This window comes from Aquarana catesbeiana, linkage group LG05 (genome assembly GCF_042186555.1).
Source record: "Aquarana catesbeiana isolate 2022-GZ linkage group LG05, ASM4218655v1, whole genome shotgun sequence".
Taxonomy (NCBI): domain Eukaryota; kingdom Metazoa; phylum Chordata; class Amphibia; order Anura; family Ranidae; genus Aquarana; species Aquarana catesbeiana.
This window is the reverse complement of record NC_133328.1, coordinates 32,664,852-32,797,245: the sequence shown is the minus strand read 5'-3', so window position 1 is coordinate 32,797,245 and position 132,394 is coordinate 32,664,852. Positions and strand designations below refer to the sequence as shown.

The 132,394-nt window shown below is 44.0% G+C and overlaps 2 protein-coding genes across 2 annotated transcripts; one reads left to right on the top strand and one right to left on the bottom strand.

The window, feature by feature from the left end:
- Nucleotides 1-13,480: 13,480 nt before the first annotated feature.
- On the bottom strand, nucleotides 13,481-60,876 carry LOC141144161 (serum paraoxonase/arylesterase 2-like). The gene is made up of 9 exons (XM_073629577.1): nucleotides 60,725-60,876; nucleotides 44,686-44,756; nucleotides 39,394-39,449; nucleotides 36,778-36,946; nucleotides 35,121-35,250; nucleotides 29,710-29,910; nucleotides 26,131-26,212; nucleotides 23,053-23,181; nucleotides 13,481-15,949 (listed from the first exon to the last, which is right to left on the bottom strand). The coding sequence occupies exons 1-9, from the start codon at nucleotides 60,796-60,798 to the stop codon at nucleotides 15,788-15,790; spliced, it is 1,074 nt and encodes a 357-aa protein (XP_073485678.1). The 5' UTR covers nucleotides 60,799-60,876; the 3' UTR covers nucleotides 13,481-15,787.
- Nucleotides 60,877-69,292: 8,416 nt separating this feature from the next.
- On the top strand, nucleotides 69,293-115,479 carry ASB4 (ankyrin repeat and SOCS box containing 4). The gene is made up of 5 exons (XM_073632654.1): nucleotides 69,293-69,535; nucleotides 77,810-78,109; nucleotides 94,234-94,724; nucleotides 100,373-100,486; nucleotides 114,359-115,479. Exons 1-5 carry the CDS (start codon nucleotides 69,346-69,348, stop codon nucleotides 114,545-114,547), a joined length of 1,284 nt encoding a protein of 427 aa, XP_073488755.1. The 5' UTR covers nucleotides 69,293-69,345; the 3' UTR covers nucleotides 114,548-115,479.
- Nucleotides 115,480-132,394: the final 16,915 nt, after the last annotated feature.

Genomic DNA, 132,394 nt, shown 5'->3' with positions numbered 1-132,394 from the left:
CAAAAAGACCCCCTGTTTTTAATGTGAATTATTCGAAAGGGTAAATTTGTTTCTTTTGCAGGCTAGCTGGTAAGTGTGCTGGGAAATCTGAGCGATCTCTCTGCTCTGCATCACCGCCAATACAGCCAGCCACAACAAGCCAGAGCCCGACCGCATAAGTACCACCCACTGAACGACCCACATGTAGAGTATGATAGGGATAGGGACAGAGGGATCTGATAACTGTCCGACCGCCCCTCCAAAAAATGGAGCACCAGCTGCCACTGGCCTTAAGTTTCAACTGGGACAGAAGTGGTTTGGTAATCGATGAATTTGTATACTTTGGGACTCACTATGGATTATTTTTAAGATGCATAGCCCCCTTCTTTCTTTATAGGTCTCTGAGGGCTGGGTACTTTTTAACCTTGTTTTAACACAGACTAGATCATGATGTTTGCTCTCTGAAGGACTATGCCATCCTTACTCCACCTTTAGAGGCTTTACTAGTATACCTTTATATGGGGACATTTTTATCTCGGACATGTGTATATAACATACAATATAAGTATTTATTTTACACACTTAGATGGTCTCAGATCACTTTCTTCCTCTTCCTGTATGCTCCATATAGTGGTGGGTTGTCCCCATGGGCCAGTAGGCGTGACCCTCGTCTGGAAACTTTGTTCTTTTTTTTTTTTTTTGTTGGTTTGTTGTTTTTTTTTTTTTGTTAGTGCATAGCTCGGCCACATATCATCATTAAAGGTATGATTTATGCTACATACTTCATTATTGTTATAACTTCTTCCCAAGGACAGTAACATTTAGATTTATGTATGGTACAATTGCTCATTCATTGTTGATGTGTATGTACTTTGAATATATGTTTGAATTATTATTTTTGTCATATGTATATATTTTTCTATTTTCAATTAAGAACTATATACTGTATATGTTGGTGTGGTCCTGAGGAAGCAGGGGCTCCTGCGAAACGCGTTGACCAATTCATCATCGAACATATATACAAACTTTCATGTTCCTACGAAATGTACCATGATGATTTGCACTGTATGGTATAAACCTTCACGTTTTTATGCTGATAGGCGGTCTTTTAAACAATATGTAAATCGAATAAAAATATTTTTCATTTTAAAACATTTTGTGTGCTGTGTTCTCAGAGGCATATTTAAAGTCCTGCCCCCTTTTTGTTTTTTCCTTTCTATATACTGTTGGCATGATGCCAATGAGAACATGATTTAAATTTTGTAAGGTATCCCACTCCCAACTTATACATACACAATATAATGTCTATCTTTCTATCCATTAGAATGCATGTGCTTCTCCTATGGAGGCTCTTATAAATTTACAAGAGTTATGACTGCAGATAATATTGGGGTCCCTTGGAGCAGCTCTGCAGCTTACACATGTATTTGCAAATGTTTGCAAACTAAACCCCTGTTTTTAACGCATACTGTTAGACTGGATAATTCAGTTGGTTGCAGACTGGCTGGTGAGTTAAGCTGGGAATTTTCTTTTGTTATGTTTTGCATGCATTGCTCTTGCATGTGCTCCTTGCTGTAAAGGCAATTATAGGTAGGGGCAGTGGTCATTTGTTTGTTACTGATGAAATATTAGAGCTGTATGAATAAATCAAGGACATTTCTTTGGGTCAATTAATTCCCTTATATTACCCCCTATTTATACCAGTTGAAATTTGGCATAACTTTATTGCAATTAGCTAATTGCCACAGTATAGGCCAGTGTTCACCTTAACCAGTACATCATCGTTAAACATGTTCAGTTGTCGGTTTACTGATTCATACATTGTCTAACTTGCCATGCCATAACATGCCTAATTAAGTTCCTGCTAAGTTGCTTCTGGCCTATTTTCTGTGTATTATTATAGAGTGGTGGCATACTAATGTTAAGTTGCACAGGTGTGTCAGAGAGGACCGAGCACCTAAAAAAAAATCTTGGCAGAACAGAGAACCCATCCTTTCCACGGACTCCTGCAGGATAGAGCTACGTTTGGGGGCTCGTCCGGGATGCCTCTGTTCTGTAAGCAAGCAAGGAAGACAACGAGCTGGAGCGCATCATCATGGACACAGAAGTGGTTGGCACAACCTCTGCATCACCCTTGGGATTCCTGCCTGTCTCCTTTTTCACAGAAGGATAAATTCCTATTAACCATGTGTACAGAACATTGTGATTCTTCTCTGGGAAGATCCCAATACCCTTGAAAGGAAGATAACTCATGAAATTATTCTATTACCAAGTTTCTTGTCGCATATTTTCTGTTACATACTATGCAGATGTGGTAGCATACTAATGTTTAGGTTGTACAGGTGTCAGTGGCTGGCCGAGCAGCTTAAAGAGTCATGGCAGAACAGACAACACATCATATCAAGTGGCTCCTGTAAAGGTAGAGAGATATCTTTTGCCTTAGAAGACAGTGAAGTGTACAGTGATGCACGATGCCACATACTGAAAAATAGATCTTGGGCTTACAAACACTTTATCTGTGGTGTGATCCACCTGGCTGTGCTGTGTGGCAGAATTGTGAAAATCTCAGAACTGGATGGACAGAAATAAAAATCCTTTGGCGGATCAAACATGGGAACTGAACCAGGCAGAAAATTTTCAAAGCTGTCATAAGATGGTAGAAATATCTGCAGGTAATATTCAAAATGGCATAAAAGAGTAGCAAATAATTTGTGTTCTAAAATATTTTGTAGTTGTAATAACGCATATGGAAAGCCTATGGAATTGTACAGTACAGCTACCTAAGATGTAATTCTTTTGGAATTCATTCCTTCTACACAAACCTGCTAAACAAGTTTTTTTTTCCCAACTTAAATAGGAGTGGATCAGCAGGGCCCCTAGCACAAAGGAACTTCATGCAAGGTAAGGGCCTTAAAAGAAATGAGATATTAGGTTTTCATTTTACTTAAGGTAAACAACTCCCCTCGCTCTCACCCCTTACCCCAGCTATGGTTACAGTCCGCCCTGTGTATTGGTACAATTGAAGGCACTGAAATAAATTAGACCTGTATTATGAATGGGAGCTCAACTCCTAGCGGACCATTATATACACCATTGAAATATGTGCCATATATGGGAGCCGATTTACCAGACAACAGTAATTTCTACCCAGCCAGTTTTGAAATGCACAGAGCCCTACCAGAAAGCATAGCCAGGTCAGTGACCTGACTTTCCTCTGTTGCATTTAAAGCAATGCTGTAAGTCACCTCCCCACCCTCAGCCTGTGATTGGACAGAGAAAGAACAGTAGAACTAATAAGCTCCTATGTACGATCTTTCCTCCTATCAGCTTGTTTCTTTTTAGCCCAAAGGAGGCTGATACCAAGATAAATGAAGGTCCTTACACCAGATGCATTTAATCCTTTATGTATTTGAATACAAATAAAATATTAATTGTTATTTTGAACATGACCAGAACTTAGTTTTAATCTATGCAGCATTATGATCTTAGATATTCTATAACACCTTACAGGTTAAAGGAGAACTAAAGGCCAAACTTTCTTGTGTTTTTGGATAAGAGTAACGGAAGGTTATAACTCCAGTCACATTTTTTGCCTTCTGTGTCCTCAGTGGGTAGATTTACCTTCACTGGATCAAGTTATTGTTATTCTGTAGAGTGCGGACCTCTAGTGGCGGTTTTGGGCCACTACAGCTTCTTTACTACATGATTTGGTATGTCCCTCTGTCCTCCCCTCCTTCAGTTCAGTCCAAGCTAGACTCACTGTGTTAACTATGCTACAGTTTATGAGTGAACAGGAGCCTCTGTCTCCTGTTCATCCACCTGCAGTGCAGCTGAGGCTGCAGAGAAAGGAATTGAAGAATATGTGTCCTCAATTCCTTTCTCTGCAAAAAAAAGTTGAGATGTCAAGGGTCTGTTTAGACCCCAGATATTTCACCTAAGCCCCCCCCCCCCCCCCCCACAGCGCTGTCAATTTTTCTTTGTAAAAAATAATTTAAAAAAATAAATTTAAGAAAATTAAGGGCTCGCACGGGTTCTCTGGCCTATACAGTGTGAATGAGCAGTTTGTGCTACTGGAGCCACCTGTCCCTCTATGAGAATGCAGTGGCTGTATGAACACAGCCGCAGGTCCTAATTGGATAGGTGTGGAGGTGTGGTCCCGAATACACACTGTCTGTGTTTGAGGCCGTACAGTTGCACCAACATACAATATCTGTCAAATTAGGACCTGCAGCTTTGGTCGTACAGCTGCTGCAACCCCATAGAGTAATGAAGGGAGTCTGCTACATTAGGAAAATTAAATAAAAAATAGCCACATAAAAAAAACAAAACACTGATTTATACAATACAGGCCACAGAATCTATGCAAATAAGCCCCAAGACCTCATTTACACACAGATCTTTATTTATTAACTCAATACAGTTTTATCTTTTAGATTTAGCAGGAATTTTTGTAAGTTTGCGACCACTGATTATATATTATATATAATGAAGGAAGCTACCTCTGATCAGAGCGGCTGTGCTTCCTTTAGCACCTCCTGTCCCATCGACAAGTGATAGCAGAATTGGGATATGCTCCGCGCTCAGGATAGTGTCAGGTTGCAGCCTCCCCTAATCAGTACCCAAGAGGGAACTAACAAAGAATAGATAATAGGCAAGTTGGGGTGAGTGACGCTACCTTACTGGCTGTCAAGTGAGGGTAAAACAAACAAAAATATATGTAACCAAATATATCTGCCTATATGGGAAAGAAGCTTGCCCCAATAGTGCAGACAGCGTACAATCATAACAGTGTGTATGATGTGAGAAACAAAACGTGATAAAAATATATATATACCCAGTGAGCGCATATATATATATATATATATATTATATATGTGAAATATAAATCAAAATAAGGTATGATCGTGAAGAATGATTAAATAGATATGGCCTAAAGTCACCAGTAAATTAACTCAAACCAAGACATATATCACAAAGAAAATTCGTATCAAGTTATAAAAAGCATAAAAAACATAAAAAGCACAAGTGCCACAAAGTCCATATTATATATATATATATATATATATATATTTTTTTTTATTTTGGACTTTGTTGCACTTGTGCTTTTTATAACTTGATACGAATTTTCTTTGTGTATACCTGTATATACACACCCAAAAATACTGGTGGAAACAATAAAAAAACAAAATAAAAAAGTAAAAAAACGGTGAAGCTCCAAAATGGCCAAGTGTCCAAAGTAATCAGGTGACTCTTGTGTTCAGCAAATCAAGTGACTTGTGTGCTCCCCCTGATGGGTCCCCACTCACCAGCTCCTTGTACCCCTACAGGGGTAATGGGCATGTATGGATAGCCTCGGATGGTGTCCCTTGGTGGCTCTGCTCGCGGTCCATCTGTAGTCTATAGGGATGTCAGCTTATCAGGGATGGATCCTGTATAACACAGTTAAGTTAAGCTTAACTCTGTTATACTTATACAGGATCCATCCCTGATAAGCTGACAAATTAATCTTTGGGAAAAGTGACTGGCGAGACCCCCCCTGGATACCCTAACCGTGTGGAGCAAGCTGCAGAGGCCCTATAGACTACAGACGGACCACGAGCAGAGCCACCAAGGGACACTATCCGAGGCTATCCATACATGCGCATTACCCCTGTAGGGGTACAAGGAGCTGGTGAGTGGGGACCCATCAGGGGGAGCACACAAGTCACTTGATTGGTGAACACAAGAGTCACTTGATTACTTTGGACACTTGGGCATTTTGGAGCTTCACCGTTTTTTTTACTTTTTTATTTTGTTTTTTTATTGTTTCCACCAGTATTTTTGGGTGTAATAATATATATATATATATATATATATATACACACACACACACACACACACACACACACACACACACACACACACACACACATAATTTTTTTTTTTTTTTTTTTGGACTTTGTTGCACTTGTGCTTTTTATGTTTTTTTTATGCTTCGTAACTTAGTGCGAATTTTCTTTGTGATATATGGCTAATTAATTTACTGGTAACTTTCTGATGACTTTAGGCCATATCTATTTGATCCTACTTCACTATCATACCTTATTTTGATTTATATTTCACACATATATACTTCACATTAACATATATATAGGTTCACTGGGTATATATATTTTTTTTATCACGTTTTGTTTCTCACATCATACACACTGTTATGATTGTATGCTGTCTGCACTATTGGGGCAAGCTTCTTTCCCATATAGGCAGATATATTTGGTTACATATATTTTTGTGTGTTTTACCCTCACTTGGCAGCAAGGTAGCGCCACTCACCCCAACTTGCCTATTGTCTACAAGTGATAGCAGAGCCCTGTGATTTCACTCATCGAGTTCTCCTGCTGGATCCTGGTGGCTACATTCACTAAACAAAGAGAGATCCCCCCCCCTCAGGCTCAGCCACACCCCCTCCCTATGTGTGTGAGAGAATGCCAGGGGTCTGCACTGAAGTGCAGCAGGCCATTTTCCTGTTCTGTAATGGAGATGTGTAATGGGAAGGGGGAGGTGGGGTGGCTGCATGGAATGGCTGGGGGGGGGGGGGGGGGGTCTGTAATGCTGTGGGGTCTGCATGGGGGCAAAACTTTGTGGCATTCTTGCAGCGATACACTTCCCCCTTCTGCATGCAGACTCCATAGTGCTTCAGCCTCCTACCCCCATCATTGTAGTCAGCTTGGGAATGGAAGACTGCAGGGAGAAGAGGATCTGACACCAACAGTGTGCGATTCTGGTGCGATGCAGGAACCGGCACTGAATTGCAGGGTTTCCCACATCGCACCAGTGTGAACCGGGACTTAGGCCCCTTTCACACTGGGGCGGTGGGGGCGTCGGCGGTACAACAGCGCTATTTTTAGCGCTGCTGTACCGTCGTTCTTGCAGCGGTATTCGGCCGCTAACGGGGCGGTTTTAACCCCCGCTGGCGGCCGAAAAAGGGTTAAAATCCCTCGTACAGCGCGGCTATAGCCGCGGTATAGCCGCGCTGTCCCATTGATTTCAATGGGCAGGAGCGGTGAATACACCGCTCCAAAAAAGCGGTTTGCAGGACTTTTTTCACCGCCCTGCCTGCGCACCGCTTCAGTGTGAAAGCCCTCGGGCTTTCACACTGAACAAACAGCGGAGGCTGTTTAGGGGCGGTTTTCAGGCGGTATTTTTAGCGCAATACCGCCTGAAAACCGCTCCAGTGTGAAAGGGGCCTTAATGTCACGTTGTGTTGGGTTTGGCTTGAAGAAGAGGTGGCAACCCTATTCTCCAGCATCCTATCCTACAGCCAGCCCACTGGCTGCTGCTCTCCCAGGTACAGTGCTGAGGATCTGGTGGCCAGCTACAGAGTGATGAGCCAACAGGCACAGTATGCCGCAAGAAGCGGATAAACTGTGCCAATGGATGTGCGGTGCCACTCCCCTCTGCCCTCCGGAGGCACACTGCTCAGGTTATCAGAGTAGGGAGTGGGCTAGGTGAAGGACAGCTGAGGGCTGCCTCATGAGAAGGTGCATTGCATCCCATATGCTGGTAATCATCCTTACCGGTACCGGCCTTCTTCCCCACCCTTCCCATAAAGAATATTTCTCCCAGGCTCCCCTCACCCTCCACTGACAACCCTCTTTGTCTATCAGGGAGGAAGCAAGATGAACATCCTGGCCACTTTTTCACCCTACTGACAGCACATTGCTCTCTGCATACCTCCCAAACATCCCAGAATGGGCAGGATGCCGGGATTTCATTGAAAATCCCGGCATCCCTCAGATCCAGGCTAAATCCAAGAGCCCAGTGCCGGAAAGAGTTCTGGCACTGGGCTCCATTAACACCCCCCCCCCCCCCCCCGCTTGGATCTGACCCCTCTGCAGTGCAGCTGGCTCTCCTCTTCTGCTTGGCACGGGCAATCTACAGTGTCTGACACCCAGACCCACCACTCCACCCCCCTGCGTGCCTCCCTCACCACTCCAAACCCCCTGTGTGCCCCTCCTCCTCTCCCTCCTGGCAACTGCAGCGGAGCACAGGAGGATTGGGTTCAGGATGAAGAGCAGAGGGGCAATTAAATGTGTCATATTTCCCTGCCCTTTCCTGAATGAATGAATACATTAAGTGACTGGTACAGATCACTCCTGTGTTAATTCATAACTGAAGCATACCCTCTTTCCCCGAAAATAAGACCTAGCATGATTGTCGGTGATGGCTGCAATATAAGCCCTACCCCCCAAATAAGCCCTAGTTAAAGTCCTTGTAGGTCTTATTTTCAGGGTAGGGCTTATTTTCGGGGAAACAGGGTAGGACTTATTTGGGGGGTAGGGCTTATATTGCAGCCATCACGGACAATCACGCTAGGTCTTATTTTCGGGGAAACAGGGTAGTAAACTGTGATTACTATGCTTCAGTGTGTGAATGAACAAAAGCCTCTGTACAGAGCCTTCTGTTCATTAACGGACCAGTGCAACTGAGGCTGCAGAGAAAGGGACTAAGGAATCTCTGTCCTCAGTCCCTTTGTCTCAAAAATTAGACTGTTTAGACCCCTGATATTGCACCAAAGCCCAACATTAGTACTGTTAAATATGTAAAAAAAAAATTAAAAAAAAAAAAAAAAAAATAATAAAAATTCTAAAAACTGTAAAACAAAAAAATTAGATAATTAAGGGTTGGTTTACAGTTTAGTCTCTGAAGAGTGATCTGCATTTGAATTGCTCTTCAGAGAGCATTTGACAGGTGATAAAGAGGTGTTGTATCGCCACTTCACTACCTGCTTTAACCACTTCAGCCCCGCACTAGCATGCTGCTACCGTGTGCATTGCACACAGGTGTGGGGCACTTGCAGAGCAGCACCATTCACTTGAATGGGTCACGTTCAGCCGAGGGTGAAGCTGTGAAGCAAAGCATTGTGGACACAGTATGCTTACACCCGCCAGGTGCTGCCTCTGTAGCTACAGGGGGTAGTGGTAGGGACACACAGGGGATGCCAGATTGCCCCCTCTTGGCCATCATAAATTGACCACGCCCACTTTTAAAACACACCCACTTTTTGCCACGGCACGCTACGCTCGCCACAGGTCAATCTCCCCTCTAAGGCCCGATTCACACCTATGCATTTTTAGTGCATTTTACAGATTTGCACTACAGTCCATATAACATGGTTTCCTGTGGAACACGTTCTGTAGTGCAAATCTGCAAAATGCGCTAAAAATGTATAGGTGTGAATCAGTCCCAAAATGTCCCTCATTCTCAATTTCAAAAGTTGGGAGGTATGGGTGAGATATGTTACCATACACGAAAGTCAGAACAAAACAATATCTGATTGTTGCCCTGGCCAGGCTGAAAATGCATCTGGAAATGCAGCATGCTGCAAAAGATAAAGGTCAACACATTGTTTATGACAGATCCTTCTGATAATACATTTTCACTTGGCTATATTTATATTGCTGCAATGTTACCACTGACCACTAGAGGGGGGATTTGCACAAGAAAGCTGATGGTAATATTTCCAATACATACTCATTGCACACTGCAAGTAGATTCTCTTGTCCTTCCCTGAGCCTGTCTGCAAATTCCCTCCAAGGACTTTCCACTTTGCAAAAGAAGTTCTGTATCACAAAGAAGAACATTTTCCAAAATGTGTTTTATTTATGTTGGCTGGTTTGTTCAGGTCCCAGAAAGCTCTGTGGATAACCATATTCAAACCTGCTACTATAGTCGAAGTTGCTAAACTCCTTTCCAACGCCCACCTAACCACCTGTCCCCTGGACCCTATTCCCTCTCAAATACTACGGTCACCCTCTGACTCTATCCTACACTCTCTAACCCACATCTTCAACCTATCCCTCTCTTTCGGCATCTTCCCCAACGCTCTAAAACATGCACTGTTCTTCCCTATACTTAAAAAGCCGTCCTTGGACCCTGCCAATCCCAACAATCTACACCCTATCTCCTTGCTCCCCTTTTCCTCTAAACTCCTTGAATGCCTGGTCTACAACCAACTGAGTGGCCACCTCATAAAGAATAACCTTCTTCATCCCCTTCAGTCTGGATTTCGCCCTCAACACTCCACAGAAACTGCTCTTCTAAAACTCACAATCAACTTATTAACTGTAAAAACCAATGAACACTATTCTGTACTCCTACTTCTGGACCTGCCTTTGATCCCCCTCCTCCTCAAAAAAACAGTCTCCGTGACTGCGCTCTTCAGTGGCTCTCATCCTACCTATCCCAATGCACCTTCAGTGCCACTTACAATTCTACTTCCTCATCTCATCTTCCCTTCTCTGTCGGGGTCCCCCAAGGTTCTGTTCTTGGACCTCTCTTATTTTCAATCTACATCTGAAGTCAGCCGATTGCCTCACACGGCTTTCAATATCATTTCTACGCTGACGACACACAAATCTATCTCTCCACCCCTCAACTCACTCCATTAGTCTCCTGGGGCATCACTAACTTACTAACAGACATATCTGTATGGATGTCACACCACTTCCTCAAACTCAACTTGTCCAAAACCGAGCTTATAATATTTCCTCCCCCACGTTCCTCTTCCCCCGACTTCTCTGTCAAGAGCAATGGCAAAACCATCCACCCGTCCCCACATGTCAGGGTGCTAGGTGTTATCCTGGATTCTGAACTCTCCTTTCAGCCCCACATCCAATCACTTTCCAAAGCTTGCCGCCTCAACCTCCGCAACATCTCCAAACTACGTCCCTTCCTAACCAATGAAATCACAAAGCTCCTGGTTATCTCTTGCCTCGACTACTGCAACTCTCTCCTCATTGGCTTACCATTAAATAGACTATCCCCCCTTCAGTCCATCATGAATGCTGCTGCCAGACTCATCCACCTTACAAACCGCTCAGCGTCAGCTACTCCTCTCTGCCAATCCCTCCATTGGCTGCCACTCACCCAACTAATTAAATTCAAAATACTAACAATAACTTACAAAGCCATCCACAACTCTGCCCCAGTTACATCTCTAGTCTAGTCTCAAAATACCAACCTAATCGCCCTCTTCGTTCCTCCCAAAACCTCCTGCTCTCTAGCTCCCTCATCACCTCCTCCCATATCCGCCTCCAGGACTTCTCCTGAGCCTCTCACATTCTCTGGCATACCCTACCCCAATCTGTCAGACTATCTCCAAATTTATCTACTTTTAGGCGATCCCTGAAAACTTTTCTCTTCGGAGAAACCTACCCTGCCTCCACCTAACAACTGTTCTTTTATTTTCTTCATCAGCTCATCCCCCACAGTTTATTACCCTTTCGTATCACTTGACCCTCCCTCATAGACTGTAAGCTCTAACGAGCAGGGCCCTCTGATTCCTCCTGTATTGAATTGTATTGTAATTTTACTGTGTGCCCTCGTGATGTAAAGTGCTGCGCAAACTGATAATAATAATTATTAATAATACATTTTCAGATGTAGTACCCATGTGCAATGGGTTTTTAAGACAGTTCCTGCTCTACAGTTTAATTTTAATTTATGGACGGATCTGGAACCTCAGCAACCATCCAGCTGGTTTAGGGCCGCCATTAGAAATCATGGGGTTCCCGCACAGCCTATCTGAAAGGTCCTGAAATGCTAGGGGAATTGGACAGTGCCCCCTACTAAACGGACTTATCCTGGTTCCCAGCTGAACCCTGGCCCCCTTACTGACCCAGTGAGTCCCAGGCCTGGTATGGAAGGGCTGGCTGTCTCCCCCCATCAGCGGTCATGCTTTGGTTCATCACTTTTTTTTTTAGATCTTTTATACATCAGGCCCTCGGGCCATGGGGGGAAACACTTAATCTGCCCCTAGATGGATCAAAATTTGTCTGGTACTGGTCAAATTTCAATTCTGTACAACTGCCATGCTGGAAAATTCCCTCTCGATCAGTGCTGAAGGCTATAACCTATTGTCCTGATCAGTGTATTCTGACAGCATGGAAGTCCCCCCGTTGTCAGAATACAAAGACATCTCCACCAGTCCCATCCAACAGTGCCAAGAAGGACTGGTCATGCACATGTTGGTGGTCCCCCAACACCAGTGCCGTGAAGAGCCAATCACGTACAGTGCGCCTCAACACTGTTGCTAGGAAGGATAGATCACGCAACTAGAACCAATCCCCCTGCAGTGCAGCCGGAGGGAGAAAGAGCAGGAGGAGAAGCTGGCACCGCTGCGGGGGGGGGCAGAAGAGGATCAGTGTCTGCAATACGACAGTACAGCTGGCCCTTCCACTCAGTAGGTGCCTGGGCCCCCCTTTTGAGCTGATGGGGCCCAGCCCCAGTACAGGAGGGCTGGCTGTACTGCCTTATCAGCGGCCTTTGGGTCATGACAAGAGTGGTCATCACAGATGGTGGCCTTGAGATGTATGCACAGCAATTTTTTATAAATAAATTCCTAAAGAGATTCAGACAATCATTTCATAAGTCCAGCCAACTCTCAAGCTTATTTAGTAAAGCATTTTAAAAAAACAGAGAAGAGTGTTGTCCCCCTGAAGCAACCAATCAGATGCTGCTGTGGATTGGTAAATAAAAACATGAATTCTGCTAGGGGCTCCTGCCTTTGGCCTCTTTCACACTGATGTTCCGTTTTTCAGGCGGACCCAATTGTAACCTCCATTCTCCTCTATGGAGCGGCAGGTGTGAACGGACATGTGTCCATTTACACCCGTCTACATCCAATCCGATCCTCTAAAATGAGACTGATGGGGATCCTTTCCTCCAACCAGGGGCGTAGCTAGGTCTACAAAAGATCTGGGGCTAGAGCCCATAGCAGCGTAGTAAAGAAAGTCATACGCTTGGGTGGGCATACACAGTAATATACGTGTGTGTATGTATATCCCCAGAGAGCCCCCCACTTACATCAGGGTCCCCAGAGAGCCCCCCCTTACATCATGGTCCACAGAGAGCCTCACCCTTTACATCAGGGTCCCACGGAGCCCCCCCCCCCCACTTACATCAGGGTTCCCAGAGAGCCCCTTACATTAGGGTCCCTAGAGAGCCTCCCCCTTAAATCAGGGTCCCCAGAGAGCCTCCTCCTTGTATCAGGGTCCCCATAGAGCCCCCCACTTACATCAGGGTCCCCAGAGAGCCTCCCTGCCCCTTGGGGACCCCTGCAGAGACTCAGGGCTATGGGCCCCAGATTCGGGGCTATAGCCCCAAAAGCCACCCCCTAGCAACGCCACTGCCTCCAACGTATCTGATTGGATGGCAGCCGGGTGTAAACAGACAGACAGACAGACAGTCAGTTTACATCCAGCCACCCATAGAGGAGAGCGGTCTGTGTCTGCTCTGCATGAGCGGAGCGGACATGGACCTGTCATCCGCCTGCTCAGCGGGGATCAGCAGAGAGATCCCCTGATGAGCAAGCGGATCGCAGCCGCAGTCCGCCCCGTGTCAAAGGGGCCTTTTGCATATTGATCTTCGTCTTATTGATTTACTGTGTAGTTCAATAAATTGTCATCTGTCAGCACATAACAAAACAATCATTAGTTCAATGAATGAATGAAGCAGCCAATTTGTAGTCAAGGCCGACCAACAGGGCTCTTTAATTCAGTTCACATTTTATAGAAACAAAAAAAAAAAAAAAAAAAAATCGCAAGATATAAAATATCACCAAGTTTACAAAAATAACACCAACATCATTCAATGATTCAGAGGCCAGCCCTGCCAAAAGCAGATATTTGCACAGTCTCTGGAGAATAAACTTGCACCCCAGCTCCTCCATCTTCCTCCTACAAGGTCAAAGGATGGTGCAACCCTCTCCCAAGGAAGCCAAAAACAGTCTTAGTCCACACTGCAGCAATTTTTCAGTGGACACAGATAACACAGAGCTGCATTCTACCTTGTATACACGGGTGGCCCAGGGGTGGTAAAAAAAAAAAAAAAAAAAAGGGAGCGGTTGTGCAATGGTTTTGCCACCCTCCAATTGCTGAGCTGCAAGTTAACATGGCCAACAGGCAAGTTAGACCACATCACCACGGTTGAGGTGCAGTGAAAATTATGCAACCTGCAGTATTTGGTAGCGGTCCCATTCAAGTGAAAGGGTCCACACTGGAGCTATACTTACCTTCACTTCAGCAATGCGGCATCCTGAGCTCCCAGCTGGCCTCTGACATTTTTGGGTGGCCGGCTTCCAGGTACAAACTCACCAGCTATTAACATTGGCTGCGCCGAGATGATGTCACTCCCACCGATGCGCGGAAGTTCATTCATCTCGGCATTGCCAAACTTGCACAGAGATCTGCGAATGCAGCAACATACCACGTCCTAGATGTCTATTGAACGCCTCCAAAAAGCGATCTTCCATAGATTGCTTTTCAAAAAGGGCGGTGAAGGCCTCTGCACATGTAAACAAGGCCCTCTGAAATGAACTGCAGCAACAAGTTAGTTTGTGTAAATGTGTGTATATAAAGCCTCATTCTCACCAGCGTACTACAGAGTAGGCGTGCCGTGCATCCCTGTGCAGGCAAACCCATTCATATCAATTGTGGTTGTGGCACAGTGGAGAAGGCTTTTGTGGTTGTGGCACAGTGGAGAAGGCTTTTGTGGTTGTGGCACAGTGGAGAAGGCTTTTGTGGTTGTGGCACAGTGGAGAAGGCTTTTGTGGTTGTGGCACACTGGTGCGGGCTTTTGTGGTTGTGGCACACTGGTGCGGGCTTTTGTGGTTGTGGCACACTGGTGCGGGCTTTTGTGGGTGTGGCACAGTGGTGCGGGCTTTTGTGGCACAGTGGTGCAGGCTTTTGTGGCACAGTGGTGCGGGCTTTTGTGGGTGTGGCACAGTGGTGCGGGCTTTTGTGGCACAGTGGTGCGGGCTTTTGTGGCACAGTGGTGCGGGCTTTTGTGGCACAGTGGTGCGGGCTTTTGTGGCACAGTGGCACAGTGGTGCGGGCTTTTGTGGTTGTGGCACAGTGGTGCGGGCTTTTGTGGTTGTGGCACAGTGGTGCGGGCTTTTGTGGTTGTGGCACAGTGGTGCGGGCTTTTGTGGTTGTGGCACAGTGGAGCGGGCTTTTGTGGTTGTGGCACAGTGGTGCGGGCTTTTGTGGTTGTGGCACAGTGGAGCGGGCTTTTGTGGTTGTGGCACAGTGGAGCGGGCTTTTGTGGTTGTGGCACAGTGGAGCGGGCTTTTGAGGCTTTAACTTCTTCATGCCAGCCGTACGCATATATAGGGCCTCACGGCGGGTGGGCCCCTATGCAAAGCAGCCGCATATATGTGGCCCTGTGTAAACCACTTAACGTGCTGTAAGTGCACTCCCAACATGGTAGCTGGTGGGAAATCTGTGAGCTCCCATTGCATACTTGTGATTGGGAGCTTTCCGATCACGACAGCCAATCACAGCAGTCACATGACCCGATTTTCAAAATCTTAAAGGGACTGGAGGCAGTCGGCGTGAAAAAGGGTTAAACAGGAGGTGAAGAGGTGACACGTCGTCTGTCAACCACCCTCTAAAAAAAGCAATCCACTGTGAATCGCTTCTCAGGGGGGGCGAAAAGGGCTGCCTTATGTGTAAATAAGCCCCTATATAGTTTGGTCACATAAATGTTGCACAGCGTGGTTAATAGTTGGCTGTTGTCCCAGAAAGGATTTTCCCACACTGAAGTATTTCCAGGTGAACTCAAAAAGGAGCCTCTTTTTTTTTTTTTTTTTTTTAAACAAAACGAACACCGACTTTCAACTTAATGCAGCTTGCGGTGGTGCTGGGCTTTCTTTGGTTACTCAAGAGAGTCGGAACTCCTATAGCCACCTGCAGGGATTGCCCAGTTAAAAAAAAAAAAAAAAAAAGAGAAGTGCATTTCACAGTTCTTTTGACGCGTTTTGGTGCGATTACTCCAATTTGCAGTGGAGAGCTTTGTGGAATATTGTGCCCACCAGTAGATTCTTCTCCCAGACGGCGGCACAGGTCGAGGCCTGGAGCACTGAGCCATCGTTGGCGTATACGGTGGTCACGACTGGGTTGTCAGAATGAATGTTCTGGACACGGATCACCTACAAATGACAAAAACAGATGGAACGATGTCAATGGGCGCACAAATGTGAGCAAGCAGCCACGCAATACTTGTGATTGGCGAGTCAAGCGTAAGGTTACAACACATTGCACATACTAGAGGCATTGCATATGCTTGTATCGTATACCATGCTACATCCTAAAGATGGCCACACACCATTAGCATTTCAGTCATACGTTCTTAAAGTGGAATTTTAGTCAGGAAATTAAGTCCTGGTAGGTGACTTCAGGCCGGCCCCTTTTGCAGGTATAGTGTTGTAAAACATTAAAAATAAAGTGTCTATACTGTTTAAAATCCAGCAATACACGGTCTCGCCCCGCTCTGCACATACTCAGTTGCTCTCCATTTTTAGGCACTGCCCAATTTGTAGAGTGTGCAGTGATAGAACACCCATGCGGACATCTTACTACACCCAGCTACATCTGGAATTTCAGAGTAATTTTAGCAATAAAGGGAGTGTATATAAATAAATATAGTATATTGACATCTGTGATGCGGTTTGTATGTTTAACCACTTAAGCCCCGAGCCTCTTTTTGAGATTTGTTGCTTACAAGTTAAAAATATTTTTTTTTTGCTAGAAACTTACTTTAGAACTCCCAAACATTATATCTATTTCTTTCAAACACCCTAGAGAATAAAATTGCGGTCATTGCAATACTTTATATCACACCGTATTTGCACAGCAGTCTTACAAGTGCACTTTTGGAAAAAATAAACTTTGACTTAAAAAATAAGAGAACAGTAAAGTTAGCCCAATTTTTTTTTTTTTTATACTGTGAAAGATAATGTTACGCCCAGTAAATTGATACCCAACATGTCAACGCTTCAAAATTGCGCCCACTCGTGGAATGGAGACATACCTTTAAAAAAATCTCCATAGGTCAGGGCTTGACAAATTTACTTGGAATCTAGGAGCCAGCTAAAAAAGTTAGGAGCAAACGACCGACAGCTTTATTTTCAATATAAAAATTAACCAATCTTAAATTTACACAGAGACGACTAGAACGAATGTGACCGCTTTTATTTCCTGCCATGCAGGGACACAAGACCACCATATTCCCGCTAAGGATCCAATCAGGTCCGCCTGAAAAACTGACAGGGGAACCTGATCAGACAGCCCGTGTGAAAGGGGCCAAGCAGGGAGATGACAAATAAATTCATTTTAAATAACCACTTCCTTCCCGCAGGACGACTATATACATCCTGTCTTTGAAGAGAAATACTGTTGTTATGGTAGCAGCTAGCTACCATAACCCCGGTATCTTCTTCAAGAGCCTGCGGTTCTCTTTCAGATAAAAATGGTCTCTGCAGCAGATTCGCAGCGAGATCACTTTTATCGGTGGCAGAAGAGGGGCCCCCCCTACCGCCGCGCTCCGGTGCCCTTCACCGCTTACCGTGGCCGTCGGTAACGGCGGAGGCGATCCGGATCTGTCCCTGGCCTGACATGGAGACGAGTGAGAGGAAGATGGCCCCCCCGCCCATCTCCAAGTCATTGCAGGGCGGAAGCGACGTCAAATCGTCACTTCCACCCATAGCTCTTAGCTCTATTATTTTTTTTTTTTCAAATGACAATTTTTTTATTTTATTTTTTTTTTTATGCATTTTACTGTAAATATGAGATCTGAGGTCTTTTGACTCCAGATCTCATATTTAAAGTGGGGTTCCACCCAAAAAAAACAAACATACCTGAAAAATTAAAAAAAAAAAAAAAAAAAAAAACATTTGGATATTTTTTTTTTCCACTTACCTCTAAATGCCTGTTGCTAGGGGGTCCCTCGTAGTCTGCCTGTTCCTTTGGCTGGGCCGGTGACATCACTTCCCCCTCGGCACAGGAAGGGCTCGGCTCTGCTCCCTCCCTCCTGTCAATCATCTGGGACCTATTGCAGGTCCCAGGTGATTGAGCGCCCAATCACGGTGCGCGGCGCCGCTCGCGCATGCGCAGTGGGTGCCAGGCTGTCAATCATCTGGGACCTATTACAGGTCCCAGGTGATTGAGCGCCCAATCACGGTGCGCGGCGCCGCTCGCGCATGCGCAGTGGGTGCCAGGCTGTGAAGCCACAGCCCGGCGCCCACAGTTGCAATGCCGGCGCCGACGAGCGGAGGGGGGGGGGGACGAGCGGGGCTTCGATCCCCCGCATCGCTGGACCCAGGGACAGGTAAGTGTCCAATTAAAAGTCAGCAGCCGCAGTATTTGTAGCTGCTGACTTTTATTTATTTATTTTTTTTTAATGGAGCCCCTGGGTGGAACTCCTCTTTAAGAGGTCCTGTCATGCTTTTTTTCTATTACAAGGGATTTTTACATTCCTTGTAATAGGAATAAAAGTGACTTTTTTTTTTTTTTTTAAAGAACAGTGAAAAAATAAAACTTAAAATAAATAAGAAGTTTTTTTTTTTTTTAAATGTGCCCCATCCCTTGTAACAGAAATAAAAGTGACAATTTTTTTTTTTTTTAAACAGTGTAAAAATAAAAAATAAAAAGAAATATATAAGAAAAAAAAATAATTTTTTTTAAACGCGCCCCGTCCCGCCGAGCTCACTTGCAGAAGCGAACGCATATGTGAGTAGCGCCCGCATATGAAAGCGGTGTTCAAACCACATGTGAGGTATCGCCACGATCGTTAAAGCGAGAGCAATAATTCTAGCCATAGACCTCCTCTGTAACTCAAAACATGCAACCTGTAGAATTTTTTAAACGTCGCCTATGGAGATTTTAAAGTGTAAAAGTTTGTCGCCATTCCACGAGCGGATGAAATTTTGAAGCGTGACATGTTGGGAATCAATTTACTCGGCGTAACATTATCTTTCACAATATAAAAGAAATTGGGCTAACTTTACTGTTTTCTTATTTTTTAATTAAAAAAAGTATTTTTTCCCAAAAAAGTGTGCTTGTAAGTCCGCTGCGCAAATACGGTGTGACAGAAAGTATTGCAATGACCGCCATTTTATTCTCTAGGGTGTTAGAATAAAAAATATATATAATGTTTGGGGGTTCTAAGTAAAGGGAAGGAGATGAGCGGGCAGTGAAAACAGGTAGGGAAAGCTCCATTAGCATTGGTGGATGTGTTATACCAACGGCCACCACCAGAGGGCGCCCGATTGCAGAAGGAACCATAGGACTGCAGTAGGCCGCAAAGCCGCGGCCTCAATTACCGGTGCGGCCCATCGCGATCGCGCCGGGAGGGGGGGGTGTCGAACTAACACAGGATACCCCAGCTGTGCCGCCCCAGGCGCCAGGTCGCTAATTCTAGTCGCAAATGCGACCTGGCGCCCGGGGTTTGTCGAACCCTGCCATAGGTGATGTTTAAAAATGTCTACAAGTTACAGGTTTAGAGTTACAGAGGAGGTCTAGGGCTAGAATTATTGCTCTCACTTTAACGATCGCGGCAATACCTCACAGGTGTGGTTTGAACACCGTTTTCATATGCGGGCGCGACTTACGTATGAGTTCGCTTTTGCGCGTGAGCTCGCTTGGACGTGGCACTTAAAAAAATGTTTCCCTTATTCTAAGGGAAGAAGAATGAAATGTCATTTAAAAAAAAAAAAAAAAAAATTCCCCTTTAACCACTTCAATACAGGGCACTTAGACACCTTCCTGCCCAGACCAATTTTCAGCTTTCAGTGCTGTCGCAGTTTGAATGACAATTACGCGGTTATGCTACACTGTGCCCAAACTAAATTTTTATCATTTTGTTCCCACAAATAGAGCTTTCTTTTGTTGGTATTTGATCACCTCTGCGGTTTTTATTTTTTGCTAAACAAATAAAAAAAGACCGAAAATTTTGAAAAAAATTAAAGTTTTGCTTTTGTTTCTGTTAAAAAAAAAATTGTAAATAAGTAAGTTTTCTCTTTCACTGATGGGCACTGATAAGGCGGCACTGACTGGCACTGATACGGCGGGACTGATGAGGTTGCACCAATGAGCGGGCACTGACTGGGACTGACGATGGGCACTGATATGCGGCACTGATGGGCACTGGTAGGCGGCACTGATGGGTGCCACTGATATGCAGCACTGATGGGCATTGATAGGCGGCACTGATGGGTGGCACTGGATGGCACTGGTTGGCACTGATGGGCGACACTGATGAGCAATGAAAGGCGGCACTGCTGGGCACTGCTAGGGTGGCACTGAGGCGGCACTGCTGGGCACTAATAGGTGGCACTGCTGGGCACTGATACGCGGCACTGATGGGCATCCTTGGTGGCACTGGCAGTGGTAGGCATTGAAGTGGGCACTGACTGGCAGCTGCCTGGGCACAGAGTGGCATTTCCCTGGGGGTCTAGGGGCATACCTGGTGGTCCAGTGTGGATCGCTTCCCTGGTGGTCCTGGGTAGGATCCGAGGGGGGGGCTGTGCTGATAAACAATCAGCACAGACCCCCCCTGTCAGGAGAGCAGCCGATCGGCTCTCCTCTACACGCCTCTGTCAGACGCGAGTGAGGAAAAGCCGATCACCGGCTCTTTCTATTTACATCGTGATCAGCCGTGATTGGACACGGCTGATCACATGGTAAAGAGTCTCCGTGGGAGACTCTTAACCTAGATCGGTGTTGCAGGGTGTCAGACTGACACCCCGCAACAACGATCGCCGCGATGCCCGCCCCCGGGGGCGCGCAGCGGCTCGATATTCCTGATCACGTGATATGACGTCCGATCAGGAATATCAAACCACTTTGCCGCCGTCATTCTGTAATAGGGCGGGCGGCAAGTGGTTAAAAGGGGACATTTGACGTCACTTCCGCCCTCCAATGCTATGGAGCCGAGCGGGGGCCATCATTCCCTCACTCAGCATCGCAGCAGTGAGGGGAGAGAAACCGATCAGCTCCGGTAAGTGGCAGAGAAGACCGAAGCGTGGCGGAGGGGGCCCCTCTCCCGCCACCGATTAAAATGATCCACCGGCGAATCCGCCACTGAGACCACTTTTATCAGAAAGAGGACCGCAGGCCATTTTTAAAAATACCTGGGTTATGGCAGCTAGCTGCTGCCATAACAACAATACTTAACGTCAAAGTAGTGATGTACAACGACGGCGGCTGGTCCTTAAGTGGTTAAATTTGAAAGGCTAAAAAGGTTTGGCGCTAACCAGTGAAGGGTGTAGCAACATGGCCCCCGCCACCTTCCTACTGCTGGCATCCAGCTTCTTTCAAAAATGTATCAAAACAGCATTACAGCAATTAATATACTATATACCGGTATATATTTGTATACGCTCACTTTATTGCTAAAATGACTCTGAAATTCCAGACGTAGCTGGGTGTAGTAAGATGTCCGCATTGGTGTTCTATCAGATTACCACTACCCATCAGATCATGAAGTGTTTGGAATGCATTACACCGTGAAATGCATCTTGGAACGCATAGCGCATGTGCAGTAAGTATTTTTGGGTCGGAACGTCACTTACCTTACATTCCTGGAATGCCTGTGTTCTATTAGATTACCGCTGCCCATCAGATTGTGTAACTGTTTTATGAAAACTGTTAAAAATCGATGGGTTTAGCTGTGCTTTATGATTTACTGCTGTTCAGAGGCTCTGGGCTTCAGCAAAATGGCAGCCTCCAGCAAGAATACAAGCAACGCTGGAGGCAATTTACAGCACACACTGATTTTGGTAGCATAATTAATAATGTGGAATGTATGTTCCTTGCTAAAGAACATCATTTTTTAAATAAATTGTTATATGTAAAGTTCTGCTTTAAGGAAATTCAGAAAAATCAACTGTCAGAGCTTTTGATCTTTCCTTCATGGAGTCAACTAACTTGGAAATGGACCTTTGCCTTAATGCACAAGTCATGTTGCCCCACCGCTTGCCTTTTCTTCTCTTATAGCTGGACATACAGTGGAACCTCGGTTTAAGAGTAACTTGTTTAGAAAGCGTTTTGATTTGTGAGCAACTTCTTTTAAAAAATTCTGACTCGGTTTGCGAGTGTTGTCTCGCAAGACGAGCAGAACTCAACCTAATAGGGCCTGCAGTACCGCATTTGGCTTGACGTGCGAGGGGCACCGGAGCAGAGCTGCCGTTCGGCAATACACGGAAATACTCAGTTTCCGAGCCTTTCCGACGTTTGCCGAGGTCAGTCGACGTGTCCCTCGGGCCTTTCCAGCCGTTTCCGAGGCTCTCTGGCGCCCCCCCCCCCCACCTCTGGCCGCATGCGGTATTGCATCCCATTGAAGTCAATGCGGAACAAATTATTTTCGCTTCCATTGACTTCAATGGGAAAACTCGCTTTGATATGCGAGTACTTTGGATTAACAGCATACTCCAGGAACGGATTATGCTCGTAATCTGAGGTTCAACTGTATTTATTAAATTTCGTGACATTTGCGATGCACTTCCTCATTTCTTACCTTAGGCGAGAATTACAGTTCCCCTACCCCCCCACACCCCACCGCCCCGCCCCAGGATGTAGGCAGATGTGCCTCAAGGTGTCAGGTTCTGAGCGAGCTCTGCGGTACATCTGCGCACACTTGGGTTTCCCTGGCCGTTTGCATTCACATAGGTGACTTTCTGCGCATGTGCAAAGATGGCGGTTAGGGAAATCACCAAACATAACCGTCTTTGCGCATGCGTGGGAAATCACCTGCATGTGCACAGATGTGCCGAAGGGCTCTGACCCGACCCAAAGGCCAGGAAAAGCCATGCAGAACATCTGCGCACGCGCTATAATGGCAGCCCTGGGAGAGGGCAATGCTAGTACACAGGAGGTCTGACGGTCCACTTTAACATTTCATACAGACCTGCTGGTTGAATGGAATTCCAGATGTATTAAAACAGGTTTCCTTTGTGTCTAGAACATGTGCATTACAATATGAATAACTTTTCCCAAACAAAAACTACATACACTGTTTAAAATTAGTTTGTTTGAGAAAAAAAATAATTCCATTCTGCTCCTTTGAATTTTCTTGTCACTGCGGTCAAAAACTATCCTTGGTTTGACCCCAGTTACCATTAGATAATAGAGCAGACGCTCTGAAAACAATCATTTTTACTACTCCACCTTGTCATAAATCAGCAGTACATTTAGCAAACCAATTCTTTAGACCTCAAGAATAACGTTCCCTCCTATTATAACATTCCACACTCACCTCTGAGCCTGGTGGATCTTCTGCACTGTACTTAAATAATTTAAGTCCATTCGGATGGGCCCCTAACCAAATATCACCAGTGACCGGGTCCACTGACAGATTATCCACCAATGATCCCAATTGGAACACCTAACATGGAAGTCAAACAAAACATAGAAAAAAATATTATATATGCAAACATACATACATACATACATACATACATACATACATACATACATCACACACAAAAGTTTTGGGACGCCTGACTTTATACACACATGAACTTTAATGTCATCCCAGTCTTAGTCCGTAGGGTTCAATATTGAGTTGGCCCACCCTTTGCAGCTATAACAGCTTCAACTCTTCTGGGAAGGCTGTCCACAAGGTTTAGGAGTGTGTCTATGCAAAGGGTGGGCCAACACAGTATTGAACCGTACAGACTAAGACTGGAATGCCACTAAAGTTCATGTGCATGTAAAGGCAGGCGTCCCTATATTTTTTGGCAATATAGTAAAATAAATAAATACATACATACATACATACATACATACATACATACATACATACATACATACATAGAGAGAGAGAGAGAGAGAGAGATAATATTATATACATACACACACTATGAGAAGTGCAAATGATACAATGAAAATGACAACAGGCAGATCAACAAAACTCATCTCGTAGTTTTTCCAATATAAAAACAGAAAAAATTCCCTCCTAACACCTTGTTTAATAAAGACGTATATACTTGCCTATGTTCAGCCCGCTCCTGTCACATGATCCCGTATCAGCCAGTGGTGGCTGCAGGGGAGAGGAGAGAGCACTCCAACAATGGCTAGTAAATCCTGGAAAGGTGAAGTCCCCCATAGGCTTCTATGGCCCATCCGTTGTTGGCACTCCCTCCTCCTCCCCTCCGTAGCCAAATCACATGACTGGACCACAGCCATATAAGTATACACATCTTTCTTACATAGGTTTGTAAGAATAGGCATTAGGAATGGGGAGGGGGGAGCATTTTTAAGGCTAATTAGGGTGTAAGCTGGAATTCTACTTTAAAGGGGTTGTAAATCCTCAAAGTCTTTCACTGTAATGCATTCTAGGCATTAAGGTGAAAAACCTCCTGTGATGCAGCAGCCCCCCCCCCCCCTTTTACCTACCTGAACCCGATCTTTCCAGCGATGGGGAGGAGCACACCAGCTCCAGCTGCTGTCTCGGGTCCTCACTGGATAGATTGATAAGCAGCGCAGCCATTGGCTCCCGCTGCTGTCAACCAAATCCAATGACGTGGGCGCTAGGGGGCGGGGCCAAATTTGTGTCAATGGATACAGCAGGACACAGGAGCGCGCCCGCACGAGTGGGCATGAGCGGTCCTCAAACGGGGCACCCGAGGAGTAGCCAGGAGCGCCGCTGAGGGACCCCAGAAGAGGAGGATTGGGGCCACTCTGTGCAAAACCAACTGAGGAGGCAAGTATGAGATAGCTAAGATAGCTTAGATAGATTTTTTTTAAACAAACCTTTACATATCCTGTAATTTATGGGGTGAGCTAGTATGAAGATTCAATGGAGGATTACTGTTAGGGTTATGGGGAGGGGTAGCATGAGGTTTACAGGTAGGGTTACAGGGAGGACAAGTGTGGGGTTCATAGGGTTATGTGGAGGGGTAGTGTTAGAATTACAGATAGGGATAGTGTTAGAGTTAAAAGGAAGGTTCATGTTGGGGTTACAGGGAGGGTTAGTGTTACAGAAAGGGGTAATGTTATGCCCCGTACACACGGTCGGATTTTCCGATGGAAAATGTGTGATAGGACCTTGTTGTCGGAAATTCCGACCGTGTGTAGGCTCCATCACACATTTTCCATCGGAATTTCCGACACACAAAGTTTGAGAGCAGGCTATAAAATTTTCCGACAACAAAATCCGTTGTCGGAAATTCCGATCGTGTGTACACAAATCCGACGTACAAAGTGCCACGCATGCTCGGAATAAATAAAGAGATGAAATCTATTGGCTACTGCCCCGTTTAGACCCCTTTCACACTGGGGCGGTTTGCAGGCGGTATTGCGCTAAAAATACCGCCTGCAAACCGCCCCTAAACAGCCTCCGCTGTTTGTTCAGTGTGAAAGCCCGAGGGCTTTCACACTGAAGCGGTGCGCAGGCAGGGCGGTGAAAAGGGCGTATTCACCGCTCCTTCACCGCTCCTGCCCATTGAAATCAATGGGACAGCGCAGCTATACCGCGGCAATACCGCGGCTATAGCCGCACTGTACGAGGGATTTTAACCCTTTTTCAGCCGCTGCAAGAACGACGGTACAGCAGCGCTAAAAATAGCGCTTTTGTACCGCCGATGCCCCCACCGCCCCAGTGTGAAAGGGGCCTTATAGTCCCGACGTACGTGTTTTACGTCACCGCGTTCAGAATGATCGGATTTTCCGACAACTTTGTGTGACCGTGTGTATGCAAGACAAGTTTGAGCCAACATCCGTCGGAAAAAATCCTAGGATTTTGTTGTTGGAATGTCCGATCAATGTCCGACCGTGTGTACGGGGCATTAGGGTTACAGAGAGGGTATTATGGTTAGAGATGGCTAGAGTGAGGATTGGGCTTTGTTTAGGCTTGCGGGGGGGGGGGGGGCTGGGAATGCACAGTTGAGACACGTTTTTGCTGCCCGCCAACCAGCCCCACTTAATAGGCAGCGGATGGGGATGATTACATGCTGTGGACGCGATGCTTGACGCCCGCAAATTCGTTCACACGGCATGTAGTGACAATGTAGTGCTTGCCGCCTACCAAATGCAACACGTTCATTCATGGAGAATTGCTGCAAACACCCTGCAAAAGCAGCACGTCTGACATAAAAGAAAAAAAAAAAAAATGGAGTCAAAACAGGCGGTAAAAAGGCGTTGCATCGCTTCCTCATCGCCTTTCCGTAGCCTCTGGAGTGATAGCTAAACATGGATCGGGCTTAAGAGTCAAGGGAGATTTGGACGCATGTCTACATCTACCCTAACAGGGAGGATTAGTGTTAGGGTAACAGGTAGGGTTAGCGTGAGTGTTGCAGGAAGGGTCACTGTTAGGGTTACTAATAGTTATTACCTTTACTGGTGATAGAGACCAATTTGCATGTTTCTCCAACACGTTAATCGCTTTCCCAGAGACGTCAGCAACATATATGAACCTGCAGAGATACAAGTGAAGGATAAAATAATGATGAAAGTTTGGACTGAAAAAGTTTATTTAAAACATGGTGTACTCTAACCTCCATGGAAGCTGCTGGATTATGATGGGCGCTCCTGGTGCTACATAGTGTCCTATACCCCTACTTCTCCAATTGTCCATTATTCCTGCACATCAAAGGCAACAATTGTCTTAGGAATGACACCCCTGGCAGGTGAGGCTGGCTCTCCCAAGATGCAGTTTTAATGGCAACTTACAGTAAATCACTTGGTTCTTGCTCTTCACCAGAGCAACTTGCAAAGAATGATGGGCCGGAGACCCTATTTGCCCTCGGGTTGCTTTGCTGCTAGCCGTCACCATGTTGTGGCCCTCAGGGACTGCCCCACCAAGGGGGACACAGGAGCAGGGTGGCTACAACGTGGAGACAAGGTGCGAAATATCTGGGAGGAGGTCAGAGTACATGCTGAGGTCAGGGCAGGCAGCATATAAGAGCGTAGTCTATGTCCAGGAAAAAGGTTAAGGCAGGCAGCAGGCAAAGGTTGTAGGTATCCAGGCCGAGATCAGGAGGCAGACAAGAGAATATCAGGCAGAGCTGTTCACAGGGGTACATGAAATGAGCAAGGTCAGGCAATTCAGGTCAGCCATAGGCAAATCAAGAACTATAGCAGGCTAGCATACGGGGTAGCTGGCAAGAAGGCACAGCACTGGCCACCACAAGCAAAGGAGCTCACATACACGTCAAGTCGCTGAGCACACCCAGTGGCAGTAATATACGTGAATATACACACACATTTGGCTGGTGTGAGTTAGTTGGCATCAGCATCCTAAGGCTACTGTAACATTTGGACTTCCGTTACATAGTGTATTTGCCAAGTAAACTTAGGGAGAGAGTTGGGGGTACAGAATAGCCCAAAACAGCAACATTTTCCAGACTTTTTTTTTATGGCAAACAAAAATGGATGACATCCCTACCGGGAGAACACCGATTATTGCAGTGATCGCATTCTAGAAATCGCATGCTAGAAAGCTGACATATTGGCTGTACCCAAGTCGATCCATCGATTGACTTGGGTACAATCAGCCTGCCCACCGATGGATGGAATCTCAGGTGGTCCCTGCTGAACCATCTATGGCTGGCTTAATAGGTCATGTTTGGTGGGGTATTGCCTCCTGCCAAACTGCAGCTCACCCGTCTGCTTTTACAGGCCTCCCATATGGCCTGACAGCAATTATACAGTCTATACAGTATTTACAGCGCTTCACTTTTTCCACATTTTATGTTACTGCCTTATTTCAAAATGGATTAAATTTATTTATTACCACAAAATTCTTCAAATACCCCATTATGACACGGTGAAAGAAGTTTGTTTGAAATCTATGCAAATTTATTAAAAATATAAATCCCATGTACATAAGTATTCATAGCCTTTGCTCAATACTTTGTTGAATCCCCTTTGGCACCAATTACAGCCTCAAGTCTTTTTGAGTATGATGCTACAAGTTTGGCACACCTATTTTTGGGCAGTTTCTCCCATTCTTCTTTGCAGGACCTCTCAAGCTCCATCAGGTTGGATGGGGAGCGTTGGTGCACAGCCATTTTCAGATCTCTCCAGAGATGTTCAATTGGGTTCAAGTCTGGGCTCTGGCTGGACCACTCAAGGACATGCAGAGTTGTCCCATAGCCACTTCTTGATTATCTTGACTGTGTGCTTAGGGTCGTTGTCCTGTTGGAATATGAACCTTCGCCCCAGTCTGTGGTCCAGAGCACTCTCAAGCAGGTTTTCATCAAGGATGTCTCTGTACATTGCTGCATTCATCTTTCCCTCGATCCTGATTAGTCTCCCAGTTCCTGCTGCTGAAAAACATCCCCACAGCCTGATGCTGCCACCACCATACTTCACTGTAGGGATGGTATTGGCCAGGTGCCTGGTCTCCTCCAGACATGACGCTTGCCATTCAGGCCAAAGAGTTCAATATTTGTATCATCAGACTAGAGAATTTAGTTTCTCATGGTCCGAGAGTCCTTTAGGTGCCTTTTGGAAAAGTCCAGGCGGGTTGTCATTTTTATGAGAAGTGGCTTCTGTCTGGGCACTCTACCATACAGGCCTGATTGGTGGAGTGCTGCAGAGATGGTTGTTTTTCTGGAAGGTTCTCCTCTCGCCACTGAGAATCACTGTCAGAGTGACCATCAGGTTCTTGGTCACCTCCCTGACTAAGGCTCTTCTCCCCCGATCGTTCAGTTTGGCTGGGCGGCCCGCTCTAGGAAGAGTTCTGGTGGTTCCGAACTTCTTCCATTTATATGGGGGCCACTGTGCTCATTGGGACCTTCAATGCTGCAGAAATTTCTCCGTGCCTTCATACATTCCCGTCTCGGAGGTCTACAGACAATTCCTTGGACTTCATGGCTTGGTTTGTGATCTGACATACACTGATAACTGGGGGGCCTTATATAGACAGGTGTGTGCCTTTCCAAATCATGTCCAATCAACTGAATTTACCACAATCAAGTTGTAGAAACATCTGAAGGATGATCAGTGGAAACCAGATGCACCTGAACTTAATTTTAAGGGTCATGGCAAAGGCTGTGAATACTTACTGTATGTACATGGGATTTTTAATTTTTTTTATTTTTAACACATTTGCAAAGATGTAAAACAAACTTCTCTCACGTTGCCATTATGGGATATTGTTTGTAGAGTTTTCAGGAAAATAACTAAATTTAATCCATTTTGGAATAAGGCTGTAACATAACAAAATGTGAAAAAATTGAAGCGCTGTGAATACTTTCCAGCTGCACTGTATGTGGCCCTATATTGTTCAGTAGCAGCCTCACAAATATTAATAGATCCTTAGATTCTTCAGTAACAAGTACAGAGGAGGTGCTGAATTCAAATTATTAGTTGATCGGATTGATTGTAATAAAGGCACAATGGCTCTGGTGAGGCCAAATCGACAACAAGAGAGTGTCCCTCAAAGGGGCCCAGATTTGAGGATTCAAATTCTAATGAGAGTGCCAAACAAGAAGTCTGAGTCCAAAAATGTTTCCAATTACTGCTGGTTCACAAACACATTTTGGGGGCTCTGGGATTTTCCTTCTTCAAAGCCTAAATGTAATGGGTAAACCCAAGGACTCAAAACTTGTACAAATCACCAAGCATTAAAGTGGAAGAAAAGCCTAAGACTAATTATTCTTAAGGTTTCCCACACCCCCTTCTCCTACCTATCCTGTATATTCTTTTTAATCCATTCCAGTCTGGTCATGTGATCCTGCAGCTCCGGCTTCCCTCTGTCAGTGAGCAGCTGCTGCAGGAGAGAGGAGGAAGAGCCGACAATGGCTGGGCCACAGGAGCCTATGGGTGAAGTCACGGCTGACTTACAAGGAGGAATCAGAGCTGCAGGATCACATGATCAGACCAGACCGGATTAAACAGATCTTACCTTAGATCTATCAATTTAATACTACTGAGGCAGCATAGCCATGTGCAAGGTGTTACCTACCTGTCATCATTTGACATGGCAATCCCGTTGGCGCTATAAAACCCTGTTGCCACTTCTCTGATGTCACCAGGACTGTAATACACGACATTCGTCCACCTTAACCCAAGGAACATTTCCACAAATCTCAAGATGAAATCCGTAAAGTAATGATCATTAGTGGCATAAAAGCTTTCAGGTCCGACAGCGACAAGGTCATTCACACTGCAACATGATTACATCAATGTTAGAGAAAAATAAATAAATACGACAAAATACAGATACACAGTATATAAATACAAAACTATATACAGACACAAAAGTTCTAAGAAATATTTTACTACTATCCATTAGCAATATTACATCAAGGTAAAAAAAAAAATAATAATAATAACAATATTAAATATATATATATATATATATATATATATATATATATATATATATATATATATATATATACACACACACACACACACACACACACACATCAAGGTTAAAAATAAAATAATAAAAATGTATGTGTAAAATATATATATATATATTTTACACATACATTTTTATTATTTTATTTTTAACCTTGATGTGTATGTGTGTGTGTGTGTGTGTGTGTGTGTGTGTGTGTGTGTGTGTGTGTGTGTGTGTGTGTGTGTGTGTGTATATATATATATATATATATATATATATATATAAAACACATACATTTTTATTATTTTATATTTTTAACCTTGATGTAATCATGTTGCTAATGGCTAAACTAGAGTAGTAGTAGTAGTATTTTTTTTAAATGTGTCTGTATATATAGTTTGTAATTATATAGTGTGTACACAAGTTTTAAAATATACTAATACTACTCTAGATTATCCATTAGCAACATGATTACATCAAGAAAAAAAAACAAACAAATCTGAATGAAATATAATATATATATATATATATATATATATATATATATATATATATATATATATATATACACACACACACACACACACACACACACACACACACACACACACACACACACACACACACACACACACACACACACATACAAGCACAAAGTTTTAAAAATATCAAATATCATACAAAATTATTATGGCTCATGCGCACAGATGCCATGAGCAGCCCACTATACAAGTGAATGGCCGTATTCATGTAAATGACGATCTGTGCATTCAAATCGAAATCAAGTCTGACATACCCCTGTCTTCTTCAGGGGTAATGTGCAGTATGAGTGCATATATCATATACAGTGGATATAAAAAGTCTACACACCCCTGTTAAAATGTCAGGTTTCTATGATGTAAAAAAATAAAATAAATATAAGACAAAGATGAATAATTTCAGAACATTTTCCACCTATATTTGTTTTTCAACTGAGTTGTAAAGTTTATAGGCCACATAAATCTCTTTTTTACATCACAGAAACCTGATTTTTTAACAGGGATGTGTAGACTTTTTATATCCACGATGTATGAGTATATATATGTATAAAAATCGCATTCCAGGAAATAGAGTCTACATGCCAGCTAAGTGTTTTCTCATTCATTAAACATTTTATTAGCTTTTTTTACACTAGGTAGAGGCCTCGGTTTGCTTTACATGAGCAATCTGGTTCAGAATCTTGCTGCTACTGCTTGAATGTTGGCGTTGCTGACTAATTGAGGAGTGTCCACAGTGGAGGAGATTTGGGGTCCACAATTAACACCCAAAAAAGCGCTTTATGACCACCCTAAACAGGGGGTCATGGGGAATCGGTAAGCAAGCGTTCCATTCATCACTCTGGGTGAAGGTGCTTGCTGGTGCAATCAGTCTTTAGGAATTTAAAAGAGACTCTGCACTGGTTTATCTTGCACAGGGGATTGAACTTTTAGTTTTATCCATATTAGAATCTACTGCATTCTTTTATATATTTATATGAAAAACTTTTTTTGGTTTACTGTAGGTAAGATCCTAAGCATAGTCACTTTATTCTGTTTGTTTAGGTTTACCCAAGATAAGGTCCTATATGCACAGTCACTTTATCTGCTATTAATTTGTATTGGTTGAGCGCAACACAAAATAATAATAAATAATAATAATAGCAACAATTCATATATTGCAGACTTACCACCAATATACCCCTGAAGAAGATTATCCTGAAATTGAACCGCCAGAATCCTCATGTAAAAATTTGTTTTGTCACACGTTATGTTAGGTGGTTACAATATCATGGGTAATATTGGCTAACTTTGGCCACATATCTTATTAGCCTTGTAGTTCTATGGAGATTTTTATGTTAGACATATTTTCAGCCTATCAAGGTCCGAGGCCATGCAGTGTAAAAACGGTTATATTCTGACACCCAGGAAGCACAAACACCCCCCTAGCATTTCTAGCTGTGAGTAAGGGCAGATGATTCATGTAGCAATTACTTCCTGGAATCCATCTGCCCTTAGCTTAGGCATGCAGGCAGGAAGGTGTGCTTAGCTGAGAAAGCTCCTCTTTTAAATGAAAGAAAAAAAAAAAAAAAAATGGCCATGAAGACCCCTAGGATATATGATGTAATTTTGGCCTAGGCCAATATATTATACCTTCCTATCCATTTATGAATACTAGCAGCAGGGTAGATTTGATTTAAAGCGGGGTTCCCATTTAAAAAAAAAAAATTAAAAGTCAGCAGCTACAAATACTGCAGCTGCTGACTTTTAATCGGACACTTACCTGTCCCAGGGTCCAGCGATGCGGGGGATCGAAGCCCCGCTCGTCCCCCCCCCCTCCGCTCGGCGGCGCCGGCATTTTAACTGTGGGCGCCCGGCTGTGACTTCACAGCCGGGCACCCACTGCGCATGCGTGAGCCACACGCCGTCACTGGCCCCGTAATCATCTGGGACCTGTCACCTGTCCCAGATGATTGACAAGAGGGAGGGGGAGAGGCGATCTCCCTTCCATGTGCCGAGGGAAGTGATGTCACCAGCCCAGGCACCGAAGGAGGCAGACTACGAGGGACCCCCTAGCAACAGGCATTTAGAGGTAAGTTAAAAAAAAAAAATAAATACATTCTCTCCAAATGTTTTTTTTTAATTTTGTTATAAGCACATTACTCTTTTTTTTTTTTTTTTGGGGGGGGGGGTGGAACTCCACTTTAAATCGATTTAAATCATAATTTTTAAAGAGAAACTGTCATCTCTGTCCTGTAGTGGCTCCCCCTCTGAGCCGCTGTTGACTCACCGACAGCCCCATTCACTTTAACGGGATGGCTGGTGATGTGGCAGTGACACAACAAGGTGACGTGGTGACAGCAGGTGAGTGGACGCCCTCTAACAGGCGCTGCCATGATCGATCTGAAATGACAGGTGCTCTTTAAATGTAAGAACTTATTCTTGATAGTAGTCAGACTCTTTAATATTCACAAACAAAATGAAGGTTTCCGATTTAGAATAATAAGCTGTCGGGTTAGTAAAACAGCGATAATAGAATTGGTTCAATCATACAGTTTGTAGTGTACATAGATTTGAAAAACAATGGGATAAAGGAATATTCTTGAACTTTGTTTTGTCTCATAGTTATGCCCCGTACACATGGTCGGACTTTGTTCGGACATTCCGACAACAAAATCCTAGGATTTTTTCCGACGGATGTTGGCTCAAACTTGACTTGCATATACACGGTCACACAAAGTTGTCGGAAAATCCGATCGTTCTGAACGCGGTGACGTAAAACACGTACGTCGGGACTATAAACGGGGCAGTGGCCAATAGCTTTCATCTCTTTATTTATTCTGAGCATGCGTGGCACTTTGTGCGTCGGATTTGTGTACACACAATCGGAATTTCCGACAACGGATTTTGTTGTCGGAAAATTTTATATCCTGCTCTCAAACTTTGTGTGTCGGAAATTCCGATGGAAAATGTGTGATAGAGCCCACACACGGTCGGAATTTCCAACAACAAGGTCCTATCACACATTTTCCGTCGGAAAATCCGACCGTGTGTACGGGGCATTACTGTGAAATTGTGTGAATGCATCAATGCAGTGCATGTTATCTCAGCTTGCAGAGCTTGGATTCATTGAATGCGTTTACCAAAAATTAAAATATTGCAGAATATACAGCCTCATGCTACATAACTAAGCTCCATTTCATGGTGAATAAACTAAATTATTAATATATCTTAAATAGAAAACGATCTTTAGATAGATTTTTACTCCGAAAGCATTTTATTAAAATAAATTTGATAAAAATCCTCAAAAATCAATTTAAATTAAAAAAAAAAAACAAAAAAAAAAAAAAAAAAACTGATGCCCCGGTTCACACTGGAGCGGTTTGACATTCGATTTGACATGTCAAATCGGCGGCAATTGCTGTCAATGGCACTGGCATAATCGGTGGGACGCTGCATCTGCGGCACTGCACCGATTAAAAAAAGTGGTTTCTGTACTACTTTTTGTGATTTCGGGCTGCGATTTACATTAACGTCTGTGCAGAAACCTGCACAGAGATCTCTGAAATGGCGACCGAAATCGGGACTGACGTGCGGGAGTGAAATCCTGCAAGTTCAGCTGAACTCGCACGGCTTCATTCCCGCAGCTCAGTGTGAACCTGGGCTCAAAATAAATGAAAAAAAAATCCAATTTTTTAAATTTTTTTTTTAAATCATTGATTCTTATCCACCCAGACTAGCAGCATAAGGATTAAATTTCAACTAAAGGCAAAACTTTATTACGTTATGGATAGAGTGGAGAAGCGTCTGAACACCTGTCAGTTTTTATTGCCGTCTCTGCCCCCATTAGGAAGAGTCACCCTGTAGAATTTTTCCATTTACCATTATCAATGAAACTAATAGAAAAATCCCAAATTTTGGGTTGTCCCCAGAAAAATAATAGAGGGGAAATCTTCCAATAGGGACACTAGTTCTGGCGATCTTCTCTAATTTCAAGGGATTCGGCAGCTGTATTTGTTTTTCTTTTTAGGCAAGGACAGAAAAGTTCCCGTTGATCGTGCCAAAAAATGAAATGTTTTTGGAACTTCAGGTGAATGCAACTGAAATCTCAGAACAAAAGTTATCTGCTTTCCAAGCCATCTTCTGTAAACTAAACCCCCCCCCCCCCCATGTAATGGGGATGAGGAGAGTCAGAGTTTGTTGTCCAAATCAGGTAAGCAGTCTAGGGTGACAACGCTGCTCTTCCATAGATACAGTGCGATAACTGAGCGTGGTCACCTCAGGACAGGCGGTGTGTTGCTGGCATGATCACAAGGCGATAAAGGACAACAAAAAGCTAGAGAAAAGAAAAACTAATGCAGCCACCACATTTATGGACTGGTTGGCTGCAATTTTTTTTACCCCGTTTTTATGGGGTTAGATAGGCGTTACCATGCAAGCACTTTTGATACAGTATAGATTGTACAATAAGACACTTTATAAATCTTCAGAATTGTGAGTCATTCTTCTTACTTGTATAGGGATGCGTGCTTAATTGTCTTCAGGTGCAGCAGAACATTTTCATCCTCTGCAAATTTAAATATCTCCACCGTGGACTTAGAGATGTGAGGATGATTGACTACAAACAGGTACACCGTGTCATCTGGAAGGAAGAAGGGGGACAATTAGGGTGTGAGTTGGTGTTACTCACACCACGACTTTCTGGTCAAAATGAGAATCACGATTTTTTTGCTTTAGATAAAAAGATCACGATTCTCGCGGCGTAAAATCTTTCACATTATACAAAAAAAATTGGGCTAACTTAACTGGTTATTTTTTTTTTTTTATAATTCATTAAAGTGTAATTTTTTCCCCCAAAAAATTGCATTTGAACGACTGCTGCGCAAATACATAAAATATTGCAACAACAACAATTTTATTCTCTAGGGTCTCTACTAAAAAAAAAAAAAAAAAAAAAAAAAAACACTCCAGAGTGTATTCCTTTTATCTAAAGCACAAAATGTTACAATGTTTATACTTAAGTTCCACTGCTAAAAAATGTTGTGATTCTTGTCAGACTGCCCTTTTTTTTTTTTTTTTTTTTACAGCCATTGGCTTGAGCAGAGAGAATTCTCTGCATAGAAAGAATCAGGTAATACTTAGTCTAGATCGCAACGGAAAAAAAAAAAAAGAAAAAAAAAAAAAAAAAATCGCAATGAAGATTCTTAACGATTAATCATGCAGCTCTATCATGTAGACACGATTACCTGGACTACAAAACACTCCCTCTACAAGGGTGAGATGTATACAGTAACATTTTTATTTTTTGTAAGAAACATGCAGCTTTTCAGTAAAAAGGAAACCGTGAAGCAGATGTCTCTTTTCATTATGCGTTGTAATGCGATTTTCGGCTTGGAATGATTTCCTCCTGGGACATCATGTTTGTGCACTTTGGCAGAAATCTACTGTACAAGATGCCAGGGATGGGTCCCGGATGGCAGGTAGGTTTCCCTATTATTTTGGTTGTGACCCATTTAAAGTGGTAGCAAATGTAGTTCTTTTGGACTTGTACCTACAGGAAAGCTTATAATAAGGCGTACCAGTAGTTCAGTGAATATCTCCCAAACTTGCACGGTTTAGGGGATAGTCACACTGCATGTGGCCAGTGACCGGCGCCTGCACTCTGAAGGTCCGGAATACCGTGCCGGACCTTCAGAGCTCGTGCCGTAAACAAGGGCCCCCGCACACATGCGCAGGAGTGAAGTCAACGTGGCCTTGGCCACTCATGTAGCCAGAGGCCGCAAACCCGGAAGTTAGACCGAATGAAGATGGAAGCTCTTACAGCGTGTAGCTGGAGGGCTTTGTTCCAAGGGAAGTCTTGTATAATGTGCTAGTATGCATTTGTCTTGCAGGGGAACGTTTTGTTTTTTTTTGCAGTGGTTTACTACCTCCTCAAGGGAGACGATAGGAGACATTTTTAGTACTCAGGGGTTCTCACCCATGCAGGATGAGGGGTTCTGTGGACAAGAGCAGACTGATTTACAGTACTCTCTGGAAAGGGTTAACTCAAGTGCATGAGTGTGTCCACAAAAGAAACATGAATCTGCTCGCTCACAGCAGATGTCTGAAGTAGAGTAGAAGGCAAAGTACAAAAAAATAAATAAAAATCAAGCACTATAGCTGCACTTACCGCTTTCATCAATGTATATGCTGAGTCCATGTGGGCTGAAGGAAGAGATGTCAAAACCTCTGCTTATACGCAGTGAGGATGGTCGAAGGTGTTCGTCGTTCAGATCTAAGAGAAAGATTTCTCCAGGTCTACTGGGTGCAAAACTGAACATACCGGGGTACTTCAAACCCTTAAAAAGAAAAAACAAAAACCTAAATTTTAAACACTAGACATTATTAAATCTGTAATCTTGGGCAGCCATACCTGCATACCACTTTATTGCTACTGCTTACTGTCAAACAGTATAGCATCCTAGAGCAGCCTTTCTCAACCATTCAACCCCCGAAGGAACCTGTAAAATATGTAAACCTTAGTGAACCCCTGCTAAAATAAACTCAGCAAGGGTCATTGAGAAAATAAAGAATCGGAGAATGTGCCAATGGATGAAACGCGTCAGCACTGACACCACGCCAATGCACGATTCCGGGTTGACAGCTGCTTTTGGTGCAAGTTTCAATAATTTTTTTAACGGATTTTTTAATTGTTTTATCAATATGTTGATGCCGTTTTTTTTAAATAAAATACTACACTATTACTGATATCCATTGGCTCCTGGTGAGCTTTATTTGCCATAGTTGGAACTGAACCTGGGTGCCATTCAGAGGAGGTGGTTTGAGGCTGATGTATATGTGCCCTGAAAGGATCCCCTATTTGAAACACATGCTGTTGATGCAGTATTAATTGCAGTAAAGATATTTGGCGAGTGTTCATTCTACAAGGTGGTGATGTCTGGATCTATCCAATCGGTTGGTGGAAGATTAATTTTCCTATTTCTTCACCGAAAGTCTTTTCTGGGACTTTTACTTGCCTTAAAAAAAAAAAATTTGGGACATTAATTTAAGTTTAATTACACTTGGATATAATTTATTGGTATGTATTCCACTTATATGTGTGGTGCTGCATAGATTTAAATATTTTCGTTTTTGTTTATCAAACACTTTTGCTAGCAGCCACGCTCTTATCACAGTGTGGATTTTTTCTTATAAATACAGTCATTGAGAAAACTCCCCTTACATTGATGGTCAATGGAGAGAATGCCTCTATACAGTGAAGGTCAGAATGGCCCCCCATACAGACAGCTAAATGATCTTTGGTGTGGTGCTGTTAGATCCAGAACTATGCAGGCATCATCCATGGGAGGTCAATCATCCACAGATCAAGGAACGCCAAGCAGCCTCTTAAAGAACCCTAGGTTTCCACAGAACCCTGGTTGAAAATGGCTGACCTGAAGTTTATCATGCAATTCTGTATTTATTCATTACAGGTATTTATACAGTGCCCACAACTTATTCAGCACTTTTCATTGTGCGCGTTCACATCAGTCCCTGCCCTCAAAGAGGTTACAATCCAAGGTCCCAATCTTACATTCATACATACACGTTAGGTCCATTTTAGACAGGAGCCAATTAACCTACCAGCATGTTTTAGAGTAAGCCAGAGTACCCAGAGGAAACCTAGGGAGAAAGGAGCAAACTCAATGCAGATGGTCTCCTGACCAGGATTCAAACCAAGGACCCAATGCAGAAGTGCCAACCACAGCCCTGTGTAGGCTACAAATAAGACACCAATGTTTTACTGCATAAAAATGTATTTCAAGTACAAATCCTATTAGTTCCTATTTGGCAATCGCACATTTGCTGCAAGGATTTAAATAATATTATTATTAAATAATAATAATAATAATAATAATAATAATAATAATAAATATGGGATTTATACAGTGCCAACAGTTTGCTCAGTGCTTTACAAAATCTGTTCTCATATCTACTTATTCTACTTTACTAATAGGTTGCATAGTAGGTAAGGTTAAATAAAGACAATAGTCCATCCAGTTCAACCTGTGTAGGTGGACGTGTGTCAGTGTCTATAATTATTTCCCATATCCCTGTATGTTGTGTTCTTTAAGATGCACATCCAAGAGTCTCTTAAAAATATCCATACTCCCTGCAGCCACCACCAAGTGTTGAAGTTGAGTTCCACATCCTTATTGCCATGACAGTAAAAAAACCTTCTGCGCAGTTTAAGGTTAAAACTCTTCTCCTCCAATCTCATTGTGTGGCCCCGTGTCCTCTTACACTCCTTGAGACTCAATTGTTTTTTTCCTATGCTGGGATCGCCATTGAGGCATTTGTAAATCACTATCATATCTCCTCTCAAGCGTTGTTTCGAGAATACATTTCGTTCCTCGTAATTGAGGTCCTCCAATCCCCTTATTGGTTTTGTTGCCCTTCTTTGGACTCTCTCTCCAGTTCCAGCACATCCGTTCTGAGGACTGGTGACCAGAATACTCAAGATGTGGCATAACCAGAGTTATATAAAGTGGTAGGATTATAGTTTTATCCCTGGAGTATATCCCTTTTTTTATGCATGCTAATATTCTGCCGTCTTTGGTATTTGCAGCTTGAAACTGCATGCTATTGCTTAATCGGTCATCCACTAGGACCCCCAGATCTTTCTCCATCCTTGATTCCCCCCAGTGGTTCTCCCCCTAGCGAGCAGTTTGCACTTATGTTTTTTGCCCTCAGGTGCATGTTGAGACAACTATGTTCAGATGACCAAGTTGTGAAAAGTACTTACAGAACTGATAAATGCCAACCCATTGGGAAGAATCTCAATGTCTTCAGATCCATACTCTGTAAAATAGGAATACATGACATAATAATCAGAAATCCAGATGGTGCAGAGAAACAAAACACCTGAAGGCAAGCAGATGGTGCACTGGTTTGTGGCGTCTTCCCAACACACACACCATGAGGAAAGGAGATGAAAGCCTGCAAATCGTTCTACCGAATGTTGAAATTTTATTGCAGATGGAGTACAGGAAATACAGCTTACGGTTATTACTACAGTTTCGGCTATTAGACTTAATCATGGCAAGGATTAAAGTGTACTATATCTGCAATAACGAGTTGCCAGCTTTTATCTCCTTTCCTCAGAAGCTCAGATGGAGTAGAGACTTAGAGAGTCCCCCCCCCCAATCCTGCTCCTATAAATCCATAGATGGTAAAAGAGGTGATTTTTTTTTCAGTGCTATGGCCTCATCCAGTCACACGACGAAATGCTTAGGTGGCTCTGATCCCCTAATGTCCTTCAGCAAGTTCATTGCATACTGTATATCTTCATAGGGAACTATATTCAACCAACAAAGATGTATCTACAGTTATAGTTGACCACAAGACTGGTATGGAATCCTTCAGGAAGAGGGAAAAGTCAATTACTGTTAACCGCAAGAATTCTACCGGGCCAGTAACCACCACAAGAGTCCTGCAGGGTTGATAATGCAGAGGACCACACACACCATCAAATGTAACAGAGCTCCCTTTATTTTCCACTCTGATGATACAAAAATATATGTTAACAATTTAAGACTGTATCTTTGTAAAATAGATGTAAACCCAAAGTCACTAAAATATCATATATTCCTTACGACGTTAATTTACATAGTTACATAGTAGGTGAGGTTGAAAAAAGACACAAGTCCATCAAGTCCAACCTATGTGTGAGTAAAAGTTATTTTCAATTTTTTTAAAGCAAACTAAAAACTGTATCTGAGAACCACAAACTGAAATGCTATTCAATTCCATTTTTAATATTCAAAGCAAACTCCCCCATCCATGACTCCATGCTGTACTTGAGAAATCACTTTGAAAAACACCCCCCCTAGTATTTCTAGCCACAGCCATCTGGAGTAAAGGCAGATGATTCATATAGCATTTACTTCTGGGAATCCCTCTGCCCTTAGCTATGGCTTGCAGGCAGGAGGGTGTGCTTAGCTGAGAATGCCCCTCCTCCCCATGAAAGAAATAAAATGTCAATGAAGACTTCTGGGATGTAGGACATCATTTGCCTAGGCCACAAACCAGGAAGTAACTGAAGAAATGTAAAAAAAAAAAGGAAAATAATCAAATAGGATATTCCTTTCAATCTATTTATTAATGCTAGCAGCATAATGATTGGAAATAGTTCATGTTGATTGAGAGCGTTTAGTTACACTTTAAGTCTGCAATTTTCATTAAGATAATACCAAGTGAGCGTTTTTCTTTCCATCAAACTGCGATTGAAGGAAACAAAGTTTCAGAATGTATAGCCAGCCAGGGATCACACCAGGTTCAGAAACACTGGAGGTAAAGAGATTTCCAGTCACTTCCTGTCCTGATGACGACTTTTAATCGCAGAGGTCCCCAAAGCCCAGGCTTCGAAACAGTGGCTGTCCGTTGCCTGCTGGGGGCCAAGCCGTGCAGCGAGGCTTGATTTGTATTTTCAGCCTCTCACGTTGCTGCCTGGGCATCCCCCAGCCCGGCCAGCACCATACGATGCATCTCCCACTACACACTCCATGTCCCCACACTGGGGGTGAAGAGGGGCGCTATTATACCAGTAAGATGGCACCGATTGGCTCATTGCTCCTGTCCACTCTGCGGCTGCCGGGAATAGTAGTCCGAGTACCTGAAGAAAATACTGAGACAAGCCCAGCACCGGACTACTGATCTCAGAACTTCCTGCACCAGGCCAGATCAGCCGATCTTGAGCAGCCAATCAGCTCAGGCGCTCGGTGTTCCTGAGATTTGAAATCAGTGGGGTATGGTTAGGTCAAGCAGGGGCGGATTCAGGGGGGGGGGGGGCGCAACAGGGCAATTGCCCCCCCCCCCCCCGAAAATATTATTGACCAACTCTAGAGTCTCTCTCTCACATCAGTATAATCAGCAGCGGCGCAGAGAGAGAGACCCAGTTGTCTTCGCTCCCGCTGGAGCCCGGAGAGGATGGAGGGAGGAGGTGGGTGGTTTTTCCCACAAATAGAGCTTTCTTTTGGTGGTATTTGATCACCTCTGCGGTTTTTATTTTTTGCACTACAAAACAAAAAAGACCAACAATTTAAAAAAACAAAAACAAAAACAAACACATATCCAAATATATATATATATATATATATATATATATATACACATATACATATACATATACACACACTATTTTGAAATAAAAAGCAATATTTTTTACTTTCTGCTATAAATAAAAATTTTTCATCAGTTTAGGCTGATATACAGTATCTCCCAAAAGTGAGTACACCCCTCACATTTTTGTACATATCTTATATCTTTTCATGTGACAACTCTGAAGAAATGACACTTTGCTACAATGTAAAGTAGTGAGTGTACAGCTTGTATAACAGTGTAAATTTGCTGTCCCCTCAAAATAACTCAACACACAGCCATTAATGTCTAAACCGCTGGCAACAAAAGTGAGTACACCCCTAAGTGAAAATGTCCAAATTGGGCACAATATTGTGTCAATATTTTGTGTAGCCGCCATTATTTTCCAGCACTGCCTTAACCCTCTTGGGCATGGAGTTCACCAGAGCTTCACAGGTTGCCACTTGAGTCCTCTTCCACCAGCTCCGTGATGTCGTCATGGAGGAGTGGATGTTAGAGACCTTGTGCTCCTCCACCTTCTGTTTGAGGATGCCCCACGGGGTTTAGGTCTGGAGACATGTTTGGTCAGTCCATCGTATTTACCCTCAGTTTCTTTAGCAATGCAGTGGTCGTCTTGTAGGTGTGTTTGGGGTCATTATTATGTTGAAATACTGCCCTGCGGCCCAGTCTCTGAAGGGAGGGGATCATGCTCTGCTTCGGTATGCCAGCATGTTGGCATTCATGGTTCCCTCAATGAACTGTAGCTCCCCAGTGTCGGCAGCACTCATGCAGCCCCAGACCATGACAATCCCACCACCATGCTTGACTATGGGCCACACACACTTGTCTTTGTACTCCTCACCTGCTTGACACCATCTGAACCAAAAAAGTTTATCTTGATCTCATCAGACCACAGAACATGGTTCCAGTAATCCATGTCCTTAGTCTGCTTGTCTTCAGCAAACTGTTTGCAGGCTTTCTTGTGCATCATCTTTAGAAGAGGCTTCCTTCTGGGATGACAGCCATGCAGACCAATTTCATGCAGTGTGCAGCGTATGGTCTGAGCACTGACAGGCTGACCCCCCACCACTTCAACCTCTGCAGCAATGCTGGCAGCACTCATACGTCTATTTCCCAAAGACAACCTCTGGATATGACGCTGAGCACGTGCACTCAACTTCTTTGGTGGACCATGGTGAGGCCTGTTCTGAGTGGAACCTGTCCTGTTAAACCGCTGTATGGTCTTGGCCACTGTGCTGCAGCTCAGTTTCAGGTTCTTGGCAATCTTCTTATAGCCTAGGCCATCTTTATGTAGAGCAACAATTCTTTTTTTTAAGATCCTCAGAGTTCTTTGCCATGAGGTGCCATGTTGAACTTCCAGTGACCAGTATGAAAGAGTGAGAGCGATAACACCAAATTTAACACACCTGCTTCCCATTCACACCTGAGATCTTGTAACACTACGAGTCACATGACACCTGGGATGGGAAACTGGCTAATTGGGCCCAATTTGGACATTTTCACTTAGAGGTGTCCTCATTTTGGTTGCAAGCGATTTAGACATTAATGGCTGTGTGTTGAGTTATTTATGAGGGGACAGCAAATTTACACTGTTATACAAGCTGTACACTCACTACTTTACATTGTAGCAAAGTGTCATTTCTTCAGTGTTGATATAATAAAATATGTAGAAAAATGTGAGGGGTGTACTCACTTTTGTAAAATACTGTATATTCTTCTACATATTTTTGGTAAAAAAAAAAAAAAAAATCCCAATAAGTGTATATTGATTGGTTTGCACAAAATGTATCACGTCTACAAAATAGGGGATAGATTTACGGCATTTTTATTTACTTATTTTTTACTAGTAATGGCGGCAATCTGCGATTATTAGCGGGACTGCGACATTACGCCGGACAAATCGGACACCTGACACTTTTTGGGGACCAGTGACACCAATAAAGTGATCAGTGCTAAAAAATATGCACTGTCACTGTACTAATGACACTGGCGAGGAAGGGGTTAACATCAGGGGCGATCAAAGGGTTAAGTGTGTCCCTAGGGGGTGCTTGCTAACTTGTGGGGGACGAATTCACTAGAGCACAGAGATCCGTGTTCCTGGTTATCAGGAACACAAGATCACTCTGCTCATCTCTGACAGAACGGCCGTCTGCCTTGTTTACATCGGCAGACAGCTGTTCTAGCTCTGTGGGGAGCGATTGTGGGTGGCCAGCAGACATCGCTTCCGCCGGACCCACTTATTGGCTGCCCCTCTGTCCAATCAGGTCTGTATGATACGTTAAATACAGTTCTGTAAGCAACACCTTATTTTCTGGCAGTGCCCCTCCTGAGACTAGACTCTGGATCCGACCCTGTGTGGAAGATGGAAGGAAGGCTGGCATGGCAGTACGGAGACTCTTATGGAGGTCATATCGACCCCCCCGATCTGACCCCATCTGGTCAGTGGATGAGTTGTCTTTTGTGAGACTGGGGACTTCTACATTAGGTGGCCTACGTATAAGAAAAAAAATAATAATTTGCTGTGCAAATATGTGTCACTCATCCTTTTCATCGTAACCATAATTTGCTCAATCCTTTTATTTCCTAGGTTCATCAACAACATCTAGTGGCAATAATAAGGGATTTTTTCCTGAAATCTCTCAATCACAAAAAATACTGCATTATTGCCACTAGATGGCACTGACTACCCTAGGAAATGAATGTAAAAAGGTAAATTACAGTAAAGATTCATTGATACATAGATCCCTAAAGGTTCGTTTCGAGCTGAAAAAGGGTTTCTACAATCAACGCAATCGCAATATTTATTATTCTTAACTGACCATTTTGATGCGAGAATGATCATGAAGTAAAATAACCAAAAACACATGTAGGATAGATCGCTCCTGAGGGTTTGTGAAATGATGTTAGTGCAGTATGTCATAAAATGTCAGTTACATACCGATGCCGGCCAGAAGCTGGCAGTTTGGAAGCTCGACGGGTTCTATGTCTCTGACCAGGTTGATGCGATCGCTGGAAATACAAAAAAAATTAAATAAAACATACGTGACAAATATATCCCAGCACTAGAGCTGCACAATTAATCGTCAAGAACCGTTATCGCGATCTTCACTAAAGTGTTTCACAATTTTTTCTATGCAAAGAATTCTCTCTGCTCTTCTGAAGCCACAGCCCTCAAAAGAAAGGAAGAGAAAAACTGGGCAGTCTGCCAAGAATCAAAACATTCTTTATCAGTTGAACTTAAGTATAAACATTGTAACAATTTGTCAATGGAACAGACTTTGTGTAAGTGAAAAAAGTTTAACCACTAAGCCCCGGTTCACACTGAGGCAGCGCAACTGCCTCAGGCGACCTGGACACGACAGGGGCGGCGACTTGCAAAACGACTTCTATATAGAAGTCTATGCAAGTCGCCTCAAGTCACCCCCAAAGTAGTATAGGAACCTTTTTCTAAGTCGGAGCGACTTGCGTCGCTCCGATTAGAACGGTTCCATTGTACAGAACGGGACGCTACTTGTCAGGCGGCTAAGTCGCCTGACAAGTCGTCCTAGTGTGAACCGGCTCTAAACCTTTTTCTGACATTTGTTGGTTTCAAGTTAAAATTAGAACCCCCACACATTATATATATATTTTTAGTAGACACCCTAGAGAATAAAATGGTGGTAGTTGTAATATTTTTATGTCACACTGTATTTGCTCAGCGGTCTTTCAAATGCAATTTTTTTTTTTTTTTTAATTACTTTAAATTAAAAAAAAAATTAAAAAAAAAAAAAAAAAAAAACGAAACCAGTAAAGTTAGCCCATTTTTTTTGTATATTGTGAAAAGTTTTACGTCGCGAGAATCATGAGAGAATCGTGATCTTTTTATTCTAAGCAAAAAAATTGTGATTCTCATTTTGGCCAGAATCGTGCAGAATCTACCCAGCACTGGTACAAATCAGCTGGACCTCATTGGGTTTTGGGCCTGTAAGCAGGGCTGGCCCAAGGCATTGTGCTGCCTGGGGTCCAAGAATGAAATGCTCCCCCCCCCCCCCCCCAAAATAAAAAAAAAAAAAAAAAAAAAAAACACACCCACCAAAAGGCCCCCCACATCCATAATTTTAGATCCTGATAAATGTAATTTTAGTTTTAATTATCATGAAGTCAAATTTACATGCAACAGCACCTTGTCTATATGCAAAAACATATGACATACCATCATGTTCAATTGTGATGACAAAAGCCGCTATTTTGACTGGCACTTTACCATCTTTTTTGCGGGGGGGTTTTTGGCCGTTGGCGGCTGAAAAAGGGTTAAAACAGCAGCGGTGCCCATTCATTTCAATGGGCAGGAGCGGTGAAGGAGCGCTGTATACATCGCTCCAAAGATGCTGCTTGCAGGAGTTTTTTTAATGTCCTGCCAGCGCATTGCCTCCCTTCACACTGAGACTGCAGGGGAGCCGTTTTTTCAGGCGCTATTTTTAGCCCAAAAGCACCTGAAAAACGCCTCAGTATGAAAGGGGTCATACACTGCACTCACGTGCATTTAATAAAAAGCGAGCAGGCTGCATTTTTTGCAATGCAAACGAACGTGTGTAAAAGGAAACAAATGCAAACCCAATGCTCATTAAAAAACTGCTAAAATGTAAACGCAACAGTGCAAAATTATATTTGTGCATTTTTTGTTGCATTCTGATGTGAACAGGCCCTTAAAGCGGTATTAAGCCCAAAACCAAAAATGTAATATATTGCAGGTAATCATTAGATGTGGTGGCTGCATTGGTTTTCTTTTGTTAGGCTTTTTTCCCCGTTTTCTCCTGGTGATCTGGCCAGTAACACACCTCCTGTTACGGGGGGGGGGGGGTGTCAGATGTACTAGCAGATTTGAATACACTAAAACTGAAGCTGAACTCCTGCTCATACTTGATAATCATTCTTTTTCCCCCTTTTGGGATTAAGTTTTACATAAATAAATTAAAAAAAAAAAAAGGGATCACTGTAAGCACCCCTGCCAGTGTTAAGTGGTTTGTCTCATCTCTGTAATTGCTGGAAAGCTTGTGTTTTTGAAAAACAGACTTACTGGCCGGATCACCAGCTGAAAATAAAAGAAAAAGCCTAAAAATAGGAAACTAATGCAGCCATCACATCTAAGAGTTGGTAAGCTGCAATATATTAAATATTTGCTTTTGGGTTTAATACCTCTTTAAACCCCGCACCACTCTCCCCGCCTGAAATATGTGCAGACCTGTTGTGCAACTTTATAACAGCTGCCAACAAAGTTCTTTGTGAGATATTTTTGCCTGTTTGTCAGGAACTCCCGTCTGCTTATACGGAGAAAGTAATATACAATTAAAAGAAATCCTGTGTACATACTGTAATAAAACAGAGCAAAGAGCAACATGCAACACAATGTACACACAGCAGTGAAGGGAGGACTGGCTGGTTGCCGGCTATGGGTTGGGGCACTTTGACCCTTGGCACTTTGTACTAAAAATCTGTAAGTGGCACACCAGGGACAATTTTCTATAAAAGTTGCATACACTAAACCAACAGATTCCTGTAGGGCGATAACAAGATTAAACACCCATTTCAATATGATCAATAGTCATGTGACTATCAAGGTACAGTAATACCTTGGATTGCGAGTAATGCCGTATACGGGCGTTTCGCAATACAAGCTATTTTTTTATTTTTTATTTTTTTTTGTTTACAAACTATTTTTATTGGGTACAAAAAAAAAAAAAAAAAAAAAGTGTTATCATATGCCAAGAGAAATACATTCCATGAGGTTTACAAGTAAGGAAGATTATCATAAAGTATACAGTAGTTGAAAGATGTACTTTGTTATAGTTGACTAACGTGTTAACAGTAATATCCTTGAATACTATAGATGATAATAATAATAATAAATAATATTATTTAGGGTACTTATATAGCCCTTTACATATACATTGTACATTCACATCAGTCCCTGCCCTCAAGGAGCTTACAATCTAAAAGGTCCATAACTCACATTCATATACTAGGGCCAATTTAGACAGAAGCCAATTAACCTACCAGCATGTCTTTGGAATGTGGGAGGAAACCGGAGTACCCGGAGGAAACCCACACAGGCACAGGGAGAACATGAAAACTCCAGGCAGGTAGTGTCATGGTTGGGATTTGAACCAGCGACCCTTCTTACTGCTAGGTGAGAGTGCTACACCATAGACATCTTATATTTCCCAATGATCTTTGATACAATTCAGGGTTGAAGAAGTGTTTTGAATGATTAAAACCATGGGTCCCATTTTTTTATCATATAATGATTTGTATTATGTAAGGTGTGAAATATTTTTTTCCATGAGATTAATCTTGTTAATTTTAATTTTCAAATGGGCAAGAGGTACCAATGGGGATTTTCAATGGTATGCCATCAGCCAGTGTATTGCTACACATAGTGTGTGGATCAGTCTCATATGATGGATGGAAAGCCCAATGATAGGGGAGAATAAAAAAAAGACAGTTGTGGAGAGTGAACCGTATACGAGGTATTTATTTATTTTTTTAAAGTCTTGACTCCGTTTGCGAGTATTGTCTCGCAACACGAGCAGCATTCAAGCTTCTGGGGTGTGCAGTAGCGCATTTGGCCAGGAGGGTGCGTGGGGGCGCCAGGAGACACTCCGTTCCAGAGTGTCTCTGAGCCTCTCCGAGTGCATTTGAGCGGTCTGCAAGTGTTTCCAGCACCCCTCCACCTCTGGCCACATGCGGTACTGCATACAATAGCAGTCACTGTGGAACAAATGATCTGAGTTTCCATTGACTCCTATGGGGTAACTCGCTTTGATATACGAGTGCTTTGGATTACAAGCATTCTTCTGGAACGAATTATGCTCGTAATCCAAAGGTATCACAATGACTGCTTGCAATCAGTAAAAGGGAATTTCTTTTTTTGCACATACAAGGTCGCGGGGTTTTCTTTCATCTCCCTGTCCCTGGCATTTTCACCTTTCTTTTGCTCCCTTGCAGCTTTGTGCAACAGTGTGTAGGACAAAGGAAATGCCCAGTACTTCCAGGCATGGAGGGCCGTGTGACTAAACCGATTTAACAGCGCTGGCCATTTTCACACAGGAGTCATAGCCCTATGTATCCTACCACTCCATTGACTTGTAGCGTACGCAACTATTTTCTTGGCAGCCGAACAGAGAAGCAGAACAAAAAGTAAGACCCCCCATACACACCATTAGATTTTCTGCAGATTTTTGTCTTCAGATTTACCAAAACCATATAATATGAGGTCAAACCTTAAGAGTTTCAATTTGTATGCAATCAGGCACGCCCCTCACGACATGGTTTTGGTAAATCTAGAGACGAAAATCTGCAGAAAATCCAATAGTGTGTATGGGGCTTAAGGCAAGTTTAGGCGTTACCAAAACAGGTGTCCCCCATTAGCCACATTTACTCTCACTTCCTATATCAGCGACAACTCAGTTTGGATTTTCTGATCACTTTCTTTGCCCTTTGCCAGAGACAATGGTCTCAAGCACCAGTGGTGAAGTTTAAGGGGGGGGGGGGGGCAAACATACTAGGCAGGGTTTCTAACCTCATTCTAACTGAAGCAAAAAAAAAAAAAGTTTTAGGTCAGTGTATTTTAGATAAAATGGGTCTTTTTTAAATTAATTTAGTTGGTGCGTTTTAGGTAAGATAAAGAAAAAAAAGTGCACCATTTATATACATATGTGATATCATTCTGCTCATCAAGAGCAGGAGAATTTGTTTTGGGTTATTTTTGGATTCTTTAATAAAATATAAAGGAATAAAAAATAAATATTTATTTATATAAAAAAATAAATAGGATAGATAGATCTATCTATCTCTATCCTATTTATTTTTTATATAAATATTTATTTTTTATTAAAGAATCCAAAAATAACATATACATATATATATACACATACACTATTTATTTATATTAATGACATATTGTACTTACCCGCTCCAGTCTCCACCCTCCCAGTGCTGTCCTTGGTTCAGCACTAGTAGTCCTCTTCCGGGTGGAATGACACACACATCATTCTGCCCATTTCCCATGGGCCCAGCCTGTCATTATTACTGTATGCCCCTCTATTTTATGCATCATCACGGAGGCTGGGCTAACAGTACTCCAGGACTGAGCGCTGCTCACATATATCATACATCAATGTTGCTTAATCCTGGGAGGAGTGCCCACCCCCTGCTGACATCATTGGAGTGACATCAGTGGAGCAGCTAGAAAACTGCAGGAAAACGGGAGTGTACATTGAATACATTGTATTCTGACAGTGGGGAGACTCCCCCGCCATCAGAATACACAAATCAGGGCTATAATCTAAAGCAGGGGTACTGAATTCAAATTCATGGCGGTCCGATCAGTAACATTCTCTTCCAATCGAGGTCCAAATCGCATGTTTGTGCAATGACTCAGATCCTTCACATCACAGCCCGTTCTTACATCAGATCCTCTGCCCCCCCCTGCATATCACAGTTTCCCCTTCACAGCAGTGCCCTCAGCGGCGGGAGCTGTAGGAGTTAACCTTTCTCATCAACAAGCTGATGATTGGTTGCTAGGACTGCCCTGTGTCCTAGCAACCATTCACCTGCTGGTTAACTTGAAAACCTGCCCCCACCCACCACTCAGAACTGTACAGCCTCCTGCTCCTCGCTCTGCTGACAATAACAGGGGCTGAGGGGGGGGGGGGTTTGGAGCTGGCTCCTAAATGGTGCAAATAGGACATTACCTTGGTCCGGCTCGTGGTCCCCCATTTAGTGATGCCTGGTCTATAACCTGCAGTGCTGATCAGAATATACCGGCAGGGTGGCTGAATAGAAGTCTTCTTGACCACATTGGCCACAAATGGATGGAGATCCTACAGAGCCAAATTAATTTGGATCCTTGTAAGGCCGGCCTAACACAAGTCAAAGTTGTAAAACTATGTTCGGGCATTAAGATTTGTTTTACCCTCTGTCATGAAAGGGTTAATAGAAAACATGTTTGGGGCGGGAGGTTTCAGGCGTGAGGGGAGGGTGGGTGGAGAGGTGATGAAAAAAGGTGGAGTTCCACTTTAAAGACCAAGCATGTATTGACCAGCTGTTAGCTGGCAGTTGACGTTTCCACCTCGTTGAGTGTATTGGTGGAGGAAGAAGTCTTACAACAAGCAGAGACAACCACAGAGGAAGTGTCTGCAAGCCAGTGTGCCCAGATGAATTTTCACAGAATTTGTTACTTCGGAAATTTTACTGAGCAGCCAGAAAAAAAATAAAATAAAAAAAAAAAAAATCTGAAATCTGAACTGCAGTCACAACGACCTTGACCCGACTTCCTGCAACATCTGCAAAATACATCCCCATCCTCACCACAGCTTTCCACAGGAAAATGATTTAACCTTTTATCTCTGTCCTGCCTTATCTGTTGATTCATAAAGTTCTTGTATGGCCAAAATGAACCCCTTCAAGCCAGCCCTTTAAAGTGATATTAAAGTCTCTTTTTTTTTATTATTTAAAAATAACAAACATGTTATACTTAACTGCTCTGTGCAGTTGGTTTTGCACAGAGCAGCCCCAGTCCTCCTCTTTTTGGGTCTCTCACAGCTTGCTAAGGGGGCACCTGAGCCAAGCCGCAGCTCCCTGTCCTAAGACTCCCTGGCCATTCGGGTCCCAGGACCCGCTTCCCGATTGGCTGGGAGGAGAAGCTGGAAGACATTAGAGAATATTAATTTGCTAATGTCACACAACTGGGTGGGCTCAGGGCGCAGTGCTCTGCGCCCCGAGCCCACCCTTTTTGAAGCCAATTAAAGCCTCAGGCTCTAATCATGTGCTTAAAAAACAAACAAAAAAAAAAACATTGAAATCCATGCATCTGGCACCCTGCATGTAGATTAGGGGCTGGACGCATGAATCGGAGGGGGCAGGGCCCCTGCGCCCCTAACGGAGCAGTCGCTACTGGGTATGACAGGTGGTTGGTGGTTGGGTGGTTATACACTTGAGATCCGTTGCCCCGGAGCTTCAGATGGCACTCATAAATTTATCCTAAGCTGCGGTGGGAGGGGAACATAACATATCAGGGATATGCCCGGAGCCGACCTGGCTCCTATATAGCTGGGGAACTAGGGGGAACATCCCTCCTCTATGGGAGATGACGGGAACGTCACACCCAGTGAATGGGGGTCTTCGCTAATTCGAGAGGGCATTCGGGGGCAGTGCAGGCAAAGCACTAGCGGTCTGTTGGGGGGCCCCAGACATGCACCCACACTTAGAGACAGTTAAAATGTCTGTTCTGTTTTGTTCCTTACAATACTACATGTATAACATATCGGCATACAATCAACAGCTGTAATGTTATCTTAATACTGCCGGGGGAGGTTGGACGGGTCGGGAGTTTTCTTCCCGGCTCTGTCTAACCACTCCTCTATATAGGAAAACGCTCAATTCCCCGTCGTTTACTGGCGAGCGTTCCAGCAAAATCTTGCTACTTGCTTTTGCTTAGACTGAGGTTACTACCTCTTACCTTTCTGGTCTATCTGATCTATCTTCGCTACCACTTTCTATTTCTAGTCCCCCCCTTCCTCCCCTCCGTGTTCCCCCCCGAAAATGGACGTACTCAGAGCAGTATCACTTAACGCGAGGGGGCTTAATGTCCCTGAAAAAAGACGAAAACTCCTACAGGACATGCGCCGTCTCCACGCGGACATCATCTTTGTGCAGGAAAACGCATTTCAGAGATGACAAGCTACCAATGCTAAAGAACAAGTTCTTCCCTATGACATACCATTCTACATTCCCGACAGCGAAGGCTAGGGGTGTATCCATCCTACTATCCGCGCCAGTACCATGGATACACCTAGACACAAAGACGGACCCTGAGGGACGCTTCCTATTCCTGAAAGGCGTGGTTGGTGGCATCAAGGTGACACTGGTGTATCTTTATGTCCCTAATAGTCAACAAGACCTTTTCATTAGTCGGCAATTTAGATCACTCCTCGAGTTCACAGAGGGCCACTTAATCCTGGGGGGGGGGGGGGATTTCAACATACAGAAAATACCTCATCGGGGTCTTCCTCAACCCTGCCTGGCACCTGAAAACGTATTGCAAAATCCTTTCATAAAAAACGCACAACTGGTAGATGTTTGGCACCTATTTCACCCCGGTGAACGAGACTATACTTTTTTCTCCACACCAAGTATATTCCTGTATCGATTATTTTCTGATCCCACACAACCAACTACACGCTCCATTACATGGTCAGATCATGCCCCAGTAATTTTTTGCTATGCCCTCTCTGACAACCCCACAGCTCGGAGTAAGACATGGAGACTGAATGAGGGTCTCCTACAGGAACAAGACTTGTTAGCAGACGTCACCAAAGAAATAGGGCACTACTTCCAAACCAACGACACCACTGACAGCGACACGGGCACTGTATGGTTAGAGCACAAGGCGGTAATCAGAGGGTACTAATGAAACACGGAGCTAGGATTAAAACGTCAATGTAACATCCAATTGACCACCCTTTTAAATGACCTGTAGGCCGTGGAAGCTAGGCACAAACATGCCCCGTCACAATCTTTAGAAAGAGAACTTAACGCGCTACGTCAACAAATTCACGTTTCATCCAGGTCTGCCGCAAACAATGAGTCGAGCAACAAGTGTGGTAGACTGTTGGCCCAGTCCCTTTGCGCAGAGAAATTAGCGTCCTACATACCTCACATTACGACCCCCGCTGGCCATAAAACCACCCTACCTCAACATATCATGCGGGAGTTCCAAATATTCTACGAGTCACTATATAATCTACGCACAACTCCTCCCTCTCATGAGTGAATATTAGAATACATATCCACATCCCAGATGCCCTCGCTGCTGGAAGGTGTGGGTGATCTTCTGGAAGAACCCATTACATTATCCTAACTCCAACTAGCCATAGGAAACACTAAACCAAGAAAAGCTCTGGGACCCAACGGCTTCACGCTTCAATACTACAAAACCCTACTCCCCTCCCTTGGTAATCACATGGTTAAACACCCTGGGCACGGGGACACCATTCCATGAGACTACCCTCCAGGCCCACATATCAGTAATCCCAAAAGAAGGCAAAGACCCCCCCCCCCCCCCCCATGCAGGAGTTACAGGCCCATTTCCCTACTGAATACTGACCTTAAACTATTTACTAAAATCATTGCAACTAGAGTACAGCAACACCTCCCCGCCCTGATTCATTTAGACCAGGTTGGCTTTGTCCCACTCAGAGAAGCTAGGGACAACACAACTAAAAGTTCTTAACCTACTCCATGTAGCGAACACCACTAAAACCCCATGTGTTTTCCTAGGGACAGATGCTGAAAAGGCCTTAGACCATGTTCACTGGCCTTTCATGTTCTCGGTCCTGCGGCATATAGGTCTGGGAAGCAAGATGGTGAATTGGATTAGGTCCATTTACTCCGGCCCATTGGCCAGGGACAGGGCTAACGGGGTTTTATCAGAACCCTTCAAGATCGCCAACGGGACTGTCACCCCTCCTGTTTGCCCTGTCCTTGGAGCCTTTCCTGTGTCATGTGCAGCTAAATCCGGATGTCCCAGGTGTTAGTGTGGGAAACTCACAACAAAAAGTATCATCATATGCGCATGATATGATGTGTACACTTACAAAAGCAGTTCTCTCTCTCCCAAACCTGTTACGCGAATTTGAAATATATGGAGCGCTGTCCAACCTAAAAATCCATATTACTAAATCAGAAGCGATGGGGGTTGGTATATCACAACCACAATTTCAACTCCGAGCGACCTTAAACTGAAATGGACGGACACCGCTTTGAAATACTTAGGCACTTCCATCCCATCAAAGCTCTCCAAAAATATTCGCCCTAAATCCCCCCCCCCTTCTCAAATCGGTCTGGATTCTTCTCAATAACAGGCACACGGGCCTCAATTCGTGGTTCGGCCACTGTAATATACTAAAAATGAGCATCCTCCCTAAATTTCTATATCTTCTCCAGGCCTTGCCTATCCAAATCCCTGCAAGCTACTTTAAATTGCTACACTCACTATTTATAGAGTTCATCTGGGCCAGCAAACGACCACGACTAAGCAGGACGCTACTCTGACTACCCAAACACGGGGGCTTGGCAATGCCAGACATACGCACCTACTATTATGCAACAGATCTCAGTAGGCTCATAGACTGGTGCCGACACCACGATGCTAAGCTGTGTTCTCGCTTGGAACACGCACAAAGTCCGGTACCTCTCAATAGAGCACCATGGTGTTACACATTGCTACCTACCTGTCTTAAACGACACCCCCTCATTGGTGCCACTTCAAGTATTTGCGCTAACCTACTCTACCGGGCCCCTATCTCGTCCAGGAACTCGCCCCTAGCCCCGATTTTGGGTAACCCACAATTCATGATTTTTCAGAATCTGATCATATCAGGCCATTATCAAGCCTCACACTTCCGGACCATAGGAAAATGGGTGTCCATAACGGAACTCACAGACCCTGAGGGCCCCTTCCATTTGGATTTTCTGAGAGCGCTACAGCTAGGTCATTTCTTAAAATCCTTACCACACCCTTAGAGACCCTAGCCAACCTCTCACGACTTTTGAGGACTGCTGCTCAGACACTGGAGCTCTACCACATACACTCTCACTCGCCTTCAAGCTGTTGATCACACCCCCAGACGATTTCCAACCCCCAGGCCTGATCGGGTGGGAACGGGAGTTAGATCTCCACTTTAACCCAAACCAGCGTCTCCACATCCTATGTTTCGTACACAAATCTTCCATCTGCACAAAAGCACGGGAGACTAACTTAAAAATTTTGTCGCGATGCTATAGAACCCCGGCACAGCTACATAAATACTTTCCCTCAACTTCCGACCTCTGCTGTCGATGCCAGAGTAAGCGAGGGACTCTCCTACACATCTTCTGGTCATGCTCTAAACTGGCAGACTTCTGGAGGAAAGTACGTCAAATCACGCAAAGTTTACAGAACGCCCTATCCCGGACGACCCAAACTTCCTCCTACATGTGTATAAGAAATCCGTGATCTGCCACCTCCTTGACCCTGCCAAGGCATGCATCCCCCCTCCTTTGGAAATCACCTCACCCATTGACCTATGGCTTAGAAAAGTCATAGACAAACAAAACAGAGGACCTTTATCCTCACTGCCAGAAATCAGAGAGACTAATACTCCAAAACCTGGACACTGTGGAACCTGTTCGTATTCTCGGACGAGGGCCAATCGCTCCTGATACAGATACAGAAGCCTGAATTTCAAGGCACATCTCCTTTTGTATCTCCGCAATGCGACGACTGCACCGAACCAGGTTATACCAAGCTATACCCTGGACACTCTGTGGGCCCATGTTCATGGCCCCCCCTTCTCTACCTCTACCCCTGATTCTTATTCTTTCTAATTCCTCTATCATATACCTTTATTCTCTTCTTCCTTTTTCTCTCTCTCCCTATTCTTATCACTGTAAATAAGGAAAATCGCAGGAGACAGGACCCATGGGAAAACTTACCGTTCTATGTTTATGTAGTCAAAATTGTTCAGATGGGGAAGTGGAATGTACGACGTACTGGGTCTGGTGAACTTAGAAGCCAGGACAGTACGAGGAGCTATGATCTCAGGAGATACACCTAAAACGGTGTTATTTAAATCCCCCCTCCCATGGAGATATACATACTGTTGACATGTTATACCATTTATATTCATACATTATGTTCTTATATTACTCTTTCTTCTATTGGCCCTGAGGTCTCGTCTTTTATTTTAGACCAAATAAAAAAATTGAAAAAAAAAAGAAATTAATGTAGCCATCACATCTAAGACTAGGTAAGCTGCAATGTAATCAATGTTTGCTTTTGTGTTCAATATCACTTGAGCAAAATGGTTCCATTTGAAAGTATTAAACCCAAATGACCTGTTACTTGTTAATCTTGGCTCGTTCATACTAGCTGTGTGATAAAACTTTCCATTGAAGGCTCGGTTCACACTGCGGTGACTTGGGATCCGACTTGTGAGACTCCAAGTCGCATGAGAGCGGTCTTAACCCCTTCACGCCGCCCTAACACAAATATGCGGCCCAACTAGACTGGGGTTTGTTTTTTTTCCCCCCATGGGGCCACATATTTGTGTATCTCCCTTTGTGCTGGAATCGTGCCAAAGGGCGCGCTCCCAGCATGTGAGCCCCGGGACCCCGTACTAATGATCAGGACCCGGATCTCCTGATCGCTCTGAAAGCCTCTGATTGGCAATCACAGTGATCACTGTGAAGACTGCCCCCGTGTTTTTTCTTTGTAAGGCTGGGTTCACGCTAGTGCGAATTGGATGCGGGGTTACTCCACATCCAATTCGCATGTCAGGAGACTGTGACCGGCAGTGGCGGCTGGTGCTCGATAATTTGGGGGGGGGGCAGCAAAACCATGACACCCCCCCTCAGTGGGGGACGAGGCCCCCACTGTAAAGAGCCTCTCCTGTGTCTCCAGTGTGAAAGCGAGCGGTGCGCTTGCAGGACGGTACAAAAAGTCCTGCAAGCCGCAGCGCTGTAGGAGTGGTGTATTCACCATTCCTAAAGTGCCCCTTCTCATTGAACAATGGGGCAGGGCCGCTAAACTGCCGGCATAGCGGCGCTATGCGGGCGGTTTTAACCCTTTTTTGCCGACGGTAAAACAACGGTAAAGCGGCGCTAAATATAGTGCCGCTTTACCGCCGACGCCCACAATGCCCCAGTCTGAAAGTAGCCTTAGTGTTTGGGCCAAGGTCAGGGCCAAAGGTCAAGTTCAGTTTTTTATTTTTTTTAAATTAGGATCAGCGTGTATTAGGTAGGATAATAATTTAAAAAAAAAAAAAAAAAAAAAGCAAAAAACGTGCACAATTGTTTCTGGGCTGTACTATGGGTACAAATAACATGCACATATTGTATCGTTGAGATCATCAGGAGGAGGTTAATTTAATGTGTTCTTTGGTGGTAGGTTAGTAGCAAGAAATATACATTTTTTGGGTTTTTTTTTTTTAATATTTTGGGTCAGTTTCACTTTGATAAAAAAAACAAAAAAAAAAAAAAAACACAACCCACCCCCACACAAGAGATATCCATTACCATTTACCATCAAATAAAAGCAGAGTATGAGAAAAAAGAGAAAGCACTCACGTTGCCTCATCCGTAAATAATAATACAAAAAAATAAGTGTACCCCCTCCTGACCAGACCAATTTTCAGCTTTCAGTGCTCTCACACTTTGAATGACGATTACTCAGTCATGTAATACTGTACCCAAATGAATTTTTTGTCCTTTTTTTCACACAAATAGAGCTTTCTTTTGGTGGTATTTGATCACCTCTAGGCTTTTTATTTTTTGCGCTATAAAATGAAAAAAAGACTGAAAATTTTGAAAAAAAACAAAACAAAAAACGCATTTTTCTTAGTTTCTGTGATAAAATTTTGCAAATTATTAATTTTTCTTCATAAATTTTGGCCAGAATTTATACTGCTACATATCTTTGGTAAAAATAACCCAAATTAGAGGATATTATTAAGTCTTTGTGAAAGTTATAGAGTCCACAAGCTATGGTGCAAATCATAAAAAAATTGATCACACCTGATGTACTGGTGGCCCATCTCATTTCTTGCAACCTGAACAAGCCAGGAATGTACAAATACCCCCCAAATGACCCCTTTTTTTGAAAGTAGACATTCCAAGGTATTTAGTAAGATGCATGGTGAGGTTTTTGATGATGTAGTCATTTTTTTCCCACAATTCTTTGCAAAATTAAGTTGTTTTTTTTTCCACAAAATTGTCATTGCAATAGGTTAATTCTCTCACATGGCATTTGTATACCACAAATAATGCCCCAAAATACATTCTGCTACTCCTCCTGAGTATTACGATACCACGTGTGGGACTTTTTGACAGCCTAGCCACATAGAGGCCCAACATGCAGGGAGCACCATCAGGTGTTCTAGGAGCATAAATTAAACATCTAACTTGTTGACTAATGCCGGCCATACACGGTTCGAATTTCAAAAGATACGATTTTCGAAAGAAAATTCTAAGAATTTTCGTACGAATTTTGCACCATTAGTGGGCGGCAGCAACGGCCGATTTTCGTGCGGCAATCAAATTTGAGGAATCGGACATGTTGGACATTTTTAGGAAAACGAACGATTTTCCAATCAATGATGGGAGAATCGTGCGAGAAATGTAATAAGAAAAGAAAATTTACGGAGAGAAAAGAAAATTCCCGGCCACGAAAATTCTTTTCTGTAGCAACAGGAGGTGAAATTGAAGGCTTGGTCGGCCGAATTTCGAAAATCAATGGTGGCACCATCGGATCGCAAAAAAAAAAAACAAAAAAAAAAAAAACGAACTTTCTGATTTTGAAAAGAAAATTCGTTCGACATTCGATTATGTATGGCCTGCTTAACTATTACACTTTTGAAGGCCCTGGAGCACCAGGACAATGACACGTGACACTGATGTGGCACTCGTGACACTGATGACAGAGGGCCCTGATGACACATGAGACTGCTGTGGCACTGATGACAGATGACACTGATGACATATGAGACTGCTGTGGCACTGATGACAGAGGGCACTGAGGGCACTGATGACACGTGACACTGATGACATATGAGACTGCTGTGGCACTGATGACAGATGGCACTAATACGTGGCACTGATGACAGAGGGCACTGATGACATATGAGACTGCTGTGGCACTGATGACAGATGGCACTAATACGTGGCACTGATGACAGATGGCACTAATACGTGGCACTGATGACAGATGCACTAATACGTGGCACGTGACACTGACAGGTGGCACTGGGGACATGTGTGTTTGTGTTCACACACTCACGTTGCAGCCAGAGGTCGCTCTCCCTCCTCATACATAAAGATCATCTTTCATTGGACACTCAGATTGAGTGCTGAATGGCCGCTGTGATTGGCCATTTAGCACGATCTGCGATTGGCTGTGTCCAAGGGACACTGCCAACACAGTTTTCCCCCCGATGCACGCCCGCGGCGGCGCACAGGGAGGATGTGAACAGGACAACGTCCAGGGACGCCCTCACGGCAATTGAGTGCCGCGCTGTAGAAGTCGTTCGTCTATAGCGCAGGCGCGAGGTGGTTAATATATTTATTATTAATATATTTTTTCATATCGTTTTTGTTTGCTGTGCCTTTAAAGTCCGACCTGGGGTTACCTGTTGGAACCCTTATATTTTGTATCATCAAATAAAAGCCCAATTTGTTCTGAAAAAAACAAGGTATAATCCACCCGGATACACAAAAGTAGTTGTGATGATATGTAGCTTTTACTAACACATGTCAAATGTGCAGAATTGTGCTTAGGCATTTAGATTTTACCCTTAGGCTCAAAGGGGTTAATTAGCACTCCAGAAGTCGCTCCGACTTTAGAAAAGGTTCCTGTACTTCAAAGGCGACTTCTACCTGACTTGTGCCCATCGACTTTAATGGAAGTCGCCTCCGAGTGGGATCCTCATCTATATTGATGTGATTTGGATCCGACATTACAGGAAGATTATCCAGGCATTCCCAGAAGTTGCTTCTCAAGTCGCATCAAAGTAGCACAGCAAGTCACCTGGCAAATTCAGGACTTTCAGGTCGCAGTAGCGTGAACCGAGGGTTAGCGTGCAGGAGTTTAGACCTCCCCTCTTTCTGTATTCACACTCTCTTTTCCAATTAAAAAAAATATAATAAAAACCCAGCATGAAGAACAAGACCCCCCCCCCCCCCTGTGACGAGCACAGCAGATTGCGCCCCCCCTGGGAAAGCCACGCCGCCATGTTTTAGGAGTGCTGACCCTTTAAATGTTAAAAGCCTTCCGAGTTGCTCCATGAAGCCGTTAGGAAACGCAGAGATCAGATCTTTGTACGGTGCAAAAAAAAAAAAACATTTCAAAACTTTTCAGCCCCCAGCGCCTAACCTTTAGCTGTACAAGTATTAAGAGAACTTACGTGAAATGCACAATCCTTTCTCCTAGAAAAGCCAGGAAGACCCCAAAGAGTGTGATTTTCAGCAGTTTCCCCATGCCTGCAGTGCTGTTATGTGCTGCACCCTACAAAGGAAGAGCTGGGAGGGCTGGAGGGGGGCGGAGCCTCACAACCCAGGAACTTTATACACCATTCTCTGCACTGCTGACCTTGTTTGCAACGTATGGTGTAGCTGATATATCATATAGTTAAGGGATGCAATGAACTTTGCGTCTTTTTAACACTCATCTGTTTTCCTACAGAACTTTCCTGCATGGAAATGCATTTCAAATAGAAATCCGATTCTTTCCCATGAGGCTGGTTCACATCAACGTGCTGCAGTTTAGTGTGTTTTTAACCACTTCAATACCAAACGCTTTCACCCCCTTCCTGCACAGGCCATTTTTTAGTTTTCAGCACTCTCACACTTTGACAATTGCACAGTCATGCTACTAAGTTTGCCTCCTCATCCCTTTAAACCTGAACACATATGAATTACACAGGTTCTGAAGGCTAATTTAATGCAGATAAGGCACCAAGTGAGTTTAATTACCATCTTAAAGTGGTTGTAAACCCTCTGGGACCACTTTTACCTACAGGTAAGCCTAGATTAAGGCTTACCTGTAGGTGCAACAAATATCTCCTAAACCTACACGGTTTAGGAGATTTTTGCAAAAGACTGGCACTGATGTCTATGGCGCATGCGCCGTAGACAGCGGCGCGCAGGCGCACTGAGCATGCCGCTGCTATCGGCGATCATGCCGTTAGTGGCGGCTCCCTCACGCATGCGTAGGAGTGACGTCATCGCGGCTCCGGCCAGTCACAGAGCCGGACCCGCAATACCTGGAAGTCACTCCGGGATAGATGGCGGCGATGAAGGAGAAGAGCGAGGGTCGCTTCGGGGGCTTCCATCTCAGGTAAGTTATATATAATGAGCTAGTATGCTATGCATACTAGCTCATTATGCCTTTGCCTTACAGGGTGTGTTTTTTTTTTTTTGCCTGCCTTTACTTACTTAATAAAATGTATTAGTTAGTGCAGTACAGCATCATCATATGACTGGTATAGTGGTGATCAGGGACACTGACTGGTGACAGTATGTAAAAATAATAATAATAATTTTAAAAAATGTACACTTTTTTTCCTTTTCTTTTTTCAAATCATTTTTTTACATACCGCAACCACAGTAGTTCAGTGTTACCATAGTGATACTGTACTTCTCTGGGGAGGCGATCCGGATTTTTTTTTTTAACACTATGATCGCTTATAACAGCGATGATCACTGTTAGACCCCTTTCACACTGAGGCAGTTTTCTGGCATATTAGCGTTAGAAATAGCCTCCTATTCTCTGCAACGGGTGCTTTCACACCCGGGCTGTGCGCTTGCGGGACGTTAGAAAAAGTACTGCAAGCAGCATCTTTATGGTGGTTCCCAAAATGCCCCTGCCATTGCAATGAATGGGCAGCGCTTCCGAAGCGCCTGAAAAGCACTTCGGAAGCGCCACAACGCGGGAGTTTTTAACCCCTTCTTAAAAGCACCCTGCTAGCTGCAGAAATGTGTGCAAGCAGGCTGACGTGCTCACACTGACTCCCATGTTGCCAAAAGAAAGAAACTTCTAGTTACAGTCTGTTAAAAGCCATTCCACCACTCCTCCTCAGTGTCCTCTGGGAACTGTGGTGTAAAGGTCCATGGGTCCCATTCTATGGTTGATGTCTTGGACTTCAATTCCCATGATCCTCAGCGTTCTGCATAGACGTCCATAGGTTTTCCTGACTATAGCTCTCCCCCTAATGACTGGGGGGGGATAGCACAACTTAACATCCAGCATAACAGTAAAAAGTCAAAGTAAAACTGACTGTAAAGAGGACAATGTCTCTTTCTCCATGTTTCTGTAGTTCAGCGCTTAGGTACATCAGTAAGTAGAATAATGCAAGCAGATGGCATGAGAGCAGGATGTTGATAAGCTTTCAGTCCTGTTTGTATACTGGGAGTGATAGCATTGCAGCACAAACTATGAGTGCAAGACTTATCGGAATCAAATAATTCATTTGGCATGGTGGATCCAGGTTATTGTGTCAGTTTATATATCTGTAGGGTGTGAATGTTTTGTCTGGATTAATGACCATGTTATAGTATCATAAAATAATAAAATGAATGCAACAGTAATGAAAGCTTAAAGTGTGTTTATCCAAAGATCTAAACATTCAGTCTTAGGGAATGTATAGTCTTCAATGCATTTTTTAATATGAATGTAAAAAAAGTTTTATGTAAACTGTCTTAAAACTGAACTCCATGCAAACAGCTAAATACATAGTTGTTTTACCTGCAAAAGGATGCAGAGCAAAGCCAAGTTGGTGACCTGACTTTACTTTACTTCAGCCAAGCAAACAAATAATGGCCACCTCCCCACCCCTAACCTGTGGCTGGTCAAGAAATGAGGAGCAGGAGACCTAAGCTCCTGAAGAAGCGTTTTCGAATACAAGTAACATGTAGAGCTGAGCCGACCCACGAGACACCGCCTCTTCTAAAATGACGTTACTACATTAAGTTTCTTGGAGAGTGACCATAGCTCCCAACTGTCCCTGATTTGGAGAAATGTCCCTCTGTCCCTCATTCCACCTCATTTGTCCCTCATTTTGGTCTGATCTATATAGATGTATATAAAATGCACTTTCTATCTTTCAAAAAGTGTTTCCCAGAGCTAAACCTTTCATCCAGTTTCTAAATTGCTGCATTTGTACATTTTAAAAGCCAATACAAAGGAATAGTAGTGGTAAAAAAAAGTCCTTGTGGATTTAATTAACCTTTTTTTTGGTTAATTCTCCTTTAAGGGGGTGTGGCAGAGGGCGTGTCCTATGCCTACATACATTTGCTAGTAGGTGTCCCTCATTTCCATCTCAAAATGTTGGGATGTATGAGAGTGACCTATGATACATAGGTAATGCTTCAAGCAGGGGCAGATTAATGCACAGGCTGGTCTAGGCTGCAGCCTAGGGCCCCCGATTGGCCATGATATTTTTATTAATTTATATATATTTATGTATATGTAGAATAAAAACCATGCCTGCGTGTTATACAAATATGCCAATAAATGTTTTTTTACAGGGGGCGGGGGGGGTGGGTGCCACCCATTGGAGGGGGGGGGGGTGTCAGGCCAGCTGTACCGCCTCTCCTGGCCCTGGGACAGCGCTGCCAGCATACTTTAAAGTTGAGAAAACATTACTGCCAGCCCTTTCTCATGCACAGAAAGTAGTACAGGAACCTTTTTCTAAGTCGGAGCAACGCAATTAGAACGGTTCCATTGTACAGAACGGGAGGTGACTTGTCAGGCGACTAGGTCGCCTGACAAGTCGCCCCCGTGTGAACCGGCACTCAATGTACATGGAAGTCTCTTAACACCTCAATTAAAGCCGCTCTGTCTGGTCGCTCTCCTCCTCCCGCTCCACCCCCTTCCCGAATGCAGCTTTTGATTGCAGGAGGAGAGCGGTCATGTGACCATCAATGAAACAGCAGAGGAGAGCAGTCACATGACTGGGTCACGAAAAACGGCGTTAATTGAGGTATTTAGAAGCTTTGATTTACAATGAGAGTGACACAGGAGGAGCGGTGTATGAGAAAGGGCTGGCAGTGATGTTTTCTCAACTGTACAGTATTCTTTCCCAGGAGACTGGGGGTCTCCTGGGAGTGCAGGGGGGCTTTATAATGAAAGAGGCCTGTGTGATATGCAGGCAAAGGGGTCTGTGTACAATGCAGATGTGAGATGTCTGTGTACTGTGCAGGGAAAGTGGACTGTGTTATGTGCAGAGGGTTGTGTACTGTGCAGGGAAAGGGGTCTGTGTACTGTGCAGGGAAAGGGGGCTGTGTACTGTGCAGGGAAAGGGGTCTGTGTACTGTGCAGGGAAAGGAGGCTGTGTTATGTGCAGGGGGTCTGTGTACTGTGCAGGGAAAGGGGGCTGTGTTATGTGCAGGGGGTCTGTGTACTGTGCAGGGAAAGGGGGCTGTGTTATGTGCAGGGGCTCTGTGTACTGTGCAGAGGGTTGTGTACTGTGCAGGGAAAGGGGTCTGTGTACTGTGCCTGTAACCAATGCCAGCGGGGAGCGCTCTTTTTCAAAACTGGGACTAGTTAAAAATAGACTGAGATCTACTATGGGCCAAAACAGACTGAATCACCTGTCTTTGATGTCAATTGAAAGCGACATTCTGCACAAATTGGATTTTACCAGCCTCATTAAGGACTTCTCTGTTAGAAAAACAAGGTAAAAAAAACTTCTAAAGGTAGAAATACGTATGATTGTTCTGCTGTTGATTATTGCTTGCTTTTATGTGCTGCTGCTGCTGTTTATGGTATTTGTATGGCTTTTATTTTATTGGAATATTACACAGCGTTTCGATTGGTCTCTGTCAGGTTGTTGTGATTTTGCCTCAGTTAAACAGGAGCTGCTGCAGACGTTTTTGGCCTAACTGTTGGTTTAGAAAGGTAAAATCTGTTACCAGCTTGCAGGTGTATTTTGAATGCTTTTTTTCTGTGGCATTGCTGTTTATAGTAGGCTCATGTCTGAATGTGTTTGGGCTGTAGACCTGAGAGTTGCACTTGAGGCATGTAATATAGGTCTACGCTTTTACACATGGCACTAAATCATTTATTTTCTGGTAAAGCATGCTTAGGAGGGGGCCACACAAAAAGTAGCCTAGGGGCCCATGACCAACTTAATCCTCCACTGGCTTCAAAGCACAATTGTGAATAGTCAATGTTTTTAAAAGTGTTTTATATGTTTCTGTAAATAAATAAATGTATATACTTTTTTTATAAAATTATGTATTAAGTGTTATGCCTATAAAGTCCAACATCCAAAAACTTATTTTCCAAATATAATATATCGGGACGTGGCATATGTCTACTCATTTCTCGTATCCACAGTATCACTCTGTGATGATACGATTCCAATTTATCTACATATCAGACTGCGGTTCGGTAGTTCCCATAGCTCTTAGCTACAGGGCTCTATTATCTGATATTCTTATTGTTGGGTGTGTGAGATCACACAATTCAGCTTTCCCTTTTCACCAATTCTTTAGATCCCATGAACACAAGCGATACGGTGGTATATTTTATCATGTGCGCTTAGACGGGTAGGAACACTACTGCTTGGATGATGCAGAAAATTATTTTATTTATCCATTTAGATTGAATTGTATTGCATATACAGTTTTCTTTGACTTTTGTGTTTTTTCTTTTGATGATGTATACATTAATTAATTCATCCTGTAAAGAAACCTATGTAGCACCCTCTAGTGTTACTAGGTTGCTACAGCAGTTAGGTTTTCTGTAGTGTTTCAGGATTTCAGGATTGGCTGGCAGCCAATGTATCTGGGTTGAGAGTGACTCAGGCAGAGTTGGGTGACTCACAGGCAGCATCACTGACACCTGCCACTTCTTTCCAGAACATGCTAGAATCTTCTGGAAAGGAAGGAGGAGAGGAGAGGTGGAGCTGCCTGGAGTATTCTGAGGAGCCCTGACCAATCCCCAATCTGGATTGGCAGGGGGCAGGCCTCCTCAAATACTCAGGGTCAGCACCAGCTGGGGAGAAGTTGTTCAGAAGGAAGCTGGAGATGGAGTGCTAGGTTGTCGTAGCCTTGGAGAAAGCTCCCAAGTCTAAGGGGGTTGACCTTGGGCCTTGGGCTCGGGTGCAGACAAGACCTTTTCACAACCCAAGGAAGTGTCCTGGACAGGAGGCACGGGAGCAAGGAGAGGACAGCAGGAGAGCACTGTTAAGCAAGTCTCCAGGGAGGAACAACAGTTCGCAGCCAGAAGGGGTGGTGAGTGGCACACAGTCAGGAGGAATGGGGAAAGAAGTGAAAGTAAATACGTGCCTGTATCTAGTAGATGCAGTTATTACAGAGTGCTGCCTTTGAACACATAGTCAGCATTTGGACGGCTATCGGTCCGATCTATGTGCCAAAGGCACCCCCCAAAAGGACAATTTTCCTTAGTCCTTAGTTGTCCAAAACTCATTGGCCTAATTTTATTGCATAAGTTTATTGCAAAAAACATCTTTAATACCTGCATCTACTGGATACCGGGCGCTCCTTTGCTTTCATTTCTATCCAAGCAAACGCAGAGTCGACCACAAGGCTGTACCCCAAGGTAGCAGCCCAGGCCTTACTAAGGCTCACCACCACCTTTTCCTCCAACTGGAAATGAACCTCTGGAAACCAACTCTTCCCATCTACCCACACCCTACCTAACCTACAACAGTGACTGATCAAGTCAGTCCAGCGCGATCTATCTACAACGCCTCTCCTAAGGAGGAATGGGAAGGCACGCCTGAGAGAACTGGGAGAGTGTGGTCTGGGATGGGTGCAGAGCCAGTGAAGTGAACTGTGGTGTCAAGGGCAGTGAAGAGAGGCATCTGCAGCCAGGAGGGTTTGCAGGGCCTGAAGATGTGGAACTGGGATCAGTAGCCACAAGGACAGCTAGCACTAGGACTACCTACATTTTTTTATTGTAATAAATAATACATTGGAAACAACACCTCTAGTGTCATTGTCACCAAAGACTGACGCAGTTATTTATTCTACATAGGGCCTACTGTACACCACATTGGCTCTATTCCATTGGCAGCATAGAGATTCACCAAACTGCCCAAGGTGTCAGGATGCCCCAGCGGATCTTCTGCACTAGTTGTGGAAATGTCCAAAACGTTTCCATCATTGGCAAATGGTGTTAGAAGAGATAAACAACACTTATTCTTAGTCACCTACTGTATCCCTAAATATCATGAATGTTGGCTAAAACTTTTATTCTTGATGCCTGAGCGTTGAAGCTTATTATCTCTCGGTGTTGTGAAATGTAATATTGATAGTGATCTAATAGTATTGATAGTATTTTTTTCTCCTTTTAAATCAACATTAAAACATGTAAAATCCAATAAAAATTATTTTGAGGATTGTATTTTTTCATATTTGTGATACATAGTGATGGGAAGACCTGGAAAAAAATAGAAACATTGGGAAAAAAAATTGTGTTTTTTTTTAAGCCGTAGAACATGAGTGCTTTGGATTACAAGCATTCTTCTGGAATTGATTATGCTCGTAATCCAAGGTAGTACTGTACTTCTTAATGCAGTTCTCAAACAAGAGAAATATGCATTTCTGCCACTAGGGAGCACTGCAGGGGAAAGACTCCAGTTTAGTTTGCTTGTGGGCTCCATCTTGTACCTCCTACAATTGGGTGATTGTTGGGACAGTAGATGATAGTTTCTGACCTCTCAGGCCTTATTGACAGGTAAGAGGGTAAATTTGACTGACAAATTAGTTTATCTTTTTTAATCATTAAATGATTCCTATAATGTTCTCCACCATCACAGCATAATGTTTCCCTATTGTCTGCCCAGTAAATTGGTTTACCTTTTCCTCCTCTCAGTAATATGGTGAGAACAACATCCAGAGTTTGGAAACATTTCCACAGTGCAATTTCTGTTGAGAGCAAAGCTGCAATTTGCAAATATTGTGAGATGAAATATTCTTTTCCAAATGCTACAAGGATGACAAAACACATCCTGGCATGCTAGAGGTGCAATAAAGACATTAATAAATACTTTATGGATTGAAATGATGAGGACCAGAATAAAAGAGGGAGGAGCTTTTTCCTCCAGAGTTCTCATTCCAGAAACACTCTTTCTGCTGTTTCTGGATCATCACAAAGTGTTTCTTCACCAGCAACATCTTCAAGTAAGGAAGTGTTACAAACCACGCCCTCCCAAAAATACAAAATCCCTTCAATTATAGAAAATCAGGAGAACATTCACCAAGCCCTTCATAGAGCAATATATGCTTCTGGATCAGCATTGTCAATAACTGAAAATGCATATTGGCAGGAAGCTTTTATATTATTATGAGGGAAGGGGGAGTGTTACCTGTTCTCATGTATAGTTGAAATGTTCTTAATATATGCAGGCCTTGTTATTCAATTTGTAATAAAACATACAATTTTTAAAAGCAAGTTTAGTTTATTTACTCAATAAGCGGTACTTTTATTTTAAGTATAATACTTTTATATACACTGCATTTCACCTTCCCAGTGTAAAAAAACGACTTTCATTTTGTAACACTACTCAAAAAAGAGTTTATTTCTCATGGCTTCAAAATTTCCAGAAATATTACATCTCTACAATAAACTTTTTTATTTTATCCTCTATCCATAATAAAAAATGTCACTTAAATGTCTGTGGTTGCAGCCAGCCCTGGACAGGCAGATCATCCTTTTCTGCTTCTTATCTGAGTTACGTTCCACATTCTCTCCTCAGGATTTATTGCAGCCCAGTCGACATTTATTCGCAAAACCCTCAGATAATAGATCCATATTGTTGGTCGGCTGAGAAGCCCTTTATTGATATTGTTGACAGGCCGATAGTTCAGTGTCATCTATAATTAGTTCCTCCGAGATTGCAGGCTATGTATAAATAGATGGTGTAGCCATGGCTAGACGATAGAATTACCCAAAGTCAGTCTTGAAGTTGTCAGTGACTTAGCATTCAACACAGAGAGGACGTCATGCCTGTGCATTAAATCTGACTGTGATTGTATACATTGGCAGCAGGGAGATATGGATCCAGATGGTGGGAAGACGTACCCTCGGTACCTCTCCAACAAGAGACTGAAAGAAAGTTTCCTGAAGGCTCTGCAGTCAAATGACTACGTCGCTGTGGAAAATATGCTCAATGAAGACAACATAGACATGGACACAGTGTTTGAAGTGGAAGATGAGAAACTTATTTTGGCTTCTTACAAAGCAGGTATACATTAACATAGTAATGTTATCTTGCAGCATCGGGTTTAATCCTAAGGTCCTGAGTTCAATCCCAAGGGCCCATAAAGAGACACTGTCAGCTTGGCCTTGCAGGGCAAAATGACAGCATCTTCACATAGAAGTCACCCTGACCCTCTTACGTTCACCTTGCCTGTTCTCACCCCTTTTCCTTATTCTGCCACAGATAGTACTGAAATCAGTGGTTTTGGTGATCCTGGGGGGATGGTACCATTACTCCATCGATTATGTGCCAGAGTTCAAGCATAGTAATTGGCTGCAAGGCCTGTCACAGGGGTGCAGGTTCCATATCTGGAAATGCTTGGTAGGGTCAGGGGTTGCCATTGCAGAGACACTGCATGAGCAAGGTGTCTCTTTAAAGCGGTAGTAAACCGCATCCAAGAAAAAAAAAAAATCGGGCACCCGGACAGTTTACGTTATAATGTGCTAGTATGCATGGCAGACTTACATGAAAATTAAGCCCTCCAGCGTCCCACTGTCATCGCTGAAGGCACTTCCATCTTCACCCGGGCTCGCGGGCTTCGGCTATCTGATTGCCGAGCTGGCGATTATGTCACGCCCACGCAGTTTACGGCATGGCTCTGAGGGAATGGCACGGGTATGCCGTTCCTTCAGAGTGCATGCGCCGGTGATGTCACCGGCTGCATCTAAAGTAAATATTTCCAGTGCACGCTTAGGAGATATTTACTGTACCTATAGGCAAGCCTTATTGTAGGCTTACCTGTAGGTAAAAAGCATACATGGGAGTTTACTCCCCAAGGAGTTCCCCAAGAACAGTGCAGTTAAAATACACACATGTGAACTGTCTAATCTTCCAGTATTTACAATTCTGTCTGGCCACTTCGTTCACCTCTACCAGACAACACAGCCAGGAGGGTAACACCGCATTCTCTGTTAGGCCCCATTCACACCTCAGCGTTTTGTAGCTTGAAGCTCAAAGCTCCAAAACGCTGGAGGAAAAAAAATCTATTATTCTCTATGGAGATGATTCACATCTCCACTGCAAGTAGCCAGAAGCCAAATGCCTGAAGCTTAAAAAAGTTCTGGAGCTTTTTTTGTAGCTCCAATTTGCCAGATTGGTGTGTTTTCTTTAAAGGGATTGTAAAGTCTCATAGTTTTTTCACCTTAATGCACTTATTCATTCTATGCATTAAGGTGAAAACCCGTCTGTGCTGTAGCTCCCCCCAAAGCCCCCTTTTTTCTTACCTGAACCCGATTGTTCCAGCGATGTGCACGAGCCCAGCGCCTCCAGCCGCTGTCTCCAGTCCTCATTGGATAGATTGATAGCAGCAGGAGCCATTGGCTCCCGCTGCTGTGTCAATGGACGCATCAGCGAGACTCATGAGCGCACCCACTCGGGTGCCCCCAGGGAAAGCGGCTCTCCGTGTGGGCACCCGATGAACAGGAGGAGCCAGGAGCGCCGCCGGGGCACCCCAGAAAAAGAGGATCGGGGCCACTCTATGCAAAACCCTTGCACAGAGCAAGTAAGTATAGACATGTTTGTTATTTAATCACTAGCCGACCAGCTCCCGCAGATATACTGCGGCAGGTCGGCTCTCCTGCGCGAATCGACGTACCTGTGCCTCGGTCCATGCAGGGAGGATAGCGGGCACTATTTTTTTTTTTTTTTTTACAAAAACTGTGTTTATTTTGTTTTTATATCCACCCGGAGTTCAGCTTTAAAAAAAAAAATTAAAATGGCCCTGCTTAGAGGCCAGTGCTGGAATCCTTGGTTCAATAGCCAGCATAACATTATTTAATCTGCATATTTATGCTGTCCGTTTTTTTACTTTGGTTTTCCCTTATATTTGAGAACTTAGCATATTTGTTCAGTTGACCTGTGGTCTATACATAGTTAGCTCCACTGGGTTGGGAAGGAATTAATATGGTTTGTAAACTGCTGCTGAATAGGTCACTGTTGCATTCTGGACCATGGCAGAATTTAATATCCGTTTGCTATGGGTAGAGTTGTACTAGTGATGTGCCAAGGTTGGATGTCAGAGATTTATTATTGTAGAATGACTCGGCACTCACACCACGTATTATATAATGCAGACCATTGTTATGTTATACGGCTCCATGAAGCTTTGCCAGCTATTGCATCAGCTGCTAACACTGAAAAAGTACTCAACAAGCACACACGACACAAACAAATGTAACAATATAATGATACAAATTTGTATATATACATACAATGGTGTATATACATTATTCATGTACATACATTCATGTATTTTTTGAAGATTATCCTTATACACTCACCGGCCACTTTATTAGGTACACCTTGCTAGTACCGGGTTGGACCCCCTTTTGCCTTCATTCTTCGCGGCATAGACTCAACAAGGTGTTGGAAACATTCCTCAGAGATTTTGGCCCATAGTGACATGATAGCATCACGCAGTTGCTGCAGATTTGTCGGCTGCACATCCATGATGCGAATCTCCCATTCCAGTTGAACAGGTGTACCTAATAAAGTGGCCGTTCATTTAAATGGGCAGCCAATGAACAACATACCTGGAATCAGACCTGTACTTATAGGCGAAACCTCATTTTGCTGCCCCCCCCCCCCACGGCTCCACCCCTGACTCCACCCCCTTTTCCCTGCCCATGTATACCCCACCTTTTTAGTAAAGCGCCCATCAAATGCAGCCCACCAGCGCCCATCAATGCAGCCTCACCAGCGCCCATCAAATGCAGCCTCTCCAGCGCCCATCAAATGCAGCCTCTCCAGCGCCCATCAAATGCAGCCTCTCCAGCGCCCATCAAATGTAGCCTCACCAGCGCCCAATAAATGCAGCCTCTCCAGCGCCCATCAAATGTAGCCTCACCAGCGTCCATCAAATGTAGCCTTACCAGCGCCCATCAAATGTAGCCACACCAGCGCCCATCAAATGTAGCCTCACCAGCACCCATCAAATGTAGCCTCACCAGCACCCATCAAATGAGGCCTACCAGTGCCCATCAATGCAGCCTACCAGTGCCCATCAAATGTAGCCTCACCGGCGCCCATCAAATGCAGCCTCACCAGCACCCATCAAATGAGGCCTACCAGTGCCCATCAATGCAGCCTACCAGCGCCCATCAATTAATGTTTGCTTGCTTCCATTCATTTGGGAGTCGGGACACAGACACTGTCCTCCGCCGCCTCTCCGCCTCTGACACTATGTGCAAATGGAGCATCGGCTGCCTGCTGATGCTGAGACTTAGTTGGTTGCTGCAGAGAGAAGAGAGTAGGAACACCAGTGGCTGGGCGCCCTAGGCAGCAGGGCGCCCTAGGCGGCTGCCTAGTTTGCCTAGTGGACCTCACTAAGTAGGGCTGTGTTCGCAAAAAGCCAGATCTATACATGAAGAGGTCTTGAAGGTGGTATAAAAGCAGGAATAAGTTCTGTCCTGAGGGTGTAACCATCTCCATACCTCAGTAAAGTCTGCAGCTTGCGCCAAGGTGCCTAAATCAGAGTTAATGTTGGTAGGGGGTGTCCGCCTGTCCAATTCACGTGATAGTGTGGCGTTAATGTCAACCATGAACAAAATTTGTGCGGGGCAATGCAGAGCCATCCTCTCCAACAATAAGTACAGGGGTTGCATCTGACTAGGAGGAGGTAAGTAAACATTCACAATAATATATTTCCGATTCCATACAGTTAACACTAGCATTACAAATTTCCCATTAGAGTCCAGATGAACATCATGAATTGTGCACGATATGTTCTTACTGATTAGAGTAGACACCCCACGAGAATACGTGGAATAGGTCACATGAAAGGCTCTCTGCACTGTTTTTTTAGAGCCATTATTCTACTTCCCATCAATTGGGCCTCCTGTGATAGTACTATATGTGGATTGTGTAATTTCAGATATTGAAACAGCAACAAACGCTTGTATTTGGAGTTGAGCCCCCTAACATTGTATGACAGAATGGTCAGAGAATCTTTAGCGGTGTTAGCCATCATGGAATGATAGGGAGGAGCAAATCCAGACCAGAGCCATCACACCAGCCATCAGTGCGGCACATATTAATACATTTGTCACCTGTTTGAGCCAATAGAACAGTACAGTCATGAGCAGCAGTAGAAGCATACACATCATTGTAACAACTGAAAGAATCCACTCTCTGGTAAAAAAAACTCCCTACCCCTGCACCTTTAGAGAAAAACATCAAAACCACAAACAAAAAAGAAAAAAAAGAAAAAAAACAGATGCAGGGCTTGCTCCCAAAACTTGCCAGAAAAAGTGTGGACTTCATGTCTCTGTAAAGCCGTGCACGCGGGGATTGTGACAGTGGAACAAAATCCAGGGGAAACTCAACAGTACCTGGGTCAGTTCCAGCAATAGGAAGGGTAAAGAAACGGGGATCAAGGTAACATTGTGCCGTGTAGAAAAAGTGCTTAGTTTCTGGAACATGTGGTATGCATCAGGATCATGTTCTCCAAGAATATCTGCAACAGGCAGAATTGTAATCCGCTAAGGAGATCTGAGAGAGGGTCACAACAATCAAGCCAGGTGCCCGCGGCCACAGGAGTGTCAAAGTAGCGCGTGGAGCCGCCATCAACAATTCTGCGCTTGCTTGGGTACAGAAGGCTGTATTTTAGCCCATTTTCTCGTTTTTGGATCTCTGTGAAGGAGCGTCGACACTGCTGCACTTCAGGGGAATAATCTTGATACAGAGAGACTCTGGTATTTTCAAAGGTTAGCTCAGGTGCATTTCTGGTGGCCGCCACCAGCCTGTCCCTGTCTCAGTAATTTAGGAGCTTTATCAGAAAGGGTCTAGCTGGGGCTCCGGGGATAGGTTGGGCTCCGGGTATAGGTGGCGTAGTAGGGACCCTGTGAGCCCGCTCCAGAACAAACATTGAAGGGAGATCTTTGAGGCCTAGCAGTGTGGCGAGGAAACCTTCAGCGAATTCCGTAGGTTTGGCACCCTTTCAGGGAGCCCCACCACCCACAAATTATTGCGATGGGGCCTGTTCTCCATATCCACAGTTTTTTCGTGTAGAGATTGTATCTGTTTTTGCAGGAGCCACAACTCCCTGGAGTCAGTGTGAACCGTGTGTCAGGGCTGGGCTCAGCCCTTCCTTCTCTGAGCTGTCCGCTCAGCTGTCAGCTAATTGCCAGCTCCTTTCTCTCCACAGTGGCTCAGCTGTTGATGATCTGCTTGTCAGTCCTGGCTACTTAAAGCCGTCCAGCTCACTTCATCTCTGCCTTCACCTTTGGTCACATCTCAGAGACTTTCTCCTGCGTTCCTGTTGAAGATTTGCTCGGCTGACGTCCCTTCTGGCTCCTGATCCTGCTTGCTGTACTACTATGTTGATCTCTGGCTCTCTGACATTGGCATTGGCTGACTACCCGATCTGGTTACTGAACTCTGGTTATGTATTGACTATGCTTACTCTGTTTACCTTTTTATTATTATTAAACAAGTGTGATTAACTGTACTTCTGTCTCGGTCTGATTCATGGTTATTGACACCGTGTCCTCCACCTGAGAAATGCGGGATTCAGCCTCAGACAGCCGGGAGCAAAATTTATCCATGTCATTCCTTATGAGACTGACCTCCGTAGTCATGGTATCGATTTTGGAAGTCAAAGTCTCCTTAAGTGATGTCATAGCAGCCATCAGGTCCGCCTAGGAGGGCTCTGCATCTCGCTTGCCTACAGGCACCATCTGAGTGCTCGCCATTACACTGGAGGAGTAGAAAGTGGCAGAGCGCGTGGTCAAGATGGCCACCGTGGAGGAAGTGCTGACCTGAGGCAGCACATTCTTGCCATCTGGAGGATCGAGGATTATGCTGATCGGTGAGTGGACTGCTTAGCCACCAGTATATGTGGAGGAAAGCACAATTCGTGTTGTCAGGATATCCAAAAGGATGAGGTAGAAGCGGAGCTTAGTTACTGCACGTCTTTCCTGCTTTACACCCCGCCATGCCCCCTGGGGGGGTGATTTATCATTATTAATCAACTGCTGCACCGGCAGGGTTCTAATGAGGAAAGTGGCAGCGACTGCATCCCTTTCGACACGGTTTGCCTTACGGGTGTATGTCACCAAAAATTAAATTTACCTTCATGACCAGGCCATTTTTTGCATTACGGCACTGCTTTACTTTAACTGACAATTGCGTGGTCGTACAACGCTGTGCCCAAATAAAATGTGTGTCCTTTTTTCCCACAAATAGAGCTTTCTTTTGGTTGTATTTGATCACCTCTGCGTTTTTTTTTTTTTTTGCGTATAAACAAAAAACTATATTTTTTACTTTCTGCTATAAAACATATCCAATAAAAAAATGTAAAAAATCGAATTTCTTCATCAATTTAGGCCAATGTTTCTCAAACTTTTTTATCTTGCGGCGCACCAAAAAGATCGAAACATTTTCACGGCACACCTGAAAAGATTTAACAATTTTTCTGCTGAAGAACGTATTTGTTTTTACATATATATTTAATTTTAAATTTAATGTGAAGGATGTGCCTGCTTTCGAGAGCAAATCAGATTGAAGCGATTGTAATCTCCTTTGTACTTTCATTTAACAGTTTCTCTTTCAAAGTTCCAGACTTGATTAAGTATTTTTCTCCATCGCTAAACAATGAACAAACTTTATTTATAAGCATTAAAGTTGGAACGGAACGGTCTCTATTATAAAGTATTATAAAGTAATTAGATCAAGTTCTCCCGAGATCTCACACGAGTCTCACATTATGAAAGGAACCAATGAATGACAGACTGAAAGAGACTGCATTTTTAAGTATGTTACTTTTCTAACTTGCAACTTTGATTCATCATTTAATTTTTTGACATGTTCAAGGTTTCAAATCGCTAGCAATTTTAAATATTTTTCAAAACTCCCACAGCACACCTGCAAATCTCACGCGGCACACAGTTTGAGAATCACTGATTTAGGCCAATATGTATTCTGCTACATATTTTTGGTAAAAAAAATCCCAATAAGCATATATTGATTAGTTTGCGCTAAAGTTATAGCATCTACAAACTGTGGGATATATTTATGGAATTCCTATTTATTTATTTATTTTTTACTAGTAATGGTGGCGATCTGCGACTTATAGCGGGACTGCGATATTGCGGCGGACAAATCGGACACCTGACACTCTTTGGGAACCAGTGACACTAATACAGTGATCAGTTCTAAAAAAAAATGCACTGTCACTGTAATAATGACACTGGCAAGGAAGGGGTTAAAGACAAAGTAAAGTCTTCATGTTTAATTTTACCTAAAGGTAAGCCTATAATAAGGCTCACCTGTAGGTACTGTAAATAAGGTATCTCCTAAACTTGCACAGTTTGAGAGATATTTACTATATACGCTGCCGCCGACGTCATCGGCGCATGAGCACTGAAGGAACAGCCTGATTGTGCCGTTTCTTCAGGACCCTGTGCCGTGACCGGCGGTACCCGCGCTCATGCGGCTCTGGCCAATCACTTCGCCGGAGCCCGTGAACCCAGTAGAAAACTCCAGGGGAAAATGTCAGCCATCTCAGAGGGCGCCGCTGCAACAGCTTCATTCTAAGGTAAGTATTTCATAATAAGCTAGTATGCTATGCATACTAGCTCATTATGCCTTTGACTTACAGGTTTATTTTATTTTTATTTTTTTAGGGTTTACAACCTCTTTAACATCTGGTGCGATCAAAGGATTATATGTGTGCCTAGCTAATGTTTCAGTGTAGTGTGGGAGGTGCTTTTACTAGTGGAAGGCATGGATTGGTGTTTCTGCTTTGCAGGAACACAGGATCCAAGCCTTCTGTCCTGACAGAACGACAATCTGCCTTGTTAACATAGGCAGATTACCATTCTGCCTGTGTACTGAATGATCAGTGGGTGCCAGCGGACATCGGGTCCATGGGACCCGCTAATCAGCTCCACAGTGGGAGCGAGTCGCCGGCGGCACACACTCGCGTCTGATACCCGGAAGTGCGGGATCACATATATATACGTGATCCTGCACAGCGCAGACGCCCTGTAGCAGTAAATCTGCTATGGGGCAGTCGGCAAGTGGTTAAATATTCATATGCATTATTTCATTATTACCTTGTTAAAAAAAAAAGGTTAAAAACTTTTATCAAAATGTATTTTAATAATAATATTATTTTGGTCACTGGGTGTAAAAAAACATATGCACATCAACACTACACATCGCCCTTAAAGTACTGTAGTACAATGGATGTCTACATTTTTTAAAGCCTACTCTGTTGCTGTAATCCCAAGTCACATGGTGTAACTTTGATATCATTAGGTTATTGGCTGCCCAGTTTTAAACTGGCATCATCATGGGCGACTGGTCTACACATTACAGTGATGCTGGGGCACTTGGAGAGTCTGTTGGTTCTGCTGGAACACAACGCTTCTATCAACAGTAAACCCAACGGGAAGACGCCATTACACGTTGCCTGTGAGGTTGCTAACCTAGAATGTGTCAAAGCCCTGATCAGCCACGGAGCGAAACTGAATTCCTTCTCCATGAGTGGACACGCTCCTCTACATTACTGCAAGACCAAGGAGTCGGTGAGGTGCGCCAAAGAGCTGGTGTGGGCTGGTAAGAGAGTCAGTATTTCCAAACCTAATGACTGCAAATGCATAAGCAACACAAACGGCAATACAAATTTACAAAGTGCATATAAACTACTCAGATCACTGCAAAGAAAAGAGAAAAAAAGAGGACATATACTATATGGCCAAAGGTGTAGACACCTGGCAATTACACCTATATGAGCTTGTTAGACATCCCATTCCAAAACCATGACCATTAAAAGGGAGTTGACATTCCATTATCTCTATAACAGCCTCCACTCTTCTGGGAAAGAATTCCACAAGGTTTTGGAATAGTGAATTTTGAAAATTTGTGCCCATTCACCCAGAAGAGTATTTGGGAGGTCAAGTACTAATGTAGGATGAGAAGACCTGGCTTATGCCGCGTACACACAGTCGGACTTTTCGACCGGACTTGTCCGACGCACGCCGACGGACCAAATCCGGCAGACAATGCGATCATGTGTGGGCTTCACCGGACCTTCAGAGGACTTTTCCAGTCGCAAATCTCACGGACTTTAGATTTGGAACATGCTTCAAATTTTTACGTCGTAACTCCGCCGGACCCAGAAATCCGTTCGTCTGTATGCTAGTCCGACGGACAAAAACCCACCCTAGGGCAGCTATTGGCTACTGGCTATCAACTTCCTTATTTCAGTCTGGTGTACGTCATCACGTACGAATCCATCAGACTTTTGTGTGATTGTGTGTAGGTAAGTCCGGTCGTTAGAAAGTCTGTTGAAAGTCCGCCAAAAGTCTGTCGAAAGTCTGTCGAAAGTCTGTCGGACGGGCTGTCGGAGTTTTGTAGCTGAAAAGTCCGACCGTGTGTACGCGGCAAAACAGTTGGTGTTCCAATTCAACCCAAAGGTGTTCAGTTAGGTTGAGGTCAGGGCTCTGTGCAGGACACTCAAGTTCTTCAACGACTCATGCCTTTATGAATGGCTTTGTGCACCTAAACGCAAAAATTTGGAGGGGTGTACACAATACATTGGCCATATAGTATGTCATTAAAAATCACATTTGGCTTGGGACAAAGGGGAAAAAGACAGCATTACACAACAGCATAAAAAGTCATTTTTCGAGCTGCATCATGTCAACTGCGGCCTCAGAAAAAAACAAGGTTTCCAACTGTCAGGTACAATGGAGATGTTTGAGTCTCTTTATGACCTTTGATGAGATTGTTCACATTTATTTTTCATAAGTATATAAAAAAAAAAACATTAATAAGGCATACGTCCTTTTTAAAGAGAACCTGTATACAGTGTAGGATTTAAAACTTTGTAGAGTTAAAGCAGACACAGAGATGTCCCTGCATGTGTTTCTGATGACCATTAAAAGCTTGAAGTAAAAAAAAATTATGCCAGATTTTTACTGCTGTCGTGTACAGCATAGGGACATAAAATAAAGGGCAATATACTGTAGCCATTACATATAGTTGTCTTCAGTTTGCATACCCTGGCAGAGATTGTGACCTTTTGGCATTGATATTGAAAATATGATTGATCATGCCGAAACACTCTCTTTTTTTTAAGGATAGTGATCATATGAAGTCATTTATTATCACAATTGTTTGGCTCCTTTTTAAATCACAATGATAACAGAAATCACCCAAATGGCCCTAATTAAAAGTTTCTATTCCCTGGAATGTTTGGCCTTGGTACAGACACACAAGGTGACACATCTTAAAATGCCAATTAAATGTTAGTTTCCCACATCTGTGGCTTTTTAAATTGCAATTAGTGTCTGTGTATACTATAAATAGTCAATTAGTTTGTTAGCTCTCACGTGGATGCACTGAGCAGGCTAGATACTGAGCCATGGGGAGCAGAAAAGAACTGTCAAAAGGCATGCATAACAAGGCACTAAATATGGAAAAAGATATAAAAAGATATCCAATGCATTGAATATACCAGTCAGTACTGTTCAATCACTTATTAAGAAGTGGAAAATGTAGGGATCTCTTGATGCCAAGCCAAGGTCAGGTAGACCAAGAAAGATTGCAGCCAAAACTGCCAGAAGAATTTTCAGGATACAAAGAAAAATCCACAGGTAACCTGTTTTTAAGGAGCACAATACGACACTACTTTAACAAAAATGAGCTGCATGTTCGATTTGCCAGAAAGAAGCCTTTACTATGCCAAAGCCACAAAAATGAATTTTGCACTTCTTAATAAGTGATTGAACAGCACTGCAGCACTACCCCAGTGAGGGCCACTTACTGAATTATCCCACTGGTTGCCCTGACCTTGCAAGTCCTCCGACACCTCTTACATCCTGGACTCACACATTTTGGTAGTGACCAAGACAATTAGAAACACACACACAATTCAAATGAAACAGTTGAACCTTGTTTACTGGGGCATTATTAGGATCCAGTAACATAAGCTTGCTAATGTTTTACTATGACAAATAATACTGATGGTAGAAGACAGCCAAAAAGGAAACAGTAACTGATTCCAGGATATAATGAACACTGACACAATATCAATACTTTGTTTAGGTTGAAAGCTATGGGAACAGGTAGAAGAAGGGCAGAGAAATGACCCTTTCTTATGGCAGACAACTCCCTTCTGTACCTCAACACCACAGATCCAGAAAAAGATATAAGTATTAGCAAACTTTGTTCTACCACTTGTATCTACAGGTAAGCCTATAATAAGGCTTGCCTGTAGGTACTGTGAATATCTCCTAAACTTGCACCGTTTAGGAGATATTCAGAGTGCATGCAGCCGGAGACGTCACTGGTGCATGCTTTCTGAAGGTCCACCATACAGTGCCAGACCTTCAGAGCCCGTGCCATAAACGGCGTCTCCTGCGCTCATACAAGGGAGTGACGTCATCACGTCCCCGGCCACTTGAACCAGGAAGGAAAACCAGGGGAATGAAAGCCCTCTCAGCGGTGACAGCGCAGTGCTGGAGGGCTTCATTTTGAGGTAAGTCTCTCATAATGTGCTAGTAGGCAATGCCTACTAGCACATTATGACATTGCCTTGCAGGGGATTTTTTTTTGTCATCTGTGGTTTACTACCGCTTTAGTTCAGCAAAAACTGTTTAACCTTTAAAGTGATACTAAAGTCTTGTTTTTTTACCTCCTCTGTGAAATAGCTTTGCACAGAGCAGCCCAGATCCTCCTATTCATGGGTCCTTCATCGGTGCTTCTGACCCCTCCCTTCTGTCGAGTGCCCCCACAGCAAGCAGCTTGCTATGGGGGCACCCGAGCTGAGCTGCAGCTCCATGTGTCCATTCAGACATGGAGCCGTGGTTCGGCCCTGCCCCCTCTTTCTCCTGATTGGTTGACTGACTTTGATTGACTGCAGCGGGAGCCAATGGCGCTGCTGCTGTGTCTCAGCCAATCAGGACGTAGAGTCCCGGACAGCCGAGGCACTCGTGCACATCGCTGGAAAGAGGTCGACCTCAGGTAAGTATTAGAGGGGCTGAGGGGGGCTGCTGCACACAGAAGGATTTTTATCTCAATGCATAGAGTGCATTAGGAGAAAAAACCTTCTGTCTTTACAACCACTTTAAGTCTTTAACCAGCTCATATAATAATTGAATCCTAGGTGAAAGTAGGGCCTTTATGGCACCACAAGTATTATTAATCTCTTTTGGGGGGGGAGTAGGGTGTAGTCCCTTTGAAGGAGAGAAAGCCCTGAGTCTTCAGCTAGCTCCTTGGTGGTATACTGGAGGTATCCTGATAAACAGAGTGAAGTAAAGTAGGCAGATGTGTCCTGACAAGCAGGGGATGCAAAGTGTGCCTGTTGTATCCAGAAGCAAAATGCACACTGTACACTGAGTAAATGTAGCACAGAGCAAAACAACTTTGTCTGCATACAGTGTCACTTGTCATAAGGTGGGCGATTGAAGAAAGGGGTGAAGGGCCCACAGCAAACTCCCGCAGGGTCCTGGTTCAAAGGATGGCGCTTGACCTCAGGTCACACCGCACAGTGGCCCAGCTGGATCTGGCATGGATGTGATGAAAGCGGCCTCCAGGGTGTCGCTGAACGATCAGAAGTAGCTGGCAGTGGATGTCCCTGTGCACACACGTGATGACCGTCTCTAGCACAGGCCGCATTTTGGCCGCAGCACAGCCTGACACTTGCTTGCAGATCCAGGCCGGGGTCCCAAGAGAGTGACCCTGACCCAGCACAGGCTTTATATTACCTCTCCCAGCAATCTATTCTCCTACTCCAGACGGCTGGTACTCATAGTCCATTGCAGACTACAGTACGGCCTGGGTGTGAAACCTGAGTCCTGGGACTACAACTCCCAAGATGCTTTGATTTACTCCCTGGTGTTAATCACCCTGCTGGCAGGATATGATGACATAGAGTCATAGCTGAGAACTAGAGGGAAGCAGTGTTACTGACTGGCATATTCAAGGCTTTGGATATATTTTATATCCTTTTCCATCTTCATAAAGTTCCATTCTCTTGTTATGCAGGTCAGTTCTTTTCTGCTCCCCATGGCTCAGTATCTAGCCTGCTCAGTGCATCCACGTAAGAGCTAACAAACTCATTGACTATTTATACACAGACATTAATTGCAATTTAAAAAGCCACAGATGTGGGAAATTAACCTTTAATTGCCATTTTAACCACTTGCTTACTGGGCACTTAAACCCCCCTCCTATCCAGACCAATTTTCAGCTTTCAGCGCTGACGCATTTTGAATGACAATTGCGCGATCATACAACACTGTACTCAAATGAAATTTTTATCATTTTTTCCCCACAAATAGAGCTTTTTTTTGGTGGTATTTGATCACCTCTGCGGTTTGTATTTTTTGTTAAAAAAATGTAAAAAGACCGAATTTAAAAAAAAAAAAAAATTTTTTTTTTTAATATTTTGTTATAAAATTTTAAAAAGGGTAATTTATCTCCTTCATTGATGTACGCTGATGAGGCGGCACTGGTGGGCACTGATAGGTGGCAGTGATGGGCACTGATGGGTGGCAGTGATGGGCACTGATGGGTGGCAGTGATTGGCACTGATCTGGTACATTGATAGGCAACACTGCTAGGTGGCACTGATTGGCACCACTGGTGGGCATTGATAGGTGACACTTGTGGGCATTGATAGGTGGCACTTGTAGGCATTGATAGTTGGCACTCATGGGCATTGATACGTGGCACTGGTGGGCACTGTGGGCACTGTCAGGTGGCAATGTCAGGTGGCACTGGCAGGGGGTACTGGTGGCACAATTGAGGCATTATTGCCTCCTCCTCTTCGGGACCGATGTCCCTTGCTAATGAGCCGGTGATCGGCTTTTTTTTCTCCTCGCACTGTCAGCGCGAGGAGAAAAAAAAACGATCACAGAGCTTTTGTTTTGATCATGTGATCAGCTGTCATTGGCTGACAGCTGATCACATGGTAAGGGTTCGGGACCGGCCCCTTACTTGGATCGGTGATCAGCCGAGTCTCAGTGACTCGGTGATCACGTCGCGCTCAGTGCGTGCCCTGCAGGGCGCGTGCAGGGCGCGTGCACAGGGGAGGCCGTCATATGACGGCCTCCCGGGAATTAAGGTCCGCGCTGTAGCCGTCATTCGGCTATAGCGCGGATATCAAGCGGTTAATCTGTGTGTGCCACCTTCTGTGTCTATAAGGCCAAACATTCCAGGGTCAGTAAACAAAAGTTCAACTGTTTCACTTGTATTGTGTGTGTGTTTCCAATTGTCTTGGTCACTACCAAAATGTCTGAACCCAGGGTGTAAGAGGTGTCGGAGGACTTGCAAGGTCGGGGCAACAGTGGGGTACAGATTTAGCAAGTTGCCCTCACGGGGGTAGCGCTGCAGTACTGTTTCGTCACTTATTAAGAAGTGCAAAATTCGGGGACCTCTTGATACCAAAGGTCAGGTAGACCAAAAAAAAGATTACAGTCACAACTGACAGAAGAATTGTTCCATATACAAAGAAAAGCAATGTTGTCTGCATGGAGTGTCCCTTGTCATATGACAATACTTGAACAAAAATGAGCTGCATGTTTGAGTTGCCAGAAAGAAGACTTTATTGCGCCAATGCCACAAACAAGTCTGGTAAGGTATGTCAAGGTGTTGTTGGGCATATTGTAACCGGGCTTTTTTGTGGCTTTGGCACAGTAAAGGCATCTTTCAGACAACTCAAACATGCAGCTCATTTTTGTTCAAGTAGTGTCGTATTGTGCTCCTTAAAAACAACCACACCATCTTTTTCCAGAACAGCCTGTTTTTCTCCTGAGGTTAGCTGTGGGTTTTTCTTGTATTCTGAACAATTCTTCTGGCAGTTGTGGCTGCAATCTTTGTTGGTCTACCAGACCTTGGCTTGCTATCAAGAGATCCCTAAATTTTCCACTTCTTACTAAGTGATTGAGCAGTACTGACTGTTATATTCAAGGCTTTGAATATCTTTTTATATCCTTTTCCATCATAAAGTTCCATTGCCTTGCTACACAGGTCTTTTGACAATTCTTTTCTGCTCCCCGTGGCTCAGTATCTAGCCTGCTCAGTGTGTCCACGTGAGCTCTAACAAAACCATTGACTATTTATACACAGACACTAATTGCAATTTAAAAAGCCACAGATGTGGGAAACTAACCTTTAATTGCCATTTTAAGCTGTGTGTCACCTTGTGTGTCTGTACCAAGGCCAAACATTCCAGGGGATAGAAGCGTTTGAACAGGGTTATTTGGGTGATTTCTGATTTAAAACGGAGCCAATCAACTATGTGATAATAAATGGCTTCAAATGATCACTACCCTTAGCCACTTACAGACTGCCCACTGTCATTATACATCAGCTGTTTGAAGAACAAAATCGTTGTTATGGCAGCAGATAGCTACCAAACCCCAGTATCCTTTTCTTCAGCGGGCGGTCCACTTTTAGATAAAAGTGGACTCTGTGCAGATTCGCCACAAGATCACTTTTATCGGGGGCAGGAGAGGGCCCCCTCCCGCCATGCTCCGGTGGTCTCCACCGCTTACTGGAGCTGTCGTGTCCTCTCCCCTGTTTGGCTGGCTGCAGAGTGAGGGGAAGATTGCCCCCACTCGGCTTCACAGCATTGACTGGCGGAAGCGACGTCAAACGTCACTTCCGCCCAATGCTCTTAAAGGAGAATTTTTTTTTATTTTTCAAATTACATTTTTTTATTTTATTTTTTATTTTTAATGCATTTTAGTGTAAATATGAGATCTGAGGTCTTTTTGACCCAGATCTCATATTTAAGAGGTCCTGTCATGCTTTTTTTTATTACAAGGGATGTTTACATTCCTTGTAATAGGAATAAAAGTGACCCAAAAAATGTTTTTAAAAGCACAGTGTCAAAATAAAAAAAAAAGTAAAAAAAATAAGAAAAAAAAATTATTATAAAGCACCCCGTCCCGACAAGCTTGTGCGCAGAAGCGAACGCATACGTGAAAGCAGTGTTCAAACCACACATGTGAGGTATCGCTGCTATCGTTAGAGCGATAGGTGAAAAAAATACCCCCAAATAAGGTTGTGGGACTTTAACGGCAACAGCGTAATGTAAAAACAATTTTATTCCATAGAAAAATGTATATATGTATACAAAACATTAGCATAGTTAATAAACATAACACAGTGAACACAATAAAAAGCTAAAACACAGCTGTACTGATGTGCATTGGATAAAGATGCTTGTAATGTCTTCCACGAAGGCCTACGCGTTTCGGGACTGAAACTGACCGTCCCTTCGTCAAGGGCGACTCATGGGACAAGCTCTTACCAAGCATGACAGTGTTGGAGCACCCATTGCCCAAATCACGGTGGCGGATGTCAAAACCACCCACGGATCCAAAAACCAGAGCCTGGGTGTGTGTGGTTGGCCCCACTCTGCCCACACTGATCCACCCCCAAAAAAGAGACACCGAATCACGGAGCCCGTCCAAGAGGGTACTGTGTCAGGAAGGCACAGACCCAAGTGGATGTCTGAGTGCTAGAAAGTATACAGTGGTGAATCTAGGGCGAGTAGAAAAAAGGGGCTATATGAAGGGAGTGTGGGGTACCAATTGAATGGTCATTGATTAGCTCGCATAAACATATTGATCTTCACACCAGCAGTGTCGGTATAAGGCTCTTTAGTTAGTGGGCGTCAGATCTTACAGCATCGCCTCCGTTCAGGGCAATGACTTTTTTTCACCTATCAATCTAGGGATGTTGGCGACATACATGATCTAGCTGGATGGTAACCTTTTTCTATTAGTATCGTTAGAGCGAGAGCAATAATTTTAGCACTAGACCTCCTCTGTAACTCAAAACTGCTAACCAGTAGAAATTTCTAAACGTCGCCTATGGAGAATTTTAAGGATAGAAGTTTGTCGCCATTCCACGAGCGGGTGCAATTTTAAAGCGTGACATGTTGGGTATCAATTTATCGGCGTAACATTATCTTTCACAATATAAAAATAATTGGGCTAACTTTACTGTTGTCTTAACTTTTAAATTCCAAAAAGTGTATTTTTTCCAAAAAAAGTGCGCTTGTAAGACGGCTGCACAAATATGGTTTGACAGAAAGTATTGCAACGATGGCCATTTTATTCTCTAGGGTGTTAAAAAAATATATATAATGTTTGGGGGTTCCAAGTAATTTTCTAGTAATTTTCTTCTGGACCGAGTTTGAAAAATAGGCCTGGTCCTTAACCACTTCCCGACTAGCCGCCACAGTTACACTGTGGAAGGTTTGTTCCCCTGCGTGAGCCATCATAGCTGTACGTCGGCTCTTTAAGACGCTGTAGCAGGCGCATGCCGCTGGAGGCGCCTGTGCGCACCCGCTGCCAGAGGCGCCTGCGCGCACCAGCAGCATGACCCTGGAGCCGATGCGTGTGCCCGACGGGCGCGATGCCTGCCGGGCAACCACGATCGCTTGTGACAGAGCGAGAATCAGGATCTGTGTGTGTAAACACACAAATCCCGGTTCTGTCAGGGGAGAGGCAAGAGATCAGGTGTTTCTACTAAGTAGGAACAACGATCTCTCTCCTCCTCTAGTCAGCCACATTCCCTCCACAGTTAGAACACACATAGGGAACACAGTTAACCCCTTGGTCGCCCTCTAGTGTTAGCCCCTTCCCTGCCAGTGACATTTATACAGTAATCAGAGGCTCTTTATAGCACTGATTGCTGTATAAATGTTAATGGTCCCAAAAAGGTGTCAAAAGTGTCTGATTTGTCCGCTACAATGTCTCAGTCCCCATAAAAATCACAGATCACCGCCATTACTAGTAAAAAAATATAATAATAATAAAAATGTCATTGTCAGGAAGATCCTGCCAGTAATAGGCGCCCCAGGCTCACTGGTGTGCATTTGCGTCTCTGTTGGCGCCAGGCGGGCTATTTAATCCTGTCTCTCACACTCAGTCCCAGCTGTCTGCTCTACAGCGTTCTGTGTGCTTTATCTGATCTGATTTGAGACTACCTGTTAAGACCGGGCTATCTGTTTGTGACCAATCCAGCTATCTGCCTGCATCTGACCTCCGGCTTGCCTAGACTATTCTTCTGTTTGATCCCTGGTACCTCTGTTGTCCGTCTGATACTTGACCACTGGCCTGCCTGACGATTCTTCTGCCTGACCCCTGGTACCTCTCCTGCCTGCCTGATATCTGACCCGGCCTGCCTGACCTCTCCAGTCTCCAGTCTACTTGCCTTCTGTTGTTCCTGGTTCCAGTCCAGCACTCCAGTCTCCAGTCTACTTGCCTGCTGTTGTTCCTGGTTCCAGTCCAGCACTCTAATCTCCAGTTTACTTGCCTGCTGTTGTTCCTGGTTCCAGTCCAGCACTCCAGTCTCCAGTCTACTTGCCTGCTGTTGTTCCTGGTTCCAGTCCAGCACTCTAATCTCCAGTCTACTTGCCTGCTGTTGTTCCTGGTTCCAGTCCAGCACTCCAGTCTCCAGTCTACTTGCCTGCTATTGTTCCTGGTTCCAGTCCAGCACTCCGGTCTCCAGTCTACTCTCCAGTTCCAGTGTCTTGGCTCTTAGTGATTCCTGGACCTCCCGGAGCTTGCAGCTGTTTTATGGATTCATCTTTTGCTGCCAAACACCAGATCCCCCCTCTTCCGAAGACCCATGGACTTTCTATCCATCTGGCTGATGGGTCTGCCATCAAATCAGGACCTGTAGTTCAAGAGACTGCTCCAATACCCGTTACCATCTCTAACTCTCACCAAGAACTTATGCACATGGACATAATTGCTTCATCCTTGTTTTCTAAAATCCTTGGCATGCCTTGGTTACAAGCACATAACCCTGACATTAACTAGGCCACAGGAGAGGTCACCTTTTCTCCCTATTGCCAGCAGTTTTGTGGTTCACAAGACTCTCATAGGCCCTCTACTTTGCTATGCCTGGACACAGAAGCCGGTATATGTCAGTCTATTCCAGAGACTTACCACGACTTCCTGGACGTATTTAGTAAACAAGGGGCGGAGACTCTACCACCCCACTCGGCCTATGACTGCCCTATCGAGCTGCTTCCCGGAGTTGAGATCCCATTCGGGAGTATTTTTTCCTTGACGGAAGTAGAACAAGGGGCATTAAAGGAATATATTGACGAGAACTTAAAAAAAGGCTTCATTCGCCCATCCGCGTCTCCAGCAGGTGCGGGCATCTTTTTTGTACAGAAAAAGGATCATACCCTTCGACCATGCGTGGACTACCGTGAACTAAATAAAATTACAGTGAAAAACCGTTACCCTCTCCCCCTGGTACCAGAACTATTTCAAAGATCTGGAACCGCCACTGTATTCACTAAACTTGATCTCCGCGGGGCCTACAATTTGGTCCGTATCAGGGACGGAGATGAAGGAAAACTGCTTTCCGTACTCGCTATGGGCATTTATAAGTACTTAGTGATGCCCTTCGGGTTGTGCAATGCTCCCGCCACTTTTCAGTACTTTATCAATGACGTTTTATGGGACTTTTTGGATCTATTTGTCATCGTCTACCTGAACGATATACTAATCTTTTTCCCTTGAATCTCACCGCAGGCATGTCAGAAGTGTGTTGGCTCGGCTTCGACAGCATGGCTTATACGCGAAGGCAGAGAAATGCGAGTTTGAGCAGGAAAGTCTACCATTTTTGGGGCTAATCATCTCCAGTAAAGGCATTAAAATGGACCCTCAGAAGATCGCTGCGATCTTGGATTGGCTGGTGCCACCAGACAAGAAGGGAATCCAATGTACCGTTGGATTCGCCAGTTTCTATCGTAAATTTATTAAAGCGTTCTCAGCCATTATCACTCCAATTACCAAGTTAACTAAACAGGGAACACGCTTTCACTGATCTCCTGAAGCCCAAAAGGCCTTTGAGGCCCTCAAAGGTCTCTTTACTTCTGCCTCCGTACTAAAACATCCAGATTCCTCTCTACCATTTGTACTCGAAGTAGACGCATCTGAAATTGCTGTGGGGGCAGTGTGCTGTCCCAAAGACAAGGAACCAGGCCCTGCTTCACCCGGTGGCCTTCTTCTCCCACAAGTTGTTGGCAGCAGAGAGGAATTATGACATAGGAGACCGAGAGTGGTTAGCAATAAAATCGGCGCTAGAAGAATGGCGCTACCTTCTGGAAGGAGCCGCACACCCAGTCCTGTTATTTACTGACCATAAGAACCTGGAGTATCTGAGATCTTCAAAAAGATTGAAGCCACGACAAGCCAGATGGGCCCTCTTCTTCTCCAGGTTCTCTTTTCATGTCACCTACTGCCCTTGTTCCAAAAACACTAAACCCGATGCCCTATCCCGGATGTTCCATAAACCCCAAAAAATTTCACCTCCTGACACTATCCTGTCCGCAGGGAATTTTCTTCTGCTTCAAGAAAACCTGCTCTCACGAATTAAGCAAGCCTTTGCAGGACTGAGACCTTCCGTTGGGCGAGAACTACAGGTCAGAGATGGGTTGCTTTGGCATGAAAACAAAATTTACATACCCGAAAACCTATGAGTGTCCATATTGGAGCTTTGTCACGATCATGCACTGACTGGGCATTCCGGCATAAGCAAAACCACTGACCCGGTACAGCGTACCTTTTGGTGGCCTCAGGTACGTGAGGATTGCAAGAAATTTGTGGAATCCTGTACAACCTGCATTAGGAGCAAGGGTTACAAAACCAAGGCATGGGGGCTACTAAGACCTCTGCCTGTCCCAGACAGGCCATGGAAGATGTTATCCATAGATTTTATTGTCGAGCTACCTCCGGCGGAGGGCCATACCACCGTCTTTGTGGTCGTAGGTCGACTGTCAAAGATGGCACATTTTGTCCCAATGAAAGGTATTCCCTCAGCTCCTGAAAAAGCACAAGTATTCATTAAAGAAATCATCAGACTCCACTGGGTACCAGCCAATATCGTCTCAGATGGGGGGTACAGTTTATCTCCTGATTCTGGATGTCCCTTTGCAAAGCTCTGAATATTTAATTGTCGTTCTCCTCTGCCTATCATCCCCAGACCAATAGGCAAACAGAGAGAACTAACCAAACTCTCGAGCAATACCTACGCTGCTTCTCCTCTTTTGCCCAAGATGACTGGATCTCTTTGCTTCCATTGGCTGAATTCGCCTACAATAACTCCACCCACTCCGCTTTTAAGCAAACTCCATTCTTCGCCAATTATGGCTTCCATCCTTCGTTTCTACCCAATTCCCTTCCCGAATGTACGGTACCAGCAGTTCAGGAAAAAATAAATTTCTTTGCCTCCAACAACCAGATTCTACAGGAAACCATGACCAGGACCCAGGAGCACAACAAGATAAGCTTTGACAAGAAGAGATGAGGTGAATTGATACTTGCACCCAGTCACCGGGTATGGTTATCCACAGTAAACCTTAGGTTGGCCTGTCCTTCAAAAAAGTTTGGTCCTAAGTTCTTGGGGCCATTCCCTGTCAGAAGGAAGATCAACGAGGTAGCCTATGAACTAGAACTTCCTGATTCACTGAAGATCCATCCGGTATTCCATTTATCACTACTAAAACCTTCCATTTCCAACCCATTTCCAGGTCGAAGTACAGATCCCCCTGATCCTGTTCTGGTAGATGGCGAGGAGGAATTCGAAGTGGAGTCTATCTTGGACTACAGGAGGATAAATAATCAAGACCAATTCTTGATTAAATGGAAAGGGTTTGAACCCAAAGAAAATTCTTGGGAACCCGAGAGCAATATCCACGCTGAAAGTTCTGTTGCAGTCCTTCAAAAGGTCCCATCCCGAAAGGTTTGCCTGAATTGGCATCCGGAGGCTGCCACTTGGGGGGGTAATGTCAGGAAGATTTTGCCAGTAATAGGCGCCCCAGGCTCACTGGTGCACGTTTGCGGGCACCATTGCACATGCGCACACGCACACGGGCACGCGCATCCCTGTTGGCGTCAGGCAGGCTATTTAAGCCTGTCTCTCACACTCAGTCTCCGCTGTCTGCTCTACAGCATTCCGTGTGCTTTATCTGATCTGAGACTACCTATTAAGACCGGGCTATCTGTTTGTGACCAATCCAGCTATCTGCCTGCATCTGACCTCCGGCTTATCTAGACTATTTTTCTGTTTGATCCCTGGTACCTCTGTTGTCCGTCTGATACTTGACCACTGGCCTGCCTGATGATTCTTCTGCCTGACCCCTGGTACCTCTCCTGCCTGCCTGATATCTGACCCGGCCTGCCTGACCTCTCCAGTCTCCAGTCTACTTGCCTGCTGTTGTTCCTGGTTCCAGTCCAGCACTCCAGTCTCCAGTCTACTTGCCTGCTGTTGTTCCTGGTTCCAGTCCAGCACTCCAGTCTCCAGTCTACTTGCCTGCTGTTGTTCCTGGTTCCAGTCCAGCACTCCAGTCTCCAGTCTACTCTCCAGTTCCAGTCTCCTGGCTCTTAGTGATTCCTGGACCTCTGAACTGAATGTTGATCCTGCCAGGCACTCATACCACTCCTCACTCCTGTGCGCTCTGTCTCCATTCCAGGAGGCCGTGAGTGGGAGCCGTAGGGGAGGCCTCTCTCTGCAGTTCGGGCTCAAAACCACCAGGTATGTGACAGCCATAAATCTATCCCCTATTTTGTTGACGCTATAACTTTTGCGCAAACCAATCAATATACACTTATTGCGATTTTTTTTTAACCAAAAATATGTAGAAGAATATATATCGGCCTAAATTGATGAAGAATTTTTTTATTTTTTAAATTGGGATAGTTATTATTGCAAAAAGTACAAAATATTGTGGTTTTTTTTCAAAATTGTCGCTCTTTTTTGTTCATAGCGCAAAAAATAAAACTGCAAAGGTGGTCAAATACCTCTAAAAGAAAGCTCTATTTGTGGGGTAAAAAGGACATACATTTTGTTTGGGTACAACGTCGCACGACCGCGTAATTTTCAGTTAAAGCGATGCAGTGCCGTATCGCAAAAAATGGCCTGGTCATTAAGGGGTAAAATCTTCTGGGGCTGAAGTGGTTAAAATGGTTCTAAACCCTCAAGGTTTTTCACCTTTTTTCACCATTTCACATTCTATGCATTGAGGTGAAAAACCTCCCGCTGCTGTCAATCAAATCCAATGACGTGGCACCGGGGGGGCGGGATCGAGTCCTGCTTTCTGTGTCAATAGACGCGGAAGCAGGACACAGGAGCGTGCCCGCACAAGTGTCCCGAAGGAGAGCGCTTCTCCATCGGGGCACTCGAGAAGAGAAGGAGCTACTAGTGCCGCTGAGGGACCCCAGAAGAAGAGGATCGGGGCAACTCTGTGCAAAATCAACTGCACAGAGGAGGTAAGCATGACATGTTTTTTATTTAAAAAAAAAAACTGAAGCTTTACAACTCCTTCAAGTGGTTAAATAAAAGACATGATGGCATCTGGCAGGGTATACAAACTTTTGAGAACAACTGTAGACTGATTAACTAGCCAAACTAGGCATACCTGGCAGGAAAACCTGCTATGCATCTAATGTACGTGCCTGAAAATGTGCAAAGCATTGGCAGTCTGTCAAGACTACTTCTAAATTTGGAAGTATTTTACTGAATTTGTCTGCTATTTTATGAGAACATTCTATTGTGGAGGATTCCTTTAACAGACTATGTTACTGGTTGCAGGAGACAAAGGCAGAATGGGCCCCTACATATCCCCCCCCCCCCCCTTAATTGCAATGGACACTTAGAAGGTGCCCCATCTGCATTGTCTCTACTGGAATGTGCCCAATAAAACACCAACTGGCTACAAGTGCATCCTTAAAAAGTGACATGAGCAATGGCGTCCCTGGGGGGGCCAGAGGTGGCTCTGACCCCCCCCCCCAACATTATGCTGTGCCCCACCATGTCGTCGTCCCCCCCCCCCCCCCCATTAAAAAAACTTTTTTTCTTTTTTTTTACAAAAAGGCAATGTCTAAGAGGGAGAGCGTCCCCAGTCAGCTCCTGCAGGTGATTCCTCCCCCCTCCCTCTGCTCGCTGACACTGCATAATGCGAGCGTTCACACAACCACAGCCGCCCGATCTGCTCCTTCACCTGCATCCTCATTGACAGGAAGTAGAGCGATTTGCAGGAAGGACTCCACCAGGACTCTCAGTTACTGAAAAAACAGACTGATTTCTCCCATCCTTAGGACAGGAGAACCAGCCTGTAAATTCCAAGAGATGCCAGACCAGCGCTGTCAATAGCAGGGGCAGGACAGCAAGAGGGGGCTGGGGAACCCCACAGTGGCAGAACACCAGGGCCCGGTGGCAAGACAACCTTTGCAACCCTGATAGTTCTCCCACTGCTTTGGACACTTATATTTTCTTGGTATGCTGGTGACATATATCCCTTGTTTTCTTCCCCGGGGCCCAATACAGTAAGAAGGGAGCTCACTGCAGAACATGTGAAAGGGCCGTTGTGGGATCATAGTAAAGGGCCCCAGGATATATATATATATATATATATATATATATATATATGCATTTTATAGTTGCCCCCCTACTTTTGTCCTTGTCCCCCCATGTGCCCCCCCCCTGGAGACGGCACTGAACATGAGGGTGCACAGTTCTGACTAATTGCACTATCTATCTGTTTTACTGCAGAAGCAGCATACAAATTTAAAACTGCCCTCCATCAACCAGATCCTAAGCTCCTGCCTAGGTTGCCCCGTGGACGATTAGGCTTTGTCAACTGCTTTACCCCCATTAAAAAAATAAGCTATATACAAAAATCTTTTTGTTGTCCTTAGGAGCCAATGTAAACTTGGAAAGTAACGACCATGCTGAAGAAACACCACTACACACCGCAGCCCGAGTCGGAATCCCGGAATTGGTTGCATTCTATGTCAACCACGGTGCCATGGTGGACAGTCCCAACTCCAACCTAGAGACCCCTCTGGCCACTGCCGCCTACTGGGCTCTGAACATCAAAGAGCAGAAATACAGCGACAAACATCACTTGATCTGCAGGATGCTACTGGATTATGATGCCGAGATCAATACCAGAGATATCGATTTAAAAACACCCCTACATAAAGCAGCATGGAACTGTGACCATATTTTAATGCATATGATGCTGGAGGCCGGAGCACAGGCCAATGCCATGGACTGCAATGGATGCGCCCCTCAGCAGTATGTGCTAAAAGTGACATCTGTGCGGGCAGCTGGCCAGCCAGAGATCTGCTACCAGCTTCTGCTGAACCACGGGGCTGCCAGGATATACCCACCACAGTTTCATAAGGTAATTTTTTTGCCTAATTTTCTTTTTATTTTAAATATTCATCTTGAAGGCAGAACCACTGGAACTGCAGGCTAAATTGCTTGATACGTTTCAGGCCTGGCTGCCTCAGTGCTAACCTGGCTGTCTGATCTAAGTTCTGGCCAGTGTAAGTAGTATGTAGGCCAGCGTCCAGGGCTCAGTAGTAGGTAAAACAATATACAGAGGTCGGTAGTATGTAGGGAAGTGTACAGAGGTTAGTAGTCAGTAGAGCATTTTACAGAGGTCAGTAGTATGAAGAGCAGTGTACAGAGATCAGTAAGGCAGAGGACAGGGCATCAGCAAGGCAGTGTGCAGGGGGGTTGGGAAAGCACAGTATGGGGGGGTTGAGAGGGCATGGTACTGGGGGGGGGTCAGGAGAGTATTGTACTGGGGGGTCAAGAGGGCATGATACTGGGGGGGGTCAGAAGGTCACAATACTGGGGATCAGAAGGGCTGGGAGGTCAGGAGGGCATGGTACTGGGGTCAAGAGGGCTGGAGGGTTTGGAGGGCACATCACAGTGGGGTTTTGGAGGGCATAGTACTGGGGGGTCAGGAGGGCATGGTTCTGGGAGGTCAGGAGGGGGCAATACTGGGGGGGGGGCAGGAGGGAACGGTACTTGGGCGGTTAGGAGAGCACGGTACTGAGGAGGCAGGAGGGCATGGTAATAGGGAGGTTAGTTGGGCACAGTACCGGGGAGGGCACGGTAATGGGGGTTCAGGAGAGCATGGTACAGGGAGGTCTGGAGGGAACACTACAAGGAGGTCAGGAGAGCACAGTACTGGGGGTCAAGAGGGAAAATGACAGTGGGATCAGGAGGGCATGGAAGCGGTTTCCTGATACAGAATGGCGCAAGGAAGCTGCTGTGGCAGATCTACTTCTTGTGTATTGATCCCTGCCACCCCTCCTCTCTGGTCTATCCCACATGAGGTCACCCACAAGTGCCTTAGATGGACTGGAGAGAAGGACCTGTGGGGATCAGCTCACTACACTACACAGGGGGGACAAAAGCCCACAACTGCCTGAGCACTGTCAAAGCCGACAGTGACAAAAAATGTGTAGGATATCCCACGCTACCTTGTAGGTATTGATATGTGGCTTGTCTTGTGATGGGTGGCTGCATACAATTCTAATTGTGTTCCCACAATGTGAATCAAATAATCAGAGTGTATGTTGTTGCTCCTACAAATTGCCGACAGTGAATCATAAGCGGCAGACGCATTCCCCGCCCTGCGGCCTCACTTATCCAAGGGAAATGCTGAGGGGCACGGATTGCCTCCACTGTCTAGAATTGGCTTTGACAGCTTTCCTGGCTGGAGAGCTCATTGCTTCCCTATGCTGTTCTGCAGCTTGTGGGAGAAGCACTTGAGGGTAGAAAAGGAAGGAACACAAGCACGATCTATGGTCAACTGGTAGATCGCGATTGACAGGTTGCCGATCCCCATATTAATCAATTGAATCGAAAACCATTTTAAACTAGAACAAAAACTCTTTATGCTATTTTAGATAGGATTGCTTTAGAAGTTCTATCAGGTTTTTATTGCTGTCTTCCTAACCGGAAGATTACATCACACCTCTTCTTAAGACAAGAAGTGTCTTTTTCCAGAGCAGCCTGTATTTCTCCTGAGGTTACCTGTGGGTTTTTCTTGTATTCTGAACAATTCTTCTGGCAGTTGTTGCTGCAATCTTTCTTGGTCTACCTGACTTTGGCTTGCTATCAAGGGATCCCTGACTTTTCCACTTCTCAATAAGTGATTGAGCAGTACTGACTGGTACATTCAAGGCTTTGGATATCTTTTTATATCCTTTTCCACCTTTATAAAGTTACATTGCCTTGTTATGCAGGTTTTTTGACAGTTCTTTTCTGCTCCCCATGGCTCAGTATCTAGCCTGCTCAGCGCAGAAGCAAATGCATACGTGAGCAGCACCAGCATATTAAAACGGTGTTCAAACCACACATGCCACGATCAATACAGCGAGAGCAACAATTCTAGCCTAGACCTCCTCTGTAACTCAAAACATTTAACCTGTAGAATTTTTTAAGCATCTCCTATGGAGATTTTTAAGGGTAAAAGTTTGTCACCATTCCACGAGTGGGTGCAATTTTGAAGCATGACATGTTGGGTATCAATTTACTCATCATAACATTATCTTTCACAATATATATTGTCTTATTTTTTAATTCACAAAAGTGTATTTTTTCCAAAAAAAGTGCGCTTGTAGGACCACTGCGCAAATACGGTGTGACAGAAAGTATTGTAACAACCGTTATTTTATTCTCTATATAAAAATATATAATGTTTGGGGGTTCTAAGTAATTTTCTAGCAAAAAAAAACCTGTATTTAACTTGTAAACTCCAGAAAGAGGCTCGGCCAAGCATGGAGACATGCTTGGCCAGTCCATCACCTTTACCCTAAGCTTCTTTAGCAAGACAGTGGTCATCTTGGAGGTGTGTTTGGGGTCGTTATGTTGGAATACTGCCCTGCGGCCCAGTCTCTGAAGGGAGGGGATCATGCTCTGCTTCAGTATGTCACAGTACATGTTGGAATTCATGGTTCCCTCAATGAACTGTAGCTCCCCAGTGCCGGCAGCACTCATGCAGCCCCAGACCATGACACTCCCCCCACCATGCCTGACTGTAGGCAAGACACACTTGTCTTTGTACTCCTCACCTGGTTGCCGCCACACATGCTTGACACCATCTGAACCAAATAGGTTTATCTTGGTCTCATCAGACCACAGGACATGGTTCCAGTAATCCATGTCCTTAGTCTTTCTCGTGCATCATCTTTAGAAGAAGCTTCCTTCTGGCATGAAAGCCATGCAGACCAATTTGATGCAGTGTGCGGCATATGGTCTGAGCACTGACAGGCTAACCCCCCACCTCTTCAACCTCTGCAGCAATGCTGGCAGCACTCATTTCCCAAAAGACAACCTCTGGATAGGATGCTGAGCACGTGCACTCAACTTCTTTGGTCGACCATTGCGAGGCCTGTTCTGAGTGGAACCTGTCCTGTTAAACCGCTGTATGGTCTTATCCACTGTGCTGCAGCTCAGTTTCAGGGTCTTGGCAATCTTCTTATAGCCTAGGCCATGTTTATGTAGATAGGTTTTTCAGATCCTTAGAGAGTTCTTTGCCATGAGGTGGCATGTTGAACTTCCAGTGACCAGTATGAGAGAGTGAGAGCGATAACACCAAATTTAACATACCTGCTCCTCAATCACACCTGAGACCTTGTAACACTAACGAGTCACGTAACACCGTTGAGGGAAAATGGCTAATTGGGTCCAATTTGGACATTTTCACTTAGGGGTGTACTCACTTTGGTTGCCAGCGGTTTAGACATTAATGGCTGTGCGTTGAGTTATTTTGAGGGGACAGCAAATTTACACTGGTATACAAGCTGTACACTCACTACTTTACATTGTAGCAAAGTGTCATTTCTTCAGTGTTGTCACATGAAAAGATAGAATAAAATATTTACAAAAATGTGAGGGGTGTACTCACTTTTGCGAGATACTGTATATACATAAGTTAAAAAAAAAAAAGTCAAATAAATCTGGGATTTTTGTTGACGTTTCAGTCTTCATACTGGAAATAGCATTTGAAGACATCAAGTCATTCCTCTCTGGGTGCCAAAGCATTTGTAACCACTTGGAGATTGAAGTGGAAAAGTAGATCATGTTAATCGGAAGGAACTTTGGCTAATTCCCTCCTCGAGAGGCTGTGCTTATAATCTGTGAAATAATAAACATTCTTGTTTAAAGACCAGGGTAGGTGACTTGGATGAACAGGTTGGACAGAACACCAACACTAAATACAATCATTAAAACTATATTTTTAATTAAATTAAATAAAAAAAAAAAAAAGTATCCTCTAACCATATATCCTTAATTACTACCAACCAACATTATATTTGGTAATCAATGCAAATGCTTAGAGGATGAAACTGTAAATGGCCTATACACATCACAACATGTTTTAATAACTTTTTTATACTTATTTGCTAAAATATATAGTTTTAATGATTATATATATGTTGTTGTGTACCTCAAAAGTCCATCTTGTTGCATATCTTCCAATTCCATTCAAAACTAAATCAAATAAAAAAATAAAATAAATGGCTGGAGCTTTGCTCTAAAAGAGAAGTTGGGAATGCAAAAAACAAACATACATACTCACCTAGATGGGTGCAGCATTGGTATAATGCTGCATCTATCCCCCGCCGCCTCTAAGACCAAGAACTGAACAATCAAAGACTACTGATCGCTCAGTTCTCAGTTTTCAGTGAGCAGAGAGTGGTGACTGTCAGTCATCAGCTCTCTGCTCTGCCCCTCCAGCACTCATGGAGTGCCGGGCTGTGGAGGGGGTGGCTTTAACTTCTTGACGACCACCCGCCGCACCCTACGCAAAATCGATGTACCGGTATGGCGGTTCGTGCACTAGCTTTTGTGGGCGCGCGCACGCCAATTGCCCAGCGGGGGGGGGGGGGGCAATCAGCGAGTCTGCCGGCCGCCCGCGATCGTTCCCCGCAGAGACAGAACGGGGATCTGCCGAAGTAAACAAGGCAGATCTCCGTTCTGACAGGGGATTACACTGAGAGCTTGTCTTTCTGCTATGCAGGAAGACGGATCTCTGTGTTATCCCAGGCAGCCCATCCCCCATACAGTTAGTAAACACACCCAGGAAACACAGTTAATGTCACCCCTGATGTTAACCCCTTCCCTGCCAGTGTCATTAGTACAATAACAGTGCATATTTTTAGCATTGATCACTGTAATAACCAGTCACTGGTTCCCAAAAAAATGTAAACGATGTCAGTTAGGTGTCCGATCTGTCCGCCGCAATGTTACAGTCCCGCAAAAAATCGCAGATCGCCGCCATTACTAGTAAAAATTAAAAAAAAAAAGCCATAAATCTTTCTCCTATTTTGTAGACGCTATAACTTTTGCGCAAACCAATCAATATACGCTTATTGGGGGTTTTTTTTACCAAAAATATGTAGCAGAATACATATTGGCCTAAATTGATGAAGAAATTTGATTTTTAAAACATTTTTATTGGGTATGTTTTATAGCAGAAAATAAAAAATATTGTTTTTTTTTCTTCAAAATTGACGGCCTTTTTTTGTTTATAGCGCAAAAAAACCCCAAAAAACGCAGAGGTGATCAAATACCACCAAAAGAAAGCTCTATTTGTGGGGAAAAAAAAAGAATATCAATTTTGTTTGGGTACAGCATCGCACGACCGCGCAATTGTCTGGTAAAATAACGCGCAGTGCCGTATCGCAAAAAATGGCCTGGTCATTAAGGGGGTAAATCCTTCCAGGGCTGAAGTGGCTAAAGGCACTAAAGCTGTGTAAGGGGCCCCAAAATTTCTGATGACTGCCCTGCTTGTGACCTACAGGAGAAATAGGGCCAAAGGAACGGATTCTCTTGTTGCCATGCAGATAAAAATAATAGATGACGTGTCAAAATTTGATCTGATTTCCTGTAGCAATTTTATTGCATTTTTACTGATACCCAGTTGGCTGTTTTTTTTGTGTTTTTTTGTTTTTTTTAAATAATTTGATTTAATTCATCAAAAGTCTAAAATATATATATTGTATAAATCCAATGGTTGATATCCAGGTCTTGGAAGAGTGTCATTCGTACCCAAGTGCCGTAGAAGTGATGGTCAATGCCTATGAACACATCACAGCCTCATACAAATGGATAAAAGCAATTCCTGAAGATGTCCTAGAGGTAAGAAAGGAAGCATATTGAAAAAAAAAAATAATTAAAAAAAAAAAAAAAATATATATATATATATATATATATATATATATATATATATATTGTATATAAATAACTCTATAACAATATAAATGATTATGTACTGTAGATGCTGTATTTTTTGTTATATTAGTACAGTGTTGATTATTATTACCAATATTGTTAGAGATCTCTTTAGTTACACAAAATACCCTATTAGGTTCAATATACATGTAAATCTGAATAATAATCCTTAATACCATATGATATAAAAATCAAATAGCATTTCCTGTTTACGTTCTGATACAATGGCAGCTTTTTGCCCCTATTTAGCATTCATCACTTCCAAAAGGATTTGCTTTTCTGTGCAGCCACTTTTAGGATTCATACACCTTCTCCACAAAGCACAGGTGGGTGACACCAAGTTTCCTGTTACGGTATACGGTGGTGTCACCTCTCCACCCACAGCTTGCTGATTGGATAATAAAAGAAGCAGCAACACACTGATAACTCATCAACTTTGCTCTCTCCTTCTGTCAGCGTGTTTCCTTTAAGTACATGTGTATGCGGCAGATCCCGACTGGCTCCTAGTGCAGCCCCTCCCACTCCTATTGTGAATGCTGCCATACGGGGAATGACAGGAAATGATTATATAAGGGCAGATTTAGGTACTCATACTAGCTGTATTTAAAATTGCTATTATTAGTTTAAATGAAATACAGACCTGCATGTTTTTTTTTTTGTTTTTTGTTTTTTTACTGTATATCTGTGATCCAAAAATCTGTGCTGTCACCTCAATAAACACACCAAATGATGCTATAATTAGTGTACAAGCACCCTAGTGATCTTATATATAAATAAAATGCAAATAGTACTCATATATATATTTAAAATATCAGGTTTCTGTGATGTAAAAAAGTGGGACAAAGATTAATCATTTCAGAACTTTTTCCACCTTTAATGTGACCTTTAAACTGTACAACTCAATTAAACAACACACTGAAATCTTTTAGGTTGAGGGAAGTAAAAATAGTATGGCACATCCTAACTTGGTAATATTTGCCCACTCTTCTTTGCAAAAATACTCCAAATCTGTCAGATTGTGACTCCAAATCTGTCACCTCCTGTGCACAGCCCTCTTCAGATCACCCCACAGATTTTCAATCAGATTCAGGTCTGGGCTCTGGCTGGACCATTCCAAAACTTTAATCTTCTTCTGGTGAAGCCATTCCTTTGTTGATTTGGATGTATGCTTTGGGTTGTTGTCATGCTGAAAGATGAAGTTCCTCTTCATGTTCAGCTTTCTAGCAGAAGCCTGAAGGTTTTGTGCCAATATTGACTGGTATTTGGAACTGTTCATAATTCCCTCTACCTTCCCTCGCCTGTTCCAGCTGAAGAAAAACAGCCCCAAAGCATGATGCTGCCACCACCATGCTTCACAGTGGGTATGGTGTACTTTTGGTGATGTGCAGTGTTGTTTTTGCGCCAAACATATCTTTTGGAATTATGGCCAAAAAGTTCATCCTTGGTTTCATCAGACCATAAGACATTTTCCCACATGCTTTTGGGAGACTTCAGATGTGTTTTTGAAAAATGTAGCTTGCTTGAATGTTTTTCTTGGTAAGGAAAGGCTTCCATCTTGCCACTCTACCCCATAGTCCAGACATATGAAGAATACAGAAGATTGTTGTCACATGTACCACACATCCAATACTTACCAGATATTCCTGCAGCTCCTTTAATGTTGCTGTAGGTCTCTTGGCAGCCTCCCTGACCAGTTTTCTTCTCATCTTTTCATCAATTTTGGAGGGACGTCCAGTTCTTGGTAATGTCACTGTTGTGCCGTATTTTCTTCACTTGATGATGGCTGTCTTCACTGTGTTCCATGGTATATCTAATGCCTTGTAAAGTCTTTTGTACCCTTCTCCTGACTGATACCTTTTAACAATGAGATCCCTTTGATGCTTTGGAAGCTCTCTGCGGACCATGGCTTTTGCTGTAGGATGCGACTAAGAAAATGTCAGGAAAGACCTACTAGAACAGCTGAATTTTATTTGGGGTTAATCAGAGGCACTTTAAATGATGACAGGTGTGTACTGACTCCTATTTAACATGAGTTTGAATGTGATTGCTTAATTCTAAACACAGCTACATCCCCAGTTATAGGAGGGTGTGCACACTTATGATACCACATTATTTTAGTTTTTTATTTTTACTTTCCCCCCTAAAAAGAAATCAGTTTGTTTTTCAATTGAGTTGTACATTTTATAGGTCACATTAAAGGTGGGAAAAGTTCTGAAATGATTTATCTTTGTCTCATTTTTTTACATCACAGAAACCTGACATTTTAACGGGTGTGTAGATTTTTTATATGTACTGTATTTATGCGTTTGAGATTATTATTGCCCTATATGTGCTTTATTGATATATCAGACCACTAGAATGTTTTTATTTTTTTATATCGGGGTGAAGTTCAGGGTCAATGATAAAAGGTAAAGATTTTTTTTTTTTTTAAATGACACAGTTGCGGAGTATTGTGACATGTCAGGAATGTATTCATCAAACTTGTAGAGACATGTGAAGAAGCACCGAGCCTTCAACCATCTCAGAGGAAATCCCAGGGTCATAGAATCTGATGTTTAGATACTTATAATTTATTCTAACTCTATACCTGGCGATAAACATATAACATAACACCGTGCATGTTACCAGTCTTTATTGAGGGAAGACCATTACTGCTGATCTGCACCCCCCAGTAACAGTGTACTATGTTGTTTGTAGAATGTTGGCTCTGGGCTGTCTGTATGCAGTATCCCCTTTCCCCATATCATACATCCAATTATATAGTCTGCTATATATAGCCAAGGTGACCAGTGACTCTCCCGTAGCTAGAATGCACAGTCACTATTAATATAATTATTACTTCCAGGAAAACATAAAAGTAACTCTCCTCATCTCAGATATGTAATAAAATATTTAACCTGATCTCCAGCCTTCCCTTCAGTCTTGCCCAGTTGTACCGGCTCCTCTCCTGGACTGAAATAGCTTACCCTGATTTCACTGCACACTTTGAGCATTTCACAATGTGCATTAGAAGCTGCAGACACTCAGACAAAGCCCACCTTATTTCCTGGCTGGAGGACATCCAGCATTATCTAGGTCAGGCATCAATAAATGGCAGACCAATGTTTTGGATCCGGACCGAGTCAATGACCGCCAGGAGCTTTTCTGCCCAGCAACCATCCCCACCGCTGCTGTAATTTCCACAGAGCTGAGAGCGGAAGGCAGGACAGCTCTGGGTGGTTGATGGGGCTGCAGTTAACAAGCAGGTGATTGGTTGCTAGGATGAAAGGTGGCCCTAACAACCAATCACCAGCTTGTAGCTCCCGCCCTCAGTCCAGACCTGCTGTGCTTTCTGCCTTCCGCCCTGTCTGTGTAAGGTAGGAGAGGAAGGGGCAGGTGATGTGAAGGGGGCTGAGGACAATAATGGGGGAGGGGTTGAGAACAGTAATAGGGGGGCTGAGGACAGTAATGGGGGGGTTCAGGACAATAATGGGGGGGACCAAGGACATTAATGGGGTCGCAGGGGACAGTAATGGGGGAGCAGGGGGGGTGGCTAAGGACAGTAATGTGAGTGGGGGGGCTAAGGACAATTATGGGGGTGAGGACAGAGGGGGGGGCCTCATCAGTGCAGCCTCATCAGTGCCTCCTCATCAGTGCCTGCCAGAACTGCCTCATCAGTGCCCAACAGTGCCACTTATCAGTGCCGCCTCATCAGTGAAGCCTCATCAGCGCATATCAGTGAAGGAGAAAAATTACCTGTTTGCAAAATTTTATAAAAAACTATGGAAAATGTTTTTGTTTTTGTTTTTCAAAAATTTCAGTCTTTATTCGTTTGTTTAGCAAAATTAAAAAAACCCAGTGGTGAATAAATACCACCTAAAGAAAACTCTATTTGTGTGAAAAAAATGATAAAAATGTAATTTGGGTACAGTGTTGCATGACCGCGCAATTGTCGTTCAAAGTGCAACAGCGCTGAAAGATGAACATTGGCCTGGGCAGGAAGGGGGTAAAAGAGGTTAAATCCCACCTCACAAAAAGCATGGTGCGACGATCGCAGCGATACCACATATGCGTATGTTATTTGTTGTTTGTATCCCTAGTAAGGCCCAGAAACAACGGCGCTTTTTAAAAAAATTTTGCTTCTTTTTTGTATCTTACCTAAAACATACTGACACTGATTTTTAAAATGCTTTATTTTTTTTATCCTACCTATACACTGACCTTTTTCTCCAAACCTTGACCTTTGACCCTAACCTAGATCCAACTCTACCTATTTATTTATTTATTTACACACATTTGTTTCTGTTTACTTTTTTTTCTCCTCTAGCAGGGAGAAAAGGATACAATGTAATATATAATGTATCTTGTGTGTATACAATGCATCTTTCTCTCCATTCAGAGCAGGGGCCTCCCAGTTCCAGATCGTTAGTATGAGACCCAGAGCAGCTGTGCAGCACACTCCCAGCAAAAACACATGTACACATACGTGGCCTCACGGAAGAAGAACCACTTCAGAGAGGCTGCATATATGTGTACAGGTGACGGGAGGGGTTAAACTTCAGCACAGGGCTGGTGCAAGGATTTTCGACACCCTAGGCGACCACTCCACCCCCTTTGTCCTGCCCATGTACACCCCACCTTTTTAATGAAGCGCCCATCAAGCAGCCTACCAGCACCCATCAATGCAGCCTACCAGCGCCCATCAATGCAGCCTCACCAGTGCCCATCAATGCAGCCTACCAGCGCCCATCAATGCAGCCTCACCAGTGCCCATCAATGCAGCCTACCAGCGCCCATCAATGCAGCCTCACCAGTGCCCATCAATGCAGCCTACCAGCGCCCATCAATGCAGCCTCACCAGTGCCCATCAATGCAGCCTACCAGCGCCCATCAATGCAGCCTACCAGCGCCCGTCAATGCAGCCTACCAGCGCCCATCAATGCAGCCTCACCAGTGCCCATCAATGCAGCCTACCAGCGCCCATCAATGCAGCCTCACCAGTGCCCATCAATGCAGCCTCACCAGTGCCCATCAATGCAGCCTACCAGTGCCTATCAGTGAATGTTTGCTTGCTTCCATTCATTCTGGAGTCGGGACACAGACACAGTCCTCCTCCGCAGCTGTGCCTCTGACACTAGGTGCGAACAGAGCGGCGGCTGCCTGCTGATGCTGAGACTTAGTTGCTTACTGCAGAGAGAAGAGGGTAAGAACACCAGTGGCCGAGCACCCTAGGCAGCAGGGTGCCCTAGGTGGCTGCCTAGTTTGCCTAGTGGTAGCACCGGCCCTGCTTCAGCATTAAGGTTACTAGTTAAAGCACAACTCTGGCCTCCCTCTCCAAAGCCCCCCTTTTAGGTTCCCCCACCCCAGTGGTATTTTATGCTTTTTTTTAAACAACTTGTCACCATTGCCTCCAACTAGAGGCAGAGTTCCTGACTACGTGACCACCGTGATTGGCAGAGGTGGGGGACTCGAGTCACATGACTTGACTCGAGTCGGACTCGAGTCACCTGTTTGAGGACTTGCGACTTGCTTGACAAAATTAAATAAATGACTCGACTTGACTTTGACTTGCCACTAATGACTTGCGACTTGACTTTGACTTGGGCTATTTGACTTGCAATGACTTGCAATGACTTGGCACCACCAGTGCTGTGTCAAGAAAAAAGCACTAAGCAGTTTTGTTAATGTTGAAAATGAAACAAAACCTTTCCTGAAAACTGACTTTTAACTAATTTTAAGGATGGAAATGGGGTAGATCAGTATTTTGACTTAATTTGTGACTTGACCAAAATAAATGACTTGACTTGACTTGCTTGACTTCTAGCAGGGACTCGACTTGACTTGCTTGCTTTTCGCCACAGTAACTTGGGACTTGCTTATGACTTGAAGGTTAAGACTTGAGACTTGCTTGTGACTTGCACATGTGTGACTTACCCCCATGTCTGGTGATTGGTTCTCACAGCAGTCACATGATTGGGATCCCCTTCCATCATAAGCAGGGATCAGGAGCTGTCAGTGGCAGCTCAGTGAGTGTGCTGGGAGCAAGCATGCTCTCAGCACAGAACAGTGGTGCATCAGGGCTACATATGTGCAGCACATGTGCATTACGTGGGCAGCAAATGGTTAAGAATACTTACCTTTTTCAGATGCCTTCTGATGGTCAAATAACAAATTGGGTTCTTTTCTTCTTCAGAACTTTACCAGTGGTGGGCGGTCCTTGGAGATACAAAAAGCAGCACTGACATGATGAAGTTAGCACCAACCTCCTCACCAAGACACATCAGTACACACAATGGCACTGTCATGATGTCTTCTGGGGTGAATGACATTGGGCTGGGCATCATGTAACTCAAAGGACTGAGGACATCTTGTGGCAAAAATAAGTACTGCAGTGGACAGCTCTAGATTGACTGGTGAAGGTTGTGTTTTGCAGCCTGAGCTGATTTTTTTATTTAATAAACTGCCTGGAGGCCCATTAAAAACATGCCCTGGGATACATTTTACATTTCCATACTCTACTGCATATTTTTTTTGCATGCTAGTCGTATATCGACTGATCAAAATCCCCAAAACTATACCTCTCACATGTGTACAGATAGAGATAGCGGCGCTAATATAAATTGTGTAAAATAATGGGTCAGAGCAGTATAATGCCTATGACCCTCTACTTATGCATACAAATATTAATAATCATAGTGTCATGAAAAATATTAATTTTATCATGAAAATAAATTTCTTTAACACCCAGTGAAAAGTGTCACTATAAATAATAAATTACAAGAAATGAATGATCAAGTTGAACAGTTGTTTTTCAATCTTCTTGTGAAAAATCTTCTACTCTTCCACCACACCACCGTGATAGTGACACCACTCCCTCTGAAGAGCGCACTCACCAGATTGTATAGCCTCCCACTCTCGTGTTTGGCAAAACAGCAATTGAACCACACCTGGGTTGCATGTGATGAACCGTGACTCCAATCAAGCCAGCTCCATATGTGAAAAAATGAATAAAGTACTCCACATAGCGTGATACCATTTTGACAGATTTATTAAAATTACTTCAAACACACTTCAATGGTTACACTCACTTTTAAACTGAAACATAAAAGCCTTTAAAAAGAAATCCACAGCAAGCACAGCAAGCATCAGGATCAGTGATCCAACGGTGCACCGCGGTCACAGCGGACCTGGAGTGTAAACTGGTGTATCTCTCACCCAACCTTCTAAGGCCCTGCCATCCGATCGGTGTAGTCCTCCTCAGACAGCGGCATCTAATGTCAGTGCGATGGAATGCCGTGTAACCATGCCCAAGACATGTTTCGTCGAATAGACTTTTTAAATCCCATTTGAAAAAGTCTATTCGACGAAACATGTCTTGGGCATGGTTACATGGCATTCCATCGCACTGACATTAGATGCCGCTGTCTGAGGAGGACTACACCGATCGGATGGCAGGGCCTTAGAAGGTTGGGTGAGAGATACACCAGTTTACACTTCAGGTCCGCTGTGACCGCGGTGCACCGTTGGATCACTGATCCTGTTGCTTGCTGTGCTTGCTGTGGATTTCTTTTTAAAGGCTTTTATGTTTCAGTTTAAAAGTGAGTGTAACCATTGAAGTGTGTTTGAAGTAATTTTAATAAATCTGTCAAAATGGTATCACGCTATGTGGAGTACTTTATTCATTTTTTCACATATGGAGCTGGCTAGATTGGAGTCACGGTTCATCACATGCAACCCAGGTGTGGTTCAATTGCTGTTTTGCCAAACACGAGAGTGGGAGGCTATACAATCTGGTGAGTGCGCTCTTCAGAGGGAGTGGTGTCACTATCACGGTGGTGTGGTGGAAGAGTAGAAGATTTTTCACAAGAAGATTGAAAAACAACTGTTGAACTTGATCATTCATTTCTTGTAATTTATTATTTATAGTGACACTTTTCACTGGGTGTTAAAGAAATTTCTTTTCATGATAAAATTAATATTTTTCATGACACTATGATTATTAATATTTGTATGCATAAGTAGAGGGTCATAGGCATTATACTGCTCTGACCAATTATTTTACACAATTTATATTAGCGCCGCTATCTCTATCTGTACACATGTGAGAGGTATAGTTTTGGGGATTTTGATCAGTTTATGTATTTATTTAAGTGGCAGCTTTTTTTCACTGTACACTGTGTATGTACACATATTTTGTATTCATTTACACATCTTTGATATAGCTTTGCACTTTTCTTTGGCGCAGTGGAGTAAGAGAGATTCAGGGGCGGTTTATTTGTATATCTCTTGCTACAAACCATAGTCGTATATCGAACCTGAAGAGTTTTCTAAAGTTACGAAAATTCTCGTACGACAGAATAAAAAAATCGGAAGTGATGTCATGTGTTTTAGTGTATTTGTATTGTATTTTCGGACGACAACTGTAATGATTAAAAGAAAATTGTACGATCTGGTATCGTGCGAGAAAAATTTTCGCGTTTGTCGGATCGGATAATATCGGATGAACTGTCGTGATCAGTTCTCGATCTGATGTTGAATTCTGTCGTACGTTGTCTCGCAAGACGTGCAGGATTTAAGCCTCTGGGGTGTGCAGTACCGCATGTGGCCAGAGGTGTGGGGGCGCTGGTGACGCTCGGAGACACTCAGAGACACTCGGAAACACTCTGTTCCTGTGTGTCTCCGAGCGTCTCCGAGTGTCTCTGAGCGTCTCCAAAGCGTCTCCAAGCATTTCTGGCACCCCCCCCACCTCTGGCCACATGTGGTACTGCATACACTAGCAGTGACACTGGAACTAATTATCTGAGTTTCCATTGACTCCTATGGGGAAACTCGCTTTGATATATGAGTGCTTTGGATTACAAGCATTCTTCTGGAACGGATTATGCTCGTAATCCCAGGTACTATTGTACTAAAAAAAGAAACATTGCTGTGCGTCGCTAAAATGTTCAGGTTTGGCTTGAAGAAAAAGTGGCAACCCTGGTGTATGAGATGCGTCCAAAATTGACACCTGTGCGATATTCAAGTGGAGCTAAACCCTCCTATCATTTTCAGCCAAGGAAGCTGCCATCTTGGCCTCTGTTTAACCACTAGCCACCAAATCACGTACCTGTGCGTCATTTGGCTTCAAGTGGTTGTTCTGGAGTGATGCCCGCACCCTGGTACTGTTTTTTTAGAGCTGACGGTCGGCTCTCTAGTAATAACAACTGATGCGGCTAAGCTGTTCGGCTGTTATTATAAGCAGTGGGAGGGGACACCCCCTTCCGCCGCCTATCGCCGTTTGCCCGGTCTCCACCGATAGCTTTGATCAGGTCTCAGATGTAGCAACTGGGAAGTGGATTTTGGCGTTTTGAATTCTTTCAAGTGCAGAGGAGGGGTTTGGGGTCTTATACACCCCAGATCATTCCATAAAGAGTACCTGTCACTGACTATTACTGTCACACGAGATGTTTACATTCCTTGTGACAGCAATAAAAGTGATAAAAAAATTGGTAAATAAAATGTAAAAATGTTTTAACCACTTCAGTCCCGGAAGGATTTACCCCCTTCCTGACCAGTGTGTTTTTTTTGCGATTCGGCACGCTTTAACTGACAAGTGCGCGGTCATGCGACGTGGCTCCCAAACAAAATTGACGTCCTTTTTTCCCCACAAACAGAGCTTTCTTGGTATTTGATCACCTCTGCGATTTTTATTTTTTGCTCTATAAACAAAATAAGAGCGACAATTTTGAAAAAAACGCATTATTTTTTACATTTTGCTATAATAAATATCCCCCAAAAATATATAAAAAAAAAATTTTTTTCCTCAGGTTAGGCCGATATGTATTCTTCTACATATTTTTGGTATAAAAAAAATCGCAATAAGCGTTTATTGATTGGTTTGTGCAAAAGTTATAGCGTTTACAAAATAGGGGATAGATTTATGGCATTTTTATTAATAATTAATAATTTTTTTTTACTAGTATATTGATTTCAATGGGCAGGAGCGGTAAAGGAGCGGTATACACTCCGCTTCTTCACTGATCCGAAGATGCTGCTGGCAGGACTTTTTTTACCATCCTGCCAGCGCATCGCTCCAGTGTGAAAGCCCTCGGGGCTTTCACACTGGAATTAAAGCAGCGGCTGTTTCGGGTCGGTTTGCAGGCGCTATTATTAGCGCAATAACGCCTGCAAACCACCCCAGTGTGAAAGGACCCTAACTGTAGGGGCGATGAGCTGTGTGTGACATGTCACTGATCTCTGCTCCCTGCTCCCAATGACAGAGAGCAGAGATCAGTGACAGTGTCACTAGGCAGAACGGGGAGATGCTGTTTACATCAGCATCTCCCCGTTCGTCCTCTCCGTGAGGCGTTCGCGGGTCTCCCCGCGGCGATCGAGTCTGCGGGACCCGCGACCCGACTTACGGAGCTCGCAGCAGGCACGCATGGCGGCAAATTCAAAGTAACGTACGGGTAGGTTACTTTGCGCAGCTGTGCCATTCTGCCGACGTATATCTACAGGAGGCGGTCGGCAAGTGGTTAAAGCGTCCCATTCCTCCAGGCTCGCGTGCCAAAGCGAGCGCATACATAAGTAGTGCCCGCAAATGTAAACAGTGTTAAAACCACACATGTGAGGTATCACTGCGATTGTTAGAGCGAGAGCAATAATTCTAGCACTAGACCTCCTCTGTAAAGGCCCGTACACACGATACGAAAATGCGAAGTAAAATTTCATCCAACGAACGATCTGCCGATTTTCGGATAGTTAGTATTGTGCTTTTCGACAGCCAATTCCGAATTTTCGTACAAAAAAAGCTGGATGTGCAGACTATAACATTTTTGTCGGATGTCAACACAACGTCCGATTTTCGTTTAATTAGTACGGTTTTTGTCCGAAAAGAAAACGTAAGAGCGAGACTACACATGCTCAGAAACGAAAAAACACATACAAAACTATTCAACACATGACATCACTTCTGACATTGAATTCTGTCGTACGAGAATCTTTGTATGGTGTGTAACCTCTTCACTTTCCACATGAGACTAGCATGCCACAAAAAACGGACTATTGTTCGTCTGAAAATCTGATCGTGTGTACGAGGCTTAACTCTAAAGATGTAACCATTAAAAAATTTTAACGCCTCGCCTATGAAGGTTTTTAAGTACCGTAGATTTATTTTATTTCTTATTTTTGCCATTTGTCGCCATTCCATGAGTGTGCCCAATTTTATAGCATGACATGTTAGTTATCTATTTTCTTGGTGTAACATCATCTTTTACATTATGCCAAAAATTTGGGCTAACTTTACTGGTTTTTTTTTTTTTATTATTTATTGAAGTGAAAGACCGCAAATTTAATTTATTGAAGTGAAAGACCGCAAATACAGTGCAACATAAAATATTGCAATGACCGCTAGGGCTGTGGAAATGAAAGATTAAGGGCTCTTTCACACGGGGCGGATCAGTGATGATCCACCCCGTGAACATCCGCTTGCTCAGCGGGGATCGCTCCGCCGATCCCCGCTGAGCAGGAAAATGACAGGTCCATCGCTGCACACTGTGCAGCGACGGACCTGTCAGAGCGCCGCTCTCCCCTATGGGGGATCGGATGATGACGGACCGTAGAGTCCGTTGTCACCCGATCCGATCACAGATGGAAAAGTAGGGTTTTCCTCCGTTACACTTTTCGGATCGGAGCGGGTCGGATGTCAGCGGACATGTCACCTCTGACATCCGACATTCCATAGGGATACATGTATGTCCGTTTTTCATCCGAAAACGGAAGGATGAAAAACGGACATACGGATCCTCCGTGTGAAAGAGCCCTAATTCCTCGATTGATCGTTAATATTTTTGATCGGTAGGCTGCCTGCCCTGGGGCCGCTTTGGGCCAAGCTGTGGCTGCAGCGCTCCGCTCCCTCCTCCTCCACTATATGTCACAGTCTGCGAGCATCTCTGCGGTCTGCGGGCATCTCCCGCTGTGTGTCTCAGAGCTAAGTGTGAAAACGTGGGCTGCGCTGTGAGGAAAGTCCCGCCCTCCAACTAGATCAGCTTGTGTGATAGATGCAGTGTTCTGTCTATCACACAAGCTTATCTAGGAGGAGGGCGGGACTTTTCTCACAGCACGGCCAAAGTTTTCACACTCAGCTCCGAGACACACATCGGGAGATGCCCGCAGACTGTGTAATCCAGGCACAGGCACTGACTACAGTGAGGCTACAATTATGGGCACGGTGAGACTGCATTATGGGCACGGCGAGACTGCGATTATGGGCATGGTGAGACAGAATTATGGGCACGGTGAGGCTGCGATTATAGGCACGGCGAGGCTGCGATTATTGGCACGGTGAGACTGCATTATGGGGACGATGAGGCTGCAATTATGTGCACGGTGAGGCTGCGATTATGGGCACGGTAAGTCTGAGATTATGGGCACGGTGAGGCTGCGATTATGGGCACGGTAAGTCTGAGATTATGGGCACGGTGAGGCAGTGATTATGGGCATGGTGAGGCTGCGATCATGGGCACGGTAAGTCTGAGATTATGGGCATGGTGAGACTGCACTATGGGAACGGTGAGGCTGCGATTATGGGCACAGTGAGGCTGTGATTATGGGCACGGTAAGGCTGAGATTATGGTTACGGTGAGGCTGAGATTATGGGCACGGTGAGGATAAGTTTATGACGTTTGATGTCCTAGCCATCATCGCTATGTCCGGCTTCGGCCGTTGCCATAACAACAATGCTATCAGCTAAAAGTAGTTGGGTCTGTATGTGCGTTATAATTAATTGAAATTAGTCGATTAATCGATTTTAAAAAAAATCGATTAATCGAACACGAAAATTTTAATCAGTAACTTTCCTAATATATATATGTATATATATATATATATATATATATATATATATATATATATATATATATATATATATATATATATATATATATATATATATATATATGTGTATATATATATATATATATATACATATTCCACTGTATATATATATATATATATATATATATATATATACAGTGGAAGCTTGGATTATGGGCATAATCCATTCCAGGAGAATGCTTGTAATCCAAAGCACTCGCATATCAAAGTGAGTTTCCCCATAGAAGTCAATTGAAACGAAGATAATTTGTTCCGCTTTGACTTCTATTGGATGCAATACCGCATGTGGCCAGAGGTGGGGGGGGGGGCGCCAGAGAGCCTCAGAAATACTCGGGGACAGCTCGGCTGAACTCAGAAAGGCTCGGAAATACTCGGGAACCGAGTATTTCCGAGTGTTTCCGACAATTTCTGAGTTATTCCGAGTATTTCTGAACGGCTGCGAACCCTTCCGAAAGTCACCGGCGCCCCCGCACCTCTGGCCAAATGCACTACTGTACACCCCATTAGCTTGAATTCTGCTCGTGTTGTGAGACAGCTCTCACAAACCGAGTCAGGATTTTGCTTGTTTTTCAAAATGCTCGTTGACCGCGTTATGTTTGGGGGTTCTAAGTAATTTTCGATCAAAAAATACTGATTTTAACTTGTAAACAAGTGGTTAATCTTCAGCCGCCATGATGCTGCACATGTGATCAGTTATGACTCCAGCCATTGGACGGTTTAACAGTTTGGTTGAGAGCACAAGCAAATGTGACAGTTACATTGTGGGCACGTGACGAAAATGTAACTGTTTTCTGAAACTGATAAATCTATGGGTTTAGTTCTGTTTTAACAGTGTTTGCTCATCACCCATGTCAGTGATGATAAGTCTCTGATTGTTGTAGGTGTGTGTTGTCTCTATATTACATCTCTGACTTTTCTATATTGCAGAGACATCGCTCTTTCTATGACGCTCTTTTCGCGGTCTGCAGTAACACTCCGCGCTCTCTCATGCACCTGGCCAGATGTGCGATACGCATGTTTTTACGGAAGAGATGCCACCGGGCCGTCCCGCAACTTTCCCTCCCCGCCACACTCAAGAAATACATCCTCCTCGAGCCGCAGGGACGCTTCTATTAAAGCTGAACTCCGGCCCTCCCTTCCATCCCGCACAGTTGTACCGGCTCCTCTCCTCGACTGAAAACACTGACTCTGATTTCACCGCACACTGTGTGTTTCTTAGAAGCTGCAGCAAGTCAGATGGAACCTGCTTCATTTACAGGCTGGAGGACGTCCAGCATCATTCAGCTCTTTCTTTTCCATCCTGACTGCCCAGACCACCCCTTTTGTTCATTGGATTTCAGTTCTTTTAATCATGATGGCTTATGATCACAGGTGGGTGTATGTGTATGCAAATACAGCCTGCCTGGGAACGCCCACTCCTCCAGACTGACTCCGCCCATCAAGGCTTTTTGATATTTGCATAACTCCACCCAGGGGGTCACTCCATGGCTTGCATCAGAACTGAGGGCTCTTGAGAGAAGTACTGAGGCAAGGTGCTGTGATTTTTTCAAGAAGCCCCTCCCAGGTGTCATGATCTGTCTGCATTCCCTAGAGAAGCATAGAGACCCAGTGGCATCTAAACTATGGCATATAAGGAAAACGGAATGTTTTTATTACATTTTATTAGCATAGTGATGAGGGCAGAGGGAGGAATCGGGGAAGGCAAAATATAAGCAGAATCAACTTCAGCTTTTACTTTGCTCTCAAACCTTGGACCTGCACATAGGCGTGCACAGGGGGCGTGCCGGGTGTGCCCTTTGCACTAACGCCATCCAGTGTACCCCCCTGACTTGCACCCCCACCCTCTGACTTGCACACACAGACACTGCTATAAAAGCGCTTTTCATGATGAGGGCAGATTTAAATGTAGAGGACACAGCAGCTGTAGATCTTAGCTGCCTGAGCCTAGGAAGACCAGCCTGGGGCCATAATTGTGAGTAACAGGCATATTATACATGCCCTCTCTCCCACCCCCCCCCCTCTTTCTTCCACCCCCCCCCCCCTCTCATACCCCCTTCCTCTCTCCATTACCTCCCTCTGTCTCTCATCCCCCTCCCTCTCTCTTTGACCCCCCCCCTCAACTTCTCTAGCTCTTACTCTCTCTTACTTTCTCTCTCCCTCTCACTTACTCCGTCCTCTCACCCCCCCCCCCCTCTCTTATCCTCCTCTCTCTCTCTTTTTCAACCCCCCCCCTCCCCCATCTCCCCTCTCTTTCTCACCCCTCTCTCCCTCTCTCTCTCTTTTCTTTCTCTCTCACCCCTCTCTCATATGTATATACAGTATCTCACAAAAGTGAGTACACCCCTCACATTTTTGTAAATATTTTATTATATCTTTTCATGTGACAACACTGAAGAAATGACACTTTGCTACAATGTAAAGTAGTGAGTGTACAGCTTGTATAACAGTGTAAATTTGCTGTCCTCTCAAAATAACTCAACACACAGCCATTAATGTCTAAACCGCTGGCAACAAAAGTGCGTACACCCCTAAGTGAAAATGTCCAAATTGGGCCCAAAGTGCATGGGCACTCATGCAGGCCTATACCATGACATTCCTCCCACCATGCCTGACTGTAGGCAAGACACACTTGTCTTTGTACTCCTCACCTGGTTGCCGCCACACACACACTTGACACCATCTGAACCAAATAAGTGTTTGCGGGCTTTCTTCTGCATCATCTTTAGAAGAGGCTTCCTTCTGGGATGATAACCATGCAGACCAATTTGATGCAGTGTGCGGTGTATGGTCTGAGCACTGACAGGCTGACCCCCACCATTGCAACCTCCGCAGCAATGCTGGCAGCACTCGTATGTCTATTACCCAAAGACAACCTCTGGATATGATGCTGAGCACGTGCATTCAACTTCTTTGGTCGACCATGGCGAGGGCTGTTCTGAGTGGAAACTGTCCTGTTAAACCGCTGTATGGTCTTGGCCTCTGTGCTGCAGCTCAGTTTCAGGGTCTTGGCAATCATCCTATAACCTAGGCCATCTTTATGTAGAGAAACAATTCTTTTTTTCAGATCCTCAGAGAGTTCTTTGTCATGAGGTGGCATGTTGAACTTCCAGTGACCAGTATGAGAGAGTGAGAGCGATAGCACCAAATTTAACACACCTGCTCCCCATTCACACCTGAGACCTTGTAAAACTAATGAGTCACATGACACCAGGGAGGGAAAATGGCTAATTGGGCCCAATTTGGACATTTTCACTTAGGGGTGTACTCACTTTTGTTGCCAGCGGTTTAGACATTAATGGCTGTGTGTTGAGTTATTTTGAGGGGACAGCAAATTTACACTGTTATACAAGCTGTACACTCACTACTTTACATTGTAGCAAAGTGTCATTTCTTCAGTGTTGTCACATGAAAAGATATAATAAACTATTTACAAAAATGTGAGGGGTGTACTCACTTTTGTGAGATACTGTATGTCACTTTTTTCAAAAATAAAAATTAATCATTTTGATGTTTGTCATTCAGATTCTTGTGAAAACACAAAAAAAAGGTGTGCTGGCAAAATACACAAATAATTGTATTGTTCACGGACTTAACACAAAAAACACAAGACACGCCTGCCGTATCTTGCTTAAATATCTAGCTCTGGGGAACTTCATGTGAACCTCTGGAAAAGGTCAGCTACCTAAGGAATTTCTGATGGAAACCACACAAGTTTATCTCTTCAGTTATTTCAATAGATGTTGAGCTATTCTTCTACAGATTGATGGGTCCCGTTCATTCTGGAAATCCATAATGTCACCAACACCCAGAACTTTTTCAAAGGTGCGTGGTGTAAGCCATGGTGTGACCAACTGGGCTGCAGCTGGAGTACATGTGCAGCTGTGGAACTTTACCAAGATGTTCTGTTCCAGCTGGCTTCCTGCTCCTGTGCTCCTAATACCCCCTTTACATACCTAGCCTCCTTCACAGCCACTCTCTACTTGTGCTCCTGCTTAGTTCCTATGCTCTCCCTGAAATATTGCTCAACACCTGTAAACTACCCGGGCCACCTGCTCAGTTCTTTTGCTCCACCCATCAGAAGCAAAAATTTCAGCCTGTGTATTAATCCTTATTTAAATATATAATGCAAATGTTGACTATTTCCGAAAGCCCTTTCTTTCTCAGTGGTTACTCTAAATTAAATGTTTAATTTACTTGTTAGCTTTGTTGACCAAGGATGAACTTGTGTGCATTCCCAATGGGTTTCAACTTGGTTATTCTTGATTCTCCTACTCCATCTGCAGAACGTTGCCTTAAAGTGGTTGTAAACCCTTACATATACCCAGCGAAGTGATACACAGAGATGAAACATATCTTCCTACATACAGGGCCTGAAAAAGTATTCATACCCCTTGAAATTTTCCACATTTGGTTAAGTTACAACTAAAAACGTAAATTTATTTTAGTAGGATTTTATGTAATAGACCGACACAAAGTGGCACATAATTGTCAAGTGGAAGGAAAATGATAAATGGTTTTCAAAATTTTTTACAAATAAATATCTGAAAAGTGTGGCGTGCATTTGTATTCAGCCCCCCCTTTACCCTGATACCCCTAACTAAAATCTAGTGGAACCAATTGCCTTCAGAAGTCCAATCCATCATCCAAAAATGGAAAGAGTATGGCACAACTGCAAACCTACCAAGACATGACCGTCCTCCTAAACTGACCGGCCGGGCAAGGAGAGCATTAATCAGAGAAGCAGCCAAGAGGCCCATGGTAACTCTGGAGGAGCTGCAGAGATCCACAGCTCAGGTGGGAGAATCTGTCCACAGGGCAACTATTAGTCGTGCTCTCCACAAATCTGACCTTTATGGAAGAGTGGCAAGAAGAAAGACATTGTTGAATGAAAGCCATAAGAAGTCCCGTTTGCAGTTTGCGAGAAGCCATGTGGGGGACACAGCAAACATGTGGAAGAAGGTGCTCTGGTCAGATGAGACCAAAATTTAACTTTTTTGGTCTAAAAGCAAAACACTATGTGTGGTGGAAAACTAACTTTGCACATCACTCTAAACACACCATCCCCACTGTGAAACATGGTGGTGGCAGCATCATGTTGTGGGAATGCTTTTCTTCAACAGGGACAGGGAAGCTGGTCAGAGTTGATGAGAAGATGGATGGAGCCAAATACAGGGCAATCTTAGAAGAAAACCTGTTTGAGTCTGCAAAAGACTTGAGACTGGGGTGGAGGTTCACCTTCCAGCAGGACAATGACCCTAAACATACAGCCAGAGCTACAATGGAATGGTTTAGATCAAAGCATATTCATGTGTTAGAATGGCCCAGTCAAAGTCCAAACCTAAATCCAATTGAGAATCTGTGGCAAGCATTGAAAATCGCTGTTCACAGATGCTCTCCATCCAATCTGACAGAGCTTGAGATATTTTGCAAAGAAGAATGGGCAAAAATGTCCCTCTCTAGATGGGCAAAGCTGGTAGAGACATCCCCAAAAAGACTTGCAGCTGTAATTGCAGTGAAAGGCGATTCTACAAAGTATTGACTCAGGGGGGCTGAATACAACATATTAATTTGTAAAAAAGTCTGAAAACCATTTATCATGTTCCTTCCACTTCCCAATTATGTGCCGCCTTGTGTTGGTCTATCACATAAAATACCAATAAAATACATTTATGTTTTTGGCTGTAACATGACAAAATGTGAAAAATGTCAAGGGGTATGAATACTTTTTTCAGGCGCTGTAAGTTGTGCCTGTTTTTCTGCAGTCTTCCCTTCTATACATCCATTCAAAGTACAGAACTTATAAGCTTGTCTGCACTGTCAGGAAAAAAAGGGGTGTAGAACTGAGGTTACACTCTGCAGAGCTCAGTGAGGAGATCTCTGAGAGCTGATTGGAGGGAATAGACACACACCTCCTCACACAGCACACAGGAACAGAGCTGAGGTTGTCAATCAGCTGGAGCTCCCTCCCCGTCACCTTTTTTTTCTCTTGGCTAAAAAAGATGCATGTAATCGCATGTAGGAATGCGAGTTCCCGCTATGCAGATTAGTGAACGGGGCTGGACAGCTGAGTGTTTCTGTCCACTCCATTCTATGCACTTGTATAAAGATGGCCATACACTAAGCAATATGATTGTATATTGTGTATTTAGTGAGAAGGGTGATCACTGATTGATTGCATTTCATTTAAAAAACGTGCAGCTGGGAATGGGTGGGTGGATGATGCAGGGTGTGTGCTAATGAGGTCAGCTGGTCAACTACTTCCTGTGTCATGACCTATAGGCTTACCAGGAAGTAAGACATTACTAATGGATACGTCTGGAAACATGGATGAGGACAAGTAAAGTAAGTGTATGTAGAATTAATGAAAAGCGTTGATATTTTTGCAAAAAAAGTACAAGAATGCTCTTTTGGTACTTGGGGGAGCTGGAATTTAGAAAAAACAAAAAAAATTGAACAAAGGTGAACTTATCCTTTAAGTCTAGGGGTGGAAGAGGTAAGTAATACATACCTTATTACTTGCTCCCCCACCACTCTCCCCTTCTCTCTGACGTCAAGCCGTCATCACATACAATGCAGGACTGCTGGTCCTGCATTGTATATGGTGACGTCAGAGTGCAACCTCCAGACAGAGCAAGGTATAGGGTAAGTATTACAGCTTTTCCTCTACCTATAGATTTATGCAGCATTTAACCCTTGCATAAAGTTTTCCAATGGGGAACATATGTAACAGTAACATGACTGTTTACAAAAAAAAAAAAAATGTTGGCTCGGCTGTAACTCCACCTTCCCCACTGCAATGCCAGAAGATAAAAACTTTAGAAAACGTTTGTTCAGCTCTTTTTGCAGGTTATCGCACTCTCTTCAGCTGGCATATGGAGCGTGATTAGCTCTTTAGATTACAACACCTGGCCCAAGTGTTTCAGCATCGGGACATCCTTCAGCAAACATTGCTTTGTATAAACTGCCAGAACAGTTATTAACCTTGATTCTCACAGAGCTGCATGATGAAATCCGCACTCCTGTAACCCTGCATGAATAAGCTGCAAAATCTGGTTTTGCTATACTCCAGAGTGTGTCAATGTTTTCATTATATAAAGCAGTATTAAACCCAGAAACAAAAAAAAAGTACATATTGCATTTTACCAGTCCTCAGATGTGATGGCTGCATTCGTTTTCTCTTTTTTAGACTTTTTTCATTTATTTTCATCTGGAGATCTGGCCAGTAACACACTATCTGTCTTTAAGTGTCCCCACTCTGGGTGAAGGAGCAACAGAGACACCTTAAGGCTCCATTCACACTAGCGCGTTTTTTGATGCATTTTGCAGAAATGCATGGGAATTTTTTAACATGGGTTCCTATGGAACATGTTCACATCAATGCCTTTTTGTACCTCTGCATTTTTGGAAAGGGTCAGGGACTTTTTTTCATGCAAAATTCAGCGTTTTGCATGTAATAGAATTCAATGGACCAGCATCAAAAACGCAATGCACCGTTTTTGCAGTGTTTTTACAGCGTTTTTGCACCGTTTTGCAGCGTTTTTGGCTTTTTTTTTTTTTTTTGTATACAGTCTAAAAAAAAACTGTAAAAAAACTGTAAAAAAACAAAAAAAAAAACGCAAAACACAAAATGCGGCAAAAACGTGGCAAAAATGCCGCAAAAACGCTGTAAAAACGCTACAAAAACGCTGCTCAAAAACGTGGCAAGCATGACAAAAAAAAACTCCAAAAACGCTCAAAAGCAACATACATAGGTGTGAATCCAGCCTGAGGCTGAGTTTTTTTTTTTCATGCTTGCCACGTTTTTGAGCAGCGTTTTTGTAGCGTTTTTACAGCGTTTTTGCTGCGTTTTGCAGTTTTTTTTTACAGTTTTTTTTTTTTTGACTGTATACAGTCAAAAAAAATTTTTAAAAAACGGCAAAAACGCATCAATAACGCATCAAAAACGCTGTAAAAACGCTGCAAAAACGGTGCACTTGCGTTTTTGATGCTTGTCCATTGACTTCCATTACATGCAAAACGCTGCATTTTGCATGAAAAAAAGTCCCTGACCCTTTCCAAAAATGCAGAGGTACAAAAAGGCATTGATGTGAACATGTTCCATAGGAACCCATGTTAAAAAATTCCCATGCATGTCTGCAAAATGCAAAATGCATCAAAAAAACGCGCTAGTGTGAATGGAGCCTTAGACAGTAGAATTGTCAGTCTGGGGGAGGGTAGTGTTAGACCCCCATACACACTATACAACTTTTGTTGTCTAATTTCCTTTAGACCTGATTCACACCTATGCAGGTTGCGGTTTGCATATTGCAGGGGCATTTTGCGTTTTTAAATACACCTCTTTAAACCATTGAAGTCTATGGAACCAAAAACCAGGAAAAAAAAAACCCTGACCCTTTCCAAAAAATGCACAGATGTGAACTACATCCATAGGAAACCATGTTAAATGGAATGTAGTGTGTTTCTGTAAAACTCAAAATGCAATAAAAACTGCCTAGGTGTGGACCAGGGCTTAGATCAGGGGTTTCAAACTGGCGGCCCTCCAGCTGTTGCAAAACTACAAGTCCCATCATGCCTCTGCCTGTGGGAGACATGCTCCTGGCTTAGATTTACCAAAACCATGTAGTGCAAGGGCCTGCCTGATTGCATACAAATTTAAACTCTAATGCCACGTACATGCTATTGGAAATTCCGCCAGCAAAAGTCCAATGAGAGCTTTTGGTCGGAAAATGCGACCGTGTGTACGCTCCATCGGACTTTTGCTGGCGGAATTCCAGCCAGCAAAAGATTGGGAGCAGGTTCTCAATTTTTTGGTCAGAAAAAGTTTCGATCGGAAATTCCGATCGCCTCTACCAATTCTGACACGCAAAATTCCTACGCATGCTCGGAAACAATTCGACGCATGCTCGGAAGCATTGAACTTCATTTTCTCGGCTCATCGTAGTGTTGTACGTCACCGCGTTCTTGACGGTCAAAAGTTCAGCGAACTTTTGTGTGACCGTGTGTATGCAAGCCAAGCTTGAGCGGAATTCCGTCAGTAAAAATTTTTTCCGACAGAAAGTCCGATCGTGTGTACGCAGCATTAGGCCCCTTTCACACGAACAGACCGTCAGTTTTTTAGGCAGGCCTAAACGGACGCTCAATATTATTCTATGGATCGACGGATGTCAGCGGTTACATCCGATACGCTAATATCAGACGTATGGCCCTACGTTCGCATCCGTCCTGGCAGATCAGATCAGATGAGATCTGATGAAAACGGACATGCTGTCCGTTTTCAACCGATCCCTCCATAGGAATCGGCGGCGGTCTGATAGGTCCTTTCCCGCTCAGTGAGCAGAGACGGACCTGTCATCCACCGGCTCAGCGGAGATCAACGGAGAGATCTCCTGCTGAGCTGGTGGACAGAGCTGAGAGGATCCGCCTCGTGGGAATGAGGCCTTAAGGTTTGACCTTATATTATGTGATTTTGGTAAATCTGAAGGAAAACATTTGCAGAAAATTGTATAGTGTGTATCCAGCTTTAGACTAGAATTTGGATGGACTTGACTAAAGCCTCGTACACACGGTCGGATTTTCTGCAGACAAAGCGTCAGACTTTTGTCCGAAGGGCGTGTGCCTGGATTTTGTCTTGGATACAAACGGTACACAATTGTCGGCCAACAAACACGAACGTAGTGACGTACTACGAGCCCATAAAGAGGAAGTTTGATTGTCAAGCGCCACCCTTTGGGCTCCTTCTGCTAATTTTGTGTTAGTAGAAGTTTGGTGAGTGTTGATTTGCGCTTTTCATTTCGCGCTTCTCATTTCGTGTTTTTCATTTTGCACTTTTCATTTCACACTTTTCATTTTGCGTTTTTCAGTTCGTTTCTGAACGGCCGTTCGTCAACCGGCCATGTTGCAGGAATCGTAGGAGATAACGTGTTATTTATTATTGGCCTTGGAGTTATTGCTTTGACCCAAGTCCAGTCCAGGAACAGGAGGAGGAGGATTTCTTGGACCAAAAGTTGGTTGCTTTATTAATTGTGACCAATTATGTCATATGCCTTTGCTGCGGGAGCTCCAGGAGAATAATCCAGATGATTTTCGGAATTATCTCCGGATGACGGACCCCTGCTTTCACCAACTCTTGGCATTGTTGGCCCCCTATATTAAGAAGCAGGACACATGCATGAGGCTTTTATTTTATTTTTTGGTTGAATAATAATGATTTGATTTGGGATATTTTCTATATTTTTGGATGCATAGAATGCACTTTTTGGTTAAGTTCTATTGGCAGATAGCATGTCTAATTTTATTTGTTTTCTTTTTTTAATGCACAATAAAAAATATTGTGTAGAATAATACTTGGCTATGTGTTTTACTTCAAATGACAGTTTGGGAGTCGGCAGTTACATTTAATAAAATACAATGTAAAATTGACAAGAGACACCAACATAGTTGTATCTTTGATCTTAAAAACTACGGGATAATGGTGGGTTGTGGTAACTTGCACCAAAAATAAAAAACAAGCATAATAATATTATTCTTGATATCACTAGAAAAATACGCCTTTGAAAATTCCATTTCAATAACGCCATCAGTATCACCAGCAAAGCAGCTTCATTATTATCCCATTAAAGAAGAAGAGAATTGTGCGCTGAATTTCGAGATTTCATAATTTGCCGCGTCACGAATGTTAATTCTCCATTACGAACGCTAGTTTACAAGACCGACCGCTTCCGGCTTGTCCTTGCTTCTGAGCATGCGTGTTTGTACTTTGGACTTTTGTATGACGGACTTGTGTACACACGCTCGGAAAATCCGACAACAGACATTTGTCCGCAGAAAATTTATAATCCTGCCATCCAACATTTGTCCGCGGAAAATCCAACAAAAATTGTCCGATGAAGCGTATAAACGGTTGGATTTTAGGTCAGCAGTCTATCAACACACATTTCCCGTCGGAAAATCCGATCGTGTGTACGAGGCTTTACAAATTAAAGCTGGACTCCATCTAACGCGTTATAAGCAGTTATACAAGTCCCATGAGGCATTGCAAGCCACTGACAGTTACAAGCATGACTCCCAAAGGCAGAGGCATGATGGGACTTGTAGTTTCGCAACTGCTCGAGGGCCACAGGTTGAGCACCCATGAGTTACAGCAAGCCTTTTTTTTTTTCCTTTTGGGACAAAGGTTTTTACATAACTAAATAAAAGCTAACCATTGTAAGCACCCCCCTGTCAGTGGTAAATGGTTCATCTCAACTTGCTATCTGCCACTTTTGCTGGACAGCTTCTGTTAAGGGAAGCTGAAAAATGACAGACTTACTGGAAGGATCAGTAGAAGAAAATGAAAGGAAAAAAGCCTAAGAAAAGGAAAACCAATGCAGCTACCGCATCATTTTGGGGGTTTAAGCCCTTCCCGCCCAGCCCTGGCGTTTTTTTATCCACTTCAATACCGGGCACTTCCCCCCCTTCCTGCCCAGTCCAATTTTCAGCTTTCAGCGCTGTCGCATTTTGAATGACAATTCAGCGGTCATACAACACTGTACACAAACTTTTTTATTATTTTTTCCAACAAATAAAGCTTTCTTTTGGTGGTATTTGATCACCTTTGGGGTTTTTATTTTTTGCACTACAAATAAAAAAAGACCGAAAATTTTGAAAAGAAAAAGGTTTTATTCGTTTCTGTTACAAAACTTTGTAAATGAGTAAGTTTTCTCCTTCTCTGACGAGCGCTGATAAGGTGGCACTGATGGGCACTGATGATGAGGCACTTATATGCAGCACTGATGGGCACTGATAGGCAGTACTGATAAGCAACACTGATGGGCACTGATTGGTGGCACTGATATGCAGCACTAATGGGGACTCATGGGTGGCACTGATGGGCACTAATAGGTGGCACTGATGGGCAATCATAGGTGGCACTGATAGGTGGAACTGATGGGTACTGATGGGCGGCACTGATAGGCAGCACTAATCAGGAGGCACTGGCAGGCATCAGTGATGGGCACAGAGTGCCATCCTAATAAGCACTGATTGGCACCCCTGGTGGTCCGAAGTGGGCATCCTCGATGGGTCTGCACTGATAATCAATGTGCTGATTATCAGCACAGACCCCCCCCCCCCCCCCGTCAGGAGAGCAGCCGATTGGCTCTCCTCTACTCGTGCCTGTCAGTGCGTGTGAGGAAAAGCCAAGAAACGGCTCTTCCTGTTTACACTGTGATCAGCTGTGATTGGACACAGCTAATCACATGGTAAAGAGCCTACGTCAGAGGCTCTTTACCTAGATCGGAGATGCGGTGTGTCAGACTGACACACCACACCACCGATCGCCGCACTGTGCAGCCCGCGGGCACGCGATAGCGGCTTATCCTGCTGGACATCATATGACGCCCAGACAGAATAATGAAACCTCTTTCCGGCCGTCATTTTGCTACATGGCGGGTGGGAAGTGATTAAAGTCTAAGTGTGGTCAAAATTAAAAAAAAAAAAAAATCAGCACAAGGAACATAACTTGCAGTCAGTAGGATGGATCTCTTGTGCTGATGTCTCTTCTTTAATGGTGTAATCTTCCTGCCCCCTCACCCCCACCGCTGTAATCTTCAACTGGGGTTAAAGTGTTACTAAACCCTCAACAATAAAATCAGTCTGTATATGCAGTAAAACATACTTTTTATACTCTGATTATGCCCTACCCCCGAGGGCTTTCACACTGAAGTAGTGCGCTGGCAGGAGAGAAAAAAACTCTTGCAAACAGCATCTTTGGAGCGGTGAAGGAGCGGTGTATTCACCACTCCTTCACCGCTCCTGCCTATTGAAATCAATGGGGCAGCACAGCTATACCACCGGCATGCTTTGCGGGCGGTTTTAAACCTTTTTTAACCCTTTTTCGGCCGCTAAAACGACGGTAAAGCGGCGGTAAAAATAGCGCCTTTTTACCGCCGACGCCTGCACCGCTCCAGTGTGAAAGGGGCCTAAGCCCCTAAAGGGTTGAAACATGTAAGAGGAGGAGGAACTCTGACGGTGAGGAGGAGGAACTCTGGCGGTGAGGAGCAATGTACTAACAAACAATAAATCTACCTAAAACGTTAAAAAAACAGTTGGTGTGCATTTGCTTGCTGAACCTTTACTATGCATATTCCTCCTATCTGCAAGATACATCCCCTCCAGCGGCTGTCAGAATACCCAAACAGTGCCTGAACCTGATTGGATGCAGTTGCTGTTCAGCTGTCAATTTTCCACCTAGCTTTATTGACTATTTTTTGCCCTCATGCATTGTCACCCTGTCACATGACCCCCCTCCCCGGTGAAGATTACAAGCAGCCATCACAACACACGTTACGCATGCATGGTCCACTGTTGTCACCATCAGGAAGCCAATCCAGAGCAGTCATGTGCAACTGACCCTGAAAGTTGTGTACGTAGATATGAAGTGACTGTAAAGAGGCTGAAGAAGATCGGCAGAAGTGAGTTGGGAAAAAATACCTACAAAATGATCAACATGGCACTTGTTTACTATACACCGAGCTGTGGCAAACTAAATATCATCAACTTAGAGTTTACATCTGTTTTAATACATTCTTTTGTTTTACTCATTTTTGTTGTACTGACATTGCACAGCTTTTCACAAAGAACACTGCACCATTTACATCAGGCCTTTAGGAGTTTGCTATCTAATATCCCCACCCCAGTTATATATGTGTGAGTGATGCAGCTGTAAATAAATAAAGTACATTTATAACATGTTTATTTTGCTTGCCTGCTAATTTAATATCAGTAGCAGAATTGCAAAACAGCCTTTTAAAACTAAGCACAAAACAATATATGTATCCACTAGGTGGCAGTGTGGTAGAGCTGGTCTACGTAGTTACATATAGTTAGATAGTCAGTAATGCCCCGTACACACGATCGGACATTGATCGGACATTCCGACAACAAAATCCTAGGATTTTTTCTGACGGATGTTGGCTCAAACTTGTCTTGCATACACACAGTCGCACAAAGTTGTCGGAAAATCCGATCGCTCTGAACGCGGTGATGTATAACACGTACGTCGTGACTATAAATGGGGCAGTAGCCAATAGCTTTCGTCTCTTAATTTATTCTGAGCATGTGTGGCACTTTATGCGTCGGATTTGTGTACACACGATCGGAATTTAAATGATCGGATTTTGTTGTTGGAAAATTTTATATCCTGCTCTCAAACCCACACACGATCGGAATTTCCGACAACACAATCCGATCGTACTTTTTCCGTCGGAAAATCTGACCGTGTGTACAGGGCATAAGGCTGAAAACAAGACAATAGTCCATCCAGTTCAACCTGTGTAGGTGTACAGACATCCCAACCTGCAAAAACTCATTTCAGGGAGGTGGCGCTTCGCACCCGCAAACGCCACCCCCCTGCGACAAAATATTATTTAAATCACTTTCTCAATATTTTTTTGCAGTGCTTCTGGGGAAGTTGGTGGGGGGTGGGTGGCACTGGATGGTGTCAGTAGTTTTTTTACTTTTAATAATTATTTTTTTTTACATTTTAATTTTTTTTTGTTTTTTGCTTTTTTTAATTTTTTTTTACACTTTTTCATTTTTTAGAATTTTCTCACAATATTTTATTCTTTATTTTTTGAGGGGGGGCTTTGGTGAGATGTCAGGGGTATAAACAGACGCCTGACATTTCCCCTTTGAGACAGACAAAGGGACTGAGGACACATTCCCCAGTCCTTTTCTCAGCACTAAAGATGAATGAACAAGAGACAGAGGCTCCTGTCCATTCATAAACTGAGCAGAGTAAACACAGTTTACCTTGCTCAGTAATCACAGGACACAGGAGCGATCTCGCTCACTGTGTCCAATTACTAGACCCCCCGCAGCCGGCGGGAGAGGAGGGGAGCCGGTTGCGGGGGACGAGGGGGGGGGCGGAGAAGGACACGGAGGGGGACGGGGGGAGGAGTACACAGAGAAGCTGGGGATGATCGGTGCACAGCAGGAGGGACAGCCGCCGCACCAATCATTCCCGGGAGATGGGGAGGCACTTGCGGGTGTGCGGGAGCCATAGCAGAAATGCAGGAGTCTCCCGCACCTTCCGGGAGACTTGAGATGTCTGGGTGTATGTGTATCAGTATCTTCCAGATGCCCTTGAAGACCAGGCCTTTTTCTGACACTTTTCCTTTACAAGTAAAAATCTAAATTTTTTGCTAGAAACACCATATATACACCGAGGGGTAAGATTGCCCTGTATACGGCTGGAGGCTACAAGGGTCTGGAACTGATCTGCAAGAGATGTTCCAGGCCTGACATGTAGTTGAGGCCTTGGATCATCTGTGGACACTGTGGAGAGCAATTGTTTGAGGTTATCTCCCCAACTCAACCCCCGTGGATCCTGCAGATGGATTGGGACAGGAACGTCGCTATCCTGGCTGGGAGTAATATCCCGAGCCCACCTGTCATCACCGGAGTCGTGCCGGAGGCTGCTGCCCTTGCCTCTGTGATTGTGCCAGGACCCAGCGCACCGATCGCTCCTCGAGGCCGCAGTCGGGCCCAACTGCTCGCTCTGATATAGGGAGAGCTTATATATTCGGGTGGAGTAAGGTGATCTAGGTTCTGTGCAACCTGAACGGTTGTCTGGGTGGACGTGTGTTGTACTGCCCGCCGGAGATTGGGCCTATTCCAGGCACATCTGGCTGCTGGGCTGTCTGAGGGCCTATCCAGAAGTAAGAGAGCAGCGAAGGGTTGGGACTACGGCTTGCAGTCCAATCAAAAGTGACGGTTCTTCCGGCCAGAGAACCTGATGTGGTCGGAGGTAGAGGGGAAGCTGTCGCCAGTAAGGGACTATCCGCCTAATTACCAGGGACCACAGTGAGTAGCTGAAGCAAGTACCGGAGCAGCATTCTCACCAACCGGGGATGGTGAAGAATCGGGAAAACTTCAGTTGGAATCAAGCCAGGGACCCAGCCAGCAGAGGCGACGCTTGCAGAGCAGCCTTGTGTGTCAAGCCAGGGACCGAGCAGGCCAGTGGGGTAAAACTTGAGGGGTATCTAGAGTGTTAAGCTAGGGACCCAGCAGAGAAGTGGGGGTGGCACTTGAAGTAGATACCACCGTAAAGATTGGAGGAGGTCAACGGATTCAGTGGCAGTGAATCAGATGGTCTAGTGAGAGACCGGGAGCTCAGTGGGCTGAAGAATTACAAGGAGCGATTGTACTGAAAAGTGAAAAGAACTGTTACATTTGTGTTAGGAACTGGTAAAGACTGTTGCCATAGGAGACAGCATTCCTGCACATGCAAATGTAGCGTCTTGCTGGATGCCTTTCCCTGCATGGCTGTCGTCCTGTTGAAGTCTCGGGGTCTGCCAATTAATCTTGCAACTACCTAATGGTGCCCTGGCCCTAACCCTCTCTCCCCAAAAAGTTTGTTAGGAGAAATAAACTTTCTTTTGCATTCAAGAACTGTCTGGTGCCCAATAACTTTAACTACTCTGCACCTACCATGCCTCACAACCCATACAGAAGGATGTCAGCTATCCCTGGAGGTTCTCATTAGATCAAAGGAGGCTTGGGACCCTGCTACAATAATATTAATCATACACTTCAAACGACTGGCAAAACATTCTCTGTATTGCAATTAGCTGAAGTAAAATTGGGTTGGATTTAACTTCTGTGACCATAATGTCTGGACAGACTGGGTCTAAGGAGGTATGGCGATGCATAAAGTGGCATTTCAAACAGACCAATTGTACATGTGCCACTGTAATGCCCCGTACACACGGTCGGACTTTGTTCGGACATTCCGACAACAAAATCCTAGGATTTTTTCCGACGGATGTTGGCTCAAACTTGTCTTGCATACACACGGTCACACAAAGTTGTCGGAAAATCCGATCGTTTTAAACGCGGTGACGTAAAACATGTACGTCGGGACTATAAACGGGGCAGTGGCCAATAGCTTTCATCTCTTTATTTATTCTGAGCATGCGTGGCACTTTGTCCGTCGGATTTGTGTACACACGATCGGAATTTCCGACAACGGATTTTGTTGTCGGAAAATTTTATCTCCTGCTCTCCAACTTTGTGTGTCGGAAAATCCGATGGAAAATGTCCGATAGAGCCCACACACGGTCGGAATTTCCGACAACGCGCTCCGATCGTACATTTTCCATCGGAAAATCCGACCGTGTGTACGGGGCATTAAAGTTGTATCACTTGTTGATGTCAGTACTGCCCACCGGGTGCAACACATTCAAGTGAATGGGGCTGCCACTGCCCTGCAACTGCATGAACTGCACACAGTTGTGGCAGGGTGGCGCAGGCTTTTGAGGTTTCAGCCACCTTTTGAAAATAGATCCATTTTCACACGTGTGAGAGAGCCCTGAAATGTCTTAAATTGTGGATAAGTTAACAAACAATGACTGTCTAGTCGTTATATCTAAGGGTTTTTTTCCCCAGTAATTCTGTAAAGCAAACATTGGCAATTAGGTTAAAAAAAAAAAAAAAAGCTGCCATGGGAAAGTTTTGTATTTCAGCTGAAAGTTTCAGGCAAGCAGCTGTTGGACTAAAGGGGAGGTAGACTGTGATAATGTGTTATCCTGGGTTGATAGTAATTATAGTGATGCGATCCACAGACTGAAAGGCCGGCGCGCGGAGCTGTCACTAACGCTTCACACTCCACCGCATGCTGAGTATACACCATTGTCTATCTCTATCTCTTCTCCCACACGCAGAACACTCTGTGAAGGCTGAATCCTGCCCTCAACACCTGGCATGCAAAGTAAGCCAAGCAACAGTTTAAAAAAGCTGCATTTTGTTAAATTAAACCTGTAGTATTCCATTTTTTTATACCCAAAGGAGCACTGATGTTTGGGTTCCCCTGTTGTTGGTGTTAATGACCCAGTAGGCAGTACCACGCTCCCTGAAACACAGAGGCTGAAAGGACAATTGTTTATTCGGGCTACACACAAAGCAGAGTAAAATTTTGGCAACCATACCCCAGGGCTTTTTTTCTCAGAAAATAGGTGCAGGAACTCAAGCACGACCCCTCAAATCCCCCACATATACCCTCCAAAGCTCATCAAATAGTGAATGTGGACAAATTTAACAGTGGGAGGGTCTTAAAGGGGCATTAAATACCAGGAGTGCATATACATACATAGTGCAGAGTTCACGGGTGTGCTATGTACATAGTGCAGAGTTCAGGGGTGTGCTACGTACATAGTGCAGAGTTCAGGGGTGTGCTACGTACATAGTGCAGAGTTCAGGAGAGCGCTACGTACATAGTGCAGAGTTCAGGGGTGTGCTACATACATAGTGCAGAGTTCAGGGGTGTGCTGCAGAGTTCAGCCTTTTTACCCAGCTGCTTACCTCTGCATCCCCCATCCACATTACACTTTCACCCCTCTTCAGGTCTGACCTCCGCATACAACCCTCCCCCAAACCGCATCAAATAGTGAATGTGGAGAAATTTCACTAACAGTGAGAGGGTCTTAAAGGGGCATTAAATGCCAGGAGTGCATTACGTACAAAGTGTGCAATTTTGGGGGGGGGGTGTTAGTGCAGAGTTCAGCAGTGCGCTACATACATAGTGAAGAGTTCAGGAGTGCTCTACATACATAGTGCAGAGTTCAGGGGTGCGCTACGTACATAGTGCAGAGTTCAGGGATGTGTTATGTACAGAGTTCAAGGGTGCATTACGTACATAGTACAGAGTTCAGGAGTGAGGTACATACATAGTGAAGAGTTCAGGAGTGCACTACATACATAGTGAAGAGTTCAGGAGTGCGCTACATACATAGTGCAGAGTTCAGGGGTATGCTACGTACATAGTGCAGAGTTCAGAGATGTGTTATGTACAGAGTTCAAGGGTGCATTACGCACATAGTGCATAGTTCAGGAGTGCGCCACATACATAGTGCAGAGTTCAGGGGTGCGCTACGTACATAGTGCAGAGTTCATAGATGTGTTATGTACAGAGTTCAAGGGTGCATT

What these genes read in the sequence shown, in the direction of transcription:
- ASB4 (XM_073632654.1), top strand. Translation starts at nt 69,346, where the DNA reads ATGGATCCAGATGGTGGGAAGACGTACCCTCGGTACCTCTCCAACAAG. An exon ending in CAAAGAGCTGGTGTGGGCTG is followed by an intron (nt 78,110 to 94,233) that starts GTAAGAGAGTCA and finishes TGTTGTCCTTAG; the next exon opens with GAGCCAATGTAAACTTGGAA. An exon ending in TTCCTGAAGATGTCCTAGAG is followed by an intron (nt 100,487 to 114,358) that starts GTAAGAAAGGAA and finishes TCTATATTGCAG; the next exon opens with AGACATCGCTCTTTCTATGA.
- LOC141144161 (XM_073629577.1), bottom strand. Translation starts at nt 60,798, where the DNA reads ATGGGGAAACTGCTGAAAATCACACTCTTTGGGGTCTTCCTGGCTTTT. An exon ending in GAAAGGATTGTGCATTTCAC is followed by an intron (nt 44,757 to 60,724) that starts GTAAGTTCTCTT and finishes TTGTATTTCCAG; the next exon opens with CGATCGCATCAACCTGGTCA. An exon ending in GCCATGTCAAATGATGACAG is followed by an intron (nt 26,213 to 29,709) that starts GTAGGTAACACC and finishes GTATCTCTGCAG; the next exon opens with GTTCATATATGTTGCTGACG.